Source organism: Leucoraja erinacea, chromosome 7 (assembly GCF_028641065.1).
Source record: "Leucoraja erinacea ecotype New England chromosome 7, Leri_hhj_1, whole genome shotgun sequence".
NCBI classification, from domain to species: Eukaryota; Metazoa; Chordata; class Chondrichthyes; order Rajiformes; family Rajidae; genus Leucoraja; species Leucoraja erinaceus.
In genome coordinates this window covers 19,201,008-19,344,393 of record NC_073383.1, presented here as the reverse complement: position 1 = coordinate 19,344,393, position 143,386 = coordinate 19,201,008, and the positions used below count along the sequence as shown (strand labels likewise).

The 143,386-nt window shown below is 41.4% G+C and overlaps 1 protein-coding gene across 1 annotated transcript; it reads right to left on the bottom strand.

The window, feature by feature from the left end:
- Positions 1-24,869: 24,869 nt before the first annotated feature.
- On the bottom strand, positions 24,870-92,446 carry cwc22 (CWC22 spliceosome associated protein homolog). The gene is made up of 21 exons (XM_055637872.1): positions 92,256-92,446; positions 68,161-70,670; positions 65,881-66,071; positions 64,842-64,909; positions 63,393-63,506; positions 60,470-60,703; positions 57,156-57,284; positions 55,980-56,148; positions 55,817-55,870; positions 51,151-51,286; positions 50,470-50,676; positions 49,374-49,436; positions 48,087-48,194; positions 45,229-45,313; positions 42,791-42,851; positions 35,672-35,749; positions 31,701-31,853; positions 31,058-31,185; positions 28,451-28,552; positions 28,136-28,359; positions 24,870-25,823 (listed from the first exon to the last, which is right to left on the bottom strand). Exons 1-21 carry the CDS (start codon positions 92,264-92,266, stop codon positions 25,240-25,242), a joined length of 5,409 nt encoding a protein of 1,802 aa, XP_055493847.1. The 5' UTR covers positions 92,267-92,446; the 3' UTR covers positions 24,870-25,239.
- Positions 92,447-143,386: the final 50,940 nt, after the last annotated feature.

The following is a 143,386-nucleotide window of genomic DNA, read 5'->3' as shown; positions in this document are numbered from 1 at the left end:
TTCATAAAACCCATTTGATTTTATTGGAAGTACTTCATACAACAGGATTTTGAAGATAACTGTCAAACAATATTGAAAAGATTTTTCAAGCCTTTGATTTCCAAGTAAAACTTTTATAGGGCTGTTTGTGTCTTAGTGAAAGGGCAAATAGAATTGGCCCGTGTGTTGATGTAGTTTTGCCTCAATTTGCAGTATTAAAAAAAAGTCCCAGTTTACCTCATAGGCTGAACCAGACTATTCTGAGAAATGTTCCATTTGATCTTACGCTGATTATCAAATTGTATCTCCTCTCCATCACTACTGATATTATTTTGTTCATCGGATGTGTATGTCACCATCAAAGCCAACATGTACCAATTATCTCTGAACTAAGCTAGTGGTCGAGTCAACCACACAGGCCAAAAAGGAAGGACGACAGATTTTCTTCTCTGAAAAATGTTAGCAAACCAGTTAGATTTTGTACACCAACCCGTTTTCTCTATGGTCACTATGAATGATGTTTGCTTTTTAATTCCAGGTTAATTTAATTACCCAAATATTATTATCTCCATCTGCAATCACCCATCTGGTGATGAAATTGGCATTGGCACCTTCAGACTCAATTGGTCCAGTCATCTCATTCTACTCAATGTTCAGCTGAACCTCTGCTGCTGTCATCTTATCCTGCATCTTCTATTGCCCTATCTCCAGTGACCTACATTGATTTCCAGAATGCCAAAGTCCTCATGCTTAAATCTTTCTCTGTGAAACTTTCAAGAGTTAGATAGAGCTCTTTAAGATAGTGGAGTCAAGGGATATGGGGAGAAGGCAGGAACAGGGTACTGATTGTGGATGATCAGCCATGATTACATTGAATGGCGGTGCTGGCTCAAAGGGCCAAATAGCCTACTCCTGCACCTATTGTCTATTATCAAGTTAGTAAACTTTCCTCATCTCTCCTTTACTCAGACACTATCTTCTTAATGAAGCCCCCAATTCCATCTGCGTTATGCTTCCCAATTCCCATGCTTCCAGCATTATTTTCTTCAATTCCACTATCCCCAATATTTTATCAGAAGCTCATCCACCTTACCAAGATTTAAATCGTCTTCAGTGCTATCAATTGTTTCGTTCTGCTTCAGTGTAAGCGTGGGAAGATCTCACTACATTAAAGACAAGATACAAGAGATAGATTTGTATTGAAATATTAGTGCAGTGCTTCAGGATTGTTAAAGAGGGTGTAATGTTGAATTATGACACTGTGGAAGTGTTCAAATACATGCAAACACAATGGCACGGAACACAACGGGAGTCTGTGCAGGCTTTCAATCAAGATTTTGGCTGTTTTAACTTTTAGGCTGTTTGCACTTTTCACTTTCAATTTCCAAAAATCTATTGATGCCCGTTTTGATTTTAACTTTAAGCCCTGTAAAACATATCAACATTTTAATCTACTCAAATGTATCTACACTCAGGAGAATACAGATCATGCCTCAACTCAATCACGCCTCTTACTGCAAACCAGCAATGCCTGGAAGCAGGCAAGCAAGTTTTCTTTAATGGACAGTTTTATTTAATGCACTTCCTTAATGGAGAATATATTTTTTGGATTAGGAGACCAAGAATGTACACAAGTTTCCAACTCTCTCACAAGGCCCTATTAATGCAACATGTAACCTGTCCTTCTACACTTAAATTGTCCCATTATAAAGGCAAACTTGCCTTCCCCTTGATATGCTGTACAATGGCTCCTGGTGACCAGCATACAAGTATACCCAATACCCTTGACCTTCACCTTTACTCAAATCTCACCAATATTTCTTCTTCATCTGAATCAAAGACAGTGCTTGCTTATCAATTTAATTTACCGTTTATTGGGCTAAGCCGTGCTAGATAATATATTATCTTACTCAACAATATTTATACTTCAACCATATATCAGAGTTTGTGAAAGACACCAAGGAGACACCTTACATTTCAATTGCCCGTCACCCATTGCTCGGTGCTGCACTTGAGTTAAAAGTTTTACTGCTGTAGGCTGCCAACTTTCCTTCATGAGTAAACAACACATGCTTACACATGCAAGTTCATCAGTACAGGCTTTTAGAATTGGGTTGATACTTTAGCTCTTCAACTTTTTGCAAGTCAATTTGAGGAAAGAATATTGAATATTATTGGAAATGAATGAGGCAATGTTGTTTCACATGAGTATAATAGCTTGGACAATAACACCATTATTCAAAGGGAATAAATGATATTTCAAATTACCAGGGCCCAAAATTTGGCTTTGGAATTGACAGGAAAAGGAAATGTGAGAAATAATTTGGCACGTCATGGATAAGATGTATGCAGAGGGATTGTAGTGAGCAAACAATTGACAGAGATCAAGAGATGGAGAAAGTTAAAGCAATCAAAAGATAAGACTCCATTAAAGTGAACTGGAAGAGGACAATCACAGTCAAAAGAGTGGAATATAGAAAGGAATTAGAAAATGGGTGGGAAACAATCAAATAGTGAAATGAAGAGAAACATTTGTCTGAGAGGAATGCGTCAGAAAAGTGATGGCATTTTAGTTAGTGTCTACTGGTTCAAGGACTATACTGGACCTTTGGAAACATCTGTTAGAGGGATCTGCAGTTACAAATATGTAACTATTTTCCGCAGCTCTCTTCTTTTGAACAAAGATACTTAGCACAACATGGAAATCAAACAATGGCTTTCGTAGATCTGAAATTATGGACCCGGTATTCGTTTTTAAACAATGGTGAGAAATGAAGATGACATCAAGGAACATTTGAGGATAGACATAAAATGCTGGAGTAACTTAGCGGATCAGGCAGCATCTCTGGAGAAAAGGAATGGGTGACATTTCTGGTTAAAACCCTTCTTCAGACTGAAAGATAGAGGGGAGAAAGGGGGGGGGGGGGGGGGGGGTTCATGCTGAGGGACCAGGGGGGGGGGGCAATATGCACTTTGTTAATTTATTCAGGCAAGGCAGAATATTTTTGGCATGATTTCTTGAACCATGGGCAGAGTAGTTTAAAAAAAAAATCAGGGACATTACAATTCATTTTAAGACCAGCAAGAAGCTTCTGCTGATATGTAGCCAATAAAATGTGGAAAACAGGTGTCAGATAGAGAATTGGAAATCTTATCAGTTCATGCTGAGCCTCCTTCTGGACCCAGTCCTCAAATTCTTTAAGCTTCTGCAATATGCACTTTGTTAATTTATTCAGCTTTCTTACTTTCAACATATTTGCAAGGCAGAATATTTTTGTCAGCATGATTTCTTGAACCATTTATTTGCCAGAAAAAGAAAACAACCACCAAATTAGAGTCAATTGTGCTTCCCAATTAGTGCAAAAGCTCAAAACAGCTCCAAACAAAAATGCAAGTGAGGTATCTCACTTAACACTCAAACTGAATACAAAGTACCGCAAGTATTCAAAATTGGCAGTCTAATCATTTAGCAAGAAAGTCAGTGGAGTTCAGTTTACAACATTTGCACAAAGACATCTCAAAATAAAAAAATTGAGGAAGAGAAGTTAAAATTAACCAGAAAGGGAAAAGATAATCTGCTCAGTTGCAAGAGATATATATCTTTTATTATTTTCGAAGCGGGAGGCCAGAAACAAGGAGCAAGGGAGGAAATTAGGATTAATTCTGGACAGTGGATTTTTATGATGGAAGGAAAAGGATTCAGGATAATAGTTTGACTTTGGTCACCTGATGGGTAAAGTATGCATCTCTAGGGTGGAACAAAATAGGTCATTTCTTGAAGATGTAAGCTGAGATATTGGGTTTAAAATTGGATGGTTGAAATGGCAAAACGTTAGAAGAATTTAAGATACAGGTATTACAATGTAATTAAATTAAATCAAAAAATCATTTTTTAAAAAAAGTGATTTTATTTTTGTTCTCAAAAGATTAATGTTGTTGATCACTTGCACATTCATGGGCAGTGTTCAGTGTGAGCTTTGGGTGGCCAGTGAGAAAAGGATGGGAAGATTATGTTGGAAGAAGGACAGAGATCAAATTTGTGTATTCAAGCTCAGATACGCTGAATTAAAAATTGAAAGCATGTCAAGTGTGAATCTGCTACCATTTATTCCCAGTGAGAGGTTTGGAGGAGATGTTCAAGTTGCCTGTAAAATTTACCTTTATTGTGATGAATAGTTTCTGCTGCATATTGGAGAAGGCTTTGAAGATGAATTGTTCAATCGAATAATCACATTTGCACTTTCTATGTAATGTTACATTGAACTTTAATGTTACTCTTCAACTTTACATAAAGTGTGATTTTAAAAACAGCAAAGTTCAAAGGGAGAATACATAGAGATAAAGTATATTGTTTATACTAAGTTTAATTAGGACATTAATGTGAAGGCAGAATTTTTGCAATGCTAATCTAAAACATAGTAATTTTGAAACATTTACCAGGATAATCTATTTAATAGAGAGCTGAGTTTATGGAATATATTGCAAATGTAAATACTCAGTGGTTTTCCACGCAACAAAATAAAATGTAAAATTTAAATTAACAAATTAAACAAGTCCACGGCAGTATTATGAACATTTACTGTAAATGTTACCAGGATGTCTTCACTGGAATGTAAAACCTATAGTTCAACTTAATCGGAGTGTACAACTGCTGATAATTCTTTTCTCGTATTCGTGATATTATTTTTGTACAACTGCCTACATTTAAAAATTCAACTTCACTTGCAAAGGGGAGGAACATACTGGATAACATGAGCACAGGAGTGAGCAAGCAATGGATTAAGAGATTAAATTGCAAATTATAGTATCACAGCTGTTTGAGAAGGAACATATGCAATTACAGCATGGGAGATCATTATTCATCCGATCTCACAATACCTGGTCCTCTATTAAAAGAACATTAATTATGGTTTGCATGTCTACCATTGTTTCTCAAAACACATTCAATGCACCTGTGGTTTTAAAAGTGTCTTTCTGCAAACTTCTCCATTTTCCTACTGATCTATAATAGATGTCCTTCGAAAAATACTAATTTCAATAATTTCATCCTATGAGGGAACTCATCAAAAATGATTCAATTATTTTGCTAGATCATGCTCTTTGTTCTAATTAAAAGAACTTTGCTATCTCACATCACTTTGCACACTTACGTTTCTCATCTCCTGTATAATTTGAATAAAGCTCTCTTGTATTCTCACGGTATATTTTGAAGTAGGGGAGAATAAGACGTTTTCTGTCCTTATTAAACATTTTTGTTTGAACTTGCAGTCCTCGCCCTTAATTGTTAGCAGGGATTGGTCAATCAACACGAGGTTGGGTGGGGGAGCAATGTGTCCTTACATCGAAGGACAGTTCAGATGATCTGGAGTGAAATGTCTCATCTTGAGCACTACACAGTCATACAGCATATTCTACTTGAAATAGATGTCTAATTGCGTTCCTGTAGAACGCGATTATATCAGTTTTAGGTGTCATGTTCTGGATACCAACAGTTAGATGGTAGCATGGATGAATGGTTGCCAGGAAGAGAAGATATTCTATCCACATTAATGCCTTTGTGCATTATTTTAAAGGTGTAGATGACTGGTTATTAATTTGCTTATCCATCACAAATGTTTCTCCTCTTTTCCCCTATTAATATCCATTACAAGCACCTCACATATGGAGCTGCGGACCTACCTCCGTGGAGCTGGCCAGCTTCGGAGCGTGGAGAGCTGCGGTGGCGCGCTGCTGCGACCCGACTCCAGTGGATGGTGACACCGGGAGCTCGCGGGTCCCCAGTGAGAGACCGCTTTGCGGGGCAACGGCGACTTCTCCCGCCCGAATTGCGGGGTTGAGAGTGACCTGGAGCGGGGCCTTACAACGCCCGGCGCGGCTTTAATTTGCCGCGGACTTGCTAGCGCCCGCCGGGGGCTCCAACACCAAGACCCAGGGCAGGGCCTTACATCGCCCAGCGTGGCTTTGAGTGGCCGCGGACTTGCTAGCGCCCGCCGGGGGCTTTGACCTCGACTTCGGGAAAGGAATGGAGAGCAGGGGAGAGACAAGACTTTGCCTTCCATCACAGTGAGGAGGAGACTCACTGTGATGGATGTTTGTGTAAATTGTGTTGGTGTGTGTCTTGGTTCTTTTCTTGTATGGCTGCAGAAACCAAATTTTGTTTGAACCTCATGTGAGGTTCAAATGACAAATAAAAGGTATTGTATTGTATATTACTGAAGAAGGGTTTCGGCCCGAAACGTTGCCCATTTCCTTCACTCCATCGATGCTGCTGCACCCGCTGAGTTTCTCCAGCATTTTTGTGTACCCTCACATATTACGTTTGATTTATCCCTTTTTGAAATAATGTGCTTTATTATTTAACAATATAACTTAATTTACATGCTGTATTTTTTAAATAAAGCGCTCAATTTACGCATGTTAAAATTCATATGGTTAGTTTATGCATTTTTAAAATCATGTGCTGCTTTTTAGGAACATAACCTCCATGTAGAATGCTTGGTGCCTGTATATACAGCAGTTTTGGCACCATCTTTTAACTCATTCTCATGCAAAAATTGCATATGGAAATCTGAAATAAAGACAAAAATTGCTGAAAATGTTCACTAATTAGGTGGTTAATAGTGAAATTATTGCCCAAATGTGGATTTGCATCTAACAATATAAAACAACAGTGACCAATTTTCCCAAGAAACTGGTATTTGAATATCATACCGTGTTGAAAACCTGCAAGGTAATTAGTTTGCCTACAGCAGTCAGACTGTGCATTGAAGTTTGGGAGGGACATAGGATCATTTCAATGAACCACTTTAGTTTCATATCAGTTTCAGGATAACTGCAATTGAAAAAGAAATCCCTTTCGGAATGCTTTTCAAATTAGGAAAGATGCAAGAAGACATGTTGGATCTACAACATTAAAAAATAAAAAGATTACTGCTGCTCTAAGCATTAACTGTGCCTTGGCATTTCAATGTGTGGACACTTCATTGCAACTTCCTCATCATGGACCTGCTCACCAAGAGTAAAATGTGTGCATTTCAAAATTTAATACTAACAACAAATGCCAAGTTGGCAATAAAATGATCAATAGATAGATCAAGGGGTCCACATAGTTTTGTTCAACATCACAGATGTAAAATGTTATTTCCAGTGCCACATCCCATGAACAGGTCATAGTCTGAGAGCAGTGATACTATCTCTTACACATTTTATATACCTTCTGAGGCAAAAACAAGAATAAATAAGCATCAAATTGTAATTTTAATCAGTGTTGGCGGATGTTTTATTATACTGTAATCATTCCCTCCTACAAAATAATGTTAAACTGCATTTGAGACTAAGGATTGTGATTGCAATTAGGAATACAAATTAAACATTATCAGAGAGAGAGTACAATACATCACCTGATTAATAACAACAAAAAACTGGTTCTATTGAAAGTGTGTTTCCAATGTAATGCCTTTGTAAGATTTAAATACTTTCACAGGATCTGAACATTCCCATTCCCAGGAGCTGCATATTAATTTGGGGCTTGGGGAATGGGAACACAGCAACAAAAATGTACTTGGCTCATGTTTTATAAACCTAAGCATATGCAGTTCTTTTATTTTGCAATATCATCAAAATGTACGGTCTGACTACTAAACCAAAGTGGACCAGTATTGCTTACCTGGGCATTGACAAAAGAGTAGAAACAAAACTAATTATGCAGGTTTTGATACTGTACATATTTGATTTTTATTTTCAGAATTAATAGTTCATGTCATAGGAGCAGAATTAGTCTCTTTGGCCCATACTCTGGCATTTAATCATAGGTGATCAATCTTTCCCTCTCAACCCCATTCGCCTGCCTTCTCCCCATAACCCGACACCCTTACCAAGAATCTGTCAATACATGCCTTAAAATTTACCCTGGTTTGGCTTCCACGGTAGTCAGTGGCAATGAATTCTACAAATTCACCACCCTCTAACTTCAAACATTTCTCCTCAACTTCTTTCTAAACGCACATCCTTTTATTCTGAGGCTGTTTCTCTTGTCCTGGGCTCTCCCACTGGTGGAAACAATGGTGAATCTAGGACCAGAGGCATTAAGCATTAAGAGCAATAAGCATTACCTGTTAGTTAAAGGTTTATAATACTTGGATGGAATGTGGCAGAACATAAAAGAAAAACTGTTCAATATAGTTTGATCCATATCCATTGCCAGTCAGTGGCAACAACCCAGATTGTATTTATTCTCAGTGTAGAATATATTTACTGTGGTAACGGCAAAAAATGTTCCAAACACCAAGAAAGATGAAATATGTTTTTATAGTTACACGAAATTATGCTCAATACAATGCACAACCATAGTCAATATTGTACAAGTTACAGCCACATTTCAGTGTAGATACCATAAGCCCTTTGCAGTGCTTGCCATTGATGTGCTGCAGCTTAAGTGTATTTGGTTGGGTGGGGAATGAGAAGGATGGAAGGGGAGCACCACAGGTGGTAGTCACAGGACTGTCATTTAGGAATTATTACTTCTGTCTGTAAAATAAATGTACTGCTTCAATCAGCTGCAGTTCATTCCACTACTCTTCTGTTCACCTAAAATTCATACATTTCATTTACTCAAAATTAGTATATTTCAAATACTCTCAATCCTTCAGTATTCATATTTGAGATTGACCCAAAGATGAATCAAAACAATAGTGTCGAAAGATTAAATGTAATTGATGCACAATCTCAAACTAAATAATAGTCTATTTTCCAAATCATTACAGAAGTGCAATAGTTCATCAAAATGCTCAGATAAAACATGCTTCAAGGGTTGCATTTTGGACCCTATGCAGACAGCACTGAGTGGTGACTTTACAACATGTTATGAAGCAGGTTCATTTCAGCACTGTGATTCACTCAGTGGTACAAAACTGGAAGTGATGGGTTACCAGTCAAACAAATCATCGAAGATTATAATGAGAATACCTGCAATAAATGCAGGAAAAGCGTAATTTTCAAATGCATTCTGGAGCTTATAGCTTTGAGTATGCTGGTTGAGTTAGATGAGGGCTAGCGGAATCAAAGGATATGGAGAGAAGGCCGGGTTACTGATTGTGGATGATCAGCCATGATCACAATGAATGGCAGTGTTGCCTCGAAGGGCCAAATAGCCTCCTCCTGCACCTATTTTCCATGTTTCTATTAAATGGCCATCCCTTTTAGTGATGAAGGCTCAGTGCTAACTGCAACTAAAACTAAGGTGGCAGTAATGGTCAAGAGCAGTTTGCTCATCCATAGTATGTGGGATTGGGTGGACAAGGTTCTGTAGCAATGCGATTCTGCACTTCAGGAGCAAAAACTGAAAAGACCAGTCTGCGTTCTTAGGTCAACAAAATATGTTGTCTCACACTTCATAGAAGAACAGGAAGGTTACCACACCTGCCAATATTTATCTCTCATGTAATATTGAATTATCCAATTGATTATCTGTAATTATCCAATTGTCACTCGTGGAAACTGCTGTGTGAAAATCATGGTTTTCACACAATCTATATTCCCATTCACTGCAATCCTGTCATAGATTTCAGAAGGTGAATGCAAAACAGGTATCACAAATGTACAAAGTTTGACTGAAGGCAAGGTCAAGAAAGCAGGAAGACATCAAAGGCTCACCAACAAAGCAGTGAACCAGATGTACCTGTGCCTCACTCACAAGCTACAGATGTTAACATTTTCACTTCCTGAGGTCATGAAAAGTCATATGTTGATACCAAAGCAGAAGAATGGCAGAAAATGGCAAAGATTGAAGGGTAACATCAAATTGACATCACGTCATTCAAACATCTGTAAATGCGAGTCTCAGAATACAAGCTCAGAGCCTCCACTGATCATTGAGCTCATTGTTGCTGCAGAGATCTTTAGTGAACCAAGACACCCAGTTGCCAAACACTTTAATTTCCCCTCCCATTCCCAACACTGATTTTTCTGTCCATTGTCAGTCAGGCCAAACACAAATTGGAGGAACAGCACCTCATCTTTTGCTTGGGCAACTTACAGCTCAGCGGTATGAATATTGATTTATCTAATATCAAGTAACCTTTTCATCCCCCTTCTTTCCATCCCTCCCCCACCCATGTCGTACTAACTTCAAAGTTGTCCTGTTGTTTCATGGTCTGTAACTCATTTTCACTGAGCTCACAGCTAACAATGGCCTGTTTCCTTCATCATCGTTACTTATTTCATATCTTTCATTCATTCATTCACATATTCTATATCACCATCTATATCTCTCGTTTCCCTTTCCCGACTCTCAGTCTGATGGAGGGTCTCGACCGAGAAACATCTATTCCTTTTTCTGCAGAGAAGCTGTCTGACCCATTGAGTTACTTCAGCTTTTTGTGTCTATCTTCGGTTTGAACCAGCATCTGCAGTCCCTTCTGGTTGCTGGTCTACGCCTATTTTTTGTGTGTAGATGAACCTTGGATCTCTCTTTCCAGTCCTTCCATTAGTTTACAGACACAGCATGGCAACAGGCCCTTCTGCCCACCAATTCACGCCATCCGTTGATTACCCCTTCACACAGGTTCTATGTTGTCCCATTTTTTTTTACACATTGAGGGCAATTATGAAAAGCCATTTAACCAATAGACCTGCATGTCTTTAGAATGTAGGAGGAAACTGAAGGAAACCTATTCCGTCACGGGGAACATGCAAATTCCACACAGACAGCACCCAAGGTCAGGATCAAACCAAAGTCTCTGGCACTGAGGGTCAGCTGTGCCATTGTGCCGCCTATTACTTTAGGCAGCTACTGCCATACTAGTAGAGATTTCAATTGCACCTCTTACGACCTAATTTACTGCATTCAGTATTCCTTCTTCATTCGTGTGACCAAGCAGAGACGAGGCAACCGTTCCACTGAACGCTTGCACTAGATCTGCCCACGTGAGAAAGTTTAAAGAATTAAAAGTTACAAAATGTATTCAGCTGTAGATATAGAAGCAATAAAATAGATGCTTTCATCTTTCTCCTATTACACTAGCAAGGCTACAGCACTATGACAAAAATATGTTTTCGCCATTCTTCCATAACACTAGCGAGATAACAGCACAACTACATGAATGTTTCCCTTTATGAAATAAACATCAGGAAAATGTTCATTGGCTCGTACTCTTTACTCTATAAGATTACATTGTGTGTCAACTAGGTAAAAAAACCAAATGCTTGATCTGCAGAAAAATAGCTTCTGCAGCATAACCATATATGGGCTAACCTTTCCTCTCTCAGAAGAACCTGTCAATCTTAACAGGCAAGAGGCTGTACAACGCTCTGTAAGATAAAGTATTGCTGAATTGCTGATTATTGGGGTACAAATATATCTGATTGATCATTACCTCTTTGTGTGGGGATAGAGTGGCTCTATAGTCTGTGGTTTACATACTGTAAGGGTTTACTGCCACACCCGTCTGGCAAAATAAAGGTTTTAAATGCTTTATTACTAATTTTTGTGTTATCTGTTTGAAGTCAAAACAAACCTTTACACACACATGCTGGAGTTCTCAGTTGCTAACCATTTTAACACCCCATTCACGTTCTTATTCTGCACTTTCCATTGTCAGAGTGAGGCCACATGCAAAAGAACAGCAATTCATATTCTGCTGTGATAACCTACAAACCAACTGCATGAACATTGACATTGGCAGGCCCTGAATACCGCCACAGGCTGGGGGACAAAATGAGGGTGAACCAAGCATCTCCAACAGATGAGTTCAATGCCCTTTTCACAAAGCCATGTCCTCCATCTTGCGCTGGTTCTGTGCCATACATCTCAGTGGCAGGTTAGATCTGCTTTCATGACAGTAAACTCTCAGAAGGCAGCCTGCCTGGATTCCCTGGATAGCTTACCAGTTCATGTCATCAATGGGCCACAGTCTTCAGTGATATTTCATCAGTGTATTGTCCAGTCTCCTACTGCTTCAAGAAAATCTCCATCTCTACAATTTATAAAATCTAATGAGATGGGGAAATCATAGTGGCTTTTGTGTTATCCACAGGTTAAACTGTTTGGTTCCATTTTTAAAGGTGACAAATGACACTGAAACATTTCTGGCCCTGCGATATTGAAGCTGGTGTAAAAGCAATTACAAGTTAATTGTGTGTGATGAAAATGCTTAATTGCAAATAGGAAAGGATTTGTAAGCCAAGCTGTAATCAATTACCCATTTAAATATCTGAAAACTGCAGTCATCTAAACAAGCCTCAGCCCTTGCCAATTATTATTTCATTTGGCAGGATTGTGCGCCAAAACCCATGTTTGACATACTATCCCCAATCCATCTCTTCCACAAGCTTTTAATACAAAACGATAACCACAGCTTATGCATTGATACCTTTCAAACCAATACTGTATTGGTAGAATTCATTACTGAATGCCTGCTGGTCTAGCTTATATGTTGGCTGAATTACATGAATTACACCAACGTTTGCTGGTATTTTGTGGCAAATATCAGTAAAGGGCTCAAACGTCTTTTAACAATTTTATGAAGAGATGTATGTTTTTATACATTTATTCTCCTGTTTCACTGAATATATGGGAACATCCATCTATATATTAATGCATATAACAAGGTTTAATCATTTTTGATAAGCAAAATACCAATACCAAAATTGTTATTTGTGTCGGATTTAATCAAATTAATCCATCTTCATGGAATAGATTCAGCAGATTGAAGAGCGATCCTTTATCTAAAAAGTTGATTTTTCTAACATGGCAGTATGCGGATCTGATACTTAAGTTCAGGACTGAACCCATCTGAAGGTTTTCTTCCTTGTCATCATGTCTCTGTTGCCTTGCTCTGCACTCAACATTTTAAAAAGCAGGACCTCAGTAATTGTGGCCCAAACATCAGTCCTATATTCCATTGCAAATTGTTTATACGTATGTTTAAATGAAGACAAAAAGCATTTCCAGTATTTTGTATAACAGGGCATCAAGAGCCTCTAAGCTGGTTGCTGATATGTATTTGTTGCAAGGTGACTGGGCCTGATTCGCCATCACTCCAATGATGGATAATCAGGTTGTTTAATACTATACCAAATATATGTCAGCCAACAACTTATAGGCTATCACCTTGATTTGACTAATGCCTAACAACTTACCACCCTGCCCAGCCTTTGACATTTTACATATCTTTTCCTACTATTTCTTTTGATTGTTATTATTGGTGTGTATTAACTTTTTTGTCAATGATTAGTGATGTACAGCACTTTGTTGCAACTATGATTGTTTTTAAAGTGCTCTATAAATAAAATTATTATTATTATTATTATTATCGACATTAGTGTTGTTTTTGAAGCCTCCCTTATCCTTGCCAAGCAAAAACTACTTAATTGACATAGTACACAGCAATATTTAAGTCTCAGCTGCAGAGAATGGAAATTTCTAACAAAAGGCTAATGCTATTAATTTACAATAGGATGTAAAGTGCTGATGTATTTATATATTCATCCTGTTATGGAATATTCTATATGTTTCAAGTTAATTAGAGCACATCAGCATTTCAGCATAAACAACTGCTCTATCACGAAACGTAAAGACATGCCAAATAGCACACAAAATTGAAATGCAAACTATCATTTATGCCAATCAAATTGTTGTTCTATGCTCAATAGCCAAAAACATTCAACATTTGCTATTTTGAGTTTATTGGAAATGTGCGACTAAGGGAAAAAATAAGCAAAATAAGCATGAAACATTTTTGATTTTGTTGGCGTGAGCTTTGGTGTCTCGCTTTCTTCTTGAATTCAGATCCTTCATTGATCTTCTCCATCTTATACATTTCTTGAGAGGATAGCAATTTCAACCTGCTGCTGAAATCATGTTTCATTAGCTTTTGGAACACTTGAATAGTAGCAATGTTAAAAGAAGCAGAGAATCAAACTACATTGCTTTATTTCAAGTAAAAGTAGGTCAAAAAGGAACGATAAATCAATCTTAAAAGAACACCACACAGCCTAATTAAAGCATTCTATATATGCAGTAAGTTGGATAGTTGAGTACACAGTAACTTGATGGTATCCATTATATAACACAAATAATTCATGAGGAGCAGTCCCTTCACAATCTTGAACTGAAAAAGGATGAGACAACACGTTAAAACCCCTTCAATTGAAAAACTGCACAAGAACACAATCAACTTAACATTTTAAAATTCGTAGTGATGGATAAATATACTTTTACATAATCTCTCTATATCCATGCCCACAATTCTTACACAAACAAAAAGATTGCATTGACTGCAAATTAACATTTAATACCAAATGAACACAATGTTCTCATTGTTGCTTCAGGGCTTAATTATGACTCTCCAAATCTTGCAGATACTGGAAATAAAAGCAAAATCCAAATCCAAAAATTCCTTTCTTAGGAAACAAAGCTATGAACCCTTAAACATCTCTGCATTCACAGCAGAACATCACCTTAAACACAAATATGTGACCAGTTCAGGCATGTAAAACTTACATTTTACCTGGATACAAAAATTGCAGCATGCCAACTAAATCACGCAAGTTCAACATTTTAAGTTGTGGTGCACTAATTTTTTTTACACTCAAAGAAATACTTTAAAATAATAATTTGTGGTATTAAATTGAAACTGTGCGTCTGATAAATAAAGCAGGCGGTGCCCTTCATGATACACATTAATTGCAAATTTCAATACCAATTAATGTACCATTCACTTCTTTCGATACACTTTACATTTTCAATACCTTGTAAGTATCTTTTGACTCGTGGCAGACCAATTTCCCTCTGGCATAAAGTGGTATCATATCATAAATATTTTACATTTCTAACAGCATTGCAAACAATATAAATGGCAGGAGTGATCAGACACCCCGTCATTCAGTAGATACCACATTTAACATAATTTATTTGATCACCCTATGAGCACATTTTCTATCAATTGCTGAGGTGTCATGTTAATCTTCATGCTCTCTGGCCTGTGTGAGTTGGAGTAATCTCATTATGTGAAGGACGACGTCTTTTTCAAGATCCTTCAAAACTGAGTGGAGGAAGTGCTGCCCATGCTCCAAATGTTTTAGATGTTCCAATGCAGAATTGGCACTCTGTTTAAAAATGGCCTTCTATGGAATGAAAAGGACCTTCTATACTTCTGAAGAAAGGTCTCGACCCCAAATGTCACCCATTCCTTCTCTTCAGAGATGCTGCCTGTCCTGCTGAGTTACCCCAGGTTTTTGTGTCTATCTTCCATACTTCACTGCTACTTGGATTAACATTGGTCATACCTGTGCCTGATCATAATTCTCCTCAAGTTGGAGATTCTAGCATGTCGTCCAGATTACATTTCAATAAAAACCATCTTTAGCTTTTTACCCACAAGGTAGTCTACAGATTTCCCGAGCCACTTAACTGCTGCTTCCCTCACAGGAATGCTCCTATTCCATTAGTCTCTGCTGCTCCATCTTCTGCATAGTATGCTGGGCCACAAATACATCGCATCCTCATCACTTTCAACATCCAATATGTTTACACTTCTATATCTGAGTAACAAATTTACCAACCCACTTTTTTTTAGTTTCACCCTCCTTGCAAGCTTTTGCCCCTCAATGAACAATCTAAGCTTAAATTTAGCTCGAACCGGCGCGTTAGCGTTGTATTTTGGCAAGTTAAAACAGTTAGAGTAAATGGCGTGGACCTGGAGAATATTATAGAACAGAGAGGCCGAGGGATACACGTTACATAGTTCATAAAAGTGGACAGTAGACAGGGTGATTTGAGGTGTTTGACATGCTTGCTTTAATCGGTCTGGGCATTAAGTGCAAGAGTTGGGATGTTATGCTGTAATTGTACAAGATGTTGGTGAGACCACACTTGGAATATTGTGTGCCGTTTGAATTGCCTAAGTAAAATATGTCATTAAGCTGGGAAGGACGCAGAAATTCACAAGGGTAATAATGGGACTGAAGGGCTTGAATTACATGGGGAGGCTGGATAGTCTTTGGCTTTGTTCTCTGGAATGTAGAAAGCTGAGGGAGTGTTCTTAGAGGCATATAAAATCTTTTGAGACGTAGATCGATAAGGTGAATGATCAGTCTTTTTCAGAGTTTAGTGGAGTCTAACACTAGAGGGCATAGATTTTATTTATTTTTTATTTTATTTTTATTAGAAGTACAATAAGTTACAGTAATACACACCACATACATCTTATTACATTTGTTGTACCCCTTCATTTTTTGAGCTTTAAGAAAGATAGAAATAAAAGAAGTAAGAAAAGTGAGAAAGGGTCATGATTGTGCAAGAAAGTGTTGGGAAAAGAAAGCCCATTAGAAAGAGAGTTAGAGAAGAAAGTTAAGAAATAGACCCTAGAAAAGCAAGAAAGAAAAACAATCGCTCTATCATAAAAAAAACTCAGCAAAAGGGGATATACCAACCATATTTTTCATCCCCCGTTACCAGATCCTGGCACCATTTATTTTTTAAATTACTGTTGCACCTTATGTTTGTAGTAAGTCCATAAATGCAGACCACGTCTTTTGGAAGTGGTCTGCTTTGCCTGCGAGGAGGAGTCTCATATCTTCCAGGTGTAATGTTTCGAACATGTTTGAAATCCACATTTTTATTGTTGGTATAGGAGCATTTTTCCAGAATTTGAGTATAAGCTTTTTTCCCATTATTAGCCCGTAATTAAATAAATTATTTTGAAACACGTTTAGTTCAGGGTTACCTTCCATTATTCTAAAGATAATCCATTCTGCTTTTGGTATCAGTTTTATTTTAAATAATTTTGTGAAGATATCAAATATTTTGTTCCAGAATTTTTGGATTTTTATACAAAAAACAAGAGAGTGCGCTATGGTAGCTTCTCGAGACTGACATTTATCACAAATGGGTGAGACGTTAGGGAAAAGTTTGTTTATTTTGGTTTTTGAATAGTATAGTCTATGTAATGTTTTGAATTGAATTAGAGTGTGTCTTACGTTGATCGAGCATTTATGCACATGTAGTGTTTATCCCAGCAATTTTGACATTTTTATAGCTAGTACTTGTTCCCAGTCTCTTCTAATACCGTCAGTTGTAGGTGTTTCTATATTTAAAATAGTGTTATATAAGTATGATATTAAGTTTGCTGATTCGGCCTTTGTCTTCATTGCTTCGTCCAGTAAGTCTGGAGGCATATTATGATAGTCTTTTGTATATTTTTTCAGATAGTCATATATTTGAAAATATTTAAAATATTGATTATTTCTCAAATTATATTTCAGTTGTAATTGTTGAAATGATAGTAATTTTCCAAATTCATACAAGTCTCCGAGTGTTTTGATTCCTATTCTTTCCCATTGTGTAAATGATTTATCTATAGTAGAGGGTTTAAACGACGGATTATTGACTATTGGCGATAAAAGAGAGATTTCTTAATTTTAGATTCTGTTTTATTTGTTTCCAAGTTCTAATTGTGCTATGTATAATTGGATTTTTATTGTAATTTTTGTTATTCAGATTCATTGGTGAGAGGAGAGTTGCTCCTATATTGTATGGGGAGCAGTCCTCTCTCTCCATTACAATGCAGTCCACCTGCTGGGCAGAGTTGTCCAGCAGGTAAATCATTTTTTTAATATTTACTGCCCAATTATAGTACATAAAGTTAGGGAGTGCTAGACCACCCAGCTCTTTGGGTTTGCTCAGATGTGTTTTTTGTATTCTGTGGGATTTATAATCCCATATAAAATTTGTAATGTCTGAGTCCAGTTTTTTGAAAACACTGTTTTGGAAGGTATATAGGGATTGATTGAAATGGTCCTAAGATTTGTGGTAGAAAGATCATTTTTATAGCATTTATTCAACCTATTAAAGACATCAGGAACGTTTTCCAGAATTTGATTAGAGTATTTAGATTCTTAAGTAAGGGACTATAATTGTCATTAAACATAGCTTGATAATTTCTAGTAATTTCAATTCCCAAATACTTAAATTTTTCTGTGGCTATTTTAAAGGGGAATTTTAAGAGATGTGTTGAGTCTTTCGGTTTTATCGACATAATTTCACTTTTGTTCCAATTTTTTCTGTATCCTGAGAAAGATCCAAAGTCCTCAATTAGATTTAGTATGTTTGGTATACTAATTTGGGGTTTTGCGATGTACAGTAGTACATCGTCTGCGTATAAAGATATTATGTTATTTGAATATTTTGTATTATAACCGTAAATATCCAGGTGTGTTCTGATTCTTTCAGCTAAAGGTTCAATTACCAGAGCAAATAACAGCAGTGATAATGAGCATCCTTGTCTATTGCCCCTTGATAATTGGAATTTCGTAGATAGTATATTATTAGTTAATATTCTAGCCGTAGGTTTGTTATATAATAATTTTATCCATGCGATGAAGTTCTCTCCCATTTGAGATTTTTACAATACTTTAATCATATAATCCCATTCTACTGGATCAAATGCTTTTTCTGCATCCAATGAAATGATTGATAACTCTTGTTCTTGAGGTTTGTGTGAATGCATTATGTTAAGCAGACGTCTCAGGTTATTAAATGAGTGTCTCTTGGGTATAAATCCCGTTTGATCCGCATTTATTAATTTACTAACATATTTACTTAGTCTTCCAGCGAGTGTTTTTGCTAATATTTTTTGATCCGTATTTAACAATGCAATAGCTCTATATGAACCAGGTTCTTCTATATCTTTATCTTTTTTAAGTATTAATGTACTCGTTGATTATGCTAGTGTTTCAGGTAGGATTTGTTCTTTAAAAGCATATGTATACATTTTCTGTAAACGTGGTGTAACTATGTCGTAAATTTTTTTATAAAATTCATTACTGAATCCATTTGGTCCTGGTGTTTTTCCATTCTTTAATGTGTTTATTGGGTCTTCTATTTCCTTAGATGTAATTTGTGCTCCCATTTCCTCTTGTTCCTTCAATCCTAGTTTTGGAAGATTACAATTGTCCAGGAACTCTGAAACTATTTTTTTGTCTGTTAGCATTTTGGATGTGTATAAATTCTGGTAAAATTGAGCGAATCTTTTATTGATATCATTGGGTAGTGTTAATAATTCCCCTCTATCTGATTTAATCTTTAAAATTGCGTTGTCTTTTTCCCGTTTTTTCAGTTGGCGTGCCAGATGTTTGTGGGGTTTATCCCCGAATTCAAAGTGTTCCTCTTTTGTAATTTGGAATAGTGTTATAACTTTATCAGATAACTTATTTAGTTTAAATTTCAATATTATTTTATTGTTTATCCATAGTTGGATCTTTAGCATTATCTATATCTAGTTGTCTGATTTGTTCTTCTAATTGTCATTGTTCGTTCTTATTCTTTTTGTTTTGAAAAGCTTGGTATGAGATAAGATAATGACTCCTCTAATAAATGCTTTGAAGGATTCCCATAGTAAAATAGGTGATATGTCTGGTGTATCGTTTGTCTCAAAACATAAGTCCATCTGCCTTTTTAGATATATACTCCCTTGTGGGTCTTTTAAAATTTGCAAGTTAAACCTACAAAACAATTTATTCGTAGACATTCCTTCCAGTTTAAAAAAATTAGCGGGGAATGATCTGAAATTGTATTGGTGTGATATTTAGGGTTTATAGTATAAGGGATTAGTTTTGTATCCACTAGGAAATAATCTATACGTGAGTATGTTTTGTGTACCATTGAATAAAACGAGTATTCCCTTCCAGTGGGATTCGCGATCCTCCAAATGTCTGTTATGTTTGTATTTTTTGTATATGTATTTAAGAGTTCACTAGTTTTAGATTTCATAATACCTCTGTTTTTGCATCGATTTATCTAAGTACGGGTCTAAAACACAATTAAAGTCTCCTCCAATTATAACATTTTGGTAGTTGAACTCTGCGATTGTATTCAAGATTTTATTAAAAAATTAAGGATTATCAAAATTGGGTGCATATATATTTACCAAGGTGATTGGCGCAGCATGGACCTCTCCTGTAACTATAAGATATCTCCCTTCCTTATCTGACATAATGTTCTTTGATTTAAATGGTATTCCTTTACAAATAATAATTGCGGTACCTGGATTTCGAGGTGTGTGAAGAGTGATATGTTTGGCCTATTCAATTCGCCCTCAATTTCATCTGATCTTGGTGTTTAAGATGCGTTTCTTGTAAAAAAGTAATGTCCGTGTTGTATTTCAACTGAGCTAGCATCTTGCCCCTTTTGATTGGTTCATTAATACCCCTTATGTTCCAGCTACAGAATGTGATTCCTCCCATTTTCTTTTGTTTATCGTCTTGCATTTTCACTGATTTTAATACCCTTAATTCTTATGGTGCATACCTCAGGTCTCTGGATATTTGGGGAACGTTTACGCTACTAAATTTCTTTGGTAGATCCCTTTTGCTATTGTCCTTAAAAAAAAAACCACCTGGTTGCGACATATTGTGATAAAAAAAAATTTGAAAAGGTGAAATTAGTGTCTAGAGTAGTCGACACTAGTAAGTGTCCCACACGTCTGTGGGATTTGACATCAATTCGACTTCCAATGATGATGTTATACAATTAGCTCAGCTCCCTTTATTACTCTTAGCATAGGAGGGCGGGACCTTTTCAAAATCAGTTGTATTTCACCCGATTACACTATATATATATATATTTAATTAAGTCTTAGGCATAGATTTATGATATCTTCAAGAGAGTGATGTATATAGCTATAGGGCTAACGGAACCAAGGGATATGCGGAGAAAACACGGTGCAGGGTGCTGACTCTGGATAGACGCAAAATGTTGGAGTGACAGCGGGACAGGTAGTCTCTCTGGAGAGAAGGAATGGGGGACGTTTCCGGTCGAGACCCTTCTTCAAACTGATTCTGGATGATCAGCCATGCATTCCTGCACGTATTTTCTATGTTTCTAAGACAATAATGGGAAGATTTAAAGGGGAGCCCAAAAAGCAAATAATTTCACACAGAGGGTAGTGGGTAGACGAAATGAGCTGCCAGAGGAAATGGTCGAGGTGGGTATAACTACATCTAAAATACACTTGGACAGGTATTTTGATTAAAAAAAGATCTTAAGGGTCATGGACCAAAAGCAGGCAAATAAGACTAGGTTGGTTAGGCAACTTGGTCAATAGGGACAAGTTGGGCCCAAAGACCCATTTTTGTGTTATTCAAAATTCAAAGGCACTTTTCTCACGGGGCTTTGGAATTGGCACCCAAGAAATTTGGCAGATCTAAACTTCACAATACTGTGAATCAGTGATGTTCCATAGGTTTGATAACCAGACCTCACTACCTCTTTGATGTGTCATTTTCACACCTTGAATTCTTTATCTGTCTCCCTCTCCTCTGATTCTGTCTGAAGGATCTCGACCCAAAACTTTCGAAAGATGTCCCGCTGAGATACTCCAGCATTTTGTGTTTATCTTCAATGTAAAAGAAAATCTGCAGTTCCTTCCTACATATGTATTTTAGCTTGTTCGACAGTCTTTGTAATATTATACGTAAGGGTTGCAATTCTGCAACATGGCATGGTATGTCAGTTTAATTTTCACTTAAACTACATTGGGAAACATTCAAAGCGCCAAAAAAGTAGCAAAAAACAAGTACCTTGTGCTTCGACTTTGCAGCCGATCGAGCAGTAACCTCATTTGAATTAAGTCATATGCTTGTATGCGAACAAACAGATTTTGGTTCAAGAGCATTGACTGCTGAAGATGAAGGCAACGATGCACTCAATTTACCAGTGGAGTCTGCCTTCAGGAGCTGTTGCTATTTCTAACATGTAGATAGCATTGATATCCTCAGAGACCTGGTGTTAGTTCATTTTCATGAAAAATTGCAATGGAACTCTGCCAGACTACATCAGGTTGAGAATCAACATCAACAAAATGGTAGAAGAAAAAACTACTACACAGTTCATGAAAATACAAAAACTTTTCACTTTGAAGTTAGTTATCCTGCATGAGAAAAGGTAAACCCATGATATAGTATAAAGATAAATATAGCCCTTAAGGGATAGAGCAATCAGCAGTAACACAGTGGTTCACTACAAAATTCTGTGACATTGTAATCGAGCAAAAAAAATAATCCAGGAGATTCTGTTCTAGCTCAACAGAGTGTATGTCATCAATAGTTATCAGAATCACCTTAACATGAATTTATTAACCAGCAAAAGCAAATAGCGCTCCAATTTTGATTGATCTTATCGGGGACATGAATGGACCAGATTGGAACTCTGCACCTTTGACTCAAGCAGTTTGAAAAAATATTTATAATTATTAAACTGTTGACTTTGCTCCATCTACATTGGGAAACATTCAAAGCACACCTCCTTTTCAATTATTGGCAGTCAGTGCTGATTTCAGAACAGCTATCCACACAACACATTTACCAACTGAGAAACTATTCAAGCCTCCCTCCACCCCCCTCAAAAAAGGAAGAATACTCAAACTATTCAACAATGATTGCTGCCGTTAATCATGAAATTGAAGGAAGGAATCATTGATTGCCCCATGGAGTGACAACTACTTAAATGCTTAGTTGTGCAAACATCTGCAACACTCAATTACAGATTTCATCATAGCCTTATTCTAGTCATAGAGATAAAAGGAGAAAAATCAAAAAGCATGGTTAAAATAGCTAATTAAAGCTTGTAAGCATTTCTTGTTCAAACAAGGTTAGCTGAAGCACCCTTTCAAAGGCGTTTGGAAAAAACTGCCTTGCCTGGAGGCCACTAGCATAACTCCTGATCTTCACTTCTAATGCTCCTCAGAAGAGTTTCTTTGACTAAGCAGTTTTGTCACAGGTCTGACATAAAGCTGAATTTATGTCAATTGATGATTCAGCTCCATTCTGAATTCTTCTAAAGGACAAATGTCATAACCGCTTACGGAACAACTTGGCCAGTATCCAGATTTGGCCGATTAGCAGATGTTTAGCAGCATCAAGTAAAGACTAGGCAACAATTCTTCTTCAAATGAAGATGACCAACTCATTTCAACACCACATCAAAGTCCAGGGCGATGACTATCAAATAAAAGCAGAACGTCCAAATTACAGTCAGAATCTTTCTCTCCCAGAATGGAAATGTCCAACACAAGAAAGCAGAGCGATATGGTGAGAGGATGAACGTTTATGGAGATTTAGACTTTACTTTAGACCACCAATCACCCCGTTCACTAGCACTATCCTACACCCGAAGCCTATTTACCGAAGCCTAATTAACCTACAAACCTGCACACCTTTGGAGTATGGGAGGAATCCAGAACATCCAGAGAAAACCCACGCAGTCACAGAGAGACAGCACTACAGTCATGATCTAACTCGGGTGTCTGGCACTGTAAGGAAGCAACTCTACTGTTGCACCAGTATGCCGCCCTAAAGGTGTGCGGCAAGTTTTTTTTTTAAAGAGAGTAGGGGGCCTGGAATGCATTGCCAGGGTGGTTCTGGAGGTAGATACAATAGTGGCATTTAAGTGGCTTTTAGATAGGCACATGGAAGTGCAGGGATTAGAGATGTGAATCATGTACAGGTAGTGAGATCTGTTTAACTTGGCATCATGTTCAGCACAAACATTGTGGGCCAAAGGGCCCATTCTTGTGCTGTACTGTTCTCTGTTAATACCTGATGAACCTGGCCAAACTAACAAGTGGGTATTCTCAAACAGATTGCTTCCTTACCTTTTCCATGGTCAGCAAGACTCATTGGGGAAAAATGGTTTACCCGTCATTCACCTAGAGGGTGTGTATTGAATATCATTTAAAAAGCTCAACCTCATCCTTGATCAAGAGGAACCCTGGCTGTTTAACTCCATTGCTGCAATATGTAATGTTGAGATGTCCTACGTCAGAAATACCACTGTGCCCTGACTTTGAAAGCTGATAAAACAAAATGAGCAAGTTATGCAAGTATCTTCTGGTTCTCCTTGTCCTACCAACTACCCTAAATTGAACATGGACTGACATTGTGTTATTAATGTTGAAATGCCCAATTCAAAACAACAGGGACTGCTTAATTAATGTAAATTCTTTGGTCGTTCAAGGAGAATTCTCATCATCCATTCTCAGGGTGCAGTAATGACGTGGTCTTGGCAATATCACCCAAATCTGGAGAGCTTCTTTTTTTAAATCATAAAACGGATCATAAGTCAGTTTGGCAATCGCTGAAGTAGATTGTATGTTGATCATTTTAAGCATGTGGCCATTGTAGAAGGATTCACCTTTTCAAAAACGTATTAAATAATATTAACACACTTGAAATGCCCGTCTACAGATTCATCCAGTACTTCAATAATCATGAGTAAACTCAATAATACACCAGATTTTCCCAACTGCAAGGGAATGGCATTTGTTTTCGCTTGCAGCATTGAAGACATTAATATTAAGAGACATATTTTAGTATTTGGTTAATAAAACTATAAACAATAAAAGGATCATGTTGTTTCTCTGACTAAGCTAGATTTTAAATTTATAAAACCAAAATTAGGCTTTAGATTACCAGTGAAGTAATAAAACAACATGATTACATTTTACAGAAGCAACACTGAAAAACTGTTGACATCACAAGATTAAGCAGTAATGCAGTGTTCATGTATTGAATGACATTTTCTAGGATAATTTGCCTGCAGTTAATACTAATTACCCAAGATTCAGAAAAGGCACTTTGAAACGTTAATTTGCAATTTTACTATACATAAGCACTAAAGTAAACATTAATCTGGACAAATGTTCATGATATACATATCAAATTAATATGGTACAAACCAGCATTTAAAAAATATAATGGCACATTTTCATAAATCAAACTATGTCTACTTCTTTAAGTCACAGGTTTATTGGTGACTCTCAAGTCGTAAACAATAATGTAAAACAGAACTTATGAAAACAAAAAAGTACTTGATTAAAAACCTCCAAATGGTGACATATCTGCACGATTTTTATTTGAGTTGACAAACAAAACATTTACATGAAACAAGAGAATGTCAAATCCTCTATAAATGCATTATCAAATGTATCACTGTCCACAAAATAATTCTGCACACCTTTCAGGTTTGTCCAAAAGGAAGAATTGGTTGAAGGTATTTACTCAGACTTTTTTTTTTTTTAATGCAGATTTCATTAATTACAAAAGATGACAACTGGAAATAGCAGTTTGTAAGATTCCAGTGGAAACAACGTACAGATCAGCAGTTGCATTCAAGACGTGCTTCCTTTTCCTTTCATTATAGGATTTATACTGCCTTCAGAGTTTGGCAATGCAGTTTTTTTTAAGTAGCAGCATTGTAAATGCTCGTCAGTGTCTTCTTGGAGAATTTTCCCTGCACCTGTCATCTTCTTTTCTACAGTCCTTAGAACGTTCTGAATATCTACTCTCCTGGCGATCATTCTTTCCAGGTCGCTTATCGACGCCATTTTTTGGGCGGTCTTCTTCACTACTTCTTGAGGTCTGGATTTCTTCACGACACTTCTCTCTAGATTTTGACACTTCTTCTCTATGACTGTGATGATCACCTCTATCCTTGTTCCTGGAGCTGTTCCTATCATTTTCAGAACGAGAATGGTTTCTTGCATCATTTTTCCTGTATTCAGCACGTTTATCTGCAAGGTCCCTGTTCCGCTCATATTCCTTATCCTTATCACTGTGTTTACGATCTCGTTCACTCCTCTCCTCTCTATCATATCTGGCAGAGTCCTCTCTTCTCTCTCCAGAATGCCGGCGAGTTCTGCCACCACTTCTTTCCTGCTCCTCACTGCCACTTCGATGTCTGCTTCCCTGCTCTTTTCTAGATCCTTCTCTCTCATTTGGTCTTTTTCTGTTTGCCATTTTGTCTTCACCTTGTTCCTTTTTGTTCTGGACTTTCTTGTTCTTTGAATCATCTGGAGAACAAAAAGCATAAATGTGTCCTTAAACTGTCCTTTACAGCAAGCAAAGAAATTTCATCTATAATAGATCTTCGGCTATAATAGATCTATAATATAGATCTTCAGCTCAACTGAATGGGAAATTGAGAATGCACAATCCTTAAGAGTTCTATGACATGAATTGTACAATTATTATGTGCGAGAAAATGGCATTTATATCTAATGTTTCACCTGCATCTTCCATCTAATTTCTGGTAGTAATTATATATAATATATAATTTCAATAAAAATTGCTGAAAAATATCCAGGTGCCCAAACTGCAACACTTTAATTCTTTAAATGGAGAAATAACAGCACCTACATTGTCATGGCCCACCAAAACATTAAATCTGAAATTTATGAAGCGTGCCTCAGCAGAGCTAAAGAAATATAAATCTCTAGAGTGAAACAAAGGAGGCTACAGTGAGATTTTTATGTTCAAACACTGCTATTGTTTACAGATTATCACCCAGCTATTCCAACATGGGCCTGATGGGACTGGGTCACGTGGGTTGGGTTTGGATTGGGTCAGCAAAAATTAAAAAAAAAACTGCATACACTGAAAACCTAATCGAGGTGGTATTCCCACTCTAGTACTTATCCTTGGTGGTAGAGGTTGCTGTTTTATGATTAGCCTGAGTAAATGCAATACATTTCATGGATGGCGCATACAGCAGCCTTGGTGTAACTGGTGGTAGGAAATATGAATTTTATAAAAGGGCATTTCATTGAAATGGAGGCAGAATGGATGCAAATGGGGTGTTTCCCCGAGTTCGGGGTGGGACCTAGACACAGAGTATGACAATGAGTATTGAGCCAATGAGAAATTTCTGCAGAGCACAATGAACCTATGGAATTCTCTACCACAGAAAACTGTGGTGGCTAAGTTGCTGAATATATTCAAGGAGGTAGACAAGAGTGGTAGACGCAAAAGGCACTGGGGGATTTGGGGAGAGAACATGAATATGATATCACGATACAAATCATACCAAATGGCAGAGCAGATTCAGGCTATTATTAATACCCTACTCAGCTATTAGTCAGGGGAGTGGGAAATTAAAGATATGGAAGGGTAAGGGAAAAGCAGATCAAAGCAGACAATAATCAAGGAAATGTGGAATTGTTCATTCATTGTTAGCTATGGGGAAGGTGACAACGAGGCATACGATCAGTAAAATTAATCAGAACAGTGAAACTAATCGGAGAATTAGGTTGGGGGATGCACAGAGAGAGGGAAAGCAAGGGTTACTTGAAAAACAATGTCCCGGTTCAATGATCTCAGTCAGAAATCTAGGATGGGCAGCAAATTGGCATTTATTCTTTTAGGAAAATTAGAGTTTAATCAACTGACCACTTTTCTGCACAGCAGGTGTCAGTTTTTCATCTTTGCTTGAGCTAATTGTTGGAACCTCCTAGTCATTGTAGGAGCTGTATCATCAGAAAGACTGAAGTGGTTCAAAGCAGCATCTGACCACCGCTTCCTCAAAAATAATCAGATTATAAATATTGAGTAACCAATTTTCCCAGATGCCCACAAAGAACAAATTACAATATATCATCATGCCTTCCTTCCCAACCATCCATTAGCACTTGCTGCTAGTGTTCACATAAACGGAATCAATTTTGAGCAATAGATGAGAACTCTATTGAAGCCCAAGGAGATGTACCTCAAACACGTGTAGACAAGAAGCCTTCTGTAAATATTATAATTTGAAAAAAAAAAAATTGTGTTCATGCCACAATTTTAAAAAGCTTTTGTAATCAGTTTACAGGACCTTAACAAATGTGTCTTTATAGATAGATTCTTGATTAGCACAGGTGTCAGGAGTTATTAGGAGAAGGCAGGAGAAGGTTAGGAGGGAGATATAGATCAGCTATGATTGAATGGTGGAGTAGTCTTGAAGGGGCAAATGGCCTAATTCTGCTCCTATCACTTATGACCTTACACTTGCTTTGTAAACACAGCCTGAGCATTTCCAAAAATCGGTTATGACAAAACAGAATGGAAAAAATTTACCTCTCCTTTTGTAAAATAAGTTTCTCAATGTAGTCCACTTTACAATGAGAGGAGAGAGAAAAAAATTAAAGCAAATAACACCATAATTATGCTCGGCATGAAATGGGAATCTCGTCAGACTTCATATTCATATCTCCGAGGTAAATCCCACAGCAAAATTAACAGGAGTAGGGGAATACGTTGCTGAAGATTTTTATTTTATTTTTTCACTTTTTAGTGTGCAGACATGTTTAAATATGAAGCAGGGATCGAAAGCCCACCATGTACATACCCGAGTCACTGCTGCTGCTGGAGGATGAGCTGCTACTAGATGATCCTGAACTGCTATCACTATCACTGCTGCTGCTGCTACTTCCAGATTCCGAATCAGAGGAAGAATCAGAGTCGGAGTCAGAAGAGGACGAGGAAGAAGAAGAAGAATCTGATGATTCAACATCTTGCCGCTGCGTCATTATTATTTTCGGTGCATTTTTCAAATGTTCTCGTAATTCATCTCTGTATTGGGAAAAAAAGGTATCTCATCTTATTAGAAATATAGACAAAATACAGCATGAACAAAAAAAAAAAAAAAGAAATTTATACATACGTTAGTCCTCCAAGACCAATAGAAGTAAAGAAATTGATAGCAAATCGAGTATTGCGTGGGTTATCCCTGGGAAAGAGACCTTCAAAGAAAGGCTGCAGGGTCCTGTAATAAAAGGTAAAAACCACTTAAAAAAATCATTGCAATATTTGAAAGATGTAGAAACTTTCATGACGTCAAATTATATTGGTCACGTGTATTATACTAATATTAATACACCACTACTCCCAAAATCTTTGCTGATTTTCCAATACTATAAAAAGAAATACTGGGTACATGCATTTCGATTAGCTACTAATATTGTGTGAATTCAAGCCAGGCAATTCCAATATAATTTTTGGTGAAGGGTATGTGATGGAGTATTTATTTTATTGTAATGTTTACCAAGCTACTTCAACAAAAATCATAAAAAATCCACCAAGACCAAAATGCTGTAATTGTTACTATTTATATCCCAATACATTTCCAGAACAAATTACAAGACTATCACACATTATTTTGGTCATCAGCAAATATAATTTTGCTGAAGACCAACCTGAACGACTACCGCCCGGTTGCCCTAACTCCAATCCCAATGAAGTGCTTCGAAAGGCTGGTCCTCTCCCACATCAAATCCAGCATCCCTGCCTCACTGGATTCTCATTAATTTACATACAGGGCAAATAGATCAACAGAGGATGCCATCTCTCTGGCTCTTCACACTGTCCTGACACACCTGGACAGACGGGGCACATACGTGAGGATGCCCTTCATTGACTATAGCTCTGCATTCAATACGGTCATCCCCACCAAGCTCACCACCAAACTCCACCAGCTAGGCCTCAGCTCGCCGATATGCGATTGGATCCTGAACTTTCTGACGGAGCGACCGCAGGCAGTGAGACTGGGCCCGCACCTGTCCTCCACTATCACCCTGAGCACCGGCACACCACAGGGCTGTGTACTAAGCCCCATGGTCTACTCCCTCTTCACTCACGACTGTGTTCCTGCATTTGACACCAACACCATCGTGAAGTTTGCAGACGACACAACAGTGATTGGGCTGATCACCAACGGTGATGAAACAAAATACAGAGCGGAGGTGCAGAACCTGGCGGACTGGTGTGCACGTAAATAACTTGTCACTAAACACCTCCAAGACCAAGGAGCTGATTATTGATTTCAGGAGGTCCCACAATGGAGAATACGCCCAATACGCCAATCTCCATTTACGGGGAAAGTGTGGAGAGAGTGTCCAGCTTTAAGTTTCTGGGCACTCACATTTCAGTGGACCTCACATGGTCCACCAACACCGCTGCGCTGGTCAAGAAGGCACAGCAACGACTGTTCTTCCTGAAGACATTAAAAAAGACTAGTCTGCCCCAACAGCTGCTGACAACGTTCTACCGCTGCACCACAGAGAGCATATTAACGTATGGCATCTCTGTGTGGTATCTCAGCTGCACGGAGGCGGAGAGGAGAGCTCTTCAGCGCGTCGTCCACAGAGCGCAGAGGATTATTGGGACACAGCTATCAGCCTTGGAGGGCATCTACCACACACGGTGCCTCAGGAAGGCTGTCAGCATCCATAAAGACACCTCACATCCTTGTAACGGACTGTTCGAACTACTTCCCTCCGGCAGACGTTACAAGGCCTTCTACGCCCGAACCTCCAGACTCAGAAACAGCTTTATTCCCAGAGCTATAGCGGCTCTGAACCGGCCCTGGTGAGTGCCCCCCATCCCCCCTGGACTGTCTCCCTTGGATGGTCACGTCACACAGTTTATTTATTTATTTTACTTTTCTTTTACATCGGTTGGAAGCCGCATACCAAATCTCGTTGCACTGATGTGCAATGACAATAAAATATATTATTATTATTATTATATGCTTTTGTTTGACAAGTACGTGCAAATATTTCCATCTGAACAAAAATAAAATGAAGGCATGAGCTATATTTCAAAAACATGGAAAACTAATTAACTGAGATGATAAAGTAGCAGGAAAATGAATGGAGGAAAGGTGGGGGGAGTGATTACATGAAATTGGAGAATTCTACCTCTATGGTTGGATTATAAGCTATCAAAGCAGAATATTAGCTGCTGTTCTTTCAGCAGAATACGAGATGCAGCTCTTCCATTTTGCTTGTGGCCTCTCTCTGGTCATGGATGAAGCCAAGGATAGAACGGTGGGCATGGGAACCGGGAGTTAAAATTGAAGGAGACAAAATGCTTTGCAAATGGGAGATCCAGCGGGCCTTGGTGGGCAGAGCGCACGTATTTGGCGAAACGGTGGCCGAGTCTAATGCTTGGTCTCTCCAATGTAAAGGAGGCCATATCAGGAACACAGAATGCATTAGATAAGTTTGGAAGAAGAACATGTGAACTTCTGATTGAAAGGGCTGCTAGGATCCCTGGATGAAAGTGATAAAAGAGATGCACGGACAAGGTGTTGCATCTCATACGGCTGCAGGGGAAGGTGCCTGAGGAGAGGGGAGATTGGGTGGGAAGGGATGAGCAGACCAAGGCAACAAATACAAGTTGGAGCACTCAGCCTATTAGTTTGCTTTGGTAATTTTATTCAGGATACAACTAATATAAAGCACCACCATGGAGATCAGTTCATACTTACATGTCCTGCAGCCTTTGATTTAGTTTGGGGAGTCCCATATATTCACAAAGCTCTTGAAAAAGGATCTTTACAAAGATTCTGCTGGAAGATGTTGTTGTATCTTCGCTTAAATGGATGCATTCAAGTACCTGTAAATATGCAGGCAAATGAAAATTAACTTAATTAACTACTTAAAAAGATTAATTAGTTTAATTTTGTATTTCATTCTTCAGCAATATATGAAGTATTCAAAAGACACCAAATACCATAAAATTATATAATTGAAGCATTGCTAATTTTCAAAGGATTAAGGGCTGTATGAAGCAGTTCACAAAGGTATGAACTTCCGTGTTGGAATTTGTAATTCAAGCAGTGACATTGTCAACACTTAAGAGCAGATGACAGCAATGGTAAAAGGGAAATAAAGGAAAATATGTAGGGGGGGGGCGGGGAAATAACTTGAGGATTAGAAGAGGGGAAAAAAGATTGATTGCGGAGAAAACTATTATTTGTCCAATATTTCGATTTTGATTTAAAAGATACATTTTGAAACATTTTGTTGCACGACTTGAAACATTTATTGGGTCACAATTTGTACAATTTCAGAAAACAAAAAGTATTTGCAGAAAATATCAATGTGAATTTGTCAACGGCTATGACTTACACTCCATGGAACTGAATCCGTATAAAGGAGGTGTGCAAACATTTTGGCCACATTGCGTAGTTTGTTTGTTTCTAAACGATGTATAGTTTCATACTGCTCTTTGTAGATACCTTCAAAAGCTTCCATATAATCCTTCTTCAACATGCAAAAACGCTGCAATGATATTGAAAAAGAAAGTGTGAGGCATTCAATACTTTCCCCATTCACCAAAAGCATTATATTGAAAAATATGCATTTAAAACCATTCATACAAAATTATTTTCATAGCAGTCTTCTACACATTTAATTATTAACTCAACCAAGTGGGACCCGTTGGGTCCTCTTCCCTCAACGAGCTGTTGAGGGGGGGGGGGGGGGGGGGCGGCCTGCAGCGTCACACACACACACACCCCCCCCCCCCCCCCACACACACACTAACCACCTATCTTGATATTATATTAATATTATTAATTTGCTCCTTTTACCCCATACCCTGCCGTATTCCCTCACGCATAGCCCCCAACTCGCAGGCGCGTCTAGAGAGGGAGAGGAAGAGGGGTAGAGAGAGGGGGCAGAGGGCAGCGACAGAGGCAGAGAGGGGGCAGCGACAGAGGCAGAGAGGGGGCAGCGACAGAGGCAGAGAGAGGGCAGCGACAGAGAGAGAGGGCAGCGACAGAGGGGCAGAGAGAGAGGGCAGCGACAGAGGCAGAGAGAGGGCAGCGACAGAGGCAGAGAGAGGGCAGACGACAGAGAGCAGAGAGAGGGCAGCGACAGAGGCAGAGAGAGGGCAGCGACAGAGGCAGAGAGAGGGCAGCGACAGAGGCAGAGAGAGGGCAGCGACAGAGGCAGAGAGCGGGCAGCGACAGAGGCAGAGAGAGGGCAGCAACAGAGGCAGAGAGAGGGCAGCGACAGAGGCAGAGAGAGGGCAGCGACAGAGGCAGAGAGAGGGCAGCGACAGAGGCAGAGAGAGGGCAGCGACAGAGGCCCAGAGAGAGGGCAGCGACAGAGGCAGAGAGACGCCAGCGACAGAGGCAGAGAGAGGGCAGCGACAGAGGCAGAGAGAGGGCAGCGACAGAGGCAGAGAGAGGGCAGCGACAGAGGCAGAGAGAGGGCAGCGACAGAGGCAGAGAGAGGGCAGCGACAGAGGCAGAGAGAGGGCAGCGACAGAGGCAGCAGAGAGAGGGCAGCGACAGGCAGAGAGAGGGCAGCGACAGGCATAGAGAGGGCAGCGACAGGTATAGAGAGGGCAGCGACAGGCAGAGAGAGGGCAGCGACAGGCATAGAGAGGGCAGCGACAGGCATAGAGAGGGCAGCGACAGGCATAGAGGGCAGCGACAGGCATAGAGGGCAGCGACAGGCATAGAGGGCAGCGACAGGCATAGAGGGCAGCGACAGGCATAGAGGGCAGCGACAGGCATAGAGGGCAGCGACAGGCATAGAGGGCAGCGACAGGCATAGAGGGCAGCGACAGGCATAGAGGGCAGAGAGGATCGACAGGCGACAGGCATAGAGGGCAGCGACAGACAGGAGGAGAGGGCAGCGACAGGCATAGAGGGGCAGCGACAGGCATAGAGAGGGCAGCGACAGGCATAGAGAGGGCAGCGACAGGCATAGAGAGGGCAGCGACAGGCATAGAGAGGGCAGCGACAGGCATAGAGAGGGCAGCGACAGGCATAGAGAGGGCAGCGACAGGCATAGAGAGGGCAGCGACAGGCATAGAGAGGGCAGCGACAGGCATAGAGAGTGCAGCGACAGGCATAGAGAGGGCAGCGACAGGCATAGAGAGGGCAGCAACAGGCATAGAGAGGGCAGCGACAGGCATAGAGAGGGCAGCGACAGGCATAGAGAGGGCAGCGACAGGCATAGAGAGGGCAGCGACAGGCATAGAGAGGGCAGCGACAAACATTTTCAGTAATGTCAAGAATTAAAGCATTACATTTTCATATAAGTAGATTTGGACTCCACGGGAAAAATGTCTACCAGAATATGTAAAATATTTTACCGTTACCATATCGTTTTTTCGCGAAGATGTGATTATAAACAAATACATACACACATCCAAGATCAGACGTTTAATAGTTACTAGACCAAATGGGACCCGTTGGGTCCCGTCCCCTCTACTCGTGACTAACCACCCCCCACACACAAAGGGCAGCGACAGGCATAGAGAGGGAAGCGACAGAAGCAGACACAGGGGGCAGAGAGAGAGGGGGCACCACTCCACCACTCCCGCATACGTCCCAATACTCACCAGTTCCTAGAGAGGGAGGAGAGCAGAGAGGGAGAGGGGGTGGGCATGGAGTGAAGACTCGAGGACCCGACCGAGGACTGGACCCGAGGACCGGGCCGGACCTGAGGACTGGACCGAAACTGGGGAGGGAGGGGGGAGGTGATGTCCCGTGCAGCGTGTGGCAGAACGGCGCGCGGAGCAGACCCATTGTGACGTCATCAGCGAAAGGCAGTCGTTTTTTAATTTTTATCATATTTGTTGTCATAGTTTTTAACATTTTCAGTAATGTCAAGAATGAAATCATTACATTTTCAGATAAGTAGATTTTGGACTCCACAGGAAAAATGGCTACCGGAATAAGTTAAATATTTTACCATTACCGTATCGTTTTTTCGCGAAGATGTGATTATAAACAAATATACACACACACACATCCAAGATCAGACTTTTAATAGTTACTAGACCAAATGGGACCCCTTGGGTCCCGTCCCCTCAACACGCGACTAACCACCCCCCACACGCACACACTAACCACCCCCATTGCTATTATATTAACATTATTCATTCACTCCTTTTACCCCATCCCCCACCCTATCCACTCACGCATAAGCCACAACTCGCAGGCGCGGCTAGAGGGAGGGGTGTAGAGAGAGAGAGAGAGTGAGAGGGACACAGAGGCACCGAGAGGGGCACAGAGAGGGAGGGGAGAGGGAGGGGGAGGCAAGAAGGGGGCAGAGGGAGGGGGTAGAGTTTGAGGGGTGGGGCGCGTCATCACAGGGGAGGGCTGGTTCCCGAACGTAATATTCCCTCGCTACCAGCTGCAAAACACCCCCGTCCCCTACCCGGTGCCCCCACGGGAGGTGTGGGGGGCAGAGAGGGTGTGAGGGGGAGAGGGGGAGGGGGGACAGAGAGGGAGGGGGGGACAGAGAGGGAGGGGGCGGGCAGAGAGGGGAGGGGGCGGGCAGAGAGGGAGGGGGCGGGCAGAGAGGGAGAGGAGGGGGGCGGGCAGAGCTGGTTAGAGGGGGCGGGCAGCAGAGGGAGGGGGCGGGCAGAGAGGGAGGGGGGGGGGCAGAGAGAGGGAGGGGGCGGGCAGAGAGGGGGTGTTGGGCAGACAGAGAGGGAGGGGGCGGGCAGAGAGGGAGGGAAGTAAAGTTTGAGGGCTTGTTGGGGGGGGGGGGGCGTCATCAGAGGGGAGGCCTGTTTCCCGAACCTCGCTCCAGGCTGCAGGCGGGGCCCGAGTACGGGTGGAGGGGTCAGGGGGGGTTTCGGCAGCGACGGACCGGACCCGAGAGCTCTAGTACAGGGCCCAACTTGCTCTTTCTTCACTCACAGCGCGTGCCGCAGTCTTCAGCTATGATCTTTGGTCTTCAGTCGAAAGGGCGACTTTTGTATAACAGGGGGAGGAGGGAGGGGCGAGGGGTGGGAGGTGACGTCAGCCGCAGCGCAAGCAGATGACAGGCAGGCAGATCCATTGTCATGTCATCAGCAAAAAAGAAAAGGCGTTTTGATTTCAAAGTTTTATCAGATTTGTGAAGATTTTTATTAATAACAAGAAATAAAGCACAACATTTTCAGATAAGCCGATTTCGGACTCCAGGGAGTAAATCTCTACCGGAATATGTAAAATATTTCCCGTTCGGGCGCCGTTTTTTCGAGAAGATGTGAAAACACACAAACAAATAAAATACACACGCACCCAATAGTTATAAGGATATGATATATATGCTAAAACACATCACAATATTTACAATGAATGACTCACCCCCGCTAAGAGACCAAAAAATTTCTCATATGTTCTTTGTTGTGCACAGCAATCTAGAATCATGTTGCATAGTTCTTTCTGTGGAGAGAAAGACAGGTTTAATGGGTTTTCTTTAAAAAAAAATGCAAAGTAGGGAAATCAAGGCTAAATATTAGAAACATTGCAGAGGAAGGTCTTTTTCACAGCATGCTTGATTTATTAACATTCAATTCAATTTAAGCCATATTTATGCAAAGATGTAATCCTGCCATCGTGAGTCACAATGAGAACAAGCAGGTAAAATTCCAATTCTTTACATATTTTACATATTTGCAAAATTATTACTGCCTCCATTATACTCACATTGATATTTTACAAATTTGTAATAAAAGGAATATACTAAGAATTGCCAATACAACGCTGTGGCGAGTACATCAAAAGATAACCACTTTTATAGGTTTCAAAGTTGAAATAGGAAGAACACATGAATCTGTTTGCATTGTAAGAAAAAATATCGAAACAAATCTATACATTATGAGGCAGCAGCATATTTACTTTCAGCAGCTCATTGTTCACGGAATAAGTATTCCATGACAAGATTCCCTATCACATTTGTCAAATTATCAATTTCTTAGTAGCAGAATTAACATGGCATCATAATTCAGCAAGACATCCAGACTGCATTAGCAATAGTGATAAATATTTGGTATAAAGCAACTTTCAAATATAAATAAACTGCTGCTGAAATAAATGCATTTATGTAATAAAAATATGAAAATCTGCTGCGCTTTCCATTATCTCTAATGTCTTACAAAAAAAATTCACATTAACCAAGATTATTGCATTTTTAAAAAGCTATTAAAAGTATTATGCGTTTTAAAACATTTATGATCTATTTAATGAAGTCTGTCTTTACGACTATTTTTTCAAATTTAATTTGTTTTCCACCAAGGTGCACACAAAGGTATTCATATTTACTTATGCACAGTGATAAAATATCACATTGAGTTACTGATTAACTGGAAAAGAGTTACTCTAAAGATCCCACATTGTGCTCTATACAAGCTCACCTTTTCAAATATCACATTCGTACGCAAATGGAAAAGACAGCATGATATTGTCTACAAATGCATTTGTGGTATCAGGATAAGGGGTTGCCCATGTAACACTGAGACAAGAAAATGTTCTCTTCACTCAAGAGCACATCTTTAAACTTCCCATTAGGAGACGCGACATGCAGTTGTGATGCTCAGTTACTGTACATGAAGGGGATCATGAGATATGGACATAGTCCAAACACTTAATCTTGACACAGATGGTCAAACATGATCTTGGTGAATACCAGATGAAGATGAAACCTTTTGACCAAACCTTTTGACCATTCCATGTTATCAGCAATAGCAAATACAAATGAAAATGAATTTTAGGCTTCATTGCCAGATCTCCAAAGCTTGGGGACACATGTGAATATATAGCAAGTTTAGCACCAAGTTCAATGCAAATTATAGCTTCTTATAGGAACTATGGATGAGATACCATCTAAAGATAGCAAGTGGAAGTAAATGCCTTGTTCAAGCACATACATGATGAGGCAATTGTCTGCCTCCTGTTCCATAAATGTTCAATAATTCTATAATATAAAGCCCAACTTGAGAAACAATATTATCTACTGGAGATTAAACCTATTTCTTGCAAATCCAATCACCGGTCGTTATTCTCTATCATTCTCATCAATGATTTCCCACTTGGCCACACTTTACATTCGAGAGGAAATCAAATCCTCCCCATTCAAAATGCTTCATTGTCCCTTTGGTTCCACGATAAGATGCATTTTTAAACACAAGAATCTTCAGTTGACTGGGAGATAAACTCCAGAATTCCCACCACCCCATTTGTACTTCAAGAAAGTTTAATGAATACATTGACAATTTCTCTCCAAAAGGTATGTGAATAGTGCAACTCAAAACTATAATCAGGCAAAAATTATTGGGGGGTTTTCTGCAATACCAATCAATTTCTGTTAACAACTGATACTCAATAAAACTGGTTATGTGTTCGTTTGTAAACGAATGAAACAGAACCAATTTTATTCAAACAGTACTACTGACTAATGAAGCATAATTTACAGGAAATTTACAGACCTCAATTCATTCAAAGTAACACCATAACTTACTGTGTGGCTGGTTGGTACAGGACTATTAATGAGACCTAAAAATATAAAGTTTCCATTATAATTATTTTTTTAACTGATTGCTCAGACCCTATAGAATATATCCATCTCGGGCTATACTGATAACATAAGTTATATGCTTTTTTTCCTCTTCTCTTTCTTCCTACAATGCACAGATTTTCCAACAATAAAAACAAATAACAGGCCATAATTCAAGTCACTGAGTGTCTGAAATTATCAAAGAAGGCCTAATAATACCATCCATTTTAGGCTGAAAACAATAGACAATATTTGCTACTGTTACAGCCTTGGGTGGATTTAAAATTATTCACAGGCAGGGCTACTCTATAATAAAATAAAAAGTCCTGCGGTAAAGCTAAATAAATCACTGGTCAATAACTCGAGCATAAATTATAACTAGCAAAAGTATTTTGTAAAAGCATGTCCTTAAAAAAAAAAAAATGGATTCCACTTTCAGTTTGAATTTTTAACCTACAAGACATATAAAAACATGTTTTTCAACATTTTGTTTCACTTTTATTGATATGATTGCAAATGGCAAGGAATATTTTCTCATCATTGCTGCATTCGGATAAATCTTCAAAAAAAAATTGTCTTCATATAAATTTGCAGTTAGAAAATTGGACATGGAAGGGAATTTGGGATATTCACTAGTTACCCATCATGGAAAGAACAGAATCATGATAACGTTGACACCGAAGATACATAATGCCATTTTATGGAGATAAATTTAAAAAGTAAGTTAGCATGTGATTTGGAAGACAAATTGAATGTTGTTTTTCTTACAAAGGGGATGGAGCATAAGGGTAGAATTTCTGTTCCAATAAGCGAGTTCGGTATTCCGACAGCGCATGCACAGGTCATGGGTCACTCGGGATAAACGCTATCGGCGGCTGAGCTGCTGCATGGGTGCAGACATGCGTCTCGTCCCTAACCGGCCGTCACTGGGCCGTCCTTGTCCGCTCCCGAGTGTCCTGTCCGGGGCGACCCCAGGCCGGCGGGAGACGGACGGGAGAGGCGGAGCGCCGACGGCCCAGCTCGGCTGGGCGACGTGAAAAAGAAGCACCAACTCCAACTCAACCCCGCCCGTCCCGCTGGACATAGGCAGAGTCGAGCTGGAACCGGCGCCTCCCCTTCGTGCTGGCCTGGGCTGACACTCCTGTCCGCGGTCCTCGGGACAGAAGACCCTCCTTTCAGACTTCCTACACATTAGACTTTTGCGCCATGGTTGGGATGGATGGGAGTGGGGATTCCCGCGGGCGCAAGGAACTAATGACCTAAAGTTTGCGTTGAGTGAACTGAGTGTTCTTAATGTCCTCGTCTTCGCCGTACACCGGCGTTTTGTGAGAGTGGTTGGATCCAATCTTCAGCTCAGCCAACGTCGGTTACATTATCCGGACAGGCGGCGCGGGATCAGGAGCTGGTGTGAGGCATCGGCGATGCTCTGGAATCCTTGCCTGCCACCGCCAAGCAGCAGGTTCAGGGAGGCAGTGCCCGACCTGGGGAGTAGAGGTGTCAGTTCTTCCAACTGTGTGCGGAGGGGCACCAGCACCCGCGGGGTCGCTCACCTGTCGGGCGCCGACTCTTCGATCCTGCTGCTAGGCGGCGGCCAGCTAGCATTCCAGAGCATGACCGATGCCTCACATCAAGCTCCTGAACCCCCGTCGCCTGTCCGGATAATGTGTCCAATGCTGGCTGAGCCGAAGATGGGATCCAACCAGTCTCACAAAACACTGGTGTGCGACGAAGACACTCGGTGTGCGACGTAAGAACACTCAGTTCACTCAATGGAAACTTAAGGTAATTTGTTCCTTGCGCCAAATCTCCAGCATGTCGAGACAAGAGGGTTCTGAAGTTGCATTCTCTCGAATAAGGACATTTTCTCAACACTCCTGGAAGCAGCGAGCTATGACTTTACCAGTGGTTATCTGTCTTACTGAAACCTCTCTCTTGTCTCCCCACGCACGTCTTTCACCACCCCTTCTCCCTCCCCCACCTCTCACCATCTCTCCACCCGTCCAGTCTCTCCCCGTCTCCCACTGGCTTCTGCCTCTTCTCTCTCGCTGTTACACTCCACTCTCCCCCACTACCAGGCAACCCGTTCCCTTTTTTTAAAATTCTCGAATGACCGTAGAAAAATCCCATGATTCCTTGCTTTTTTCGAAATACCGAACTCGCTTATTGCAAGCGCTTGGCTGGGAACATAACTGGAATATTCCAATCAGCTTTTGTTGCATTAAAGAGACTTGCATTAAAGATTACTCAAAGGAAGTTTGCTAGTTTGAATATGCAGGTGAAGGTGTTGTCACATGGGGAAAAGAGTGCGCTGGCTGGACTATACTCGTACTATATTTCTAAAATTTAAAGCTGTAGAGGCAGTCATTGATTATTCAAGGCTGAGGCAGACTATGAAAGAGTCAAGGCTATAGGGATATGCCCAAAAAAAAAGGGAATGATCAGATTACCCATTGTGGATGTTGTGGGAGCAGGATTGAGTAATTGTATGACCTCTGCCTGCTCCTATTCTTGCCTTAACCAAACCAACTGTCATACGATATTGATAACTAAACTAAATCTGACACCAGGACACAAGTGTAGTCGGTATCCAAGAAGAATCAGGTATACTTTATTAAAGAGGAACGAATTATGGCACATCTTATTAAAACAATGAGACAGAAGGTAGCAAGTATTCCAGATCCAAAACAGCAAATGCATCAAAGTACAGTGGCCAGAACTGAGGATGCTCGAAAGTCAAGAACCAGGATGCAAAGATTTCAAAAGATTGTTGGGATAGAAGGTAACAAAAAGTACAGAGGAACAAAGGTGTGAAGTGATTTGTGAAATTTAAAATCTAGTTGACGCCAGACTGGGAACCGATGCAAGTCAACGAAGATTAGGATGTTGTGTACTGAGATTTACTACGTTGGGATACAGTCAACAGAACTTAAGGTACACCCATATTTAGCGGGTAGCAGGTGAAAGGCCAATCAGGTTAGCAGGAGTCAAGTAACAAAGGCATCGATGAGGATTTTGACTTCAAATTAACTGAGCTGAAATGCAAGGGCAGGGATGGACATTACCACTTGAGTGAGAGTGGTTTGCTGTGATGATTATATAGTTAAAAATCTGGTTCCAGGTCAAATAGAACATTATAATTGAGAGCAGACCCGTAAAACATGAAGCAGTGGTCCGTGAAATGGTCTGGAAGCAGTAGTCAAGAACGGACTTACTTGCGCCGTAAAAGACAATGGGGGAAATTTAAAAAAAAAAAAATCAGAATTACTGTATTTCGCGGCAATGAAGACACACCTGCGTCGAAGAGGCACCCCCATGTTGAGTCCCTAAATTTTGAAAAAAGGCTGGCGGGCCATAGAATTTCTAACACTCAGAATTTGTTATTTTTTTTTAAAAGTAACAATTCAATTTGCCCAAGGCTTGCAGATCTCCTCCATTCTGAATTACTGAATGGGTGGGGGGGTGGAGGGTGATGACAGGTGGAGAAATGGTGGGAAAAACAGGAGCACAGCGGAACAAGTTGAATCAGTTGTGATCTTATTGAATGACAATACAAGTTCAAGGGACCAATTGGGGGGAGAGTTCCTTTTACATAGTGTGGGGAGTCTGGCCCGGGTCAGCACGGGCAGGAGCGTTGAGAAGGAGGGCGTCGGGGATCATGCTTCACTGCTGCCGGGAGCAAGACATGGCCTCACTTGCTGCGCTGGGTGACACTCAATCAAGAGCAAAGATCATAGAGCGCAGTCGGTCAGCGGGCGATGGATAACAGGAAAGCGGCAGTGGAGCTTACTCCCGTGTCAGCGCAAGCAACCTCAATTGATCCCTTGATTGCGCTGATACAGGAGTAAGCTCCACTGCCCCCTGTCCTGTTATCCATCGCTCGCTGACCCACTCTGCTCTATGATCTTTGGTCTTAGGCTAGTCCCCTCACTGTCCGGTCTACATTGAAAGATACGGATCAGGCAGTGAATACCATGCAGTGTCACCCAGCGCAGCGAGGCCATGTCTTGCTCTCGGCAACAGATGGAATTTAAGGAACGGCAGCTGCTCACTGCCTTCCGAGCTACTTCCTTCCCCAGCCACAATGCGGTGGCACCGCGCACGGAGTGCCGCGGCAGCGGTGAGTGAGTTGCTGGCATGATCCCTGACCCCCTCCTTCTCAATGCTCCTGCCCGTGCTGACCCAGGCCAGACTCCCTACACGTGTGAATGGAACTTCCTCCCCCTCCCCCGCCCAGCGGCGCTGTCCTTTTACAGCAGCTTCCCACTTACAGCCGCTTCCCATCAGCTGCCAGCAATGAGAGATAGATTTGGCTATCCCTCAGTCCAGCAGCATCTTTCTTGACTAACAACCTAACCTTCGGCCTTCAAGACACAAGTAAATTTTCGTGTCTTAATTTTGGGTAAAACAATAGCATCTTCATTGCTGGGAAATACAGTATGAAGGAAAAATGAAGCAGTGAAAATGAAGCATAAAATTTGCAATGGGCCTAATGTACAATATTCACAATGCATAAATGGAATACGTAATGAAATGTATTTAATACATCAGAATACCTGTCTGGCAGGAGGAATCATTGCAGGACAAGTATTCCAATGCATGACATAAGATTAATTCATTGTTTCATGCTTCACGCTTCATGTGAAAAAAGGATCTCAAAATGAGATTGTAGGGAACATCAATCTCCAACCTACAATTCCCCCATTATTATAGCATTGATAATAAGAATTGTTTTTGTTTTTAAATCCCTCAGCTAATTTCTTGCTGACCTATTTTCTTTCCTGCCAAGGATGACATTTTGGTTTCATCCTTCTATTTGCCGAGGTCAATATTGTAGGACTCGAGAAACAGCTTAAACCAGTTTTACTCCAAATGCGTACCAACAATGAATACCTTCTGCTGGAGAGGCTTAACGGATGTAAATTAATACTCACGGTTTGACTTTCAGGAAATTCCATCTTCAATAATTTATGAGCACATTCTTCAAAGTCCAAACTGCAGAAATACAACAACATACCATTTAAAGAATGCCCAAAATATGACCTGAATGAACCTTTGCTTATAGACAAAAATTAACCAACCGATAAAGGTAAAATGAAAAAGGTGAACAACGACACAATGTTAAATTAAAATTATACAATCTGGATTTTTTTTAATTGTTCAACATTTTAAGAAACTTTGAAAAGCACCAAAATGTCAGAAAAAGTGAAATATGACACACTTGTCGCACCCATATTGCCTCAAAGCAAAGCATGTTTTCCTCAGTGATCCAAGACAATGTTGTATTTTGCTCATATATAACTCCTGCCCTGTGCCTCTCCCCTGCCCCAAAATTAAGTATTTAAATTCAGTCCAGTTTGTTAAATCCCCCTGCTGCAAGTCCAAAGGGATTTCCCAAATAAATGCAATTAACTAAAAACCTTAATATGATCAAGTCAGCCAATTGATTTATTTCAGTAATCAACTGCATGAATCAATACTAGGGTTTCATGGTAATGGCTACTTAATGCAAGTATGTTCTTTTCTTTTTTATAACCCCATGTGTTGAAATGATTCCAATAAAAAACAAGAATGGCAACCTAATTAAGATCTTCTCCAACTTCACAATTATAAATTTCAATGGCTTGTCACAAATTCCATTACATTTGTTGCATTAATTATTATGCTGCCATCTGAATTACTACTAATCAAGATCCCCTCATCCTGTAAAACTGCAGCAGCTTCCCGACATATTTCCACACTATATATGATAAACTTGATATTTTTCTACATTGAACTGAGTCAATAACAAAGCAGGCACTTCAACACGCACAGTTGCCGAATGAAGGGATGGCATTAGGAGAGAAAACAAGAGGAAAGGTTAACACAGGAAAACAAATCGACATTGAGATATGTAGTAACTATGTGATTTGTGGTGTATATAACTTGCTTCATTATATATTTTACAAAGTTAAAGTAGCTTGCCATTGTCCAGGAGAAGCAATGAATTCTCCCAGCTGGATTTGTAGAATAATATTTTCTAAAGACAAATGTCTCATTCTAGGGTTAATTTCGTTCATACCACAACTGTCTGATCAAATTAAAGTTATGATTTCATGCAGTTTCAAATTATACAAAAAGTACAATATAAAAATTTAGCAATCAATGTTGCACCAGTACCGCAGTAACTCAGCAAAGAACCAAAACTTATATTTTACGTCAACTGGAAAGGTATCCAGGCGCCGTACCAGTAAAATGTATTGTACCATAACTACCCTGCTTTTATGTCCTAAGCCTCGGCTAAAGAACACAATATCCCTTATGTTTCAGAAGGACCTGCTTCTATGCCGCATGACTCAGAATATGAATCCCTATAAAAACCAGGTGATGAACCATGGTTCAGTGTAGAGTGCAGAAAGGTCTGCCAGCCTCGGAAAGCTGCAACACAGGACCACCTGCATGCTGAACAGCCAAAACATGCAAAGACCAGATTTACGTAATCCTGCCAGCAACACATTAGCCAATAACTCTGCGTTCCTACTACATGCTACCATCAAAATGATCCCTCAATTTTTACCACATTATATCTGGAGATGACCCAAAGCAATCGAAAAAGGCAAAGGCATTGGGATCAGACAACATCCGCATTGAAACACTGAAGACATGGATTCCAGAACCAACTGTACATTTAGCCCAGCCAGTAAAGTGACAATGTTGCCATCGTCCCAACAAACTGCAAATTGCACAGATATGCCCAGTTCACAAAAAGACAAGGACAATCCAATCCGATGGATTACCACCCCATCCACCACTCTCAGTTATCGAAGCGCTGAAAGGTGTCATCAAACAGCATCTACTAATCTATCAATACTCAATTTGGGTTTTGACCAAACCATTCAGTTCTGGACTTTAACAGTCTTGGTCTAAACATGAACCACAGGTGGTAAATTCAGAAACCACATCCCCCAGGCCAGGTGTAACTCCAAGCATTAGTGAATTATCAACCTGATACTCATGTGACATTTCTATTAGAGATCATTATTTTTCTTTAGTTATTTAATTTGTTCAGCTGATGTATCGCATTGAATTCAAGGAAAACAAACAAATTGCATTGCCGCACTCAATATCAAGAAGATGAGAGAATTAAGCAAAAGAAGATTTGGTGCTAATAACACATTTCTTTACTGTATAAAAATCAAATATAGTGCCATGTTTTAAAATAGATCTCATTCAAATTCAGATCATCATAACTGATCTGTCTTTAATCATTGCTCGTTAGAATCATCATAAATTTTGAAACATTTGTTTCAAAAATAATATTTTCTCTATGCTCTGAAGCAAAGAAAGGATGTTCTAAAGTTAACATCCCACAAGAACTAAAGTATTTGCTTACCTGGACTGGATAGCAAGATAAATGGTACGACGAAATGATACTAGATTTACTTCAGTCTTGTCATGTATAGTTATTTTCTTTACACCTATAAGTAAAACAAAATATTTCAACTTTTTGAAACTACAAGTAAAAATCTGCAATGCCCAGTGCATCATTCTTTCATTTGCATAAGTGAATTAGAGTCCCTACAGACCAAGACTGAAGAAATAAAACTATGAAATAAGGAGGCAACACAAGGCAGAACGTCTTGATGTAATGTACAGCGCCCTCCATAATGTTTAGGACAAAGACCCATCATTTATTTATTTGCCTCTGTACTCTACAATTTGAGATTTGTAATAGAAAAAAAATGACATGCTTAAAGTGTACATTTTCAGATTTTATTAAAGGATATTTTTACACATTTTGGTTTCACCATGTAGAAATTATAGTTGTATTTACACATAGTTCCCCTCCCATTTTAGGGCACCATAATGTTTGGGACACAGGGCTTCACAGGTGTTTGTAATTGCTCAGGTGTTTTTAAATACCTCCTTAATGCAGGTGTAAGAGCTCTCAGCACCTAGTCTTTCCTCCAGTATTTCCATTACCTTTGGAAATTTTTTATTGCTGTTATCAACATGAGGACCAAAGTTGTGCCAATGAAAGTCAAATAAGTTATTATGAGACTGAGAAACAAGAATAAAACTGTTAGAAACATCAGCCAAAACCTTAAGCTGACCAAAATCAACTGTTTGTAACATCATTAAGAAGAGGGAACTGATGTGCTTACTAATCGCAAAGGGACTGGCAGGCCAAGGAAGACCTCCACAGCTGGTGACAGAAGAATTCTCTCTATAATAAAGAAAAATCCCCAAACACCTGTCTAAAAGATCAGAAACACTCTTCAGAAGTCAGCTGTGGATTTGTCAATGACCACTGTCCGCAGAAGACTTCATGAACAGAAATACAGAGGTTACATTGCACGATGCAAACCACTGGTTAGCCACAAAAATAGGATGGCCAAGTTACAATTTGCCAAGATGTACTTAAAAGAGCAACCACAGTTCTGGAAAAAGGTCTTGTGGACAGATGAGACGAAGATTAACTTATATCAGAGTGATGGCAAGAGCAAAGTATGGAGGAGGGAAAGAACTGCCCAAGATCCAAAGCATACCACCTTATCGGTGAAACACTGTGGTGGGAGTGTTATGGCCTGGGCATGTATGGCTGCTGAGGGTACTGGCTTACTTTTCTTTATTGATGATACAACTGCTGATGGGAGTAGCATAATAAATTCTGAAGGGTATAGACACATCCTATCTGCTCAAATTCAAACAAATGCATCAAAACTCATTGGCTGGCGGTTCATTCTACAGCAAGCCAATGATCCCAAACAAACTGCTAAAGCGACAACGGAGTTTTTCAAAGCTATAGAATGGTAAATTCTTGAGTGGCCAAGTCAATCACCTGATCTGAACCCAATTGAGCATGCCTTGTATATGCTGATCAGAAAACTGAAGGGGACTAGCCCCCAAAACATGCATAAGCTAAAGATGGCTGCAATACAGGCCTGATAGAGCATCACCAGAGAAGACACCCTGCAACTGGTGACGTCCATGAATCGCAAACTTCAAGCAGTCATTGCTTGCAAAGGATATGCAACAAAATACTAAACATGACTACTTTCAATTACAGGACATTGCTGTCCCAAACATTATGGTGCCCTGAAATGGGAGGACTGCCATGACACTATTCAGACATGCACATATTGAAAGAGAAAAACAATTCTCCTGCTATCTTATTCAAAATAATCCAGATTTACACAGCATGATTTGTCAACAGTAAAGCTTTTGGTAAAATTAATTTAATTTAAAATCTTAATATAAATAAAAATCAGTTAAAATGTATTTAATTAAGTTATATTTTGCTGAAAAGGGAACAAAAGCAGAATGTTTAGTATTGCTACAACCTAAGGGAAGATTAACTACTAAATCACTGCATTTAGAAAAATGTTTCAGAGGAAATAGTGGATGCCATAAGCATAAATCAGAAGCAACTCCATTCCTGGAGTCGCCACCTGTGAGAAGAGCAAAAATGTCATAGCAAGAGCACCGACAAGTGGCATATTGCCATGTCCTATTAATATGTTGCAATTGTCACTACATTTAAGAAGTACACAATTCTGTGCTATCATATTAACTGTTTGGAGACAAATAAAAAAAAATGTATTTAAAACTAAATAGACCAAATACTAGAAAAAAATAATTAAAACATTGAAAACCAAGAGATTAAAAACAATACTTGGCTAAAAATAACTTGTTAATGAAGGTTAATTGACTTAAATTGAGGCACAAAGTGCATTCCTCCTTTCTTTTCAATAAGTTACAAACAATCCTGATTCAATAGTACACAGGCAGATTAAAATGTTATGTGCATCCACCTACAACACATTTTATTATTGTGTTGTCGTGTTCAGGCATGGGAATCCTTAACTTGCATTTTTCCAACCTAGCTGTCTACACAAACTGGCCTATTATTTTGAAATACCCAATCAAAGCATTCAAGTGATACCAATGAAGAAAAAGAGCAGTTAAAACAGGTGTCATATATGTCCCTGTCCTGGTCAACCACATGCTGAGAACCAATTTTAAACAGACATCAAAAAACATATTTTGCCAATAAAGACAGGATTTTTAAGAATTTGAATAACTTGCAAAAATAATTCCAGCAAAATCAGAATGTAAGCTTGCATGAATACACAATAGAACTAACAGCAATTATGTCACGAATGGAACTGTAATTTAAACTTTCTAAAATAACCTCTGTATAATTAAGCGTCAAAAAAATTCTGTCATCGGCAAGGAGGATGCACTTACCATCTTCAGTCTCAGCCTCATCCTCATCTTCATCATCACTTTCTGCATCATCATCAGCACCCTCTTCACCACCAGAGCCAGAATCACTGCTACCTTCATCAAGGATTTCTGTGGGTAATACATTCATAACTTTTAATCAGCAATGCAGATATTTTTGCAACATGTTGGATTAATTCATGTCAGCTGTGTTGCCTTAAAAATGTTTCTTGTACAGATACCAAAAAAACAAATGATCAATATGAAACAAAGGAATGAATGGCAAACAGAAAATTGTTGACTAGATTTTAAATCTTAGACCAAAGTCTCACTCAAATCTAGGAATAGTTGAAGAAATGTATGTATTGTGTGTGAAGGATCTTGGTATGTTAATTCAAATTTAAAAATAAAAATTGTGTGTAGAGCAAGCAATTAGGAAGGTAAATAGATTGGGATTAAAAAAAAAAGAAAATACGAGAAAAACTGAATGTCAACTGCATCTGGTCATCCAGCCACATTTTTACCTGCTGCCTGAAGTTCTAAGCATTAAAAACATTTTCTGGTATTATTTCAGAATTTCACACCAGTGTTTTTTTCCTCTTCTTTATTTTAAGAGCATTAGGGCACAAAATTGACAGTCTTGCCTTGATTGTGCAAGGCTTTGTTGGGACCACATTTATTGTAGTACTATACACTTGTACTTTCACATTCAAGGAAAGGTTCAATTGCCTGGTCAGTCCACTAAAAATGTAAATGACTGATGATGCTTGGATGAGGGGGGTGGGTTGTCCTAAACTGGTGGTTGAGGAAGCCTGACCGAAACTCACTGATTTACAAAAATGAAAGATTAATTCCACTGAAACGTACGCAATTCTGTGAGGAAGTAACAGAAGAGGTGCAAAAAGATGGTTTATTTTCAATCCCAAAAAATGGAGCATAGTTGCGGGCGGGGCAGTTGTTGGATATTGGAGACAGCCATTTAGGGATGATATGCAGACGCTTATTTTACTCGGAGGATTGTACATCTTTGGAAATATCCACCTCGAGCACTTAGTTGTTGAGCACATTTAAGGCAGAGATAGATTTTTGGACACCAAAAGGTTCAGGGGATATGGACATCTGTGTGATCACCACATTGGTCATCATTTTACAAAATAATGAAGCATGCAAGGAGGACCATGTGGTTAACTCCTGTTTTGTTTCATATTCTTCTGTAAATCTTGCTTTGTTACATTTTTGTTACTGCAACATACCCCTACTAAAAGCAAATGATCATATTCTCTTACACATTTAAATGTTAAGATATCTCACCTCTTTTTAGATCCTTATACTTTTGTTCATTATCAAGGAACTCAGAATCCATCTTGAAGACATCTATATTTGAAAGAGTTCATAGATTAACCATGATTGTTATGATAAAAAATATATATACAACTAAGGACCAATCCAATTTGGACGACGAATATTGAAAACATTGCAGTCACAAGGAACTGCAGGTGCTGGTGGAGTAACTCAGTGGGTCAGGCAGCATCTCTGGAGAACATAAATAGAGGACGTTTCAGGTCAGAACCTCTTCTTCAAGCTGCTGAGTTGTAGACAACAGTCCAAACTTCCAACAAGTTATCATTATCTTAATTAATTGCTGAAAAACAGAGGTTTGTTGATATATTTCAGGGAGTTAATAGTTAAAACTGTAAGCACTTTAAGTGATTCAACTTACAGTATAAATTATCCCATGTTAGTTCTCAGTGCACATCCATAGGTGGACTGCACTGATGTTCACTGATTGGGTCTGGTACAGAAAGAAGCAAGTCTCCCTGGAAGTTTCAATAATTTTTTTAATGTGTAGTCATCGATAACATCTAGAGGCCATCTTGAATTGTCCCTTGAACTGAGAAGACTGTGAAGAGTGAACCTTAATGGTAGGTCTAGAGTCACGTATGTTCACGAAAACCCAAAGCAGTAACTGAGAGAATCCTCAGCAGTTCAGAGAGAACCAGAATGCTTACGTTTCTCCATTCATGAAATGTCTTGGACCTGAAATGTTAACTGTTTCTCTTTTCATTGATACTACCCTATCTGCTGAAGATATCCTTTTTTTTTTTAAATTTCCCAGTTCTCAGGAAAAAACTTTAGTTAAATAATGTGCATTGTTTCAGTTAAATGTAATTAGTTGTTTTTCACATTATAATAGTTAGAGTGATACAGTGCAGAAACAGGCCCTTTGGCCCAACTTGCCCATACCGGCCACAATATAATGTATTGACCATTTTCCAAGCATGTAAATAATTTGCAAATCCTTTCAAACTTCTACTTTGCCAAGCAGAGGTGGAGAAAAAGTTTGCGGCGCATGTGAAAAAGTTTTATAAATGTAACATGCAATATATTTTCAAATTTGATGACATACTTAATACATCTTCAGGATTATATTCATCTTCCAAAGGCAGCATATGAGTGAACTGATCATTTTCCTCAACCAGATCAAGGCCTTCGGGTATGATGGGGTGATCCTTAAAACCATCTTTACGAATTGCAAACATCACCTCTATCATGTATTGGACTCGCTTGTCAATCTGAGATTCATGAAGAATATTACGAAGACGTTCAAATATTGCTGTAACAAGAACAAAATAAATAATAAGTGCAAAATAGGAATTAATCTGTGGAAACAAGGAACTGCAGATGCTGGTTTACAATAAAAGACAAAGTGCTGGAGTAACTCAGCAGGTCAGCAGCATGCTTGGAGAACATGGATAGGTGATGTTTCAGGTCAAGATCCTTCTTCAGATTGATTGAGGGGGGGACGGGACGGGAAGAAAGATGGAAGAAGTTCAGGACAAAGCATGGCAGGTAATAGGTGACCACAGGCAGACAGGCGGGCAGGGGAGGCGGGGGATGTGTTGATAGACAGATGGTTGGACAAAAGCCTGAGATGAGGAAAAAAAGGTGCAAGGCAAAAGTATGGAAGAGTTACGAATCGTGAAGCCAGAGGAAGGAATTTAGGTGAAGCGGGATTGGAGAGGTCTGGGTGGGGCGAATATATTACAGGGGTAACAGGTTCTGCTATATTACACAGGTTCAAATGTACCGTTTACTCCTCTGGGAGAAACCTCTGTCAGCTTCATTCCACATTCTTTCAGAAAAGCAATTGATACTTCAACGCTGTCATCCGTGGGCCGCTCAAGCAATAACGTGAGCATTTCCAAACATAACACTTCATGGGCCTAATGTGGAAGAAATAAACACATTGTTTTCATTCTATTACTTTTATACGTCCTATCTTTATTTTAAACGGTCAGATTTTTAATTTCACAGCCCCAGCTTTCCATAGGATATCCCTACCCTTAAGCTGTATAATTATTTTGTTTCTGCACAAACTCTTTTCAGTGACTGACATATGATGGATTCATTTTCATTTGAAAATAACAAATGTTTATGTTGCTCTTGTCACAAGGGGGGAGGGGAGTGGGTCGTGTCCATAATTAGCACTGACACTCCAATGCAGCAGTAAGGGATCTATATGTTGAGTTTCAGGTGAAATATTGAAAACAATCTTGAATTAAGTGATCAAAGCAAGAAATACAAGATATCCTCAGCTACTTGATCAATAATGCTCGCTCAATAAATTCAACTTAAAATACAACTCCGTATATTATAATTCTGCTTTTAGTGTTACACTTAAAAACATAACTGCACCTAAATTCAGAGGGAAATAATTAATAATCAAACATTTTTATCAGCAAAAATGATAAAAAGATAGACATGATTTGATTAGTCTTTAAGATCCTGCCTATTATCGGTTCCAATAAGTTGCAGCCTACATATTCTAATTATTATTAATTTTGCCAGACCATTCACCCTCCTGAAAAACGAATGCACTAAAAAATCTTGCAACGTACTTGGAAACCTCAGTTTTTAAACACTGATCTAAATGACTGGCAAAATTCTTCACAGCAACAGTTTTATTTTGAATGGAAAGAAAAGCAATCCATCACCCATCTTTGTCAAGTCTAATCATTGCGCCCAAATGCAAATTTTATTATACAAATTGACATTTTTGCTTTCAAAAGATTTATCACAACATTGTTTATATTAGCAACAAATCATTAACAAAACACAAAGACATGGGACAGGATTCTGTAACTTTCTCTTTTATATCAATTTTTTAACAGGAAACATGCCAAAGTGCTTCATAAGTGGGAAAACAAACATTAAAGGCATTTGGGAAGCAGCTAAAAGCAGGCAGAGAAATTCTCAGAACTGCACAGAAACACAACAAGATGAACAGGCTTGATGCTGGCTGATCAATGATGGAAATATCAAAACAAGGATTCAATGAAAATCAGGAGATAAACTGAAATCTAAGAAAAACGATATTGTCTACACTTGAGGTGTGAGCCTCACTAGAAATTCCAATATTTATCATTAAACTGTAGCTTGTTGATATGGTTGATATTGTAAATCAGCTTTACAAACCACTGCTGTCTGCACATTTAAAAGGTGTTCCAGGTTCTGTCACTGGGAGTTTAAGACTTCAACCAGCTTTGATTAAAGAATTGCATCCTGTAAAGAAAGGTGCACCTTACTTCAGAAAGCCTGCTGTTTTATTTTTTACTGTATCATAGATGGATGATTTGGACTTTCTGTCAAAGAAGTAATGCAGACATTTTGCAGATGGTTCATGGTGAAGCCACGCTGTTCTGGAATGAAAGTATTCAATGTTTCAAGGGGTGAATGGATGCCATTGATCTCCATGTCATTCTTCAAGGGAAGTAGGGAATAGTCTATCTTGCTGCTGGCTTTTCCTTCCAGACAACTGAAGGGTTTTGCAAAGTATTTTATTCAGCCTCTATCGATCAGTTTACAACCTGCTTGCTTAACTTATGTCTCTGGCCAATGGGAATAATGGTGAGGAAATTCAACACTGGCAAAGCCGGCTGATGCCATGGGCAGAATGCTAAATACTCGTGTATCGGAGATGTTCATCAATTTGAATCATTTGTCAGTCCACGCCAGGACCGTGGGCAGATCTCCTATGTGATCAGATACATTTCTAACCAAGGAATTGCCAAGTGTCAGAGTTCCATCAGAGCTAGAGAAGCTCTAAGATCTGAACAGTGAATGAACATTTTGAAATATACACCCAGAAGTTTTACAAGAAGTCAAAAAGTGATAAACCACATTTAACCATTCATACAAAATGTCTATCATCACAATTAAATACAAGGATTCGCTAAATTGAAGACATGCACCTAAATAAAGTCTAATTAATGTGACATTTTATATTTCATGCTATTATTGTAAAAAAATTGCTGACTGTATTACAGCGCCAGATTGTAAGCTTTTATATAAACTGGAGCACTTGATGAAGCTGAATTTTAGTTAAAAATATAAGATATTAAATTGGCACTCGTTTTGAATTCGTTATTTTTTTTTTTAAGCCAATTTCTAAAAATGAACCTGAAGTCACACATAATGGCTTGTATTGTTTATTTTTGTGCATCTCGGTCATTTCAAATCCAATTTGGGTGGAAATGAAACCAAACAGAAATTTAAACTGTATACATTTTTACTGGTCATGATCCCACACCTGTGGCTTTCAAAAGTTGGCCAATTAATGAGAACCACTTACTTTTTGTCTGAAATGGCTATTAATAAAATTAAGTATTTAAAAAGACCTATGCATTTCATTTCTTTTACAGATATCTGGACCTTTTTTGGTCTTTTTTTAATTCTTTTGGCAGGATCTGGGTCACTTTGGAAATCCCACCCTGAATTAAACTGAAATGTTTGCCAAGCTGGTTCAACCATAACGTAGATTTGGAGTTGCATAGACGTAACACTTTTGTCCCTTAAGGACACAAGCTTTGGTTGCCCCATTACAGGAAGGAGGTGGAGGGTTTGAAGAGGATGTAAAAGAGATTTACCAGGATGCTGTCTAGATTAGAGGGTATTTGTTATTACGAGGGGATGGCGTAACTTTGATTGTTTTCTCTAGAATAACAGAGGTCAGGAGGCAATCAGTTAAAAGTGTATACAATTATGAGAGTCATCGACAGGATAGATAGCACCTTCTTCACAGGGTGGAAATGTCAAATATTAGAGGGCATACTTTAAGGTTAGAGGAGGAAAGTATAAAGGAGATAGCGGGGCAAGTTTGTTTTTTTAACAAAAGTGGTAGGTGTGCTGCCAACTGATGTGGTGAAATCAGATACGATAATGGCATTCAAGAGGCTTTTAGATAGGCACATCATGAATGCATAGGGAATGGAAGAAATTGGATCATACAGGCAGAAGGGACTAGTTTAATTTGGCATCATATCTAACAAACATTGTGGGCTAACCGGTCAGTTCTGTGCTGTACAGTTTTATGTCTACAAACAGATGGGTTGTAGTATCTGTTACTAATGATTCATTTCTTTTACATTTCTAATTTGGGTGATCTGAAACATGAATTTAAATTTCACAGCTGCACAGTGAAATTCAGTATCATCTCTGGATTACACTGGACTATAGTTATACCACTCATGGACCTACTCAATTCGTACTGATTTTTGAACCAAAAATAAAAAATTATTGCAGGGCTTCACAGGATGGAGGCAGGGAACGTGTTGCCTCCAGACTCAGGAGTCTTAAATCAGTCATCAAAGATTCGAGAATCTAGGATACCCATCTCAAATGTTATGTTACAGTTGTGCAAGGCTGCATTTGGAGTACTATGTTCAACTTTGGTCACCATGCCACGGCGGTCACAGTGGCACAGCGGTAGAGTTGCTGCCTTACAGCGAATGCAGCGCCGGAGATCCGGGTTCGATCCCAACTACGGGCGCTGTCTGTACGGAGTTTGTATGTTCTCCCTGTGACCTGCATGGGTTTTCTCCGTGATCTTCGGTTTCCTCCTACACTCCAAAGGCGTGCAGGTTTGTAGGTTAATTGGCTCAGTGTAAATGTAAAAATTGTCCATAGTGTGTGTTGATAGTGTTAATGTGCGGGGATCACTGGCCGGCGCGGACCCGGTGGGCCTGTTTCCACGCTGTATCTCTAAACTAAACTGAACTAAGGATGTTGGAAAGAATTGGAGAAGTCTCATAATTGGAAAGAATGCAGAGAAGATTTACGAGGATGTTGACAGGACTTGAGGACCTGGGCTGTACTGAGAGGTTGGACAGGCTAGCACTATATTCCTAAGAACGCAGGAAGATGAGGAGTGATCTTATGGTGGTGTATAAGATCTTGAGATGAATAGTTAGGGTGAATGCAGAGTCTTATATCCAGAATTGGGGAATTATGAATTTGGCCAAGTACGTGGGTAGGAAAGGTTTAGAGGGATATGGGCCATATACAGGCAGGTGAGACAAGCATGGGCAAGTTGGGTTAAAGGACCCGTTTCCGTGCTGTATGACTCTCTGACTCCATCTAAGATTGCAAAGAGTTGGAACATCTTCACTCATAGAGCAGTGCATCCAAAAATTCTCTGCCCTGGAGGATTGTGAAGGCTCAGTCACCAAGTTCATTGGCAACAGATTTGTAATTTTCTGGATGTTAAGGGAACAAAAGGATAAAGGGATGGTGCCAGATAATGATGCCCAGATTGGCTATGATCTTGATGAATGGTGGAGAAAGTTCAAAGGCCAGATGGCCTATTTGTTATACATAAGTAAAATGTCAGTAGACAACCATTTGAAATGCAAGAGAAAGTAATAATTATCCTAACACAGACATTGCAGGAACAGAAATTTTAAAGATGTACTTACAACATTCTGATTAACAAGATGACCTACAAATTTGCAGGCTGAAAGGCACAGTTGCTGGAAAGAAAGGCAAAAGTGGCAATTTTTATCAACATTTTGTATACATTTAAAAAATATATTTTCTGATAGTTGCAAATTAATGAAATAAATACAATTATTTGCTTACCTTGTCATTTCTGCGATAACCTTTGCGGAAATTTAAAATCAATCTCTTGAGAATCAGCTCCCCAATTTGAGGAAACTTTGAATTTATGATTGCCACAACAGCAGCATAAACATGTGTGAATATAGGAGAGGCAGTCTGTGCCTGGATAATATATCTAGAAATCAATCCCCTGTACAGAAAGAGCACACCGTCAAAAACTGCAGAAAACATGAAAATATATTTTGTCAAAGGATTTACTTTTGCAAACAATAGTGTCAAATACTTGGAATAAGCACTTCAATCGCTCAAAACTAATAAGATTGAGAACTTTAGTTTGAAGTTCGACTGAATTTAAGAATTTCCCCACATATTTTTTCTAACAAACTGTATTTCACAAATAAGTTCAGTAGCTATCACAATTCATCCAAAAAAGGTGTGTCATAGTTCTGCTTATTTATTACAATAAAAGCATTTTTCCATAGATACCGGAAGAACTATTAATTAAACTTTGGAATTTGAGATAGATCTTGTATATATGCCAAATAATGGTCAAGTTTCCTTGGAAATGGTAATGCTGCCATGTGGAATTGTTAATATTTTCTTCCTCACTTTTCCTCAGCCATGTGCCAATGTGAATGTTAGAAATAATGAACATTTCTGAAAGGTGCTTGGCCTTTAATTCCTGATTAACTGTGATTTGATAAATGACTACACACGTTGAGGGGCAGAGAGAGGGCCAACCATACAGTTTGCCATCTGTAATGAGACATTTGCACACTTTGTCATGTTAGACCTGATGGAGATTCAGTGACTCCATTCACTTCCATGCAGAAGAACAGCTACAATGCATTGCTGAAGGGTAATAATCCCTTTTTGTTTTTAAAACTTGATTCAGCAATAGATCTAATTGCTCATCTTAAAAGTTGTTTAAAAAAGTGTCAGTTTTAAGATTATTTTAATGTAAATAATTTAATAGCTGTAGATAGACACAATGCTGGAGTAACTCAGCGGGACAGGCAGCATCTCTGGAGAGAAGGAATTCTCGTTTCGGGTCGAGACCCATCTTCAGGTTTTTTTCAATTACAAATCTCAAATTGTGGCGTACTAAGGCAAATAAATAAATGATGGGTCTTTTTCCCCAAACATTATGGAGGGCACTGTAATTTCTCAAGTCAAATGAAGTGCACACATACATACCTTCCCCGAACAATATTTTCTTGAAGAAGCTCATGAATTATATTCGCTATGTTGGAGACGTTCACTTTATTGATGAGACCATTAATTGACTTCTTTAGAGCTTCCCAACTCATTCGCTGGTATGCCAAACTATAAGGAAAGAGAGAAAAATAGCAGTGATATTAGTCTAGAATTGTATTTCAGTCCATTAAAAAGATAAAGTGGAAATTGGAAACAAAAACAAGATAAAAATTAGTGGAAGTCGGCAAATAATAAACAAAATGCATGTTCTCTCCAGCTCACGAAAGCCTGACTTCTGTACAGTCAATACACTAGAGCCAGCATTTGAGAGACTGGTGGGATGGATTTGCCAGCTGCTACAGTGCTGGAGGTATTGTCTGCTGCACGGGAACTCTGTTAATGGCTATATCTGAATGTTTTAATTAAATGCCCTTGGGGTTGGGCGATGTTTTTATTTAAATATATTGTTGGCGCCACATCTACCACTTGCAAACGGTTTGGGTTGCAAACGGTTCTCAGGAACAGAACCAGTTTTAACCTGGGAAGCACCTGCAGCAAGTCCTGTACATAAAGCAAAGTTAGCAGTTAAAATACTGCCATAATAAAATACAACAGTTCTGCAGAACATGCTCAATCTGGAGATACTATGTAGGTGGTGGGTTGACCAGAGTAGTTAAGAGCCATTGCATGGTGACCAAATAGATTTTAAACAAATTTATCGTGGAAACATTAGTATCAAACAGATAGCTCAAGTTACTCAGGGAAGCAATGATATGAACGTAGAGGTAAATCTGGCACACACTGTTTACACACAAGTACAGACCCTCCCCAGGTTGTGGCAGAGTTCCTTTCCTGTGAATTGCTTGTAACCCGAACAGTTTGCAAGCCGTAGTGTAGCCACGTGGAAACAAGGAGCTCCCATAGAAGAGGCCTGCAACCCTACAGCAGCCAGCAATTCCATCCCAATGGTTTCCCAAACGTTTGATCATAAGTGCAGGCTGCACATAAGTCAAGCGTTTGTAAGCTGGGGATGACCTGTAAAGCGCATCTGATTTTCAAACGATTTCACATAAATAGTTGATGAAACTGAGCAGGAAGCTCTTAAAGAATGATAAACGGTGCCGCTAAATGTTTAATATAGAAATCAAGGATGTGATCAGAAAGATCCCTTCTGGTGATTGAAGCAATACCTTTTGCATGTATACAAATGATAAACTTCCTGTACTTTTCTTAGCTTTTGGTTCAAGCTTCCCTATTTCATCTCATCTCACACACCAGCTTCTTCGTTATTCAGAGATTCTCAACTTGGCATTTCCACCCTCTCTCTTTGTGGCATCTTGTTTATCCGGAACCCCTTGAATCTTCTCCTTAAATGCCCCCTATTGTTGAGATCGATTGACCTTCAAATAGCTATTTCCAGGCCTCTGTTTAGTAAAACTAGATTTCTTCCAAAATGTAGAACCTTGATTCATCATCTTTATTTGGCATTGTAATAATCACTGCTGTAAAACAGCAATCCAATTGTCATTCTTTCCATGTGCCCAGCTTCATCGCTAAACCAATCCAGAATTGTCCACCATCTCGTTCGGCCTGCTAAATGCATGTGGAGAATTCAGTGCCTTGTATTTCTGACTGTATGCAAGCTTCTAAGTGGTTCAACTTAAATCCCCATTATTTCTGCTCTCTTGTTTTTACATTTCACAGAAATTAGCTAACATCCCATCTCAAACAGGATCTTTGAATGTTTATGGTACATTCCCACCAGTTATTAATTGCCTCACAGATAATTCTTCAAACCTACCTAGATACAACGTATCTAGACTAAAGATAGAATCAGAATTTATTCGCCAAATATGTTTTACAACATACGAGGAATTTCACTGGCCAGATCAGTCATATAATTAAAAGTAACAGATCGCTTCAAAAACACATTTTAACATGAACATCCACCACAGTGACTCCTACACATTCCTCACTGTGATGGAAGGCAAAATAAAGTTCAAGTCCAAAATGCTGGAGTAACTCAGCGGGACATGCAGTATCTCTGGGGAGAAGGAATGGGTGACGTTTCGGGTCGAGACCCTTCTTCAGACTGATGTCAGGGAGAGGGAGATACATAGATAAGGAAGTGTAAGGTGTGAAAATAGCACAAAGGGAATAGAGATCAAGGAAAATGTAGAATAGATCATTGTTAGCACGGAGAGGGTAACAAAGCCTACAGAGATAAAATGTATTCGGAGACAGTAAGACTGGTCGGAGAACTGGGAAGAGGGAGACATGGAGAGAGAGGGAAAGCATGGGTTATTTGAAGTTAGAGAAGTCAATGTTCATGCCGCTGGGATGCAAGCTGCCCAAGCGAAATATAGTATCTAGGGATTCTAGGCTATATTGGTGCCACCTTCTCCAGATCTCACCCCAATATCTCAAGCATCTAAATTCCTAAATCTCATCAGTCATGCATTCATACAATTAGGAAAGAACTGCAGATGCTGGTTTAAATCGAAGGTAGACACAAAATGTTAAGAGTAACACAGTGGGTCAGGCAGCATCTCTCGGCGAAGGAATGGGTGACGTTTTGGGTCGAGATCCTTCTTCTGACCGATAAACTAATTTCATGTGAACTGACTTCATGTACTCACTGGCAGCCGGTGCCTAATCTCTGAAGTCAATTGAGGTGAGTATAAACTGGGCAAGTGGCAATATGCCAAGGAAATTAGCTTCTGGACTAAAGTCCTTTTAAGCCCACAGCTTTTCTTTAAAGTTACTGATGGCACGGGCTTTGATGGACAAGACACTGTGAAACATGCAGAAGACAAAGAGAAGACTTCAGTGACAAATTTTGTAAAGGTGGTAAAACGCACAGGCATGCTATAGACGAAATTAAACAGAGAAATGTATGAAGTGATACATTTTCATGGGAGGAATGAATTAGGACAACAGAATACAATGGGTGCAATTCTATGGGACTTCCAAAAACAAAGACCTGAACATATGCAAGCCCTGATCTTGGGAGTCAGAACAGGTTGAGAACATGCCCACAGCATTCAGGATCCTATGCTTTATAAACGGAAGCATAAGGATTGCTCTCTTGAGGGCAGTTGTAAGGTGGATTGACTAAAGTTAAGAAGGCTCATAAAGAGGAACTGCTCTTAAGGGCAGAAGCATTGAGAACCATAAAATAAAGACAAAAATAAAGAAAATAAAGTTTTACGAACAGGAGCGTAAAAATCAAACACCTGATTGAAATACCAGATTTACTCACTACCCTACAGTAAGCAAATTAGTAAACCAGATCTTAACAATTTTCAACTTACCTGCTTTTGTCTGCAATTTGTTCTTGCATCATTCTCAATCGTGCAGGAGGAATGTACGCTCCACCTGTCAGTGTTAAAATAGGATCCAATTCTGCCTTTTTCTTTTTCAATGGTGGTTCAGAGGAGCTCTGATTGAAATCATCTTTATTTCTTGTTATCGGTGATGGCGATTTTGCTCTCTTCTTGTGGTCTGATTCACGATCTATGTTCATGTGGCTCTCTTTGTCTCTACCTCTAAAATAAACAATTCTCAAGTCCATACAAAATATAAATCTCATATAACCTCATTTACTGTATCCACAAAATCCAAATGTCTATCCCAATTGTAATGACATTTTTGTATTATAAGTTCTTCAGGCGATACTTGAAAACTCTCCAATACACTGTAACATTGGTGAACTGTCCTGCACAGAAAGAACAGAACATCATATCTCATATCATATTCGTGTGTTTGCGTGTGTGTGCGTGTGCGCCTTTGAAACATATTTCCTCGAAAACCAGACGCAAAAACGCAAAGATTTTTACATATTTTGGTAGGGATTTAACATGATCTAGAATCCTTTCTAGATTTGGTCGATTATTTCCCCAGATTTTGAATAAAATTGTTCACAAAACATCAAAAAAATGTTTAATCAAACAGCTGCACGAGTCACAGTGCCACCTCACAGATGTCCAATCACAATGGATCTCATTTACATATGTTATCACAATGGGACAGGGGTGGGAGATCTCTCCCCCTCCATCCCTCCCTTCCACCCCCATGCCTTCCCCCACTCCCCCTTCTCTCCCCCCTTTTCTCTCTCCCTCTCCTCTCCACTCTCCTCCCCCCCCCCCCCACTCCACTATCTCCCCCCCCCCTCCTCTCCCCCCCTCCCTCTCCCCTCCCCCCCACTCTCCTCCCCCCCTCCTCCTCCTCTCTATCATCCCCTCTCCTCTCCCCCCCCCCTCTATACTCTCCTCACCCACCCTTTCCCCCCTACCCGTCTCCCCTTCCCCCTCCCCGCTCTCCCTCCCCCCCCCTCTCCCTGATCCCCCTCTCTCTCCCTTCCCCTCTCCCCCCTCATCCCCCATCTCCCCCTCCCCCCCCACTCCCCATCTCTCTCTCCCCATCTCCCATCTCCCCTCCTCCCCACCCCCCCCCATCACCCACCCACCCCCCTCCTCCTCCCCCTCCACCCCCCTCTCCCTCTGTCTCTTGCCATTCTGTCTCTGCCCCTCTCTCTCTCCCCATTCTCTCTCTGCCCTCCTCTCTACCCCCTCCCCCTATCTAGACACGCCTGCGAGTTAGGGGCTATACGTCAGTGGATAGGGCAGATGGGGTAAAAGGAGCAAATTAATACTATTAAGATAATATCAAGGGGGATAGTTAGCATGTGTGCAGGGTGTTACTTAATGTGTGTGATGCCACATGCCGCCGCCCCCCCCTCCCCCCTCCGCAACCGCACCTTGGGGGAACAAACCCAACGGGTCTGCGCTTGGTCTCGTGTTCTTTAAAAATAAATTCCAATTAGATGCTCTTTCTGAAACCTTTGAAGTTTGCTTATCTTTATATATTTATCTTATTTTCATTTGAAAGTCTTATTAAACCTGCTTAGTGAGGAGAGCATATATAAATCTTTATATATTTATCTTATTTTCATTTGAAAGTCTTATTAAACCTGCTTCCACCTGTCTTGCAAACTAATTCACACCTGCTTCTTTTGTTACTTGCTCTTTTGTCAGTGTTGGCTGTTTCCCCTTATTTGCTAAATAAAACATGTCCTTGTCCCTGAACGGCTTCATAAAATCCCTCCTCAACCTTCCCAGTTGTCTCTGATCAAAGGAAATCACCCCAACATATTTCTCTCAAGTATTTCTCGATAACATGATGAAATTCTCCCTACAGTAGTGACGTTATCAGGTTCAGGTTTTGCACGTTTCAGTTCTTCAAATGTACTTAACACACTTAACAACTTAAAAAAAAAAGCCCTGGCCAATGGCAAAACTTCCACTGGAAAGCTTTGGATGGACAAAGTAATACTAATCCACGAAACATATTTTTCTATTTGCCCAAAAACAATATAAGATTCAAGTAAGATTAATAGGCCCATATATCCATAGACATATTTTAAGGCGATTAAATTAAAATAGTTATGCAGAAAATGACCTTTCGTACAATCAGCTTTGCAACTGTTAGTTCATTTAAAATTCCAGACACATAATTCTGCATAAAACATGCCTTTCTAGGGTGATGGAGGGGAAATGTTAGAAACCTATGCTAATTGCATGGATTTAGAAATAAAAGGTCTTGTTTCATTAATCTGCTACAAGCCAAAATAAATTAGTTGTAAAGTCTCATCTAAACTTTTCAAGGGCATTTGACTATGAATGTCACTGGCAGGATTCTTAAAAGATAAATGAATTAGCAAGATGGATTGAAAACTGCCTTAACAATTAGAATCAAGAGGTTGAAATAAATAGAAAACACACTGCCTGGTTTTGCGGAAAGTTCTGTGACATTTTGATGTCAGGATACCGTGCATGTCACGTTAGGCTGCAATAATTTGTAGATAAATACTTTGTGGTAGCATTACAAAGTTCAGTATTGATATGAAGCTGTTTATTCGGCACATAAGAAATCCTGATGGTTCAGCATCTGCTTCTGAGGATTCTGCTCCCTTCGCACCCTTGAATTTTATTATTCACTAGTAAGTTTACTACTGGCAACATCTTAGAAGGAATGAGTAGGACAATTAATAGGAAATAATATCTAATAGTCCAGAAAATATGCTAGTCTTGCACGACCAGATTACTAGAGTATTAGATTATCAGTGTTATACTGTATGTAAGCTGCGAGTGAACTAAAAGAACAGACTATGGAACAAAGAACCTTTTATTATCATGTCAGTTATTGACTTATTAATGCAAAGTTTGAACTAAATACCTAGATTGTAAATTTCTATCATTATGTCTGCCATTGCTGGATGGTCTTCTGTCATAGGTATTCCTGTTGGTATTTCTTGGGGATCTTGATCCTGATCTTTCACGACCTTTACGTCTGAGAAAAAAAGACCAATTAACACTCATATTTTTCTGATGATTTGTGGAAGAGCATCCTCAACAGTAATTACTTACAATTGTCTACAAATTAATAATTTGCAGGAAGACCAAGCCATCAAAATAAACCATTTCACTCAGGATCAGATTTGTATTGCTGCAGGCAATCAAACTGAAAATTGAATCAATCTGCATTTCAATGTATTCTCTCAATTCTTGCCCAGTGATATCCTCAAGAGGAAGGAAAGCCATAGAAAATATTCTGTAAATCATGGGGCAGCCAGCAATTAGCTGCTGATCAATAGGTATATCCGTAATACAACCATCCAACCGACTCGAGATGTTTAGATCTCTTCATTAAATTATCGCAGTTCTTTCACTGTCATTTCTCGAGTTAAAAGTTCATTTCTGTTTCAGTATTGATTAAAACGTGAAAAAGCCCTTGACACAAGTGTTAGAATTACCCTGCTTTTTTTAGAATGTGTCCTCTTTTTGAATCAGTAGTTCCTCAGATACCATATAACAAATTCTTATTTTTGATTTAAGGTGAATTGGTTTGTAGCTGCTATGGTTGCCCATTTCAAACTCCCCACAGTCAGCTATGCTCTTCACATTGCTTAACAGTATCTCAAGTCACATTCAATTGCCTGTCTCATTCAATTCTCTGCCTTCAATTCACATTCAATTCTCTCCCTCAAAGGGCCGTGGAGGCCAGTTCTCTGGATGCTTTCAAGAGAGAGTTAGATAGAGCTCTTTAAGATAGCAGAGTCAAGGGATATGGGGAGAAGGCAGGAACGTGGTACTGCTTGTGGATGATCAGCCATGATCACAGTGAATGGCGGAGCTGGCTCGAAGGGCCGAATGGCCAACTCCTGCACTTATTGTCCATCACTTGTCGATCAAGTACTCTAGATAAATGACACATCTTTGAAATGTTATTTATTTCCAAAGCCTTTCAGTTCAATTTAAGTTTGTATATCACATATTACAGCTATTAATTTGCTTTCTACCAGGATTTGAATATGACATTTCACATTCGTACCTATTTTGGGCTCCATTTGCATCTTTTAGGTTTCACACTTCTTTTGTGATTTCATTTTATACTACCAAAGCTTTGACATCCCTAGTATGAGCTTTAAAACCATATTTGCAATCTGGCCTCTTATCAATAGTTTATTTTGGTAATGCAAGGTATTTACCAGCAGAAATATACTCCATCTGTTTTTGGTTCAAAATTACAGGCATGAGGAAATTGGATCAAAAGCTGAAAATGTGTTACATTAGGTCATTAGGTTAACAAACACATTCCTAAGTAAGCTACAAGATCCAACTTTACCTGTGCTCAGGGGAAGAGCTTCTTTGACGTGGACTGTGGCTGTCTACCCGCTCCTGATTTGAATTGAGCTATGAAGATATAAATAATATCAAAGTTGTAGAAACAATTAAGCAAATCAGCCTTATTATTCTGACATTAATATATGTATCTCTCAAAGCAAACGATCAAGTAAAATTCTCTGTTTCTTCCTAAACTGGTGAAGGTAATTTAAAGAGAGAAACACGAGGAACTGCAGATGCTGGTTGACAAGATAAGACAAAGCTCTGGTGTTACTCAGCAGGTCAGGAAACATCTCTGGAGAACATGGATAAGTGGCGTTTCGGGTTGGGACCCTTCTCCATAAGGCTTGGGATGACAGTGGAGAAGGTATAAAGACTTGTTAATGATGAATGGAGAGAGCAAAAAAAAGTTGGTTTTGGGAGGACATTTCTAAGGGCAAGTCAGAAGGAAAAGTAGCTGGTCATGAATTGGAGGTATGTGGGGGTAAGTGGAAGGTTGTACTGGGACCATAAAATGTCTTTAGTAGGAGTTTCACCAAGTTTGTAGTTCACATACACGTTTAAAATCATTTGGTAAATAGCTTGAGTTCATGTGTAGGAAAGAACTGCAGATGCTGGTTTAAATCGAAGTTAGACACAAAATTCCGGAGTAACTCAGCGGGTCAGGCTGCATCTTTGGAGAGAAGGAAAGGGTGACGTTTCGGGTCAAGACCCTGCTTCATGAGTTAATATTCATTACCATCCCACTGTGCTGAATAAATCAGCTGTCAAGAATTTCCCATCTATTGTTATCAACAGGCTGTTCTTTTAATTTAGCCAACAACAGTTCAGCATGGCAATGACGCAAGCACATGGCCAGGTCACTCAAGAATTTGATCTTTGCTGCGCGGTTCAGAGAATACCAAGAGATCAATTTTGGTAGTAAGGAAAAATAAACCTTATTCAAAGAACACATGACAAATACAATTGCAGTTCTATAATAACAAATATTTAAGTAAACCTATTGCCTTAAAACATACATATTAACTAAATGATCTTACCTGTATCTGTACCACGCTGCTTTTCATTTTTTGGACAGCTGCACCACTGCTGGCTGCACTTTCCTCACTGTCTGAGCTACTTGAAATCTCCCCATCTCCAATCCTCTCAGGATTCTCCAAATTATCATGGACTTCACTGGCAGGGACAGTTTCACTCTCATCCCGAAGAACACTTTCAGTCATTTCTATGCCTGACAAAATTTGATAGACAATCACATTTTCAAATCACAATTTTAGTTGTTTTAAACGAGAAGCAAAATATTCACACTCCTTGATTAACAAAGTAAAAATGAATATATGCCCCAAATAAACTTTAAAACATTCTACTAATCTCAACGTGCTAATTCTACAATCTTAGCAAATAATTTTAAGTTATATTATATTCAACCCAACTCCATTTATAGTGTTTCCTGAAGTATTCTTTATCAAACACTACACATCATCTTAAGGACAGAGAGGGACAACAAAGGTGCATTTTCTCATTACATTAATATTTTAAGAAATATGAGTATCCATTACCAGTTTGCAGATTGTGGCTGACAATCTATAATAAAGGTGAGGTTCTATAATCTGAAGCAACACACAAGTTATAGTAATGTTATCCACTTTGGAAGGACAAAAATGCAAATTATTATTTAAATGGGCTAAAACTATAAAATGCTGTGGTAGAAAGAGATCTGAGGATCTACTACATGGAAACTGGCACAAGCCTCAGCTGTGTGAGCCCTAGAAATGGGTCATCAAATGTTGATGGCTCAGTGTAGAATGAACCACTGAGGCAGCCTGTGAGGGCTGGACTGAGCAGTGTGGTTGCTTTACACTGACATTTGGGGCACCCTGGCTGATGAGAGCGAGCATTGCAGCAGGTACTCCACATGTTTGCAGATCAACTAGATACTAGCTACCTTCTTCCTTCTGCCTTCCTGCTGCATGTGATGGAAGCTGCTATCTTCTCTTCTGCTCATACAGCTCTCCCCAGCCTGGTGATGTATCCACGCTAACAGGATTTATGAATATTAAGCAATGGACCAATCAACCTGATGGTGTTAATGATGACTTGAAGGTTAGTTTTGGAAGTGATACAAATATTTGAATTTTCATTCTCTCACATGTCACATTGCTGAAGGTCATCTTATTGCCCTTTGCTGAAGGACATCACATAATTATTTTGTAACTATGGAATGAGGCAGGTAGTAGAAATGAAATGTGCTGCGATGATCAAGCTAAATGGCATTATATAAATTTAAAGTTTATAAAAAATATATACCTAGAACTCTAGTCATTCAAACCCTAGACAGAGCCACCTGGTGTTCATATCGAAGATGAAACATCAGTACCACAACAGGCATATTTAAAATAAATCTATCTGACTGGACAAAGGATGACAACTCCAAATCATCAAGATTTCATGTCTTGCTCATTCCAAGACTCACTGCACAGCAGAATTTAAATATAATCTGAGACAAGTAATCATAGAAAGAAAACAGAAGACTCCAACTCATGAATGACTTAAAAGAAAAATTACCTGGAAGAAAATGTCGGAAATGCAGAGCCCATTATCAATTCAACATTATAAATTTATGCATGGGCTAAATTCAAATAAAGCAGCATGCTGAGAATTATCTCACAGTTCAAAGAGGAAAGATTATGACTTTGCACATTTTGTGATGAAGCAGCCATTAACAAAGTTTTAAACATAAGTGTGAATGCCGTGATCATTAAAGAAATAACTACATGTCTAAAGCATGTAATATAATGCAGTAATTAGACACCGAGCCAAAAGGTTTCAGCAATTTAATTTCTGAATTGACTCCTGCAATAATATTTACTTGTTTTATGTTGTGCTGCAATTGAGCTCTGTGTAGGTCTCTGTGATGTTTAGAATTTAGTGATGCAGCTTGAAAACAGATCCATTGGCCCATCGAGTTCACGCTGACCAACGCTCACCCATTCACCCTGTGTTATCCCACTTCCACAGAATTTACAGAAACCAATTAACGTAGAAACCTGCACGTCTTTGGATTGTGGGAGGAAACCGGAAGGACCCGGCGAAAACCCAAGCTGTTACAAGGAGAAGATATAATCTCCCCCACAGACAGCACCCTGGTCAGGATCGAACCCAGGTCTCTGGCGCTTTAAGGCAACAACGCTACCAGTTGCACCACTATATCATCTGGTGCAGAGAATATCACATCAATGTGTTGAACATGATACCAGGGGATAGATTTTGGTTACAGAGGTAAGCGTAATATATTGGATTACAGTACAAAGTCACTGTACCTGATTGGTCCCTTGATTTTCTGCTCTCTTCGTCCTGTGCTTTGGGTGAAGATGACCGAGAACGTCCTGCTAACTGTCTCAAACTAGAAACTGGACTGCACGACTTGGATTTTATCTTGTGAGGAGGTGCATCAGGACTTTCAGATCCAGATCCAAAACCATCCCTCCTCTCAGGGGAAGATGATCGTTGTCGCTTTTTCTGAGGACACTTTGGTTCCTTTCCATCAATGCTTTCTAAAACGGGACTCTGTTGTCTTTGACTGGTGATATGTGGACTTTGGATATTTGAATCTTCCACTTCAGAGCTTTCTACAGTTTGTAGACCCTTGTCACCTGTTGGATCAGATGACAATGTACTGTCCGGTTCCTTATTTTCAGGACTTACTTTTTGACAGCAACTTTCTTCTACTCTTTCAGTGTCTGATGGAGACTTTCTACTTTTTTGAGAACTAGGTGTAACCTGCAAAGGGGAGGATTCTGATGCGTCAGATTCATGTTTTTTTTCACTGGAAGATACTTCATCAGGACTCTGTATTTCCTTCTCAGTTAATGGATATCCATAAACACTATCACACGAAGTTGGGAATTGGGATTGGTCTTCCACAGGACTGTGACTCTGAGAAGGGATTTTTCCGGTACTATCTGCAGGACAAAGCGTTAGTTTTTCAGCTGATGTCTGAAAATCTTCAAACCTATTTTCTTCTTTACCATCAGGGCTTTCTCTCCCACTGTCAGCTTTTGCAGGCAGTGGTGACGTCTCTGAATTAGATCCTTTCTTCTTAAGGCCATGAATTGATGTTGGCTGCTCTGAATCAGAACCAGGCTTGTCACTTTTATCTTCTTCACTGGATGATGAAGAAGATGAAGATGAGGATGAGGATGAAGAAGAGGAGGAAGAGGAAGAGGAAGAGGATGATGACGACGACGATGATGATGTGCTGGATGATCTTCGTCTTGAACTTTGAGAAGGATTTCTACTCCTATCTTTTTTACCTTTCTCTAAATCAAAATCTTTACTTTTCAATTCTTCGTTGCTGACATTTGGAGGCAAATCTTTCTCAAAACTCGGAGAAGCACTTACAATTTTATTGCTTGTGGAATGTATGTTCTCAGGCCAATTTTCTTTTCCTTGGTCAGGACTTGGTTCTTGGCTGTATTCTTCCTGGTCTGCAGGCATTTTACTTTCTTCCAGAGAATCTGGTTGCACCATTTTGGTTTTCTGAAATTCAGGAATTTCATGGCATGATGATTTGGGACTTTCAGTCTCTGGTTTCTGTGTTTCTTTTGGACTAGAGCATGATGAAGCTTCGGGTTTTTCTTGCTGTGCTCGAGGAGTACATTCACGATCATCGCCTCTACTTATGGAGGAGACACTTGGAGAATTTTGTTTTGTACTTTCAGGACTGTTATTTCGGGAACACTCTCTAACTGAGGTCTCAGCAGACTGTTTTCTATAACTTGGGGATTTGGTGCTTGGCTCATTACTGTCTGGACTGTCAGAAGTTTTTCCTTGTGTAACAATACATTCTTCTTTCCTTCTACCCAATTCAGATTCTTCTATTTTGTTACTTTTCTGTGATTTGTGCCTTACATTTGAAGAATGTGAATCAGGACTCTTGGAACTTTTATGATCTTCTCTGCGAGGACTACGAGACGAGTTAGGTGATCTTCGACGTCTACCATCCCTGGTTTTCTCCTTTGAATCAAGATTGGGATGCAATTCCCTTGATCTTGATGGACTATAGCTTCTTGAATGCGTTTGATGTGTACTTTCATCTACCTGTAAACCTCGCCTGTTACTGGTTGGACGCGTTTCCTTCGATCTTCTATCCTTACTGTCTGGACTTCTTTTATGGCTGTCAGCTTTTTCTGATCTACTGCTGTACTTTGAAGTAGTAGCCTCTTTCCTTGATGAACGGCGAGGACTTCTGGAACTGGACCTGTATTCCCTCCTTTGTTGTCTGGGGGAAGAGCTATTAGATTTTCTTCTGTGTCTTCTGCTCCTATCATCCCCAATTTTGCTCCTTGAATCCGGACTATATCTTCGCCTAACCTCTTGAGGACTACGGCTCCTTGAAAGATCTTTCCTAGAACTTTCTGGAGAACATCGCCTTCTGTCACTCTCCGTTCTTTTTTCCTGCGACCGGCGTGATTGTTTGTTATCTGAGCGCCTTTCTTCCCTGATAGTCGACTTTTCATTCCTTCTGTCTCTGTCAGATGTCCTCATTCGGTGGTCCCCATGTGAGGAAGTTCTGTCTCTTCTCTCAAAGTGCCTTTCCTCTTTTTTCCTGGGATTTCCTGGTGATCTGCCTCTTTTTTCCTTAAGACCTGACGAGGAGCTTCCACTACTGCTTCCAGAACTACCACCACTGCTGCTGCTGCTGCTACTGCTACCACTGCTGCTGCTGCTGCTACTTCCACTTGAATTGCTTGAACTGCTGCTGGAGGAGCTGTTACTACTGCCACTACTGCTGCTGGATGAGCTGGAATCACTGTCACTGCTGCTGTCCCTGAAGAGAAAAAAATATAATTTGAGTTATCTGTGATAATTGCCATTCAGGAAAGCAGACAACGTTATCAAAGACCTTTCCCACCCCAATCATTTCTTCTTCTCCCTGCTCCTGTCAGGCAGAAGTATTATCGAAGCTTGAAAGTGCGCACAACCAAATTCAGGAACAGCTTCTCTTATCAGGCTTCTGAATGGTCCTTCTATAAGCAAGGGCAAGTCTGACTCCCATCTCCCTATTACAGATGTTGGACTTTGTAATATAATTGCACTATAACACTGTGAACTTGATTTTGCCCTCTATATCTAGCTACAAGTTGTACTTGAGTTTGGCTTGATTGTATTTATGGATAGTATCATCTGATTTGATTGGCTAGCATGCAAAACACAGATTTTTACTATACCTAGGTACACATGACAATAATAATCTTAAACCACTGAAGTCAGATGATACAGATTGTTTTTTTGTAATATTTGTCCTTTTAAGCATTGTGTTTCTCCCAAAAAAATTTCAATTTTGGTCTCTATGGATTGGCATTGCAGTCTTCTAGTTTTTTTTTCAAGCTTGCTGAGGGTTCTCTTTCAAACCTCAATCTGACAAAATGCTTCATAAAACTACGATCTCTAGCCTGAGCAGCAGGCAAAAAGCAAATTCCTCGTACACTGACGATGACAATTAAAGTTGAATCTGAATCTGAATGATTAGTATGATTGTGAAATACCAATTCCATGACATCAAAACAGAAGCTTTGACATCTAGCAAAGCCCAGCAGTTTTGCCAGTTTCCTTCTCATATTTTAATTTATGACATATGAACTACACCAGCAATTCCTGTCCAACGGTAATCACCACAAACTGAGGAGGTAACCAGATTGGTGTGCAAAAATCACATGCAGGCCCAACCAAGTAGAGTAACAACTTCATCCCCTGAATGGTAATAGTGAAACAGACAGACGGTTTATTTTAATGGTATTCCTGGAGTTTTCAGATCACTATTCCTGACGCCAGCTATTCTTTTTTCAGACTTATTTATATACCCAAATTTAAAAATTGTAGCGATGGGATTATAACTCATGTATACACATTTTGTATATTCTATTTCCTTAAGATATAAAAACATTCAATTCATTGTGTCATTGCCAGTTCCCCAAGCAATCCTATTCTCCCCATATCTATCTCCCTTTTCTCTTCTCTACTCTATTCCACCGCACACACCAATTAACCTAACAATTAGCATGTCTTTGGCACATGGAGAAAACCCAAGTGGTCACACGGCATATGCATAAACCCACAACTGACAGCGGCGGAGGTTGCAGCTGAACATCAGTTTACCGGACATGAGACAGCTGTGCTGCCTACAATACCAACATGTTGCCTTGATTCAGGCCTCTAGATGCTAGTTTAGTAACTTAACCAACCTTTGCTATAGAAGAAATTCGCCATTTTAAATAAGAGTGATAAGGAGTCATATAGTGTGGAAACAGGCCCTTCGGCCCAACTTGTTGACACCGGCCAACATGCCCCATCTACACTCGTCCGACCTGCCTGCATTTGGTCCATATCCCTCTGACACTATCCTATCCATGTACCTGTATAAATGTTTCTCAAACGTTGCGTAAATACCTGCCTCAACTAGCCTCTCCAGCAGCTCGTTCCATACACTCACCACATCCTTTGTGTAAAAAGAGTTACCCCACAGGTTCCTAATAAATCTTTTCCTCCTCAGCTGAAACCAGTTCTCAATTCCGCTGCCATGGCAAAAGATTGTGCATTTACCCGATCTATTCCTCTCATGATTTTGTACACCTCTAATAAATAATAATAAAGTCCTGCCCTGCTCAACCTCTCCCAATAGTTCAGGCCCTTGAGTCTTGGCAACATCCTTGTAAATTAGTAATTAGTTTTTGAATGTATGACATGCAAACATACTTGAAAGCTACTAAATTGTAGATTATTTCAAAATTTCTGAATAATTAAATTAAAAAATAATTTAACTCGTCTTCCTTTTTGTTTGATATTTGCAAAACTAGAGCCGAGTTGATTGCCCAGCAAAAACATTGGCAGGCTGGACTTCAGATGATCGTGGAAGTTTCAGATTTACTGATACACTGGAACGGCTGACATTTGCTATCAGGATCTAGACTTTTATTTATCTTTTATAACCAGGTACAACATTTACAATGAAATCTACCCTAATTTCTATGTTTCTATTAAGACCGAGGTGAGAAAAAAAAGTTTTCACCCAGTTGTGAATTTGTGGAATTCCCTGCCACAGAGGGCAGTGGAGGTCAAATCACTGGATGGATTTAAGAGAGAGTTAGATAGAGCTCTAGGGGCTGGTGGAATCAAGGGATATGGGGAGAAGGCAGGGTTATTGATTGGGGACGATCAGCCATGATCACAATGAATGGCGGTGCTGGCTCAAAGGGCCGAACGGCTCCTCCTGCACCTATTTCCTGTTTCTAAAACTAACTGAAGTACACAGAAAACCACAACATATTTGTGACGCATGTTCTATTCATACAAGTACAATATCATGCAGTTAAAGTCTAAAGTGATCATAAAGAGCAATCATGTCTAAAAATAAAATCAGCAAACATTTGTTTTTCCTTGAAATGCGAGATATAAAGACTTTTTCTTGAACAACATAAAAATCATTGCACAAATAGAAAACAATGAATTATTTTGCTGAAATACTCAATAGGGTTCTCATTTATGCACAAATGTATGTTGTGTGTGCATGAAGTGAGATTTGGACAGATACGTACTCTGCAAAGGAGAACTACCAATCCATTTTTTCGTGACCATCTAACATTTAAAACAAAACAATAGATTTTGGGCTGATAGCAAGTCAGGCACTGAGCGTCTGGTACAGGGGGACAAGACTAATAGTGAACCAGGCATCTCAGTTCCAGCCAAAGATAGACACAAAATGCTAAAGTAACGTCCACCGTCACTCCCACCAGGCAGCATCTCTGGAGAGAAAGAATGGGTGCGTTTCGGGTCGAAACCCTTTTTCAGACTGAAAATCATGGGAAAGGGAAACGAGAGATATGGACGATGATGTAGAGAGATATAGAACAAACTGGACCAAGTGTAGACCCGTTGGGTCTGCTCCCCCAATGTAATATTCCATAACTCACCTGTCCCCCCAGCGCAACCACTTCCCCCAACGCAATATTCCACCACTCAAGCATAGCCCCCCAACTGTGCAGGCGTGGCTCATTTCCCCTCATTCCCCCGCACACCCTCCCCCTCCTCTTCACCCTCCCTTTTCATTCCCCTCTCCTCCTTCCTACCTCTCCCTCCCTCCCTCTCCTTTCCCCTACCCTCAGTCACTCCCTCCCTACAAAACTCCTCTCCCCTCCCTACCATCTCTCTATCCCCCACTGCTCACCACCCCTATCCCCCCACTATCCCTCCTGCCCTCCTCTTCCCTATTCACCACGTCCTCCTCCCACCCCCCTCTACCTCTATTCCCCCTCCTGCCCCTCTCCCTCCCTCACCTCCCTCACTTATCCCCCCCCCCCCTCTCCTTCCCCCTCAATCCACCCATTCTCCTTCACCTCCCCAGGAACCTCCTAGGGGGGGGGGGGGGGGGGTCGTGTTCGTCGGTGGTGGGCACCATGAGTTTCGACGAGCTGATGGGGTAGATGTCCTCCGAGAGGGCGAGTTACCGCAGGCGGAGGATTTGGATGGTCGCAGGAAGACAGGACCGCCATTGCTGCAGAGGGAGGGTGGGGGAGAGGGGTGAGTGAGGGAGAGAGAGACGGAACCAGTGCCTCCACTGTTCCCCCCCCCACCCCCGCCCCCCTGCAGCCGTCCCCGGTAGAAACGGTACACAAGTTACTGTGAGAAGGGGAGAGAGGAGTTTGTGAGTGAGGCGGGAAAGTCCGCGGTGCAGGAAGGGGCGTCGCTGTTCCGGCCGTGGCACTGACTGACAGGAGAGGAGACCAATCTGCGCATGCGCGGTTTAAATTTTTTTTTAACCGTGATAACTTTTAAAATATACCATCGATCGGACAAAACTTGTTGCACACAGCAAAGTAGTAAGATGGCGGAAAATCGTAGCACTATTGTGTGCCGTTTTTGCGCAAATAGAAAAACCACGCAAACCAGAAGAGCACAAGATCAGAGTTTTAGATATGTATAGATGAATGGTGGACACAAAATGCTGTTCATGAACAGAAATATAGGCTACACTGCAAGATGCAAACCACTGGTTAGCTGCAAAAATAGGATGGCCAGGTTACACTTTGCCAAGAAGTACTTAAAAAAGCAACACCAGTTTAGGAAAAAGGTCTTGTGGACAGATGAGATGAAGGTTAACTTATATCAGAGTGATGGCAAAAGCAAAGTATGGAGAAGAGAAGGAACAGCCCAAGATCCAAAGCATACCACCTCAACTGTGAAACACGGTGGTGGGGGTGTTGTGGCCTGGGCATGTATGGCTGAAGGTACTGGCTCACTTATCTTCATTGATAATACAACTGCTGATGGTAGTAGCACAATGAATTCTGAAACTGCTCAAGTACAAATAAATGCCTCAAAACTAATTGGCCGGCAGTTCAGTCCACATCAGGACAATGATCCCAAACTTCTAAAGCAACAAAGGCGTTTTTCAAAGCTAAAAAATTGGCATTTCTTGAGTGGCCGAATCAATCACTTGATCTGAACCCAATTGAGCATGCCTTTTATAAGATGAAGAGAAAACTGAAGGGGACGAGCCCCCAAAGCAAGCATTAACTAAAGACGGCTGCAATACAGGCCTGACAGAGAGGACACCCAGCAACTGGTGATATCCATGAATCGCAGACTTCAAGCAGTCATTGCATGCAAAGGATATGCAACAAAATACTGCACATAACTACTTTCATTTACATGACATTGCTGTGTCCCAAACATTATGTTGCCCTGAAATGGGGGAACTATGTATAAACACAGCTATAATTTCTACATGGTGAAACCAAAACGTATAAAAATACCCTTTAATGAAACCCGACAATGTGCACTTTAATCACATGTGATTTTTTCTATTACAAATCTAAAATTGTGGAGTACAGAGGCAAATAAATAAATGATGGGTCTTTGTCCCAAACATTATGGAGGACACTGTAATTTAAACTGAGCCATTACTCTCATTCTCCCCCATCAGAGCCATTGTATTGAGAACTGAAGTTCACGAAAAAGTAATTTCGAAACTATGTTCCTTGAGTAGAAAAGTCGACAGAGGTCGCCATAAATAAAAAGATCAAACAAAATCTAATAGTTTTACTCAAAATATAGCTATCATTTATCAACCAATGTGAAAACCTTATTAACATTTTCTGTTCCTTTTGGGCAGCACAGTGGCGCAGCTGACAGAGCAGTTGCTTCACAGCACCAAAGACCTGGGTTTGATCCAGACCTTGGGTGCTGTCTGGGTGGAGTACAGACATTCTATATGGATTTTTCACCAAATCCCAACGACGCACTGGTTTGTAGGTTAATTGGCCTCTGTAAATTTCACAATGAGCACGGAGTGGATGAGAAAATGTTGAACTAGAATCGTCTTTTTGACTCGGTGAGCTGAAGGGCCTGTTTCCATGTGGTATCTCTGAACTAAATTAACTGAACTTCTGATCAAGGGTCTCAACCCAAAACATCATCTATTCCTTTTCTCCGGAGATGCTGCCTGATCTTTGGAGTAACTCCAACATTTTATGTCTGACTGAACCTGAATTAATTTTGCTTATATATTTGCAATAAAATCATTCACTTTCATGAAAGAGCATTTAGACTGGCACAAATGAATTTTTTTAAATCAATTGCTATGAAATATCTACCTTGAAAATTAAATGAGGTTATTCTAGAATAAATTCTAATTTCGCTACTGTTCATATTGAAGTCGGCAAAATTGCACCACCATCTGGCCTCAAGAGGTAGAGATATAATATATGATAATTCTGATATACAGGTTCATTTTTGCTGGTAGGAGGGATGCGAAAGAATCTCAATTGATTCCCGCTAAAAAGGCTAACATTTGGTGTGACGATTTTCTCAATTAAGCTACGGTAAGTCATTAATAAAATGCAATCAAGAAGCTGAATGAGAACTTAGGCCCAGATAAATGTCATCTGCAAGCAAAGCTAACCCGAACCATTTTCATATTTTATTTATGAACCATTACAGAAAATCCCTTATGTGTTATGCTATCAACTTTCTATTGCCAAACTTTCAAGAATGTTTTTTGAATCTTAATGCTAAGAGATTGGAGATTGCTGGGATCTTGACGAAGGCCTTTGCATTTTCTCTAGGCACAGGCGATGTGCCAGAAGACTGGAGAGCAGCCAAAGTTGTTTCTTTGTTTAAGAAAGGAAATGAGGACAATCCAGGAAATTATAGACTGATGAGCCTCCCATTAGTGGTAGGGAAGCGACTGAAGAGGGTTTTTAGCGATAGTCAGCAGGTTTTAGTGCAGGGCAGTCATTTGTTGCAAACTTAATTGAAAGTAAAGTGACATATATCGATTTTAATTGGAACTCCTGCAAAAAGTTGTGTAACTGATCAACCTTAATAAAAATAATGAAATTGCATTTTTTAAACCTGTCCAGTATTCCTTTGATAATTTGCCTTGTATTTTTTTTAATTTAAAACTTTTAGGGGTTTTATTAGCCGTGGAAGAGCAAAAATCATACTAAGACTTATCAGATGGGGACTTTCAACCCAACTTCCACATTCTACATTAATGTAGGCAAGAATTTATATGACAAAGCATTTTGAAAGGCACCATAATTGTGTTAAGATGCCTATAGGCATTCACAACAATGGACTTACTTTTTAAAGCTACAAACATGACAGCCAGTGTATACAATGTAAGGATTAATAGACAGAAACAAAATTAGTAGTTAATACATTTTAGAATGACTTGTTCCAAACTTGCTGGCAATAAGGAGGAAATTCTCTAATAGCACCATTGTATTTATATCCAACACAGTTAAAGGTCTTTTCAACAATGGAGCATCTCACAGTACAAATGCTCCAGCGCAGACAGCACTGAAATCTTCGAATGGCAGTATGAACAAAAGTGATGCATGAAAGGATTACCAATTAGCCAAGGATACATTACATTACATACAGTGATCAATTAAAAAAGGCTTTTTAGCCTTGGTTATCTTTTCAGGTTAGAATGTACTCTTAATTTTTATGATCCTGGAAAACATGCACAAAAGCCTGGGTACACAAAAATGCTGGAGAAACTCAGCGGGTGCAGCAGCATCTATGGAGCAAAGGAAATAGGCAACGTTTCGGGCCGAAACCCTTCTTCAGACTGATAGGGGGTGACGGGGAGAATAAAGGAAAAAGGAGGAGCCTGAGGGCTGAGGGATGGGAGGAGACAGCCCAAGGGCTGAGGAAGGGGAGGAGACAGCAAGGGCTAACAAAATTGGGAGAATTCAATGTTTGTGCCCGCAGGATGCAGGCTCCCCAAGCGGAATACGAGTTGCTGTTCCACCAATTTCCGGTGTTGCTCACTCTGGCCATGGAGGAGACCCAAGACAGAGAGGTCGGATGGGGAATGGGAGGGGGAGTTGAAGTGCTGAGCCACCAGGAGGTCAGGTAGGTTCTTGCGGACCGAGCGGAGGTTTTCGGCGAAACGATCGCCCAACCTCCGCTTAATCTCACCGATGTAGATCAGCTGACATCTAGAGCAGCGGATGCAGTAGATGAGGTTGGAGGAGATACAGGTGAACCTCTGTCGCACCTGGAACGACTGCTTGGGTCCTTGAATGGAGTCGAGGGGGAAGGTAAAGGGACAGGTGTTGCATTTCTTGCGGTTGCAACGGAAAGTGCCTGGGGAGGGGGTGGTACGGGAGGGAAGGAAAGAATTGACAAGGGAGTTGCGGAGGGAGCGGTCTTTGCGGAAGGCAGACATGGGGAGAGATGGGAAGATGTGGCGAGGTCACGTTGGAGGTGGCGAAACTGACGGAGGATTACTTGTTGTATGTGACGGCACAAAGGCCTGCTCCATTGTCTATTAGGGGCAGACTGAAGTGCTGGCCAACAATTTGGATTTTCCTGGCAATCTTTTTATGCCAATGCTTTGGTTGCTCTAAATTCACCACAAACTATCACCTTGGGGCAACCCTGTTTGCACAAAACAATTAAACACATCAGCACATGGAGACTCACAACCCATTGAGTGAAGGTTGTGACAAAGGACATCAGTATGTAGTTCAAAGGACAAAGGACAAAGGAAAAGGACATTTATTGTCACATACCAATTGGTGCTGTGAAATTTGAGTTACTGCACTTCGTTCTCAAGCAAAATGATTTGCTAATGAACCATCAACATGCACCAATTAATTAACTGAAAAATTAACTAAATTCCTTTACATTGTTATTTCCTGTTTGAAGGACACAATTCTCCTAATTATTCCCACACTAAAAAAGTTCAACATGCTGCTTAATTATTCCCTCACTTCTATTATTAATCTAATTCACAGCATACAAAAACAAGAATGTTAAAATAATGAACATTAATATAAGATATTCACAACTTGTTAAAGAACATAGTTATCCCTTTGTTTTGCCTGTTCCAGGATGTCAGAACAACACTCACAATTAGACGGTAAAACGCACTATCACATCATAGCCGACATGATGAGAGTTGGTGCAATTAAATCCATATTAACTGATGTGAGAATAAAGAAACAAAGAACTGCAGATGCTGGTTAATACACAAAAGGATACAAAGTGATGAGTAACTCAGCAGGTCAGGCAGCATCTCTGGAGAACATAGATAGGTGGCGTTTTGGGCCAAGACCCTGATTGACTTGGGAGGAAGAAAACTGAAAAATGGATGCTACGGGACAAAGCGTGGCAGGTAATATGTCTGTTACCCATTATAAGACTTTCCATTCCAGTCTGTGGTCCATCCTACTCGAACCCTCGGACTCCATCAAAACGATAGAAGGCGGCCTTGGAAGCCTTATCCCATTACTCAAACCTCACGTCAAAAACCTTGCCGTGATATTTGACTCAGCGTTGAAATTTGACAAACAAGTCAATGCCGTGGTAAAAGCTAGCTTCTTCCAGCTTCCCGTACATCGGCAACATCAAGTATCGTCTCGGCGATCATTTTGTTGACTATGTGCTTGGTCTGCCAAGGCTTACTGGATCTCCAGGTAGCTAACTATTTTAATTCTCCTTCCCATTCCCACGCTCACCTTTCTCTCCTGGGCTTTCTGTCCAGAGTGAGGCCACATGCAAACTGGAGAAACAATACCTAATATTCCACTTGCATAGCTTACAACCCATGGTATGAACTTTGAATTCTCCAATTTTAGGTAACCCTCTCCCCCATGAAAGAGGCCCAGGTAGAACACCATCAGCACGAACCTGAAGGGGTGAAAGGTTTGTCTGTCCTTGAAATATGAACACAAATGCCATGTACACTTTTATTTTGCATAAACATTAAATCTGTGCAATTTTAATAGAATCCAAAAAGTTACATTGTTCAAAGATTTATTGACGAACAGTACTATGAAAGCTCCATCACAATGTGTAATTTCATCACATCTGCTCAACACATTGCAACAGTGACAACTTGTATTCATTAAACCCTTTAACAGAACAAAATTCCCAAAGTGTTTTAAGAAGTATCAAACAAAATTTGACACTGAATCATGGCAAAGTAATCCTGTATTTATATCATAACTCTATCAGGAATCAAACTAATTCACAATGAAGTGCAAATAATCATTGTTCTTATCAGAGCAATATGATAGGTAACAAATATCACTAATCTATTTTATTGATGAAAATTGAGGGATACATTTGGCCAGGACTCTAGGGATAATTCATCATTAAAATGTTGTACCAACATATTACATCTACGCGAGAGACCAGCTGGCCCGCAGTTAAACAAATCAACCCAGAGCAGGGCTCTCACTTAACTTTTTTTCCCTGTTTCCAGCCGGGCAACCTAGGCAGCTCTTTAGGTTGCCAAATGACAGTTTAGGTGGTCATTTAAGACGGCTTGTATGACGCGTGCGATAATGTGCTCAGACGAAATGCGTAGTTACCAATTGGAAATTATGCTCAATGAAGCATTCACATATTATTTCTGCTTCAAAGAAAGTCACAAACTAAACATATTCACCAATCAAGACATGATATATACCACAATGACATGCAGCAAAATTATAATACAGTATCTCAACTATTTTTACACATGGTAATGAATGCAATTTCTATTATTTCTTTCCATTTTCCAAAATGTGGTTGATTTATTCAGGGTATGATCAACCTGTGTCAATAAATCCTGGGCCATGGTAACATATATGCATAACCATGCGGGCTCGTTATTCGCTCCGACCTTCCATCACCCCGCACTACAGCCGTCGACCGGAAACGTCACTTATTCCTTTTCTCCAGAGATGCTGCCTGACCCGCTGAGTTACACCAGTTTTTTGTGTCTATCTTTGGTATAAACCATTATCTGCATTGTCAAGCCGGGCAAAATGACCAGGCTTTGATTGCCCAGCGGGACCTTAGGTGGCCATTGGCACCCGAGCAACCGTTATTTTCGAGCCCTGCAGAGACTTCTAAAATAAATACTCCCTGGGTTAATGACTGCAAGATCTCAACTTCTCAAAGAAAGATGTAAAGAAACAGAAGTTTATCAAAATAATTTCAAAGCTTTTTGAGTTCCGGCTTATAAAAGGTAAATTGTGCAATGGAGGAGCAATTACAATAAGATACTAGTGTTATTTTTACCCTTAATTGAGGTTTTCAGGTTCAGTCGCCACCAAAATTTGTACGATGGTATCACTCTCATCAGCACTGTCATACAAACATGTAAACGTGCTGCAATAAGCCACTTGCTTCCTCAAACGTGCTCCATAATTTAATAGAATCGCAAATAATCTGATTTTAAGCATATTCTGTGTTCCATCTACCCAGAGTAACCATCCCTTTGGGGAGGGGCGAGGGGCTGGACTTGCAATAACAGTAAATAAAAAATCCTGCAGGATATTCAAAAAGATTTATTTAATAGCTATAATGTTATTATTGTTTCTACCAGCTAAAGGCACTAAAGGCTGTAGTTGGAGGCGTAACTGGGCCATTCTTTGGAAATGCTTCTTTATTAATCTTATTCATTGCTATTTTCCTACCTACAGAACTATAATTTTTGTTTTAATTCAGTTTGTTAGAAAAAACGGAGTTATGAAAGAAACGCTTCCCTGTGCGGTCACACACGTGACCAGTCGTACTCGACATCTGACCCCAAACATTCTCAGCATAACATGAATATTTAATTTGATAAACTTAAAAAAAAACAAAAAATCATATATACAGTACACAACAATATACCTGTAATGCTTTCAGAATTAGAAGAGATGTTTTCCACAATGTTTCATATTTTTGGTCACACTGCAATGGCCCAACTGCAGAAACTTAAACTGCATATCCGCAAAAAATATAAGGCTGAAATTTTCAGCAAAACACAAAGTGCCAGAGGAACTCACTAGGTCAGCAGCATCTGTGGAGGAAATGGACACACGGCATTTTGGGTTGAGTCCCTTCTTCAGACTGACAGAAGTAAGGGAAGGAGGAGGGGGGGGGGGGGGATAAAAAGGGAAACGTGGGACTAGGGGATAGGAGACGAGTATACGAAGGGGGAAAGGAGCAGAGTAATGTGTCTGCACCAGGGTGAAGATTTTTGTGCATATTATTGCTATACGTTACACTGTTTAATGGAGTATCATTGCACAAAAGCAATTGTCCTCAATGTCAATGGCCACTCGCACACGGTTAAAATAGCAGTTGTGTTCTTAAAGGAACAATGGTGTCTGATTACCGCGGAAATGTTATATTAAGCGCCCGACAGTGTTCTTTCTATCTGTCAATTTCCAAAGTAACTTTTAAGTAGTTCTCGTCTCCAAAACTGTATTACAACCAATTCAGCTCACATCATGCAAATGATGTTCTCTAATTATTCACATGCTATATTCAATTGTGCTATGGAAACCAAGCATTATAGTAAAACCAACTGTTCTTAGCTTTTTTTTAAAAGAGTGTTACTACAATTTTAAGCACCAGAAATGAATTCACTGCTTAGCACACCTTAAAACAATTCTTGATGCAGATTTTGGTCCTGAAAATTCTTCTGGATCCCCTCCCCAAAAATGGGCCATCAAATTACTCCATCCATTTGTTTCTCCTCACACAATGCACCGTTTGTAATGGCCCCATCAACCCATGCCATGGCCCCCAATCTCCTACAATTAGTAATTCTCGGTGCTTTAAAACACCTGATGGTTGTTTTCCAACCTAACAACCCTTCAGCCACAGCACAACTCCATGACATTCTCTGACCACTTATTTTACTGTCTCATTTTATCTCTGTAAGGTGACAATCCAGTGGAAGCCACCACTGCAAATAATGATCATATTGTTCTATCAAATTTCATTTCTGGCCAAGCAAACAACAGTCCGAATCTGATCGAAATACTTGCCTGAAATGTGGCTATGAAAACCTGTTACTGATACTTAACACAGCAGCTCAACAGCACATTTTACATGCAACCTTGATAAAAATTATTAATCTTGTTCAAAATCTTCAGATTATTTTCTCAATGACAGTCCTTGATTTTGCATCCTAAGCCACATGCAGAAACTGCAAATCAGCAGAAGTATGTGTTTATCCTCTCAGGCATCCATCACTTACTGGCTCTAATTGATGAAAAATTATTTACTTCATAATCTAAGAAAACATTTTGTGAATCGTTTAACAATAATATAATTTCTATACTATTAACCTTGTAAACGCATTATCTGCATTTAATCCTATGAACTACCACTGGTCATCCAGCAATTTATTAAAAATGGAACTGGTCACTTAGTAAATCAGTCCATTGAATAGAGATTAGGTCTGGAAGTAAAATGGTGATGATTTTCATACAACTATTGCTGTAAGCTTAAATCTTACTTGTATTAACCAGGATAATTTTATTTCTGCACAGCAATATAACCAATGGGTTTCTCAATAAAGTAACAGATTAAATTATGGTATATCAAGGATGATGTTTTATTGCATTGAACAAATCGGAGTATCGTTTTCTTCTTATGCAATAGACCGGCAACTCTTCATAAAAAAGATTACCTTGCAACACCCACAAAAAAACGAAAACCTAAAATTACTTCACTGCAGCATCTACCACAGCAGGTTGGCCTTGCTCGTCTTGGTTTGAGGCATGCGCATTGTGTAGATAAACTAACGTTAAAAACTCTAGTCTAGGCTGTTCGATTCACCAATTGGCAGTTGCTGAAATAACTTGATATTTGTCTCGATTCCCCAGTGAAGCCACACTAAATTGATAAAGTGCCTTGCTGATCAACACACCAGGGAAACTGCTCCAGTGTTGTGCTGCTGGAAGGTATTGTTTCCCAACTGGAGTGAACCTAGTAACTAAACATCATAAGTGCAGGCACCTCAAAATACACGGTCGGCGAGGGAGATTGCCTATAGTTGCCCTCGACTGCCTGTAACTATATAGTGACCCCACTCCACTGCACTACGAGTTCAACTCGCGGAAAATATTTCAACTTGCTGAAAATTTTTCCTCGACCTAGCTGAGGCCGCAAGTATTCGGGAACTTCCCTCGAGCATGAAGGAGAGTTCCAGTGACCTCATAGGACCTCCTAGGACCACGTGTCGACCATGCTGCAAGTTTGAGTCAAGGGCAAACTCGTCGATCAGGTCGCCGCAGTGGGACAGCCCCTTTACTCCTGCTTCCTTCTGAATCATCAAAATCGAAACTCTGAAATGTTTCCCAGCTACGTCATTTCTTGGCACAGGGCATAAACATGTAACAATCCCGCCCAAATGATAAGTCAACAAGCATTTTCATGGCAATCATCTGTGAAGCAGATGTGATGTCATCAGTGAGCACAGGATGGATCATATACCTTCTCCAGGCATTAATGATAGGGAGGTGACATGATGCACCGTGCAAGGCCAGCCTGCACAACACAGTGGGGAGTTTAACACACTTGCTAATGCTTCGCAAGTAATAGACATTACAGCCACAACTGCAAGATGAATGGGTGGAGGGCACTATCCAGAATAATGTTCATTTTTGGTCGAAGTGGCAACAATAATGTACAATCAAATAGCAGGCTTGGTTTCCAGCCTACAATGAAGATAATTATAGAAAATGAAGCAAAAGTGAAGAGAACTCATATCTTCCAATAATGCATGTTTTCTCTCATTTCAATTCTTGGGAGATCTAAATTATGAGACATTGAAAAGTGCGGATGTATAGATTTCAAAATGTACAAAATGTACTGGACTTCAAAATTTACATTTGAATACACAACTTACTGAATTTATATGCACAAGTCATGTGGCAGATACTGTGAGTGTATTAATGGTCTCCACATAAAGCAAGCAAGTAACAGGCTCTTTGTGGATTGCAATCATCACAAATTCTGGGCCAATGGTTTGGTAAAATGTCTAAAAACTGATTATTTCCATTGATTAGGGTCAATTTAAAGCCATCATAGATAATTGCGAATGGAGACATCTCTTGGAGAATTGTTAAATAATGGAACACTTTGTCAACAAATCAGTGAACACGTCACACAGGAAGGAACAACATCAAGAACAGAACAGGCCAAGTCAAACAGTTCTTTACTACTCCAGCAAAGATACAGGGACTAAATGGTCTCATTATGTACAATATATCCTGATTAATTGCTTACCCCATAGACATTCCTGATCTTTTTAGTCCAATTAAAACAGTACATTAATAATACATTATGAACACAGGTTTCCCCCAAGATTTACCCATATTCTTTCATGTTATTATCATGTTTCCAACACTAAATATTAAAAGCAAGATGTAATTCTTAATAATCAGATTGAAAACACTATGGGTACAATTTAATGGCCCTGCAATGCGAATATGAAAATTGAATAGTAACTTCAAAGAGAACCAACTCTTCACAAAAAGTCCTTGGAAATGTTTCAATTACTTTAGACTTTCTTAGAAAGAAACCTTCTCAGTACATTTTCCTTTCCATAAAACTTGATTACTGGCAAGATGGCATTGATAACTAACAAAATCAATGGAGAAAATAAAGAATATGACTTGGCTTTCTTGAACAGTGTTCTTTCTGTATGAGAAATGTTTACACAAAATGAAAATCCAAATAAATAACTAATTCCATCCAAATAAACCCATAAAATATCAGAAATTGCAAATAAATGTAGCAGTCATCTATCTCACAGATAAAGTTAGTTTTGCCTGCTGATATTGTTGCAAAAGCTTAGGCTCAGATTTAGCAACTGTAATGATAGAAATTAGTACATCATTAACTCTTAAAAGTTATGGCAACTTCAGGTTTTGTTCATTTTTGGTCGAAGTGGCAACAATATAGTCCTTGTGGAGATTGGTGTCAAATTGGCCAGATTGGATTTGACCTTATTTTTGTGAACACGAGACACATGGGCAATTTTCTAACATTGTTCACTCAAGATTCAGGGCTAGTTCTGGAGTGCAGGTTTAAGGTTCCACAAGTGGCATGTTTTCTGCTGTTTTGTTGATATGATTTGCAGTGAATCAAACTGGCTGAAGACTAGCCTCTGTGATAGTGGAGATCTCAGGAGGAAGCGGAGATGGATCTTCCTTTTCCAGCATTTGTGGCAGTATGTACAGGTGCACAACCTTTTATCCGAAAGCCTTGGGACCAGACACTTGTCGGATTTCGGACATTTTCGGATTTCAGAATGGAAGATTTTTAGCGTAGATTAGGTAGGTAGCGCGGGCGGCTTGAAAAGTCTGGAGCAGCTGCCTCCTCCCCGGAGACCGGGAGAATCATTGCATAAATGTTAGTCAGTTAGTTTGGAGGGATTTTATGTGGTGGTGGTGGTGTAGGGGTGAAGGGGGAAACTTTAATTCTTAGTCCCCTACCTACCTGGTCGGCGACTCCCAACCTCGCGGAGCTGGGGGCTCCGTCCGGCCGCGGGCAGCGCCGGTTGGAGCTCCGACCCCGGCAACTCTACCCCTGGCTGCGCGGCTCCAAATCCAGCGACGCTCCGCGATGTTGTGTGTCGGCGGCCACAGCGCTCCGGAGCTTGCCGCACGGCGACCCGGTAAGGCATTGCCCGCACCCCGCTGGTATCCCAGCGCTGCGACGCCGCCGACTCCCGACATTCGCGGAGCTGGGGCGTCCGGCCGCGGGCCGCGCTGGATTTGGAGCGCCTCGCAGCCAGGGGTAGAGTTGCCGGGGTCGGAGCTACAACCGGCGCCGCCCGCGGCCCCACCGGCCACAGCGCTGCGGAGCTTACTGCACAGCGACCCGGTAAGGCATTGACCGCTCCCCGCCTCTCCGACCAGGTAGGGGACTAAGAATTAAAGTTTACCCCTTCACCCCCCCTTCACATAAAAGCCCTCCAAACTAACTGACTAACATTTAAGCAATGATTTACAGATGTTTAAGCGTCTCCCGGTCTCCAGGGAGGAGGCAGCCGCTACAGTAGTACAGACCTGGGTTGACCGTGGGTCGTTTTGGGTCAAGTTTGGCGCCAAACGCGAGCTTTGGTGCGCAGACCACATCTGGAAAAAATGGCCGGTTTTCGGAGCTTTTCGGTTTCTGGAACACCGGATAAAAGGTTGTGCACCTGTAGTTGCAAATGCTTCAGCTTAGTTTACAGCACTTATTTCTAAGCTGAGGATGATGATATTCTTAGAGCCACCTCCTTCTTTTAGTTATTTTCTTGCCCCCTGCCAGTCATTGTTGGATGTCACAGTACAGCAGAGCTTTTATCTAATCCACCGAATATAAGATTGCTTAGCTCTTTCTTTGCAAGGCATTAGTATTTATTCTTGTGCTAATGTTTCATTAGGCTAGCACTCATTTTGTGTGCGCCTACTGCTGCTCTTGGCCAAGCTTTATTACCTCTTAATTGATTCTCCTTGATTGTAATGGTAGAGTAAGGAATATATGAGAGGTGAGATTATATATTGCGCTGCACATTCCTGGTGCTGCTGCAGGGCTGCCACATCTCATTGATACCTAATTATGAGCGTTATATCTGTTCTGCATCTGTCCCACAGGAATACCACACAACATTGTGGAGGATCCCTCAATAAGAAGAAAGGACTGCATCTCCATGAGGACAATGTTGTAATCACTTCAACCAGAGTTATCTTGGAAGGTTGCACCTGTCGTGCTACACTCGCGAGGTTGAGATCAGGTAGATTTGTCCCTAGTTTGTTTCACTCATGAGCTGCCAAAATGTTTCTGGCAAGTATGTACCTCACGGCATGGCCCAGTAACTCAGTCCTGGTGCCACTATAGGCATTGAAGTCCCTCACCCTTGAAACAGTATTCATTTATCAGCTGAGGGAGAAGGGTGGGTATTTGTCAGGAGGATTACTTGCAACTCAGAATTACTTGCCCATATTTGGCTTAATGCCATGAGATCTCACGGGTCAACATTGAAGACTTCAAGAGCCTGCACATCACTGCACCACCATATCTGCCCGGCAATGAGACATTCAAAGAGGTTGCAAAGGTGGAATACCCCACCTTGTCAGAGCAAGCTCCTAAAATATTGACTAGAACAGCAGCCCCCAGATGTTTTGGAGGAAGACTTTGCAATGTCAAGCAGGCTGGAAGCAAAACCATGTGCCAAAATCGTTAAATTCTGAAGTTGTCGGCAATTCAATCTCTTCCAGAGGTTGCATTATTTTGTTATGCAAATTTCTTCACCATAACACAAGAAATCAGTTGAATCACTGAAGCCGTCATCAGTTTATAAACTACACTGAGTGCAAAACGCATTCTGAAAATGCTTTAATACATGGTTGAGTTGAATTTTTAGTAGCACACTTAGTAACAATTCATGCTCAGCTAATTATCTGGCCTTAAGTTTCAGTATTAATATTTCAAAACCATTTTTTTTCCATTTTAAATGTAATTTATGTTATTTCAACTTGTTCCTGAATGATACCTACTTTCTAATAATTATTTCATACAACAAAACATTTTAATTATTAACAAACAGTTGCGCTTTTCCATCCTAAGAAACCTTAATATAATTCATCAGTCAGCCAACTTGGTTGACAATCACGGAGTGCTGTGAACTTTCCCCCGAGAGTAACTAATGGCAGTAATTGGGCAGACCAAGCCATTGTGGGTATCTACATTTTTGTGGCATCTTCCATTCAGCCTGCAATGAGCATCCCTACTAAATACAACTTGGATTTTTAAATTCTCACAAATGGCAACATTTTCACCTGATATTATATCAGAGCATATTAAATTATAAATGTATTCATTAAAAAAAAATCACAATAAGTATTGCATTTAGATTCTGTTTGAGAAACAAGTTTCAAAAAGTACAGGAAATTAACACATTGCATATTCTTTATAAATGAATCAACACTCTTCTGCAAAACAATGTGACATCCAGCTTCACGAAAAATCAAATAGCAGTGAGTAAATTTGTTTGTTGGATTTGAGAGGGTGGGCTTGTTGGGTGTGATAAGCAGAATAAACAAAAATAGTAAGATTCAACGTAAAAACCAGATCATTTGTAATCAAATGTCCCTCCATTAATACACAAATTATTAATTGGTTGAATGTTCTTCTCTCCAGAGGACGCATGACACTATTCAGACTAACAGACAATATTAACTGGAATCTGGAAAATATATTAGGTTCAGTAGAAAGAAAAATATTGTTTTGTGAAGTTGTTCGATATCCCTTATAATCAATCCTTCCAAGACGTAGAGTATATTGTTTTATTAAGAAAGAGCAAGAAATGCTGCTCTTTTCAGACTTTTAATTTGATTTTTATATTCAAATACTTGGCATTTAACAAGAATGGCCCCAGAATCCTGAACACAACGATCCAAGTTTCAACAGTCAGACTAATTTCATTAAAGAGGAAGTGAACCAACTGGAGTTTTTCCTACAAAAAGTCAGCATTGCTTCAAGTTTACGATTGTAACTCCTCCTTATTCTTTTTCTGCTCAACCAAGTATTTTTATCTCGTTTGTTATCCTTCTTCATCCTTTACCTGTGAAATGTATCTAATCATCTCTTGTAGTATCAAATTCAATTTTTTTTAAATTTAACTTCCTTCACATAAACTTTAATGGTTTACTTTGAATATAAAAGAATGGTAAGTTTAAAATCAAGGTAAACATTTTGAAGACTTCAGTTTGAAATTCAAATGTTTTGAACAAATGTGAGTATCAAAATATGAAAACCCAAGCAGACTGGATTCAAGGACTTAAACTGGGAAAGCCCTTGATGCAATCTGCAGAAACAAAGACGTTACAAAAGCAATGGACTAACATGTTATTATATATCAATGCTCTTTCAATGTGGGACATACCTCCAACTAGGAATTTCATTATTTTCATTAAATGTTTTTGATAAATATTGGGCAAAAAATTTCCATGACCTTCCAAAAGCTCTTTGGATCGTTGGCATTCATTCAGGGAGGGGAAACATCAGTACGATACCATGCAAAATATAGCATTCCTGTCAGTACAACATTGATATGTAAGCCCAGTGTATGAATTCAAGCTCTCAGAGCAAGATTAGAACCCTCAATCTGCAGAGGACAAAAACGATGCCATTAAGGAGAGGATGACATTACTGCACAAACTACATTACAATCTTAATGTGCATTGAAAAATAAATTTGATTACTTCCTCGAGACAAAAAAAATTGGTGGTAGATAAGAAAAATATTCACAGAAGGGTAATTCAATTACTGATTCCCAAGGGAGTCTTTGGTCTCCGTCTGACCAGTTATTAGTTGCTGGATTGGCATTATGTACATGAAGGGCTCCAAGGACATTATTTTAAAATGCCTGGATTTAGGTACATTATGGCCTACTTCGCAATAACCATGGTCAGGTCTCCAATCCATGAATTTAAGTATATGGATTCTAAACTCATGCTTATCTTTTGTTTCCCCAATCCAAACAGTTTACTTGATTGAAATGTTCTTCAGAGACAGTCTCACGGGGCAGAAACAACAATATGTCGATTCTTAAAAGGTTTCTGCTCAACATTCCAAATGCTGAAGTCCACTAGGGGACAAAAACTGAAGATTTTCTACAAAATTGTATCTGATATACATGTGCCATCTTTAAGTTTTTTTTAAATCAGCATTGCACCCCCCTCCCCCAATAAATGTCTACCATTTTAAAGGCCACAACAACTTCCATTTGGTGCCATTAATAGAACTAATCTGTTTAAGATGGAACTGCAGATGCTGGAAAATCGAAGGTAGACAAAAATGCTGGAGAAACTCAGCAGGTGAGGCAGCATCTATGGAGTAGATGGAATAGAACTAAAATATGGAATAGAACTAAACTTCATGTTTTACTAGATTGCTGATATTATTACTGTTCTTTATTTTCTTATGCCAGGCACTGTACATTAGTTAACAAACTATACGACTAAACCACCAAATGAGATAGTCAAGTATGTCTGTCAAGCCTTTACACATGCCCAAAGGAGGCAGAGGTACATTGGAGTTCAGTTGAATTATACATGTAATACAATGCACATTTAATCTAACGGATTTTTTCTTTCAATGATTGCAAGTCATGATTTCCCCTCACTTACCCAAGTTGCTGAAATAAAATTAGGTATTCCGAATGCCATCCCAAATTAGATCAATAATTCAAAAACTAAGTCTAGAGTCGTGTCCAAATGGTTTGATGACTCACTGGTCATATTTGCTAAAACAAGTCAAAATATTTTAAATAATCCGTATATTTCAAACATGTTTACGACATTGAGGTTTGTCTGTCAACACCCAGATCTTGGCATCAATGTTTTTGTATTCAACATTCATGATGTTAGTCTCACATAAAATAACTTTCATATACAAGCAAAATTCATATTTGGTACAAACTTGTTTTTGAATCCTAAATAAAATACCCAATACCCAATGTAACATTACTTTACTAAATTATTCAAAGTTCAAGACTAAATTAGCAAAGCCATTTTGTCAAATCAAAAACTGACATGTATATCGCAGTCAACAAGAAATTATGAAGTTTACATTTAGTAAATTATGGAGTAAAACAATCCAAATAAACCAAAGCCAAAAAAACACAGCTTGCCAGAAGAAATTGGGAAACAAAAACTGTGCCCCTCCAAATGAATAGCAGCCTGATTCATGGTTTTAAACTGGAGTTTGAAATCCAGTCTGAAGTTTGAAATTTGCAGCTCTGTCGGGACACCGGCGCTTATGTTTGGGCAGTGTCACAGGGCCCACTCGCCCTCGCCGCCACACACTGCCAGCAATCCCGCTATTCCCCGGCCTGGTTCCAACTTCTTCACGATGGCAATTTAATCCAATCTGCCACAGCCGAGCCAGGCCAGGCCGGGCCGGGGCGGTGTAGGCGGCCGCAGAGACACGCAACACATGGGCCCCGACCTCAGCCCTGCAGCGCCGCCGAGCCGCCGCAGTGCCAGGCCGGCTTCCTGGTCGCCGCCAGCCCCAGGCGCGGCGGCCTGTACTCGCCCAACACGGCCGGGAGCGGGCGGAAGGTGCGACAACTCACCGTCTGGCCATCTCCGAGAGCAAGGGGGCAGCTGGCGCTTGGTGCGCGGCCGGGCTCGGCGCGATGCTGGGCTTCCTCACAACGAAACTTTGTGCGGCCGGGAGCTGTAACTTTCACTTTGCCATATGGTGGGTCCCAGTGCAACGAGACGCAGAGAGGCCGCGCAGCGCAGCGCAGCGCCGCGCACGGTGACGGTGACGGTGACGCCGGTGCAGCTGCTCCCAACCCAGGCGCGCACCCCCTCCGGCCGGAGGCTGAAGCGCAGCGCCCTCGACTCGACTCGGCTCGGCACCCCCCACCCCACCCACCCCGGCTCCCGCTTCACACGCCAGCAAACACACTCCACCCTTCTCCCCTTCACGCCGGTTGTAAACGCGCGTCCTGCAGCTTTCCGCGTTCACTCAAGCCCCGGCTTCCATTGGAAGAAGGATCTCGACCCGTCACCTATTCCTTCATCTCCACAGATGCTGCCTGTCCGTTGAATTACTCCAGCATTTTGTGTCTGTCTTCCACTTCATTGGAGATACTTTAGCCTGAATGGTGCACGACTTTTCTTTTGCGTGAAGGCCTAGTCCTACAATCCAAAACATTCCCAAGGCCCATCACCAGAAGGAAACAAGTTTTTTTTTCTTAATTACAGTGTCATCCAGAATGGAAACAGGCCCTTCGGCCCAACTCACCCATGCCGACCAAGATGCACCATCTAAGGTTGTCAGTCCCATTTGCCCCTTTAGCTTTCATCACTTTCTGCCAATTAAACTACCATAGATATCAGGCTCCAAGACGTCCTGATGCAGCTCTCTAAGACTTTGGTTAGGCAGCACATGGAACATGGCATGCAGTGCAGGAGTAGGCCCTTCGAGCCAGCACCGCTATTCAATGTGATCATAGCTGATCATCCACAATCTGTACCCCATTCCTGCCTTTTCCCCATATCCCCTGACTCCGCTATCTTTAAGAGCCCCATCCAGCTCTCTTGTTCGTTATTTCTACTTTTTCGGGGTTTTTTAGTGTGTCCAAGTGTTTGTTTTGGTGTCTCTTGGTGTGTCCGGTGTGAGGGGTGATGGGGAGGGGAAAGGGGGAAACCGCCTTTGGTGTCCTCCATGGAGAGGCAAATTTTTTCCATGTCGCCTCCCTTGCAGCCGAACAGCATAGCCTTTCCCGGAGTCGGGCCCGGAGTATTGGCAGCAGGCGCAGCATGAACTTTCCATCGCAGAGCGGGCGAACCCTTGCTGGGACGGGAGAGTCTATAGAACATTGGAAAATTATCACCAATGCAGACCATCAGGCCCTGGGGATTTATCAGCCTTCAGTCCCATCAGTCTACCCAACACCATTTCCTGCCTAATGTGGATTTCCTTCAGTTCCTCCGTCACCCCAGATCCCCTGGCCACTACTATATCAGGAAGATTGTTTGTGCCCTCCTTAGTGAAGTGAAGTACCCGTTGAACTCATCTGCAATTTCCTTGGTCCCCATTTATTGGAAATGGTGTGGAAGAGGTATATCAGAATGTGTAGGAAGGAACTGTAGATGATGGTTTAAACTGAAAATAAACACAAAATGCTGGAGTAACTGGGACAGGCAGCATCTCTGGAGAGAAGGAATGGGTGACGTTTGAGAGTGTAGACTGTTCTTCAGACAGATTACCAGAATGCTGCTTGGATTGGGTGGTATTAGTTACAAAGAGAGGTTGGGTAAAGTTGGATTGTTTTCTCTGGAATGCTGGTGGTTCAGGGGAGACCTGATAGAAGTAGAAAAATCATGCAAGTGTGAAACGTTTCCTCGGGTTGGAAATCCAATCCAATCCAATCCAACTTTATTTGTTAAGCACTTTAAAAACAGCCCTCCTGAAGTCAACCACCATCTCCTTAGTTTTTCCCACGTTGAGAATGAGGTTGTGGCATTTGCACCATCCTGTGAGCAGCTCCACCTCCATTCTGTACGTCGACTCATCATTGTCAATGATGAGACCCACCACTGTTGTGTCATCAGCGAACTTGTTGATGAAGTTGTTGTTGAGCCTAGCAGTACAGTTGTGTGTAAGCAGACTAAACAGCAGGGGGCTTAGGACACAGCCTTGGGGCGACCCAGTGCTCACGGCTATGGTTTTTGATGTCCTACTGCCCACCCTGACTGTCTGCTGCCATTGCGATAGAAAGTTCAGGACCCAGTTACATGTGCCAGCATCAACCCCCAATAGCTCCAACTTCTCCACCACCTGCTGCGGAATGATTGTGATAAAAGCAGAGCTGAAGTCTATGAAGAGGATCCTGGCATAAGCATTTTTCCGATCAAGGTGTGACAGTACGAGGTTCAGTGTTGTTGAGACTGCGTCCTCTGTGGATCGGTTGGCTCTGTAGGCGAACTGCAGTGTGTCTAGGTCGGCAGGTAGACTATTTTTGATATGCTGCATGACCAGATAGATCTATCTATCTATCTATCTATCTATCTATCTATCTTCTCATCTTGTGCGTGTGCATGTATGTTTTGTATCTTCCTCAAAACATTACGCACCAGCGCTTAATTTTTTACATATTCTGACACATTTTTGCCCTCCGACGTAATCAGGCTCACTTACGATTTGATGCTATATTTCACGTTATTGATGATTAAAACTTCAAAAAAGCCAAATTTAACATGATTTTTACTGCTAAAATCCTTCCTGCCAGCTTCCAACACACTTCGATACAAAGTTGCAAGACAGGAACACTCCAAACTTTTCACCTCAATGGGATATCACAGCAAGTGCTTCAACAGGAGGGGAGGGCCAATTGGTATTGCAATTGGAACTGTGCAGCAGGCAGGGGAAATGCAATTGGAATTTTTTTTAAAGTCCACTGCTGAGAGAGGCAGAGGAATGCTGGAATCTTACGTTCGGGAATTGGGGGACCAGTCCTCGCATGTGACAGTGACCCAGCGGATCCCAGTTGGTCTAGTCGTCTTCTATATCTATCTTCTATCTATCTATCTATCTATCTATCTATCTATCTATCTATCTATCTATCTATCTATCTATCTATCTATCTATCTATCTATCTATCTATCTATCTATCTATCTATCTATCTATCTATCTATCTCTTCTATCTATCTATACTATTACTAAAACTCTCATCTTGTTCACTTACGTTGTTTTTAAATTTGCGCAAAAATGGTACCGTATATTGCTAAGATTTTTTCACCACCTTACTCACCGTTCTCCTCTGTTCCAAGCGCACCAAGTTTTGTTCCAATCGTTGAAATATTAGAAAAGCTATTGATCTGTTATTTGCCGGGACGGCAATGTCCCTTCCGGCACTCACTGTCAATCACCGGGGCGAGGAGAATAAAGCCCCGGAGGTCGGGCTGAGTCCGTGAGCACGTCCAGAAGCCACCCGTCCAGAAGCCGCCCGTCCACCAGCGCCGAAAATAAAGGAGCGGAGTGTGGGATGTGTTGCGCGGACGGGGGCGGGCTGTGTGTTCGCGGGTGGGGGCAGGCTGTGTTCGCGGGGGGGGGGGGGGGGGGGGGGGGGGGGGGCTGTGAGCATGACAGGTGCTGGGCACGGGAGACCGGAGCCGAGTCCTGGAGCCGGTTAGTGTGGCCGGGTCCTGGAACCGGTGAGCCCAAACATCTCCTACACCCCCCCCCCCTCTACACCCCCCTCTGCTACACCTCCCATCCCCCAAACCCCCCCTTCCCGCGCACAGCCCCCCTTCCCGCTCACACCCCCCCCCCCCCACACATACCCTCCCCTACAACCCCACGCCTCCCGTGTGACAGGCCAGTTGGTCTAGTAAACAAATAAATAATAGTTCAATAAATAAACAAAAAAATTGAGGACAAAATGGGTGCAAAATGTATTTGGAGTTTGTAGTGTTAATGGAAACTTTTGCACTGAACAGTAATATATTGCTACCATACATAAAAGTATCATTAGTGAATCCATTACTGATTTAATCTGTTACCTGTGATATTTTTTAAATTACTGGAATGAATTACTCCAATATCTCACTCGTTGTATATGTTCAAATATCCCGTGGAATAATGCTCAAGCCACCACTATCTCCCACATGTTATTTTTTAGCTATTGACTTTTTATTACTGCCACTCTTAAGAAGGGAGAGGAAGGCCAAGCATGTTACCCCTGATAATAGAGCTGAGTCGTGACTATATTGTTACTGTTAGCTTTGTACCTTCTATTTTTCATAATAGCAGGCTTTAAATTATGCAAGGTACTAGATGGTGGAGAATCTAGAATGGATGCAACACAGTTACCAAGACCCAGCCTCAATTGCAGTGCCCTAGGTTAGATTCTCTCCTCTGCTGTTGTCTGTGTAGAGCTTGCAGATTCCTCCAATGGCAGACCATATACAGGGCCCGCGGAGCATTTTTGAAAGGGGGGGGGGGGGGGCTGAGCAATCACTGATCACCGGCCTCGCGGGTATCCGGCGAAGGAGCGGAGCGAACCCCTCCTTCCATGGTAGGGGCTTTTTAAATTTGATGTATTAAAATCATGTTTTAGTGCATTGTAGAAGTATGATTTCAATGTTTTTTGTTTGAAGTATTTTTAAGATAAATTACATTTTAGCTTGTTTTATGTGTGCGGCGGGGGGGGGGGGGGGGGGGGGGGGGGGGGTGGTTGGGGGGAAACTTTTTCTCTTACCTCTTACCTCGACGGAGGTGCGATTTTTTTCCGTATCGTATCTCCGTCCGCACTGCGGCGTAACATCGAGGAGTTGGCGGCCTTTGCTGGGTACCGACTTTGGGAGTTTCAACCACGGGTGCCTGCGGACATACCATCGTGGAGCTTGCAATCCCCTTGCCAGGGATTGACATTGGAGCTCCAACCGCGGATGCTTGCGAATTCTGGTTTGAGACAGACTTCGGGAACTCCAAGCCGCAGGAGCTTCGACCGCCCCAACGTGGGAGTTTTGAATGCCCCGATCGCAGGAGCTTCGATTGCCCTGACGAAGGAGCTTTGATCGCGCCGATAACGGGAGCTTCGATCGCCCCCAACTGCGGATGGATCGACTGCCCCGACTGTGGGAGAATAAAGAGGAAGAGGATTGGACTTTTCTGCCTTCCGTCACAGTGCACAAGTATGTGGTACTTGTACACTGCGTGCGTTAACTATAGGCTACGAATTATGAAACGTGTCTAGCCAAAAAGCGGCCCATGATATAGATTCAACAGTTTCCTTCCACATGCCAAAACTGTAGGTTACTTGGCTTATGTAAATTGGCCCTGATGTAAGTGGGTGATCAGAAAATTAACGGAGAGTTGATGGACGTAAGAAAGGTTAGGTTTCAAGAATTAAGTGAGGAATGGGACTGATAAAATTGCTTTGCGAGTCAGCATAGACTCAATGGGACGATGACCATTTTATCATGATGAACTAAAATAACACTTTCTTGATATTATTGCATTGAATTAGCCAAGCTAGTGGGCAGTTTTCACTTTCTCTGTGTCTTCTGAATTCCTTGGAAAATATTGAATATCATGCTCCTTCACACACTACTTCACATTAGAGGTATATATCATAGATAAGATTTAATATCTGTTCTCAGATCTTTTGAAATTCACGTAAACACCCATATTTGTTCTGTCCAAATCTACCCCATCAAAGGATGAAACACTGCATTATAACTGTGAAGATCAGGAACTCCACTAAGGCTCACATCGGCCAGATTTCGTCGAGAAGGTATGTGATGAAACATGAAGTTCTTTTACATAGACTAGAGGTTCAATATTTAATTCACCAATTTGGTTGGGACTTCACACATATGAAACAATCCATACATCAGCTGTGAATTCTCGACACCTGAATGTTGTAAAAGGATTTATTTTCTACGTAAAAGTGTTTTTCTTCTTGGGTTGGATTCAGACATTTGTTTGATTTGAGTTGGCTGAGTTTCAGGAACCAATGTGGTGAAACAATATACAGGTATGTTTGTATAGATTTGCCCATGAAGAACCTTCAAAGCTCTGATGGTCTCACCACTTACATCTAATATGGTCTGTGTGTGATCCCTCTGAAGCATCATCCCATTTCAGGAGATAGGTCAGTTTAAGAACAGTCAGGAGGTTGTAATATTGCTTGCCTCATTCAATATACTGATTTTTCAAACTCTATGCACTATTTTTTCTCACAATTAGAATAAGAAAGAGTCAAACAGCTCAGCATAAAATGAGAAATGATAATATGTTGTATAATAAAGGACACGAGCGTGGGAGTTTTATAAATTAATTCTCCCTTTCTCCAATTCTGTCATCCAAGGCAGTGGTGATTTTGGATGACTGTGCTTTCTCTCTGGAGTTTCACTACCGAAGAGGAAGGTTAGAGGCGGAACTGATAGTACCAACTGTGATTGAGACAAGTAAGTGCAGACTGAGTGAAAGCCAGGTATTATTAACACCTGGCCCCCCGCTGGGTCCCGCTTAGTTCTCGGTGGCCCCCTCCCACTGGAACCCTCTGTTCTCAGCATCCCCCTGCCAGTCCCTCTTTGTTCTTGTTGCCCCCACCCCCACCGGGTCCCTCTTTGTTCTTGGCGGCCCGTCCTTATGTTGAATTGATTTAACTTTAATTAATTGGGACATTTAGTTTCTTGAAGCAATTTGCAAACAGCAGGCCAAAATATATTGAGATTGCCTGTTCTTTATTTACCTCAATTGTTTCATGGAGACAGAAGTAATTATAATTGGCTGCCTATTATTGCCAAGAAGCTTAGGGTGACATGGTCCTATCCTTCTGAAGTTCTTAGCTCAAAGATATCTCTTTTATTATGGAAAGCTTTGTTTCATTGATGTGTAATCCATTCCCCACATGACATGTCAGGGAGGAGGAACCTTCAGATGGCATCAGCATTGATTTAGAGAATTTTATTTCACAAATGAAACATCTTTTATATCAAACAACGGCTTATTTTGTTGATCTTGCTTTAATCTTAAGAAACGTTTACACGCTATTACAGGATTGTAATGGTGGGGGCTAGTGAACGACCCGTATTCAATCGAAACGGATTGAGGTTGAAGGCAGACACCAAAAGCTGGAGTAACTCAGTGAGACAGGCAGCATCTCTGGAGAGAAGGTAAGGGCCTGGCCCAACTCGGGCGTCATTTGTGTGTAATTTACACAACATCATTTATGCGTCACGACGCACGACGCGCGCGTCATGCCGCGCACGTGATGCGCACATGGTCTGCACATTACTGCAGATGTTGAAGGAGCGGAGCCTTCTTAAAAAGTACAGATGGCTCTGTCCCTTCATGTACAGGGCCTCAGCGTTCCGAGACCAGTCCAGTTTTCTGTCCAGGTACACTCCAAGGTATTTGTAAAAGTAAGAGCAATAAAAGTAAAAGTTAATAAAAGTAAAAGTAAGGAAAGTAAATAGAAAAATAAAAGGGTTAAAATTATTTGAAATATGATATATAAATTATTGAAATATGATACTATGTTTATTTGTTTATCTGATTCATAATACATAAGATAAAATGAAGGAAGTGATAGGAAAATTGAAAGGAAATGTTGTTAATGTGATTGATAAGTGAGACATTGGACAAGTTGAAATTAAGAGATCAGGCAAGGCAAAGTTAAGTCTGCTGAACAAATAGAAGGAAAAGAATGAATAATGGTAGTTCCTCTGGAAATCTTTTACAATTATTGTGAGGAATGGAAGACAAGAACTTTGTAATTAAGAGAAAGAGTAAATTAAATTTGTGAGGAGAGGAAAAGATAATAAGTGAAAAGATAAGGGTGAGTTAAAATCAAAATGGCAATTTGAAACAAATGAGAATGGTCAAAGTAGAAAAAGTGAACAATTTGCTCTTTGACCATGTTCTGACCTGGACTCACTTCCACAGTGTTTCCACCGATCACTTGCCAGTCATTGTCCCTTTTCATCACTTTTCTCAGCTTTCACCCCCGACCACAATTAGTCTGAAGAAATCCTGACCCATTATCTCTCCAACCCGTGACTTCCAGCGATGCTGCCTGACCAATTGAGTTACTCCAGCACTTTGTGTCTTTTGTTCGAAGCAGACAGTTAGACAATGGGATTTAAATAAATCAAATAAGTCTAACATTAGGTGAATAATGAAAATAAAGAAATAACTGAGTAAGAACGTTATGACAGGAGAGATATGTACATATAGGAGAGGAGAAGATAAGTCAAGGATAATGTAAGCGAATGCAGATGTGCAGGATGAAAGAAATTTAAAAAAGAGATAGAATGGGAATGAAATGCAAAATGAAATGGATGGAGAGCAGCAAACCGCAACACCCAGAATATTGGGTCAAAGAAATATTGCGTCTCTTGCACCACCATATTTGTCCAACAATGTTTTCCACTAATGTTTTTATTGCACAGTTCTTCAATTTTTCCTGTTTTGGAGCCGTATATGTAATTTATGTATAATTAGTGTTTTTGTCTGAGTCTCTATGTCTATGATGCTGCTGCAAGCAAATATTTTATTGTACCTGTAAATCACCATACCTACATAAACTCAACAACTTGACTTGAGTCGACGACCCAAATTATGAAGATTTGTAAACTTATTTTAGTGGGCATTGCTGGCAAGAGACAATGAATATTTAAGTTTTTGCCAGCGTTTCAGTATCTACTGCAAGACTTTCATCTCAATTACAAAATGGCATGTGACTGCAGAATTGGAGAGGATTTAAATACCAAAAATGTTCCAAATTCTTTGTACTAGATGCTTCCAACTAAATCTCTCTGATGGATTTTCTTCAACAGATAAGGGAGGATTATCCAGGTAATTTGTCCAAATCTTGGTCACATCTTGCATTAGAATGGAATTGTTATGTACGGAGAAAAGCAAACTGAGAATCTTGTGAATATTTGCCTCTGAGCTCAGAGGCAAAGATTCACAAGTAATCTCTGAGTAAGATAATAATAATAATAATAATAATAAACTTTATTACGGACTCGAGGTCCAGACAAGGGGCAACATTACATAACGAGATTGAACGAAAGAAGAAGACGTAGTTTAGAAGATTTAAGGAATCCAATTGTTAAACAAATCACTTCATTATTCAAGAAATATTTATAAGGAAATAACATAATATCTGTTGTTGAAAATTAACAGATGGGAGAATTAAGAAAATACTAGTTAAACCTCAAACGTTTATGCTGGTTGGAGGAAGTTAGAAGGATTTTGCAAAATGTCCAAACATACCTCATGAACTTGCATTTTAAGAAGCAATGTCCAAAGCGGACAGGGGAATGTTCATGGATGGGCTTCCTTCAATCTGTTCTTCTTCCTGTAGTCAAGATTTTGCATTTTATTAGATTGACACCAGTTCAATTGCATGAGAACAATATGGCTAATTACAGAGTACAATTCAACAATCTATTCTTGGCTCAAGGTAGCTGCAGATGCATTAACCTTCTTTTATCTTGCTCAGCTATTATGGTTGGTTGCTTCAATTAATAATAGGGTCAAATCTTTCCCATCGCAGCATGACCAACCAATTAAGCAACCTTTGCATTATAGGTAATGTAGATGATTATACCAGGATTAGCACCAAAATAGCAACAAAATTGTGATCAATTCACCAAACAATGAGAATTGCTGAAATGAACAGCAGGTTTTATGCTATTTATGAGGAAATGCAAAGGAGAGGTGCACTGAGAATAACATTTCAATCATTTTGGTGATGATTGCGATTGGACTAATTGAACTATAATTGATCCATTTGTCAGGTAGATTGCAGCTATTTTGGAAAATTTGCTTAATTTTAGAGCAGAATTTTACAGTTTTGCAGACAGTTGGTTGTTGAGTATGTAGCCTCTGTGATTGCAAGTACAGAAGTTATGTAAGAATACAAATTTTCCATAAATCACAATTTCTGTGAGCGCCAATTAATCTAAACCTTTAGTTATAGTCTTCTCCTGTCTGGTTACAAAGATGCAGAATTAGGATGCCCCATATCCACTTGCTAGTTCTGATAGTCTTAAAGTATCAACGGATTTTACATTCAGTTGTTTGATAACATATCTTACATGTGATAATAGAATAGAGTGCATTGTAAATCTCTTAAGTGATCTTCCTCTCATTACAATTAATAAGACTTCAATCCGCTTCACCACTAACTTCCATCCGGCACTCAAATACACCTGGACCATTTCCGACACTTCCCTACCATTTCTTGACCTCACTATCTCCATCGCAGGTGATAGACTTCTGACCGACATCCACTATAAACCCACTGACTCCCATGGCTATCTAGACTACACTTCTTCCCATCCTGCTTCCTGTAAGAACTTCATCCCCTGCTCCCAATTTCTCCGTCTACGCCACATCTGCTCCCATGATGAGGTGTTCCACACCAGGGCATCGGAAATGTCCTCATTCTTCAGGGAACGGGGGTTTCCTTCCCCTACCATAGATGAGGCGCTCACCAGGGTCTCTTCCATATGCTGCAACACTGCTCTCTATCCCCATCCCCCCACTCGTAACAAGGGCAGAGTCCCCATAGTTTTCACCCTTCACCCGACTAGCCGTCACATACAACAGATAGTCCTCGGTCATTTTCGCCACCTCCAATGTGACTCCACCACTCCCCACATCTTCCCATCTCCCCCCTGTTGGCTTTCCGCAAAGACCACTCCCTCTGTACCTCCTTGGTCAATTCTTCCCTTCCCTCCAGCACCACCCCCTCCCCGGGCACTTTCCCTTGCAACCGCAAGAATTGCTACACCTGTCGCTTTACCTTCCCCCCCCCCGACTCCATTCAAGGACCCAAGCAGTCATTCCAGGTGCGACAGAGGTTCACCTGCATCTCCTCCAACCTCATCTATTGCATCCGCTGTTCTAGATCAGTGATTCCCAACCTGGGGCCATATGGCCCCAAAGGGGCTATGGCAAATTTCAGGGGGGGCCATAGAAAATTTGGGGGATTTAGGGGCCCACAGGTTCAATGAAGGGGCCACAGAGCTACCACCCTGTTGCCTCCTAAATTTCAGTTCTAATAAATTTAAATCTATGTAGTTGAAATATTTTTGATGTTTGTGGAATAGAATAAAAGAGACTATATGTGCAATTAATAGACACTGATATTTTTATGGAAGGTATTATAATATTGAAGTACTTTTTTTCCGCTAATAATGTCAAGGGGGGGCCGCAGAAAAATTAAAAGATCCCAAGGGGGCCATGAGCTAAAAAAGGTTGGGAACCACTGCTCTAGATGTCAGCTGATCTACATTGGTGAGACCAAGCGTAGGCTTGGCGATCGTTTCGCCGAACACCTCCGCTCGATCCGCATTAACCAACCTGATCTCTCGGTGGCTCAGCACTTCAACTCCCCCTCCTATTCCGAATCCGACCTCTCTGTCCTGAGCCTCCTCCATGGCCAGAGTGAGCACCACCGGAAATTGGAGGAACAGCACCTCATATTGCCTGGGCAATCTGCACCCTAGTGGCATAAACATTGAATTCACCAATTTCCGGTAGCCCTTACTGTCTCCTCCCCTTCTCAGCGCTCGGGATCCTCCTCTTCCTTTTTCCTTTTTCCTTTCTTCTCCCCCCCCCCCCCCCCACATCAGTCTGAAGAAGGGTTTTGGCCCGAAACGTTGTCTATTTCCTTCGCTCCTTAGATGCTGCTGCACCCGCTGAGTTTCCCCAGCACTTTTGTCTACCTTAAACATCTTCCATTCTGTGATCATTCTCAACAAAAGATGTGTTCTCTGTTCCTTACCATACTCTCTATACACCCACAACCATGTGCAGCCAAATTCTGCTCTAACTCTATTTACAACCTTGCAGATGACACTACCATAGTCAGACCGTTCCACAACAGTCACCGTCTAGATAGCAAATAATGACGAGACAGAATATGTAGAAGCTAGAGAGCTTAGTAACATGGTGTGCACACTCCAGTTAGCATCACTTGGCCATGGCCAGACCAAGCAACACCGGACATTGGAGGAACAGCACCTTATATTCCGCTTGGGGAGTCTGCAGCCTGCGGGCTTGAACATTGAACTCCCAATTTTGTTAGCCCTTGCTGTCTCCTCCCCTTCCTTAGCCCTCGGGCTGTCTCCTCCCATCCCCCAGCCCTCGGGCTCCTCCTCCTCCTTTTTCCTTCCTTCTCCCCGCCACCTCCTATCAGTCTGAAGAAGGGTTTCAGCCCGAAACGTTGCCTATTTCCTTTGTTCCATAGATGCTGCTGCACCCACTGAGTTTCTCCAGCTTTTTTGTGTACCTTCACTTGTACTGAAGTGGCGCACATTCTGATATACGTTTGATTACTGTGGGGGGTTACATTTAAACAGTTTTTTTTTAAAGAATGGTTGGCTTTTGAATTAAATAGCTGCTACCTCCATTCCACACCTGCTGAAGAACATTTGTATTTCCGTAACTAATTTTTCTATCTTTGAAGAATTATTAAAATATTCCCAGGAAAATTTGCATGAAGTTGAATTTTCATCAGTCATCCATAAGCAGGGGATCCCTCTATGTGCTTTCTTAGTAAATGTGTGCATTGTATGAGCTGAAGGGAGGGGATGTTTATGACAGTTCATTGGCGGAAGTTGAGTTCGACCTCCACATTGCACCATTGAGAATGGAGTTGATCATGCATTCATCTCTTTAGTTGGTTAATGGATGTTGGAAGGACTGTATGTTGACATTGGCTATTGGACATGGGATTGCTCTACTCTGCCCAAGATTCTTCTCTCATGTTTTGCAGTCCTCACTGACCTAGATATGTTTTTGAATATCATAGCAAAGGAGCAAAATGAAAATCATAGAAGGCATGAGGTTACACACAGGTGTAATATGATTCCTTCCACTGCAAATGGCCCATAAAATCTCTTCGTAATCTATCCCATTTGGCTCATGGTAGCACCACATGACATAATATAGGCATCCTCGATACAGGAATGGGACCTTGACTCCATTAAATTAGTAAACTGGTCAATCTTGGTTTTGGACATTTGCATCTGTAATAAGGAGGTTACTGAGGATGAAATTAAGTAGATTTTCTTTCCTAGTGTTGTGTTTCTCAGCATTTGGCTTTCAGCCCAGTTTGGCAGTTTTATCCTTCTGGACTTAGTCAGCTCAATTAGTGGCAGTAGCACTGAACTGCTCCTGGCGATGGAAATTAAAGTCACCCCCCAGATATGGTTGTTAGTGCTCTTGCAACCATTGGGAACTTGAGTTTAGTTAATGGACAGATTTTGTAAATAAATTCCAGCAGTTCCACTTATAACTGCAAACATTTACAGATTTGAATCCTGTAAATGTGTGATTGCAGAGTTGTGGACTTGCTGATCAAATTCCATGACTGCATTCCACATAGAGATCAGTGTTGGAGCTAAAGCTTGCTGAGACTCCCACACATAGATTGAGGAATTTGCTCATGCATCCTGCTCGAGGCAAAGTCTGGTGTAGGATCTGCAAAACAATTCAATTCAATGTGACTGTCTAGCTCTGGTGAAGAAAGGACGATGAATACTTTTGGTATGGTGTAAGGTCTGGAATTACTTAAAAGAGCTTTTTAGCCCATTTTCACAGGCATGATTGATGCGAGAAATCTGGTGTTGTCTGTGTGGAGTGCGCATGTTCTCTCTGTGACTGAATGGCTTTCCCCTGAGTGCTCTGGCTCCTCCATTATGTACTAGTTGGTAAGTTAATTGGCTGCTGAATATTACCCCTTGTCAGTGTCTTTTTTTGGTCAACAAAAAGGTACAGGTATGCAAAAAATAGTTCATACCCCTTCTGTCATGGGGTAGACTGAGGCTGACTGCCCTCCCCTCCCCCACCCCATCCCAATCTTTGCACATCCCCAATCCTTTCCACTCGTCTCTTTAATTTCATGTTTCATGTATTTTGTGTTTTTATGACTGTTGGCAGATCAATTTCCCTCCTGGGATAAATAAAGTCTATCGTATCATATCGTATCATGTGCAAAGCAATTGCCTGCCACACAACAATCTAGTTTTTAACTTTTTTGAGGTGCTGGTAAATCGTACCAAGCATTAACAAAAAAAGCACAGTTCCTCATAAAGGTGTGTGGCTAGATAATCGTGGATGGAGGACTAACGATCATGTCAAAGATAACTAGAAACATTGGGTTGATTTGGGGAATTGGATTGCTCTGTGTAGCCCTGATGGGCTGAAATTCTATCTGAAAGGCTTCCTTCTCTGAAACAATAGGAATTCTGCATACAGGAATTGATCCCGTACCAATTACTGACATAAAAGCCAAGATTGGTAAATTTTTAAACAAAGACTTTGAAGTCCAGAGTTAGGTAACTCGTGGCCTTACATGCTTTTGCTCGGCCAAACACAAGACGTGGCAGACTGTGGGCTGTGGAGGGAGGCCACCGAGCCGGCTCCTGCTCGTCCCCCAAAGACGAGAGACCTGAAGGAGCCGGTGATGATGATGTACAGAGACCAGTCCTGTTGCTCTGAAGGGTAAGGAAAAGAAGAGGAGGGCATTTGTAATAGGGGACTCTATAGTTAGGGGGTCAGTCAGGCGATTCTGTGGACGCAGTCGGGAGACCCGGATGGTAGTTTGCCTCCCTGGTGCCAGGGTCTGGGATGTGTCTGAACGTGTCCAAGATATCCTGAAATGGGAGGGAGAGGAGCCCGAGGTCATGGTGCATATAGGTACCAATGACATAGGTAGAAAAAGAGACAAGGTCCTGAAAGGAGAATTTAGGGAGTAAGGAGGGGAGTTAAAGAGAAGTACCGCAAAGGTAACAATCTCGGGATTACTGCCTGTGCCACGCGACAGTGAGAGTAGGAATGGAGCGAGATGGAGGATAAATGCGTGGCTGAAGGACTGGTGCAGAAGGCAGGGATTCAAGTTTCTGGATCATTGGGACCTCTTTTGTGGAAGGTGCGACCTGCACAAAAAGGATGGGTTGCACTTGAACCCAAGGGGGACCAATGTCCTGGTGTGGAGATTTGCAAAGGCTACTAGGGAGACTTTAAACTAGAACGGTTGGGGGGAGGGACTCAAATAGAGAAAGCTAGTAGGTAGTGTGTGAGGCAGGAGGCAGAGAAGGAAAGCATTCAGACCCAACATGTAGGGGGGGAAGATGAAAACAATAATAAACAGAGAATAAGAGGTGGTGGGGTTCTTAAATGGGTGAGCAGAAAGACAGAGGGGTGTAAAATGGGGGTGGAAGCAATAGGTACGAAGGTGAAAAGTAAAAGTGGCAGGCAGACAAATCCAGGGCAAAAATCAAAAAGGGCCACTTTTCAACATAATTGTAAAAGTGGTAAGAGCGTTGTAAAAACAAGCCTGAAGGCTTTGTGTCTCAATGCAAAGAGCGTTTGTAATAAGGTGGATGAGTTGAATGTGCAGATAGCTATTAATGACTATGATATAGTTGGGATCACGGAGACATGGCTCCAGGGTGGCCAAGGCTGGGAGCTGAACATCCAGGGATATTCAATATTCAGGAGGGATAGACAGAAAGGAAAAGGAGGTGGGGTAGCGTTGCTGGTTAGAGAGGAGATTAACGCAATGGAAAGGAAGGACATTAGCTTGGAGGATGTGGAATCGTTATGGGTAGAGCTGCGAAACACTAAGGGGCAGAAAACGCTAGTGGGTGTTGTGTACAAGCCACCTAACAGTAGTAGTGATTGGCGATGGCATCAAACAGGAAATAAGAAATGCGTGCAACAAAGGTAAACCAGTTATAATGGGTGACTTCAATCTACATATAGATTGGGTGAATCAAATTGGCAGGGGTTCTGAGGAAGAGGATTTCTTGGAATGTATGTGGGATAGTTTTCTAAACCAACATGTAGAGGAACCAACGAGAGAGCAGGCTATTCTAGACTGGGTATTGAGTAATGAGGAAGGGTTAGTTAGCAGTCTTGTTGTGCGTACCCCCTTGGACAAGAGTGACCATAATATGGTTGAGTTCTTCATTAGGATGGAGAGTGACGTTGTTAATTCAGAAACAAGGGTTCTGAACTTAAAGAAAGGTAACTTTGAAGGTATGAGACGTGAATTGGCCAAGATTGCCTGGCAATTAATTCTAAAAGGGTTGACGGTGGATATGCAATGGAAGGCATTTAAAGACTGCATGGATGAACTACAAAAATTATTCATCCCAGTTTGGCAAAATAATAAATTAGGGAGGGTAGTGCATCCATGGATAACAAGGGAAATCAGGGATAATATCAATGCAAAAGATGAAGCATACAAATTAGCCAGAAAAAGCAGCATCTCCCCGTGATTTACGTGGGTTTTCTCCGGGTGCTCCGGGTTTGCCCTGCACTCCAAAGATGTTCAGGTTTGTAGTCTAATAGGCTTGGTAAAATTGTAAATTATCCCATTTGTGTGTGTAGGATAGTGTCAGTGTGCGGGGATTGCTGGTCGGCACAGATTTGGTGGGCTGATGGGCCTGTTTTTGTGCCGGATCTCTAAATTAAACATAGGAAATAGAAGGAAAAGGGAGGTAACTTGAAGTAAGATTTAAAAAATAATGAAATCTGTGGTTAAAAAAAAGGGTAGTGAGTCCTCTAGAAAGATAACCCTTTTTGAGGGCAAAGGGAGATCAGTGAATGTGACAAAAAGTGTCTCGCTCAAGGTGAAGCAACCTGCTCTGTGACACAGGTTTGACTCCCTGCAGGAGTTATAATCAGCAAAGAAAGCTTAACAGAAACATTTGATTTAAAAGTGCATTTAGGGAAGTGAAGCAGTGAAAAATGAGAATATACGAGGAAATAAAAAATAACCAAGAATAATATATTGAAATGAAGCTACATTTAATGCATGAAAGAGTTCAAGGATATAACAGAAATAGGCAAGTTTGTCAGAATATTTGTCAGAAATTATGTGAAAATTTAGGGTAATTATGACTAAAAGTCAAAAAACGGGATAGTGGTCACTTCGAAAAAGGATCCTGTCGTGAAAATTCAATGCCTTGTCACCGTGCCGCCCCAGAAGGTTGAGTGGCGGCATGCACATCCCCATCCATATTAACGGGACGGAGGTGGAACGTGTCTCCAGCTTCAGGTTTCTGGGGGTCAACATCTCCGATGACCTCTCTTGGACCCACAATACCTCAACACTGGTCAAGAAGGCTCACCAGCGTCTCTTCTTCCTGAGGAGACTAAAGAAGGTCCATCTGTCTCCTCAGATTCTGGTGAACGTCTAATGCTGCACCATCGAGAGCATCCTTACCAACTGGTGAAAACTGCCCAACGCATCACCGGCTCCTCACTCCCCTCCATTGAGTCTGTCCAAAGCAAGCGATGTCTGCGAAGGGCGCACAGCATCGTCAGGGACTGCTCTCACCCCAACCACAGACTGTTTAGAAACATAGAAACATAGAAATTAGGTGCAGGAGTAGGCCATTCGGCCCTTCGAGCCTGCACCGCCATTCAATATGATCATGGCTGATCATCCAACTCAGTATCCCGTACCTGCCTTCTCTCCATACCCCCTGATCCCCTTAGCCACAAGGGCCACATCTAACTCCCTCTTCAATATAGCCAATGAACTGGCCTCAACTACCCTCTTAGGCAGAGAGTTCCAGAGATTCACCACTCTCTGTGTGAAAAAAGTTCTTCTCATCTCGGTTTTAAAGGATTTCCCCCTTATCCTTAAGCTGTGACCCCTTGTCCTGGTTTACCCTCCTCCCATTCGGGAGGCGCTACAGGTCTCTCCGTTGCCGGACCAGCAGGTCCAGGAACAGCTTCTTCCCTGCGGCTGTTACATTATTTAACTCTGCACCTCGGCGATTGCCAGTCACCGAACCCCCCCCTCCCCTGGACACTCCTTCCCCCACTCCTTCCCCACTACTACTACTGTATGTAAGTATATATATTTATTGCTCATTATTCTATGTTCGCTCTTCTGGGGAGATGCTAACTGCATTTCGTTGTCTCTGTACTGTACACTGCACAACGACAATAAAGATTGAATCTGAATCTGAATCTGACCTATTTTGATTACTTGGCATATTGATTAGATTCCAATATTTCAATAAATCAGTGCATTTGTTGTGGTGTAAGTTGTGGTGTGGTTCTGACATATTGGTAAAGCATTAATGTGTTTGATATAAATGACTGCCAGAAGAAGACAGAGTTGGCAGAACATCATGTCCAGTACAATGTATCTTTAGCTTGATACAAGTGCTACCAAAAGAGTCCCACAAACACCTCTTAACTTTGTACGCCTATACACCCAGGCAGGAAAATATTGGCATGTCTTACATGCAATATGTTGAATATTATCATATTTACAAGTAACTAGGAAAAAAACATATACATATAGTTATACCACACGTTTATTGTTTTCAAAAGCTCCAGGCAAGACAAGAAGGAACACAAAGGAATAAATTATCTTAGACAGTTACTTGCCTCGGCTAATCCGATCACATCTCCCAATGGTGATCTCTTCCACCAAGGACAGGGGCTTCATGTGCATGGAAACACCACCAATTGCGAGTTCCCTCGAGTCACACATAGTCATGAATCCAAAACATATTGCTCCTCCTCCACTGTTGCTGGGCCTAAATCCTTAAACGACCAACATCATGGGAATAATTTCACCAGCAATTTATCAGGCGGCTCACAACCATCATCTCAAGGACAAATGAGAACAGTTGATAAACATTGTTCACGCAAGTAATGTACACATCCAGGGAAATGAACACATTTTTTAAAATGAGTTTTGGTGTAATGATTTGCCTGCTGCTTTGGCCAGAAGATTGGTCCGAAGACAAAGCCATGAAGCCATTATTGAAATTCAGAAGAAAATAAACTGTCTTGAACTTGCTGTGGAAAAAGATCATCTTAAGGGCCTGTCCCACTTACGCGACTTTTCAGCGGACTGTCTGCGACCTTTAAGCTCGGGGGCACTCGCCTGAAAAACCGCGAGCTGGAACGACCGTCAGCGGCGAACACACACAAACACATCGCAAACGCAGGGGCCAGAGAAAGCGGGGGGTGCGCTGTCTGAAATTCACACGGTGCAAAACTAAGGTGATACCCGCGATGAACAGGAATGTTAAAGATGGCTAGCACAGTGTACAGTAAATCCTTTAAAAGAGGGGGGAGGGGAGAAGGGGGGGAGAAGAAGAAGCAGTGGAGACACTTTTAATAAGCCAGACAACTTTTTAATAAGCCAGCGATACACAGTTGTGAAGTTTAGCGGGCATTTAACATTACCGGTCGGTTTTCCTTGGTTCTGAAAACTCGTGCTTACGTTTATTTTCCCCCAATGAGCCAATTAAAATGCCTGGTCAGCAAAGGAGATTTCCTACGGCTACCTCGACTACCTACAATGACATGGCCACCCCACTACCACTGCACCACGACTTTAAATGTATCGATTTTATCTATGGCGACCATACTGAGGCCGCGAATAGTTATCACCATTCACGAACTACTCTCGACCATGAAGGAGACTCACCAGAGACCACCTACGAACATGTGGTGACCATGTTGCGAGCTTGTCCACTGAACTCGCAAATAAGGTCGCCTAAGTGGGACAGGCCCTTAACGATGATTGTTCGGAAGTGCACTGAGTCAGACTCACACTCTGGCAGAGTAAGAAGATTTGGCAAGCCATTGCCATAAGTAATGTTCCTTCCAAATTCTAAAAGTACCCCTGTTGTAAGTATGAAGTTCACCAGTGGAACAACTGAGCAGAATCTATTTTGATTATGATAGATTGGGAATGACTTTCAGTGCAAGAAATCACTTAAAATTGTTGTAACAACAAACACTCTACTTCAGAAGGATTTAAATGGAAATGTTAGCACTTATAATTTGAATTACTGCATATGATGAAATAAACTTTGCTCCCACAATAGAAAATGATTTAATAATGAGAGCAAATAAATGCATTTACAATTTATTTTCCAATAAAATAAAAATTTCAGAAAACAAATTAAAGATTCTCAGTTTCTATTTTCATTGATACACATTTAGTTACCAATCTCCCACCGGATCACCTACAAAATCCTGATCCTCACCTACAAAGCCCTCCACCATCTGGCCCCCCCATATCTCACTGACCTCCTCTCCCCCTACCAACCCTCAGGGTCCCTCAGATCCACATCAGCCGGTCTCCTCTCCATCCACAAGTCCAACCTCCGCAGGTTTGGGGACAAAGCCTTCCCCAGGGCAGCTCCCAGGCTCTGGAACTCCCTCCCCCGACTGATCCACAATTCCGTGTCCCTCACCATCTTCCAGTCCCGACTCAAGACCCATCGTTTCACCTCTGCCTATCCTTAGCCCCACGTCCCCCTCCCTTTTCATCTGTGCATTAATTGCCTCATATTGTGTTTTGACTTGTATTCTGTCTTTACTTTGTGTACTAGTCATGTCTCTACTATTTATTTCATTCCCCTTACATGTTTTTCCTCTACCTGCTAAATTTTTGTAAGGTGTCCTTGAGACTCTTGAAAGGCGCCCATAAATAAAATTTATTATTATTATTATTAATTTAATTTTACTACCAATTTTGAAAGTAAACGTTATCCATTTTGTAGAACACATTCTGGAAACCAATTGATCATAATGCATAAATGGAATTATGTACTTGAATATAAATGTATCGAACAAAAGTTTTTAAAAAATAGTCTATTGTCTGACAATCTGGCCAGCATAATGATGTCTTCAATATTTCAGAATATATTTATTTGCTCTCTTCATTAATCAATTTTTTAGTTTGGAAATGAAGTTTATTTCAACATCTGCAATGATTCAAATTAGAAGTGCTAACTTTTATATATTTAAGTACCAAACAGTTAGATGATTTCTTGAATGACCTTCGTGAATTGCCCAGTGAGACCTTTCCTTAAGAAGGCAAAGGTCAATGAAATGAAGCAACTTAATCACATCAGCTGCAATGATTACTGTCTGATCAAATTAATCTGTCTGTGAGCATTGGGTGTGGAGTAATAAATTCCACCTTTGCTGCTCCTGTTATTACTGACAGTCCAGCTGAGACATGAGGGAGCCTGGCAGCCCCTTTTACATATTATTCTCATGGACTGTCCTGTGGAGCTCAGGCATTCTCCACAGCTTTAGTACAAGCTGTTGTTTTTAACCAAATGAACAAGTACTACTGATCGAGGCTGTCAGTATATCATGAAGCAATCGTATTCAATCAATTGGGTTTTACGATTGAAAAACTATAAGATTGAGGAAAGAAATGTCTGAACATAATAATGGGTAAAATATACAGATCACACACTTTATAAAACATTTAACACACTGGAATTAACCATTCAAGACCCAGCCAGTTACTGTTCATGCTTTAAAAAAAGTGAAATGATTTTGAATTTGAATCATTGGATCTGAATTTTGAACTGGACTTTTGTCATAATTACTACTGAACAAGATTGCAGGTTCTGAAAAACGAATTTTACAAGAAAGAAGTGACATATCTTCAGAATAATGTTTGAAAATTATATTATTTTTAACAAGCTACAAGAAAATGACTTCACCGCCAATTTGCATAGAAACGGGGACCTTAGCACTCATTCCTTGCGACCTAGTGGAGAGAGGTTCAATGATTGCAAAAAAAAAATCTAACTTTGTCCTGACTTCAACTTTCTTTCCCACAATGAGATATCCTGGGAGTTGCTTTCCTTACACATCTACCCACCTGCCATTGGATTTTATTGGGAATAATAGAAATGTAGTCCAAATTCCCTTTGAGAATTAAGGGGGAAATTAAAATTCATACTTACTGTAAGTGGTCATGTGAATAAATTATTGTTCACATGGTTGATCGACCTGTTAGGTTATGTATTAGAGGATGCATACGATGAGTGGAATTACATTGTGGGAAGAAGTGAGAAGAAGTCATGAGAAACAAAAATGGTAAAATGATGAGAGTACAATAATATTTTGTAAGTTTAGTATCTGCTAAAGAGACATTCCTCCTGTGTGATACGTAATTGACAAGCTAGGCTTTGAGTCCACCTGCTGCCAATCTCAACTCCAGTTTTATATTTTTTGTCAATCTTTTCCGTGAGGAATTTTTATTTATCGTACCTTGCAATCTCTGGGGAAGATTCTTGCTGAAATCGCATTTGCTGAACCTTTCGCATGGACAGTGAATCGTGCAGAAGCGGTGGGAAATATTGAGGCGTCATAGAGGTGGCAGAGATAGCAAGGTCCACGATAATAGAGATAGCCAGAGCTAGCAAGGTCACTAGGGTTTCCTCAATATCCTACAGCTCCGCTCCTGCTCCCCCCCCCCCCCCCCCCCCCCCCCCCCCCCCCAGTCACAACAGGAACAGAGTCCCCTTAGTCCTCACCTTTCACCCCATCAACCGTCACATGCAAAACATAATCCTCCGGCATTTTTGCCACCTCCAATGGGATCCCACCACAAGCCACATCTTCCCATCTCCACCCATTTCCGCTTTCCGCAGAGACTGTTCCCTCTGCAACTCCCCGGTTAACTCGTCCTTTCCCACCCAAACCACCCCCTCTCCACGTACTTTCCCCTGCAACCGCAGGAGATGCAACACCTGTCCCTATACCTCCCTTCTCGACTCTGTCCAAGGACCCCAACAGCCTTTTCAGGTGAGGCAGAGGTTCACTTGTACCTCCCCCAACCTCATTTACTGTATCCACTGTTCCAGGTGCGGACTCCTGTATATCGGCGAGACCAAGCGCAGACTCGGCGATGATTTAGCTGAAAACCTCCTCACAGTCCATCTAAACCTACCTGATCTCCCATTTGCTAACTTTGTCCTCCTCCCATTCCCACACTGACCTTTCTGTCCTGGCCCATCTCCATTTTCAGAGTGAGGCCCAGCGCAAATTAGAGGAACAACACCTCATATTTCACTTGGGCAGCTTACACACCAGTGGTATGAATATTGATCTCTCTAACTTCAAGTAACCCTTGCCTTCCCTCTCTCTCCATCCCACCCTCCTTCCCAGTTCTCCAAATAGTCTGACTCTCCTCGTTTACATTTTATCTCTGCATACTTTGTTGTTACCTTCTACGAGCTAACAATGACTTATTCTACATTTTCCTTGATCTCCATCCCCGTCGTCTCATTTTCACACCTAACACATCCTTATCTTTGTATCTCCCTCTCCCCTGACTCAGTCTGAAGAAGGGTCTCGACCCAAAATGTCACCCATTCTTTCTATCCCGAGATGATGCCTGTCCCGCTGAGTTAGTCCAGCATTTTGGGTCTATCTTTGGTTTAAACTAGCATCTGCAGTTCCTTCCGATAACAAAACATATTTTTTGTTCAATTATGTCACAGGTTCCATGTTTCAAATATGGGTTGTGAAAATAACCCTCATTTTCCGGATCTGGGCTGCCTTCTCTGCCTGCGAGATCTGTTTACATTTTGGTTTAATCTGTCCTTCAGATTTTGATGGAGGTGCAAATGCTACACACCTTATTCCGGTTCCTATGTAGATTAGGGAAACAGGGCCTTCCAGTACTGGGCATATCCCGTCGCTAAATCACTGTAAGAGGCAGCTCGAAGGCCCAATATCTTATAAAAGCGGCAGAACGGCCAAGATGATCCTGACCTATTTCTGGACTTGTTCTGTTGGACTCGTGTTAAATTCAGTGCTAGTGTGTTTTGCCAAGTAATGTTGACACAGTTTATAATTGCACAATTTGGACACTGGGTGGCTCTCGGGACTAATTCTGAATTGTTTCTAATGCTTTCATCTGTGAGGCTTTCATTCTTATTTCACGTTTTTATTTATTTCTGAACCTCGCTGTATTTTTAGACCTTAGCTATGCCTATTTTACCTTTCGTGTAGCTTCACCATCAATGACTGATTGCCTCCAGAGTGGTTTTTTTGTGAGTCATATAAAAAAGGCCATATAAAAACAATGAATTCACACCCTTAACTGTCAGACCATCCTGTCTAGCAATAAAACCCCCTTGTCTGTTCATACTGTGTTACCATCATGTCCACAAATTACATTCACTTTCCATGCGATACTTTATTACATTATTTTCCAATGAGCCGTACAGTCCAAAGAAAAGGCATTCTTTGTCTGTTCAGATTTACCGGCATAGTTTAAATGAATGTAAATTTCCATGTTAATCCAAATTTATGATCCCACACTGCATTAAATTTGACTTATTGTTTAACAATTGTCCCTACAGGTGTTTTAACATTTCTTTTAACTATAATTTTTTGCCATTGGTTCACCATCTCTTATGTTAATGGTATACCAATTACATGCTATTTCTAAAGCCCACTTTCAACAGAAAGTATTGAGTGGAAATACTTTCACTCACAAATACCTCTTGTTCCCCATAGATACAAGAATACTTGAATAGGAAAAAACAGAAGCTGGAATAAGTCAAACTGCCCATTAAACTATACTGTAATTGAATATTTTGGCTGTGTCTCTAAATCTCTCGTGTTCTTATCTCATTTCATTCCTTGCGGTTAAAAAATCTTTTAATCTCACCCTTGAGAATACTCACTATTCCCATGTACTCACTCTATATCCATGACTGCGTAACCAGTCATAGTGCGAACTCCATCATCAAGTTCACTGACGACACCACTGTTGTGGGATGTATCACTGATGGGGATGAGTCAGAATATAGAAGAGAGATCGAGCAACCGTCCATATGGTGCCAGCACAATAACCTGGCCCTCAACACCAGCAAAACCAAGGAACTGATTGTGGGCTTTGGAAGGGGTAGGATGGGGACCCACAGTCCCGTTTATATAAACAATTCGATGGTTGAAAGGGTCAAGAGCTTCAAATTCCTGGGTGTGCACATCTCTGAAGATCTTTCCTGGTCCGAGAACACCGATGCAATTATAAATAAAGAACATCAGCGCCTCTACTTCCTGAGAAGCTTACGGAGAGCCGGTATGTCAAGGAGGACTCTCTCTAACATCTGCAGGTGCACAGTAGAGAGCATGCTGACTGGTTGCATCGTGGCTTGGTTCGGCAACTTGAGGGCCCAGAAGCAGAAAAGACTACAAAAAGTAATAAACACTGCCCACTCCATCATCGGCTCTGACCTCCATACCATCAAGGGGATCTATCGCAGTCGCTGCCTCAAAAAGGCTGGCAGCATCATTAAGGACCCACACCATCCTGGCCACACACTCATCTCCCCGCTACCTTCAGGTAGAAGATACAGGAGCCTGAAGACTGCAACGACCAGGTTCAGGAATAGCTACTTCACCACAGCCATCAGGCTATTAAACTCAACTCATATAAAACTCTGAACATTCATAGCTCATTATCTGTTTATTTGCACTTTATCTGTTTATTTATTCATGTGTGTATACATTTATGTAATGGTATAAGGACACACTGATCTGTTCTGTATTATTCATGCCTACTATATTCTGTTGTGCTGAAGCAAAGCAAGAATTTCATTGTCCTCTCTTGAATCTTGAATATATTCAATAACTGAGTGTTCTCTGCTCTTTGTGATCAAGAATTCTGAAGAATAAATGATAGACACAAAGTGCTGGAGTAACTTTGTGCCTATCTTTGGTACAAACCAGCATCTGCAGTTCTTTGTTTCTACAAAGAATTAAAGCCACGACGAAAGCAATTTCTCCTCGTTATGAGACTGCATTGCCTAGTCTCACTGGCCGAACACACATCAAACAATCTGATATCATTTGAAATAAAAAATCGAAAATAAATATGATCTGCTGAGTGTTTCCAGCATTATACATCAATGATTTAGATAAAGGGATTAAAAGTAACATTAGGACAGATGACACAAAGCTGGGTGGCAGTGTGAACTGTGAGGCGGATGCTATGAGGATGCAGGGTGACTTGGACAGGTTGGGTGAGTGGGCAGATGCATGGCAGATGCAGTTTAATGTGGAGAAATGTAAGGTTATCAATTTTGGTGGCAAAAACAAAAAGGCAGATTATTATCTGAATGGTGTCAATTTGGGAAAAGGAGATCTGCGGGTCCTTGTTCATCAGTCACTGAGAGTAAGCATGCAGGTACAGCAGGCAGTGAGGAAAGCGAATGGCATGTTGGCCTTCATAACAAGAGGAGTTGAGTATTGGAGCAAAGAGGTCCTTCTGCAGTTGTACAGGGCCCTAGTGAGACCACACCTGGAGTATTGTGTGCAGGTTTGGTCTCCAAATTTGAGGAAGGACATTCTTGCTATTGAGGGAGTGCAGAGTAGGTTCACGAGGTTAATTCCTGGAATGGCGGGACTGTCATATGTTGATAGCATGGAACGGCTGGGCTTGCATACTCTGGAGTTTAGAAGGATGAGAGGAGATCCTATTGAAACCTATAAGATTATTAAGGGTTTGGGCACGCTAGAGGCAGGAAACATGTTCCCGATGTTGGGAGAGTCCAGAACCAGGGGCCACAGTTTAAGAATAAGGGGTAAGTCATTTAGAACGGAGATGAGGAAACACTTTTTCACACAGAGTTGAGAATCTGTGGAATTCTCTGCCTCAGAAGGCCAATTCTCTGGAAGCTTTCAAGAAAGAGTTAGATAGAGCTCTTAAAGATAGCGACATCAGGGGATATGGGGAGAAGGCAGGAATGGGGTACTGATTGTGGAGGATCAGCCATGATCACAGTGAATGGCGGTGCTGGCTCGAAGGGCTGAATGGCCTACTCCTGCACCTATAGTCTATTGCTTATTGTCTATTATGCATTTTTATTTCAGATTTCCAGCATCTGGTTTATTTTGTTTTTCAATTTCTATCACCTCCTTGTCAATCCCTTTAGAATCTTTACATATTGGTCATAGCACAGAAACTGCCCTTTGGCCCATCGATTTCACAATGACATCAGGTACATATTTTACACTAATCTCATTTTATTCCAATCATATGCCCTCCCAGATTCTACCATATGGGGCAATTTACAGTGGTCAATTAACTTACCAATCAACAAATCTTTGAGGCATGAGAAAAAACCTAAGCACCCACACAGTAACCGTGTGAACATCAACTCCACATAGACTGCACTGGAGGCCAGGATTGAACCTGGATCACTGGAGCTGTGAGACACCAGCTCTGCTCGTGGTGCCACAGTGCTGTCTTGAATAAGGACATCACTTACTGATCTGAACTCAGTGGTGTATTTGCCAAATGTATTCTCTTCTGTAAGGACAATCCACTCCTCCTGGGAATTAATCCACACTGCATTAACTGTAAGGAAGATATGTCGTTCCTTAGGTTTGGAGACCAAAATTGAATACAGTATTCTCCAGTGGGTTCAGCAAAGCATTGTTCAATTGCAGTAACACTTGCTTACTTTTGTAGTTAAATCTCCTTGCATTAGAGGCAAATGTATAATTTGCCTTCATAATTACTTACTGTACCTTCAGGTTAATTTATTTATTTTCACAACCAATACTATGAATTCTTCCAGAACATCAACATTTGAACATTTGAAAACTTTGGCTATTACTCGCTAGAATTTAGAAGATTGAGGGGGGATCTTATAGAAACTTACAAAATTCTTAAGGGGTTGGACAGGCTAGATGCAGGAAGATTGTTCCCAATGTTCGGGAAGTCCAGAACAAGGGGTCACAGTTTAAGGATAAGGGGGAAATCTTCTAGGACCGAGATGAGAAAAACATTTTTCACACAGAGTGTGGTGAATCTCTGGAATTCTCTGCCACAGAAGGTAGTTGAGACCAGTTCATTGCCTATATTTAAGAGGGTGTTAGATGTGGCCCTTGTGGCTAAAGGTATCAGGGGGTATGGTGAGAAGGCAGGTACAGGATACTGGGTTGGATGATCAGCCATGATCATATTGAATGGCGGTGCAGGCTCAAAGGGCCGAATAGTCTACTCCTGCACCTATTTTCTATGTTTTCTATGTTTCTATGTAATACTGAGGCTCTATAAGGCGCTGGTCAGGCCGCATTTGGCGTATAGTGAACTATTTTGGGCCACAGCCATGATCATATTGAATGGCGGTGCAGGCTCGAAGGGCCGAATGGCCTACTCCTGCACCTATTTTCTATGTTTCGATGTTTCTCTTTATTATTTTCGGAACATTTACAAACATGCTGTTTTTCCACTCTTCTTACCAAGGTGAACAACTTTATATTTTCCCACTGCTTACTTTATCTCATCCCTTAATGGGCCTGTTCTACTTCGGCGATGTTTTCGATGACTGCTATAGTCATAGCTGGACGCTGAAAAAAACGACGACTTACGACAATGTCCACGAAAATGTCCACAACCTATCACCTAGTCACGTCAAGCTGCCGACAATCGGCAACCAATTAGGATGTCCACCTAAGACCACACCTACGACAACCTACATCCACCCGCGACAAGCTATGACAAGGTAAGACAATTCAGTCGCCGGTTGATGTAGGTAGTTGCCAATGGAATTCACCAAAGTCAGCACAGGCGACAACCTACATCATCCTGGCGACAACCTATGACAGCACCTACGTCAGGAGGAGTCAAGCTACGACGAGCCTCAAGCCTAGTTACCTGTAATCACCTAATAAATTGGCTAAGAGGGAGGGATTCTTAAGATGGCACAGTGGCGCAGCGGTAGAGTTGCTGCCTTACAGCACCTGAGACCCGGGTTCAATCCTGAATACAGGTGCGGTCTGTAAGGAGTTTGTACGTTCTCCCCGTGATCTGCATGGGTTTTCTCCAGGCGCTCCCATTTCCTCCCACACTCCAAAGACGTACGGTTTGTAGGTTAATTGGGTTTGGTAAAAAATTGTAAATGATCCCTAGTGTGTCGGATAGTGTTAATGTACAAGGTGATCGCTTGTTGGCATGGACTCAGTGGGCCGAAGACCTGTTTCCATGCTGTATGCCTAAAGTCTAAATCTCGTAACCAGATTATTCCTGCGTATGAGGTGCTGAAGTTGCCCACTTAATCAACCTGATTCTTTTTACATCACCATAGTGGTTACTTCACATTTTACTTTTCCGCTTAATTTTGTATTATTTCTCAGTTCCAAAACCTTCCTTGTTCGCCCACTTTATGGCCTTGCCCTTCTGGTCCCAATTACCTGAACTCAACTGAAATTGATTATATTTGCCGATGACACGAATATTTTTTGTTCCGGTGACAATTTGAAGCAGCTTTATGAGGTCATCACATCAGAAATGAATAAATTAAAACAGTGGTTTGATGTCAACAAATTGTCTCTAAATTTAAGCAAAACAAAGATTATGCTATTTGGAAAACATAAAATAAATCCTCAAGTAAAATTGAAAATAGATAACATAAGTATAGAAAGAGTATATGAAAATAAATTTCTTGGTGTGATCTTAGTCCACAAAATCTGCTGGAAACCACATATAAACCACGTCAAAGCAAAACTGGCAAAGTCTATAGCAATATTGGGAAAATCAAGACACATTCTGGACAACAGATCATTACATACTCTGTATAATACACTCATATTGCCATATCTGAGTTACTGTGTGGAGATATGGGGTAACACCTACAAAACCAACCTCCAGCCGTTATGCACATTACAAAAAAGAGCAATAAGAATGATCAATAACGTTGATATTTTGAACATACCAATGTATTATTCTTAAAGTCACATACACTGAAGTTCACCGATCTGGTTAAATTTAAGACTGCGCAAATCATGTACAAAGCAAGAAATAATTTACTTCCAAGAAATATACAAAAACTGTTTATGGAAAGACAGGAGGGGTATAATTTGAGAGGGGAACATAATTTAAAAAAACTCAATGTCAGAACGACTCTTAAAAGTATGTGCATAGCAATCTGTGGGGTGAATTTGTGGAATGGTCTGGAACAGGAGATAAAACTTAGCACAAGCATAATTCAGTTTAGAAAGATGTACAAAAACACTTGTTTAAAAGGATATTGGGATGAGGATAGGTGAATGTGAGTGGGATATTTGTTATACTGATTGTATTGGGAAGGGTGATTATAGGGTGATGGGTTGTATATATGACTAAGATACTGTATAGTATATGAGGGTTTTTTCTTTTCTTTTTCTTTTTTTCTTTTTTGTATGGCTGTAAATATTTGATTAGTGTATAAATGTAAATAATTTGGTGTACATATAGTGGCTGGTGTGGCGGCTCCTAAGGGTCGTCCCATTATACTGCCGAACCCCTCGGCACAGGAGTGGTGCAGTCCGGAGGCGGTCCTTAGTCGGAGGGTATAAAAGGCAGGGTTTGGGTGCCATCTTCCCCTGGTTTCGTCTTCCCCTGAACCGGGAGGAAATAAAGTATAGTGCTTCTCAAACTGCGGACTACTTGCCTCATTCTGAGACCCACGCACTACATTGGTGACCCCCGACGCTCCATTGGCATCATGATGGAGACAGAACAAAGCCCTACCTCCTCACACGCCAGCCCGACCCTGTCTCTGGACGCGGTCTCCGTAAAACTGCCCAGCTTCTGGACCACACGGCCGCTCATCTGGTTCCAGCAGGCGGAGGCCCAGTTCAACCTGCGGGGCATCACGGTCGATGCCACCCGCTTCTATTACCTGGTGGGAGCCCTCGACCAGGATGCGGTGGAAGAAGTATCGGACTTCCTCGCAGCCCCCCCGGACAATGACAAATACCTCGGCCTGAAACAGCTCCTGCTCCAAATTTATGGACTAAGTAGGATGGAGCGGGCAGGTAGGATCCTGCATATGGGGGGCCTGGGCGACCGGCGGCCATCTACCCTCCTAAAGGAAATGGTGGCGTTATTAGACGGGCACACGCCATGCCTGTTGTTTGAATATACTTACCTGCATCTGCTGCCGGCCTACATTCGATTGCAACTCACCGACGCCTTGTTTGCTGATCTTCGGGCCCTCGGGAGGCGCGCCGACGCCATGTGGTTGGCGCGCCCTGATGACGTCAGCGCGCTGGGCGTCAGCAGAGACGAGGTCGCGCTGAGGTCGACGCGCCGGGATGACGTCAACGCGCTGGCCGTCGGCAGGCACGCCGGTGACGTCAACGCGCTGGCCGTCGGCAGGCACGCCGATGACGTCACCCCAGCAGCTCCCGATTTCCTCCGGTGGGGCGGGGGAGCTGTGGAAGGAGTGACAGCTCCAGCCCGACGGCCCGTTCGATTACCCCCAGCGGCAGTGAGGGGTACTGCACCTGCAGTCCAGCACCAGCAAGCTGCAGGCACCACCAGCAGGGGCAGGCAAGCTCAAAATAGCACGAACACAAGGAGCTGGTGCTATTTCCATCAGCGCTGGGGTGCTGCAGCACGACAATGCCGCCAGCCATGCACGTTCCCGGGAAACGCCTGGGCCGGCTGCCAATAGTCCCCGCGGTGGTCGGCCAAATTCACCGCCTTTTCGCTTGGGATCGGCGCTCCGGGACTCGCTTCCTCGTGGATACAGGTGCGGAGCTCAGCGTCCTGCCCCCTTCGCTGGCCGACATTCGTTCCGGTAAGCGGGGGCCCGTCCTCACCGCGGCGAACGGCAGCCCCATCCGCACATATGGACTGCGCATGGTTCCCATCGTGCTCGGCTCCTGCCATTTTTCATGGAACTTTACCGTTGCCGACGTCTCCCAACCATTGCTCGGGGCCGATTTTCTCCGGACGCATTCCCTCATGGTGGACGTCGGGCGTCAGCGTTTGGTCAACGCCACTACAATGGAGCCGATCACATTGCGCTTGGGTCAATCGGTGGGTCGGCCACTGGCGTCCGTGGACTCCCGATACGCACGAATCTTGGCTGCGTTCCCGGACATTCTCACTCCGCAGTTTCATTCAGCAACCCCCAGCCACGGAGTTGTACATTATATCCCGACTACTGGCCCACCCCTCCATGCACGAGCACGACGACTGCCACCAGATAAACTGCGTCTGGCACGGCGGGAATTCCGCACGATGGAGGCCTTGGGGATCGTCCGCTCTTCGAGCAGCCCTTGGGCGTCCCCACTCCACATGGTCCCTAAGTCAAGCGGGGGCTGGCGACCTTGTGGGGATTACCGACGGCTGAACGCTGCAACAACAGCGGATCGATACCCCGTACCCCACATCCAGGACTTCACGGCCCATTTGGCTGGGGCCACATTTTTTTCAAAAGTGGATCTGGTACGGGGTTATAACCAGATCCCGGTTCACCCGGATGACGTACCCAAGACGGCTATCATCACGCCATTCGGGCTTTACGAGTTTACTCGGATGCCGTTCGGCCTCAAGAACGCTGCACAGGCCTTTCAGCGCCTCATGGACGGGGTTTGTCGGGACCTCGAATTCGTATTCGTGTACCTGGACGACATCCTGGTGGCCAGCCGCTCGCAGCAGGAACACTGCGCTCACCTTCGACAGCTCTGTCAGCGGCTTAGCGAGCATGGTTTGGCCATCAACCTGGACAAGTGCCGTTTTGGGGTCAACGAAATTGACTTTCTCGGCCACCGCGTGACTGCGCTAGGCGCAGTTCCCCTACCTGACAGGGTTGACGCAGTCCGTCGGTTTCCCCGCCCACGCACGGTGCGCGGCCTGCAGGAATTTGTCGGCATGGTGGCATTCTACCATCGTTTCGTGCCATCCGCGGCCCACATCATGCGGCCCCTGTATCAACTTCTGGCGGGTGGGCAGCAGAAGAGCGTTGAGTGGACCCACGAGGCGGAGGCAGCTTTCGACGGCGCGAAGGAGGCCCTTGCTCGGGCCGTGCTGCTGGTGCACCCGCGGGAAGATGCCCCGACTGCTCTCACTGTGGATGCCTCGGAGTCGGCAGTTGGTGCTGTGCTGGAGCAGCTGACGGGCGGAGTTTGGCGGCCTCTGGCCTTCTTCAGTCGGCACCTCAACCGCGCGCAGACCAAGTACAGTGCGTTCGATCGTGAGCTCCTGGCTCTGTACCTGGCTGTGCGCCATTTTCGTTACTTCCTGGAGGGCCGCCCGTTCACCGCCTACACCGACCATAAGCCGCTCACTTTCGCCCTGCAGAAGGTTTCCGACCCCTGGTCCGCACGTCAGCAGCGGCAGTTGGCTTACATCTCCGAGTACACCACAGCCATCCGCTACGTCAAGGGGAAAGAGAACCGGGTGGCCGACGCATTGTCCCGCCCTGCTATAAATGCCGTGTTCGAGGTGGCGCCCAGATTGGACTATTCTGCTCTGGCGGCGGCACAGCTCACGGACGACGAGGTGCCCACCTACCGGACTGCCATCTCCGGACTCCGTCTTGAGGATGTCCCTCTCGGTCCTGGGGGTATGACAATCCTGTGCGATGTGTCGTCCGGTCAGCCGCGCCCCATCGTCCCTGCCACCTGGCGCCGGAGAGTGTTCGAGGTCATCCACGGACTGGCTCACCCATCAATCCGGGCGACAACGGCACTGGTGGCAGCTCGCTTCATGTGGCACGGTCTGCGCAAGCAAGTTGCCCATTGGGCTCGCACCTGCATCCCGTGCCAGACAGCAAAGATCCAGCGCCATGTCCGCGCACCTCTCCAGGAGTTCGGTCTACCTCACCGGCGGTTCGACCATCTCCACGTGGACATTGTGGGGCCCCTTCCACCGTCCCGGGGCATCACCCACCTTTTGACCATGGTGGACCGCTTCACGCGGTGGCCGGAGGCCATTCCGTTGGCTGACACCTCATCGGCTACGTGTGCTCGTGCGTTGTCCGCGCACTGGATTGCTCGCTTCGGGGGGCCGGCGCACATCTCCTCCGACCGGGGGCCACAGTTCACCTCCGAGCTGTGGTCAGCCATGGCTCGCTTGCTGGGGGTGCAGCTGCACCACACCACGGCTTACCACCCGCAGGCTAACGGTCTGGTGGAGAGGTTCCACCGGCAGCTGAAGGCGGCATTGAAGGCACGGCTCACCGGCCCGGACTGGATGGACGAGTTGCCGTGGGTCATGCTGGGCATCCGGACCGCTCCCAAAGAGGACTTGGCCTCATCATCGGCGGAGCTGGTGTACGGGTCAACACTCACAGTGCCCGGGGAGTTCGTGCCGTCGGTGCCGGAGCATCAGGAAACGCCCTCCTCCGCCCTTCAACGCCTTCGCGAGCGAGTTGGCAGGCTCGCACCCGTCCCGACATCCCGCCATGGGACATTTCGACCACACGTGCCAATGGCCCTCACGGACTGCCCATACGTCTTCCTGCGCCGTGATGCCCACCGGACGCCACTTCAGAGGCCGTACGAGGGCCCGTTCCGGGTGCTGGAACACGGGCAGTCGACTTTTGTCCTGGACATGGGGGGCCGGCCGGAGGCCGTGTCGATTGACCGTTTGAAGCCGGCGCACCTGGACATTGACCAGCCGGTGCTGGTTGCTCAACCTCGGCCCCGAGGGCGTCCCCCCTCACGACTCCCTCCACCTGTCACTCCACCTGTCCTCCCGCCGGCCCCTCGACCTGTCCCTCCACCTACGCCCCCGCAAGCCCCGGGATCTGCTGACTTCCGCACGCGGGCCGGCCGGGTCGTGCGCCCGCCGGTGCGTTTTGTGCCTCTGGTTCTGGGGGGGGGTCCTGTGGCGGCTCCTAAGGGTCGTCCCATTATACTGCCGAACCCCTCGGCACAGGAGTGGTGCAGTCCGGAGGCGGTCCTTAGCCGGAGGGTATAAAAGGCAGGGTTTGGGTGCCATCTTTCCCTGGTTTCGTCTTCCCCTGAACCGGGAGGAAATAAAGTATAGTGCTTCTCAAACTGCGGACTACTTGCCTCATTCTGAGACCCACGCACTACACTGGTGTACATATGGTGTACATATAGCTGCTAAATTTGTATAAGATAATTACAAGCAGTTGAATAAGGGGTGGGAATTAATAAGCTTTGGCTTCTTCCTGCTCCTTTTCGGACACATACGATTTCATTTATTTATAGATATTGTTTATGACACTTTATAAATATTCTTGTTTTGTTTTTTTGTATGCTGTTTCACACTTGCTTTTTATTCTTTTATTCTGTTCGAAATAAATAATAAAATAAATAAATACTCACTCAGATTGTTGTCATCTCCTTTGCCATCCTCATTCACAAATCCACAACATAGAATCATCACTTCAACTAATCTGCATTTGCAATTCCTTGGAGACCTACTTGTGATTTATTTTTAATGATGCCTGTGTTTATTTTCTGCCATTTATTTAATCTCCTATTTTTACAAAAGCAATATATTGTAAATGTTGAATACTTGAAATAAAATAAAAATTGCTGGAAATAGTCAGCTGATCAGACAACATCCACAGAGAGTGAAACAGAGTTAACACTTCAGGTGAATTACCTTCCATTAGAACGGGCATTACTCTCCTATTTTGCAATGTAAAATGTAAACAGTTCCGGTCAAGTAATGTGAAAAACATGTGATGAAATTGCTTCACGATTTCACGAGTTCTGCATTCTGTAATTCATATTACGCAAACATTTTAATTGCTGCATCTGAAAAGCTCTGTCAATTTTTTAGGCATAAATAAAAGGAGTATGGGACAATCTATCACATTGCAATATTGATGGCTTTCCCAGCATAATGATCTAAGCCTGATCACAATTGTGGTGAATTGTGTATGAGATGTTCACTGCCTATTTAGACATAATTGTATTGTTGCTATAAAGCCAAATAAATGTTTTCAGCTATTGCTCCAGACATGTACTTAATGATTGTTCTCCATCCAATTTCAAACTCCTCCCTCACCGTTCATTACATGTTAAAACCAGCAGTGACAGTCACTAAATTAAAAGCATAAACTCAGTTCTACAGCTAAATATTTATATTGATTTACTCTACCTCTTCTTTTTATTTCAAAGGGAAAGCATAAGTCAATGTTAATTTGTTATTTTGCTGGAAATATAATTATGTTTCATTAAAGTTTCAGAAGATGGCAATGTATTATGACTTGGAGCAGTTAGTACCACCATAGGCTTCACACCAACTCAATTAATTTGACAGGTAAGTAAAACAACCGACACTTGGCGTTAGTTATGCTTGCACTCTGATTTTTTAATGAGGTTTGCAATGCATTCTTCACCTGTAGGCACGCAAGACCTTCTGTTGATATATCTCCTTAACCATTCAAATTTAGGAACCCTCCTTAAGAAAGACATGTCTAAATCTGGAAGTACAAATTAAAATAGTGAAATAATTGGATAATGCAATATAAAATCATGCACATAAAGAATAATAAATGAAAATAAATAGGATTACAAGAAAGTGAGAAATAAGATACTGAGGAAAAGTCAAAACAATATTTGCTCTGATTTTCCTGAACAATGCCAGCAGATCCATGTAAAGCTGCTGACAATTTATTCCATAACTGCCTTGGCAATTCCATAAAAGTGTGCCGTTTACAGGGGTTCCAACTCCCTGAGAAGCACTTGCCAGCGATTTACCCAGCGATCCTTGACAGTCCACAAACGTTCAATTTGTTTGAGATGTCTGGCATTGTTTAAGCCTGGGCAATGACTTTGCAGGCTGTCAAAGCGCTTGCTTGGGCACTGCCAGATGATGGCATTATTGGCCAAAAGGCTCATGAATCAGAGGGCCACATTTAATAGATCAGAGGTGGCATCCTAAGCAAAGTTGTCATGTGAATCTTCAGAAACCCTTTGATAAGGTGCCACACGTGAGGCTGCTAAGGAAGATGAAAGCCCATAGTATCAAAGGGGAGATAATCGCATGGATAGCAGTGTTTTGATATCTGTCTAATAAGTAATTTTACAGATAAAGAAATATCTGTAAAATAAGTAAACTAGCACATAATATACAGAGAAAGATGGCTGCACACACATTTGTGTTGGAATCAAAAACAGGAATGATTTATTTCCAAGTCAAAGGTCACTGACTGATTTACCCATCATGTGCGAGAATGAGCACAGCTCTTATGCATAAATTACATGGATATTGTCACATCCTTTCCTTTTTGACATTTTGGGATTACATTTCCAACAATCCCAAAACAAAGTAAACTTAAACACTTTTCATAATATTCCACCGTAGTAATATGGTTTAACTTAACAGAATAAAACAACTGTTCTGTCTTATTTCACAATTTCAATCATAGTCACACTTGTGACATTTCAATAACAGAAACTAATGTTCACATGCTTTCTCATAGCAAACACACATTACCGCAAACACACATCACAGCAAACCACATTACCTCGTGACATACTTGCCGTACCTTTCAGGCAGCTCTACCTGTCCTAGTCTTTGTGATGGTGTTTCTTTCAGAAATGTCTTTCTTTTCAGTAGGTACATTCTGTGCATCACTTCTAGTTTCTTCTCGTGTCACTTTGTTTTTGTTTAGATTTCTCTGTGTTAAGAGTTACATGAGTTGCGTCTTTTTCCGGTGATGCATTTTGTGTTGGTCTTTTCCATGTCAGCTGAGGTTGCAAAGGTGTCCCAGTCATCTCCACGTCTGGTGGTTTCCCTGGAGTTATGTGTGGAGGTAGTTCTCCAGTCTTCTTCAGATCCACTCGGTTACGTCGGATTAGAAGTCCTGTCTCGACTTCGTATGATCATCCAGTCATTTCTGAACTGTTGCTCTCTGCCATCTGGTATCTCCTAGTTTATAGGGTTTGAGTTTTACAACATCACCTTCTTCCACGATTGGCAGATCCTTGGCATGTCGGTTGTAGATTTTTACTGTTTTCCTTGCAAATCTTTTTCCTCTCTTCTGTGAGTATTTCAGCACCACGTGGTTTGAGGAGGTTAGATGTAGTTGGAAGTGTCGTCCTTGTTCTCCTTCCATGTAGTCTTTGTGCAGGACTACTGTTCAATCCTAGCAATGTCGTGCAATTCCAGTATTGCCAAGTAAACATCTGCCTTTTCTTCGGCACTCGCTTAGCTGCCTTGACTGCCGATTCCACCTTACTGTTAGTATGGCAATGTCTTGGAGAAAGTGTGTAGTGGTCAATTTCCCATTTCCTGCCAAATTTGGCGAACTCCTCTGATGAGAACTGTGTCCCGTTGTCGCTTACCACAGTGCAGGGAATTCCGTTGTTTCACATCAGAGTTCATTCCGGGCCAGTAAATGCATTCTCTAGGACGTCTGAGGGTTCCTACCACTCCAAGGTGAGAGGTATGCAGTGTCTCCTTCATATCTCTACATAGAGTGACAGGGATTACAACTCTCTCTTCTCTGAATACTAGGCCGCCTTGCACACTCAACTCGTCTCTGACGTTGAAGTAGGTTGTGCTGCCTCTGGAACTTCTGCCATGTGATCTGGCATTCCATTTTGGATTGAAACATTTATTCCTGAAAGCTTTTCAAAACATTTTTTCTAATCATCATAGTGTTTATTTGATTCACCAATGTTCACTTTCACCGCTGCCACCATGTTTTGATATCTGTCTACTTGTAAAATAAGTAAACTAGCACATAATATACAGAGAAAGATGGCTGCACACACACTGGTGTTGGAATCAAAAACAGGAATGATTTATTTCCAAGTCAAAGGTCACTGACTGATTTACTGAGCATGTGCGAGAAAGAACACAGCTCATATGCATAAATTACATGGATATTGTCACAAGCAGGTTGGCTGGATGGGAGAAAGCAGTGGCAATAAAGAGGAATTTTTCTGGTTGGCTGCCAGTGACTAGCGGAGTTCCACAGGGGTCGGTGCTGGGACCGCTACTCTTCACGTTGTATATGAATGATTTGGATAAGGAGAAGTAAGGCTTTGTAGCCAGGTTTGCACATGATAGGTGGAGGGGCAGGTAGTGTAGAGAAAGCAGGGAATATGCAGAAGGACTTGGACAGGTTGGGAGAGTAGGAAGAGAAGTGGCAGATGGAATACAGTGTAGCAAAGTGTGGAGTCATGCAATTTGGTAGTAGGAATAAAGGCATGGACTATTGTTTAAATAGGGAGAGAATCCAAAAATCGGAGGTGCAAAGGGACTTGGGATTGCTGGTGCAAGATTCCATCAAATTTGCAAGTCAAGTTGGTAGTAAGGAAGGCAAACACAATGCCTGCATTTATTTCAAAAGGACTAGAATACAAAAAAAGGGATGTAAACAGGTCCTTTTCAGAATGGCAGGCAGTGACTAGTGGGGTACCGGAAGGCTCAGTGCTGGGACCCCAGCTATTTACAATATATATTAATGATTTGGACGAAGGAATTGAATGCAACATCTCCAAGTTTGCGGATGACACGAAGCTGGGGGGCAGTGTTAGTTGTGAGTAGGATGCTAGGAAACTGCAAGGTGACTTGGATAGGCTGGGTGAGTGGGCAAATGCATGGCAGATGCAGTATAATGTGGATAAATGTGAGGTTATCCACTTTGGTGGCAAAAACAGGAAAGTAGACTATTATCTAAATGGTGGCCGATTAGAAAAAGGGGAGATGCAACGAGATCTGGGTGTCATGGTACACCAATCATTGAAAGTAGGCATGCAGGTGCAGCAGGCAGTGAAGAAGGCGAATGGTATGTTAGCATTCATAGCAAAAGGATTTGAGTATAGGAGTAGGGAGGTTCTACTGCAGCTGTACAGGGTATTGGTGAGACCACACCTGGAGTATTGTGTACAGTTTTGGTCTCTAAATCTGAGGAAAGACATTCTTGCCATAGAGGGAGTACAGAGAAGGTTCACCAGACTGATTCCTGGCATGTCAGGACTTTCATATGAAGAAAGACTGGATAGACTCGGCTTGTATTCGCCTGAATTTAGAAGATTGAGGGGGGATCTTACAGAAACTTACAAAATTCTTAAGGGGTTGGACAGGCTAGATGTAGGAAGATTGTTCCCGATGTTGGGGAAGTCCAGGACAAGGGGTCACAGTTTAAGGATAAAGGGGAAATCCTTTAGGACCGAGATGAGAAAAACATTTTTCACACAGAGAGTGGTGAATCTCTGGAACTCTCTGCCACAGAAGGTAGTTGAGGCCAGTTCATTGGCTATATTTAAGAGGGAGTTAGATGTGGCCCTTGTGGCTAAAGGGATCAGGGGGTACGGAGAGAAGGCAGGTACAGGATACTGAGTTGGATGATCAGCCATGATCATATTGAATGGCGGTGCAGGCTCGAAGGGCCGAATGGCCTACTCCTGCACCTATTTTCTATGTTTTCTGTGTTTCTATGTAATACTGAGGCTCTATAAGGCGCTGGTCAGGCCGCATTTGGCGTATAGTGAACTATTTTGGGCCACACATCTGAGGAAGGATGTGCTGGCACTAGAGAGAGTCCAGAGAGAGTCCAGAGAGAGTCCAGATACAAGAATGATCCCAGGAATGAGTGGGTTAACATATGGTGAATGTTTGACGGCACTGGGCCTAGAAGGATGAGGGGAAGACCTTACCAAATAGTGAATGGCTTGGTTAGAGTGGATGTGGAGAGGATGTTTCCACTAGTAGGAGCGTCTAGGACTAGAGGTCCTAGCCTCAAAATTAAAGGACGTTCCTTTAGGAAGGAGATGAGGAGGAATTTATTTGCTCAGAGCGCAGTGAATCTGTGGAATTCTTTGCCACGGAAGGTCGTGGAGGTCGTCGATGGATATTCTTAAGGCAGAGATACATAGATTCTTGATTAGTACGGGTGTCAGGGGTAATGGGGAGAAGGCAGAGAATGGGGTTCGGAGGGAGAGATAGATCAGCCATGATTAAATGACTAATTATGTTCCTATTCCATGACCTTACGAATCTATAGATGGATACTCCCTGCTGTCAGGAAATTACAGGCAACTATATATTTAATTTTTTAAATTATTTTTGTCATAATTTAGAATGGAAGAAGCCAGATTTTGGCATATTATGTCAAATTCAGTGAGAAAGAGGTCTCATTCTTTTTTACTATATTTATCACTTGCTTCCAGGTATTTTAATTCAGATTATGGAGGGATGGGGGGATGGGAAGCTGAAAGAAAAGAGGGGAAGGCCAAAATGTGTAGGAAAGAACTGCAGATGTTGGTTTAAATCGAAGGCAGACCCAAAATGCTGGTGTAACTCAGCGGGACAGGCAGCATCTCTGGAGAGGAATGGGTGATGTTTTGGGTCGAGACCCTTCTTTAGACTGATGTCAGGAGAGTGGGCGGTACAGAGATAAACTGCAGTCGGAGACAGTAAGACTGGTGGGAGAACTGGGAATGGGGAGGTGAAATTGCTGTTCTGTGATAAATATAGGTTCTCCCCGTGACCACATGGGTTTTCTCCGAGATCTTCGATTTCCTCCCACACTCCAAAGAGGTACAGGTTTGTAGGATCACTGGTCGGTGCAGACTCGGTGGGCCGAAGGGCCTGTTTCTGCCCTGTATCTCTAAACCAAACTAAACTAAGCATCAATTTTGGAAATTGAAGAGACTTTTTTCAAAATAGCAGGCAGTATAGTCGTAGCACAAAATATATGGACAAACACGATAATGAATTTATTCTCCATCTGTAACATGAACATACCTCCATACATTTCTAGGTCTATATCCATGTCGCGACTATTCACAGAATTTGTCCACCAAAGCTGGTAAAGACCTCAGCATATCTACTTCCACCTTCTTGAACTGAACCTGAAGCCTGAGGATGCAGACAGAGGAAGAGCCATTTCATGGAAATATTACAGGAGCTAATGAGATGAGACGTAATTGTACGGACAAATAGAATATTTTCAGTTGTTACTTTAAGCTACATTTTTTTTATTGGATAAAGGATTAGTAAAATCCTATGACATTCTAGTATCTATTTGTTTGGTGGAAGCTTTAACCAATTTAGATAGAAAACCATGGGATACCATGCAAACACATCAGGCGCTCATTCGCTAATATAAGTAACAGTGATGGCTCAGCTCAAGCATTACAAGTTTAAATGTTAATTATCCCGATATGTATTCAACATTGTCAGGACTCCATGATGGTAGCTGGAATCACTTAAAAGGAGATAAAACTACATTGTAGTAACATCAAATTTCAGCTTTTAAAATTGACTGCATTGCCACTTCTATATTGTTGTCAATAAGAACTGAGTATAGAAGCTGGGATGTAATGTTAAAATTGTACAAGGCATTGGTGAGACCAAATCTGGAGTATGGTGTACAATTTTTGGTCGCCCAATTATAGGAAGGATGTCAACAAAATAGAGAGAGTACAGAGGAGATTTACTAGAATGTTGCCTGGGTTTTAACAACTAAGTTACAGAGATAGGTTGAATAAGTTAGGTCTTTATTCTCTGGAGCGCAGAAGGTTAAGGGGGGACTTGATAGAGGTCTTTAAAATGATGAGAGGGATAGACAGAGTTGATGTGGACAAGCTTTTCCCTTTGAGAATAGGGAAGATTCAAACAAGAGGACATGACTTCAGAATTAAGGGACAGAAGTTTAGGGGTAATATGAGGGGGAACTTCTTTACTCAGAGAGTGGTAGCGGTGTGGAATGAGCTTCCAGTGGAAGTGGTGGAGGCAGGTTCATTCGTATCATTTAAAAATAAATTGGATAGGCATATGGATGAGAAGGGAATGGAGGGTTATGGTATGAGTGCAGGCAGGTGGGACTAAGGGAAAAAAAGTTGTTCGGCACGGACTTGTAGGGCCGAGATGGCCTGTTTCCGTACTGTAATTGTTATATGGTTATATGGTTATATGGTTAATAAGCACAACCAAAACCCTGCACAAATTGTCATTATTTTCTGCCAATGGAAACCTGGTGTGTGCCACCTCCAGGTTTGGTGTGAATTAGGATAAAACAAAAACAAACTGGGATCCATTCCTTCTCGAACTAATGAAATCCCAAGTGGTATCTTGCCTTTGGTGCCAGATAAATAAAATGTTTACACACATATGTTCTGCTAAATTAGGTTATAGGGCAAAATATAGCGCATTTGAAATAAATCTAATATTAAAATACTTGATATAATCACTTTGTGTTCATCCTGAAAACATTATACCTGAATTTATCTATCTTCTATCTATTTATATTATTACTAAAACTCTCATCTTGACCACTTCCAGTCTGCGTTGTTTTTAAAATTGCACAAAAATGGTACCCTATGATTTTTAAGCCACTTTACTCACTGTTCTCTGCTCCAAGCGCACCAATCTTTGTTCCGATGAAATGTTAGAAAAGATATTGGTCTGTTATTCGCCAGGACGGCGATGCCCCTTCAGGTACCACTATCAATCACCGACCGCGAGATTAAAGCTGAAGGAGCGTGGTGAGCAGAGTGCGAGCGGGGTGTATGTTCTGTGAGTGGGGGCTGTGCTCTGTGTTCTACGAGCGGGGGCAGCGACCACCACGACAGCCAATGTGTGCGGACGGGTCGGTGAGTGCGGTCGGAGCCAGAGCCGGGGCCGGAAGCCACTGAGCCCACACAACCCCCTCCCCCTCCCCCCCCACCCCCACCATCCCTCCCTCTTCCACCCCCCACACAACCCTCCTCCTCCCCCCCCCCCCACACCCCCCCCCCTCCCCCCCCCACCCCACCCCCTCCCATCCCCCCATACCACCCCCTCCCCCACCCACACCAAACCCTCCCCCATCCACACAACCCCTCCCTCAACCACACCACCCCTCTCCCTCACACCACCCCTTCCACCACCCACACCACTCCTCCCCCCACACCACCCCCTCCCCCCCCCACCACACACCCCCTCCACACCACCCCTCCCCCCCACACACCACACCCCCTCCCCCCTACTACACGCACCCCTCCCCTTCCCACATACACCCCCCCCTCCCACATACGCCCCTCCCCTACCCCCCACACCTCCCCCCCCCCCCCCCCCCCCCACCCCCCCCCCTGTTGAGCTGCTGCTGTTGGAATAATCAAAGTCACACCGTGATTAAGATCCAAAGACTTTATTAACGTTACAGCACAGGTAATTTCATCATAACACGTTACTCTAAAAGTGCGAGAGGAAGGCAGGGAGGCTTTCTGTTAAACTAGTGGGCATAGCTACAAAGTATGACTCACAACATGAGTCACTGATCTACATCCTCCCTCTTAAAGAATTAAATGTCAGTTCAAAACCATTGACTAAATAAGGCATGCAGAGCATCTGGAGGATCTACAGTCCCTTCCCCCCCATACCCTCCCTCAAGCACACTCCCCCTCCCCCCCCATACCCACACTCCCCCTCCCCCCCATACCCCCCCTCACCCCACTCCCCCTCCACCCATTCCCCCCCCCCCCTCACCCACACCCTCCCCCTCCCCCATACACCCACACTCCCCCTCCCCCCATACCCCCACTCCCCCACCCTCCACCCATACCCCCCTCACCCACACTCCCCCCCCCCCCCATACCCACCCTTCCCCTCCCCTCCCACTCCCCCTCCACCCATACCCCCCTCAACCTCGCTCCCCTACAGCTTCCCTTCCCCTACACCCCCACAACCCCAACAGCCCCTACAGCCCCTTCACCTACACCCCCACTTCACCTACACCTCCATTTCACCTACACCACCCCTTCCCCTACATCACCACTCCCCTACACCGCCCCCACACCGCACCCTCGCTCTTCTTTCTCCTCTCCTCCCCTCCACAAATCCCTCCCTAACCTTTCTCCCTCTCCTTTCCCCTACCCCCAGTCACTCACTCCCTCCCTCCCTCCCTCCCTCCCTCCCTCCCTCCCTCCCTAACTCCTCTCCCTAACCCCCTCCTATCCCTCTATCCCCCACCCCCCCACTCCACACCTGCCCCTATCCATCCTCTCGCTCCATTCCCCACTACCTACCACCCCACCCCCTTCTCTACCTCTATGTTATGATGTAATAGACATTGTTATCAGCCTTTTAAAGTGGAAAAAACAAATCTCAGGAAATATCTCTTTTCAACGAGAACCATAAGCCATCTGGTTTCCTAAACAGTGGTCCGCAAGTGAATGGCAATCCATGACCTCAAATATGATCTTCTTTTGTTCAACAACAAATTAATTGCATTGCAATCCCATGTAGATGCATGTGTTGGTATCACAGAGCAGGTTTCCATGGTTTATCATTTTGGAAATATTAAATTTGCCTCATTCTTCCAGGACTAATTTTAAGTCTCTTGACATCACTGCAGCAGTTGGAAATGCTCCCCTGTCTCTGAGAATGAAAAAGGGGACAATCATTTAATACCATTCCACTTCAGATGTTTTGTTTCATAACCAAACTAAGCCAAAGGATGTAATTAGATTGGGCATATTCTTCGAAAAAAAATCAATAAACAATTTAGCAGATGGAGTTTAGGCTTATTTTATATTGCACAGTACACAAAGAAAACATTAGGCAGTCAAAATATCTGTTAGGTTAATGATTCTCCCCGTTACTCATATGCAAATAGCACAGCAACTGCAGGTGAAAAAAAGGTTAAATGCGAAAAGTACGCTGTTACAATGGCACTGCATTGCGTTCAGATTTATCGAAGTGCTATTTCGCTGACGACCTCGAGTATCTGTGGAGGCAGAATCCTCATACAGTGTTGAGTTTCCTTTCAAATCTGTGCCCAAAGAAAGAAATTGCAGTCACAAAACTGCGGCACAGTGGTAGAGTTGCTTCCTGACAGCGCCAGAGACTCAGATTTATGGGAGCTGTCTGTATGATGTTTGTATGTTCTCCCTATGATTGGACTGATTTTCCTCAGGTGCTTTGGTTTCCTCCCACATTCCAAAGAAGTGCAGGTTTGTAGATTGTTTGGCATCTGTAAGTTGTCCATAGTGTGTCGGACAGAACCCGTGTGTGGGTGATCGCTGGTCGGCACGGTCTCGGTGGGCTGAAGGGTCTGTTTCCACGCTGTATCTCTAAACTAAACTAAAAGACAGGCTTTGAATGGTGTAAAGTAGCTATATTTGTGTGGTAGATAAAAAATAAACACTGCAGATATTTAGAGCTCTAATTACATGCATGGTTTCTTTTTTAATGACATGTTGGGTAAGTGTTCATTATTGCCAGGCGATATTGCTGCCTGAAAGTTAACTGTTATATGTGGGCAGACTTGTTCCTTGAAATTGTTAGCAGATTTAAATTTTTTGAGAAATGTTAATGTTTATTTTTACTCTTCCTTTCCACCTTCTCACTTGTGCTCCATTTCTCTTTCTTCTAATGATTTAATATTGAATGCACCATCTCACTCAGTCTTTCCACTGTTTATTTCATCATCTTTCAAACTGGAAATACCTTGTTGGTTGCCTGCTTCCCTCAGGCTCTGACTCTTGTTTCCTTCACTGCAACATTATCAGCTACTTGTCTGGCAACTTAGTGGGGCAGGTTGAGCAAAAGGCAGGTTGTGTATGTGGGCTGCCACAGTAAAGTGTAGCCCAAAGCCTTCCTCACATCACTGCAGTTATTTTTCGACAAGTGGCGGAATAAAGAGCCTCGGAAGGAACTGCAGATACTGGTTTACACCGAATATAGACACATAATGCTGGAGTAACTCAGCTGGGCTGTCAGCTTGTTTGGAGAAAGGGAATAGGTGACATTTTGGGTCAAGACACTTCTCCATTCCAAGGAATGGTCTTAAGCGGAAACGTCTCCTGTTCCTTTTCTTCAGAGATGCTGCCTGACCTGCTGAGTTACTCCAGCATTTTGTGTCAATCTTTGGAGGAATAAATATGCAGATTCTCGAACATCATTCTCATTAGACGTATTTCCGCTTTCAACATGATTTTAACAATTTTAATTAGCTTGTTGTTAGTCCAGTTTATCTAATCGTACAACTGCCTGTGTATTTTTTTTGGATATCAGCTTTCACATGTGGGAAAATGGCTCATAATTTTTGAATATTTAAATTTAAAGAATGTGTGCTAAGTAGAAAAGAAAGGAGGAAAGGAATTAGGTTACATGGGTGGGTGGATGAATTGAGAAAACTAACTGTGAATAGAGAGAGGGGTCTTGTTAAGGGCTAGCATCAAGGCAACAGCAGAACACTTTCAGTGCATTTATCAAGGGCAGAATGTGATAAAAGTGGAGTGGAGGTGAAGAGGTTTTGAGCTTGATGTCGTGTAATAGATAAAGATTTTAAAACCATTTAACTCAGTTATGTGGTAACTGTCTAATTTATAAATATTATGAATAGGGAGTTGTGGGACTGATCCCTGGGCTATGCTGTTGGTTACAGCTGTGTAATTATCCCATTAGTAACTTCACTCTGTATTCCATTAACTGACTGATTTGTTATTCAATTTGGAGCAAAATTCCTTCGCCATTGAATGAGTCTGAATGTCTAATTGGCTATCATATTGGGTTCACTTAAGATATTAAAATAACATATCTGAATTAATCTTGCTTCTAAGTTTTGATGAAAGGAATGACAATAATTATTATGCGGGGTTTTAATATGTCCACCACAAGAAATGAAAGTGATATTTTTAATATATTCTTGACTGCAACATACTTTGTCTTCGTTCTTTAGATCATTAAAATATTACTCACAATTTTTCTCACTAACCTTTCCTTTCTGAATAAACTTGGTTAGCGGGGCAGAAATAATGACTTTAGCTTGTGTATCCTGTTCTTCCTTGCAGGTGAAAAAGGCAGACACCCAAATCTAGCAGAGCTATTTTGTTATACTTGTCATCCGTGTGACTTGAAATGCTCTTTTTGGGCTGATAAGGGAAGCCTAGGCTGTTATTTCCTATCCTTGCTGGACTCTAGCAAGATGATCAACTCACCACCTATCTAGTATTGGTGACTAATGTGGTTGTGTGGTTTTTCATTTTACTCCACTAACTTCCCATCCATACTTTGGTGTGGCTTTAGTCAAAACATGAGAAGACACAATCTGCTGGAATAACTCAGTGGGTCAGGAGACATCTCAGGAGAACATGGATATGCGCCGTTTTAGCTAAAAATTCTTCTTCAGACGCTGTTCTGAGATGCTGCCTGACTCGTTGAGTTACTCCAGCATTCTGTATCTTCTTTCGTGATCCAGCACCTGCAGTTCCTTGTTTCTACATTTCGGTTAGAACACACTGTGTATGTTTTGGCCTCTTTATATGTTTGAGGATATTAATTCTTCATTAACCGTCTGATTTCTCAGTGATCTATAGTATAGTATTTGTAGATACTAAGTGCAAGAGTAACTCAGCAGGACAGGCAGCATCTCTGGAGAGAAGAAATGGGTGATGTTTCGTGTCAGGACCCTTCTTCAGATTGAAGAATTTGTACTTGCTGCCTTATTTCCTTCATCTTGATTTTCTTTTTATTCTTCTGATTCATTCCAATTCGATAGTTCATCTCTGCACCAAAAATATACCGAACTTCCTCTCGCTTCCTGTAGCATTTTAGTTTTGAGGCAGGTACTATAACAACATTAAAATACATTTGGACAGGTACTTGGATATGAACAGTTTAGAGGGTTATGTGCCATACATGGGCAGGTGGGACTAGTATAGATGGGACATCATGGTCAGCATGCACAAGATGGGCCGAATGGCCTGTTTTATGCTGTATGTCACATTTAGATTTGCTCAGGCAATTGGTATCAGTTTTAACCTCACCTTCCCAAAACCTATTTACCTCACTTCCAAGGTCATTTCGTACAAATTCACGTAGAGCGTCCCAATCAGGAATTCCTTTCCTGTAATTAGTTTTCCTTCCCCATACCTTATTGAAATCCTATGTCCAACAAATCCAAACTTCATGCAAATATTTCTCTGGTAAGATGCAAATTAGATTAACTAGATTAACGCATGTCTGCAACATGCACCTGGGAGAATGAAGATGAAATCAACACTACAAGAAGGGCTGAAGAAGGGTTTCGGCCCGAAACGTTGCCCATCTCCTTCGCTCCATAGCTGCTGCTGCACCCGCTGAGTTTCTCCAGCATTTTTGTGTACCTTCAACCCTACAATGTTGCTCAATACATAAATGTCTTTCCTTTGTTGCTCTGACATTTTCATGATCATTTTTAAGTACTTTTCTTTTACTATTTCGAATGTTCAAAGCAGTACAGATCAAACAATTGTTTCAGTGCCAATGAAACATTTTATGCTATGATTGTCACTAAATCTGTTAGATCTTCTGTGACAAGTTGACATAGAAGCATTTGTTTAATTTCTCCAAAGGGAATATTGAGTTCTTTGCATATTTCTATTTAAATAATTCTCATTCCACTGTTTAGTCTGCATTTTTATTTTTTGCTACCATCACATCGAGGACATTTATTTGCTTCCTATTAAAATACCATTTTGTGTATTTCAGTCAACATTCATGGAAGTTCCGTGCACAGTGTTGAGGATTGTTACATGTCACCGACAACTTGATTATCTTCTCCACGCCCAAGTACATTCCTTAAAAGTGACAATGAAGACTTATTTCATATACCAATATAAGCACCATGTGTTCCAAAGGGTTATGTTTACAGCGTATTGAGGCAATATGAATGGGTAATTAATACATGTTGTAATATTGGATTATTTATCTCATGAATAATAGTTATAAACTTTCTGAGAAAAAGGTAGTTGTGTAAAACAGACATATTGATTTACATGCTTGCCTGAGGATTGGAAAATTAACCAGGAATGCTGATGAAGAGTATCCAATGGAGTGTAGAGACATGCGGAACAAGAAAGTTAAGTGATTTCTTAATAAAGACAAGCATTTTTAAAGTTATATTTAGGGATAGTGAGACATTGGAGAATTGCTACAAGATAATGATAGCCAAATGAGATTGAGCACAGGACTGATGTGGAGTTCTGCATTGCAGTGAAAATTGCTTCACAAGGAAATCTGGAAATAAGTAGAAGGCTTGAACAATCAGCAGAAAGGAAATGGTCCAGTTAATTACTGTTCATCAGATTTGAAGTTCAACCCATGATCAAAAATTACTGTCATATTCAGCCTGTATGAAATTTCTGGTTGTGAGTTTGAAGTTTGTGATCTAAAAATGGTTTTGATTTTCATACTGTTAAGTAGGAAAAATGGGAAAAACATCAGGCATACTTAATGTTAGATATACAGTCTTGTAGTACAGAGGTATGTAAATGATCAACCAAGACCAATGAACATGTAATCATGTTTTACCACTGCAAATAGCAAGTAACATTCACTCACACATTGTCAGGTAATGACCATCTTCAACAAGATGGAATCTAACCATGTATTCTTGCCAGCAGCAGGTACCCCACCATTCACATCCTGGGGTCACCTTGGCCAGAAATTCACCTGCACCAACACATAATGAAGTGTGGTGCAAGAGCAGTTCAGAGACTGGGTTTCCTGTTTTGAGGGACTCTATGCCTGACACCTCAAGGTCTTTCCACTATCCACAAGGCACAAGACAGCAGTCATGAAAGTTAACACCATCCAGGACACAGCAGACTGCCCAGGCATTGAGGGAATTGGTTAATATTAAACGTTTCTGACAAAGTATGACATTTCCTGCACTGGAGCATTACCTCAATACTCAAGTGTGAAATTTCAGACTGTACTGTCTGTTGAAGTCCGCAAACCATTGTCAACTAACCTAGGCTAACACCAGGAAGATAATACAGTATAATATAATAATAATTCAGAATATAATATAGAGCACTTTAAAGCTGCAACAAAGTGCTGTACACACTATCATTGACAAAAAAGTTAATACACAAAAAATCAATCAAAAGAAATTGTACCAGAATAAAGCATCATGTGTAAATCATTATTTGTGCTTTGACCAGAGTAGTTTCACCATGTAAATATTATTTGTGCTTTGAAGTAACTTCTACTTATGTCCTTTGGCAAATTACTCCAGCATTAAATTATGGATGAGCTTTTTGTTTTAAGGCATCGTCGGTTTGACTGAAAAATGAAGACACGATTTTAAAAGAAATATATGTCAAGACAGAGAACCATTGGAGGGTTGCAAGAACAGGGTGGCAGGTACAGTAAGTGAGACTTAGCACAATTTAATGTGAAAATATCATTGCAATAGCATAAACAACTACAATTTCAAATAAAACAAAAGAGAATGGGCTAAATAGTGAAAGGTCTTAGAGATCTTTGAGATTTTTTGAGGGGGTGACGAAGGTGATCGATGAGGGTAGGGCAGTGGATGTTGTCTGCATGAATTTTAATAAGACATTTGATCAAGTGCCTCATGCTAGGCTGATCCATCAGCTTGAGCTGCATGGGATCCATGGAGACTTGTTTGTTTGGATTCAGAACTGGCTCACATCTAGAAGACAGATGTTGTGGTGGAAGAGTATTTTGGCTGGAGATTAGTGACCAGTGGAGTTCCACAGGGATCTGTGCTGGGACCTCTGCAATTTGTTTTTCTTATATATATGTAAACAACTTAGAAGTACATGTAAATGGGGTGATTAGTAAGTATGCAGAAACACCAGAATTGAAGGAATTGCAGACAGTGAGAAAAGCTGTCAAAGTATACATTGGAACATAGATCAGCCACAGAAATGGGCAGATATATGACAGATGGAGGTTAATCTGA

What these genes read in the sequence shown, in the direction of transcription:
- cwc22 (XM_055637872.1), bottom strand. An exon ending in AGCTCTTCCCCTGAGCACAG is followed by an intron (nt 63,507 to 64,841) that starts GTAAAGTTGGAT and finishes TTTTTTTCTCAG; the next exon opens with ACGTAAAGGTCGTGAAAGAT. An exon ending in GATAGAAATTTACAATCTAG is followed by an intron (nt 60,704 to 63,392) that starts GTATTTAGTTCA and finishes TGTTTATTTTAG; the next exon opens with AGGTAGAGACAAAGAGAGCC.